Source organism: Seriola dumerili, unplaced genomic scaffold (genome assembly GCF_002260705.1).
Source record: "Seriola dumerili isolate Sdu_G_001 unplaced genomic scaffold, Sdu_1.0 BDQW01000088.1, whole genome shotgun sequence".
In the NCBI taxonomy this organism is placed as follows: Eukaryota; Metazoa; Chordata; class Actinopteri; order Carangiformes; family Carangidae; genus Seriola; species Seriola dumerili.
In genome coordinates, this window is record NW_019174343.1 from 7,810,174 (window position 1) to 7,954,352 (window position 144,179).

Consider the following 144,179-nt stretch of genomic DNA (forward strand, 5'->3'; position numbering starts at 1 on the left):
AGCAATAGTTGGTGGAATTGCTGCGCGTATCATATGTTTGATAAAAATCGACTAATATCAAGACTAATTAATGTTAATGCTTTTTTTTTTTTGGGGGGGGGCTTTTTATGCCTTTATTTGACAGGACAGTAGAGAGACAGGAAAGGGAGGCAGAGAGGGGAATGACATGCAGTAAAGCCGGTCCGATGTGGGACTCGACGCCGGGCCGACTGCAGCGAGGACTGTAGCCTCTACACATGGGGCGCCTGCTTAGACCACTACGCCACAGCGACACCCCAATGTTAATGCTTTCATAACACTAATGGTTCCATCAATGCCCTTAAACTTTCGGGTTGAAGGATTTTATTTTTTTTTGGCATGCAAGTACCAAGACTGCAGCATTGACTGAACACAACGCAATCTGCTCTCTGGTCCCATTCAAGTCAGCTAAGGGCAATTTCTTCAAAGCAATGGACATGAGAATCTCAGTAAATTAAGTTGCTGTTCCAGTAATTACCAAATTGTGGCCAGAGTGGCCAATGTTGAGCAAAGTTACATAGTCCCCTTTATACACCTGTTCAAGGCAGGAATGTTGCACTTTTATTGCACTTTGCCGCTCTGAATACAACGTATGAATGTGGAATGGGGGGGGGGTTGTTGTTCTGTTAAATAAACTGGCAGTGGACATAGTCACAGAGTCACATCAACGTGTAAAGGGGAGCTAGCATGGTGGACAGTCACTGGCGTTGTTTTACTAGCATAGACTGTATATAAAGATGGACATAGCCTCCTGACATTACTCACAGATTTCTGAAGACAGTAGTGAAGCTCAGACAGGGCTGCTCTGTTGTGCCATCTTGGCAGTGTGTGACTCCCCTTAACTCCCGGCTAATTCAAAAAAATGGGCAAAGAGGTGGGGCATGTGTGAAGCCGAGACTTTGGTGCATGCCGTTGAACAACTGTGGCAAGCATGCACTCCCATTAGCATTGTTAGCACAGATGGCATGTTGCTCGAAGGCTGACCCAAGGCTAATTCATTTGTTGACTAATTAGCTAGTTAGCGGGCTAAACTAACAAGCCAGGTATGGTGCTAACATATAAAAAAAAATAATTCTAGAATTTCACTCACTTCAAAATACAGGAGCACAAACTTCTTGTTCTGTTAGTCAACTAACTGCACAGCAAGCTATATTATTAGCCAGGCTGTAAACATGTTTATTTCTGCTGTTAAGTAGGGCATTATAACATGGGAGTCTATGGTGATTGACTCGCTTTTGGAGTCAGCCTCAATGGCATTCGCGAAACTGCTGTCTTTGGCACTTCTGTGTTTGCTTCATGTTTCTGCCCCAGAGGTTGCCGCATGGACGAGTCACGCCTCTGATTCCAAAACACCGACATGCCATCTAAAATCACACACTGGGACGGGATAATGCAGCTTGTTTGGTTCAGTGTAAACAAGCAATGATGGGCTCTTCTTAGAGCTATATAGTGGGATCTCTAAAACGGGGTGTAGAATCACTTATATAATAATGTTATATTTATTCATACCTTATTATCTTATCTTATTACTCTTATCGTATATTTTAACAGTACTTTACATGATTGCTGATTTGTATAAATTGATATTTCAAAAGATCAGTGTCTGTGGGGTTAAAAGGTTTCAAGTGATCAAGTGTGATCACGTTCTCCAGAATGCATTTGATACATTTGATCAAATGTTGTTTTGGGTTTGAATCTGGGAGTAAAATGAAAATGAAGGAGTGATATCAGTGGTCACGCCTTGTCAGGTAGAACCAGACAAGAACAGTCTTAGTGACAGGAGAGTTGTTTTTGTAGCACTGACTCAGCTGGGTCATATCAAATAAGATCATTGCTCCAAAATCTCTGTGAGAGTCTCAGCACTCTGTGAGCGTGCATGTGCATGTGAGGTAGCAATATGCCAAACCAGTCAGTCACAGCGACTGTGTTAAAGTGCTTTACTGTGCATCAGTTCCAGTTTGTAAAGTACTCCACTGTGTTAACCTGGTTGGTAACAAGCTGCCTTAAAAGTGTTTTTACGGCTGTGTTTATGACGTCCTGAATGCTCAGCTGTCCTGCAGGTGGCACTTAACCTTTCACTCAACTTCTCTAACTGTATCTCTCTCCTTCTTTCACTCGTGGTTGGACCCATCTTACTTTTGATTCACTCAGTTCAACATGTGAACTGAAACGATCCATCTCTGTATATATGTGTCTTCTATCATCCACTTATTGTTGCCATCTGATCTCACTTTAGCCCGTGACAGATAAGCAAACATTTGCCAGGGAGATACTGCCAAACTCACAGTAATGCCTGTAATAACAGCTCTATCACAACCAACAACAGACAAGAGACATATTTTAAAAAGATTATGGGATCCTCTCCTTGGTGTAGGCTGTTGTTTCATGTGCAAAAGACTCTACCGTCACCTCGAGAAAACGTGTAAGTTAAAGGGCAAAGCGTCATTCTGGTCTTCTGGATTACAGAGTTTTCAGGAACTAAAAATAGGGCAGTTAAAGGTAGGGAGTATTGTAGTGTGGATGAGACGAACGCTGCATGTGTGATTGAGGCCTCGTCTTTTCAGAGCTCAGAGCCTTTGGAAATAAGAAATAAACAAGAGCCTTTGATTGTTGACTCAAGAGATAAGGTGATCCACAGGTTATTACTGCACTCCTCTCACTCCTGCCTCATGGCTCTTGGATGAGTTTATGTAATTCTAAGCAGATAGATCCCCCCACCCCCCGTCTCCAGGGTTAAAGGAGCATGATTTGCTACTGTCATGTCTCCCAATTTAGTTTGCAGTTGTAATGGCTTGGTGGAGAGTGTTTATTTTTCATTATTTCCCAAAGCTCTGCAGCTCCTTGAAAGAGGGCCTCATACACATGAACAGCGTCTCATCCACACTACGATACTCTACCTTAACTGCCCTATTTTTAGTCCTGAAAACTACTGTAACCATTGAAAGGACCAAAATGACAGCTTTGCCCCTTTAAGCTTTACACGTTTTCTCGACGGTGACGGTAGATCTTTTGCACATGAACAACAGCCTACAACCCAGGAGAGGATCCCATTAATCTTTTTAAATATGTCTCTGCTCTGTTGTTGTTGTGATAGAGCTGTTATTACCAGGCATTACTGTGAGTTTTGGCAAGTATCTCCTGCAAATGTTTGCTTATCTGTTCACGGGCTAAGTGAAGATCACAGATGGCAACAATAAGTGGATGATAGAGAACACATATATACAGAGATGGATCGTTTAAGTTCACATGTTTTGAAACTGAGTGAATCAAAAGATAAGATGGGGTCCAACCACCCGAGTGGAAAAGAAGGAGAGAGATACAGGTAGAGAAGTTGAGTGAAAGGTTAAGTGGCCACCTGCAGACAGCTGAAGCCATTCAGAGACGTTCATTAACACAGCCGCTTAAAAACCACTTTTAAGCAGCTTGTTACAAAACCAGGTTAACACAGTGAGTACTTTACAACTGGAACTGATGCACAGTAAAGCACTTTACACAGTCGCTGTTGACTGGACTGGTTTGGCATATTGCTACTCACATGCACATCACGCTCACAGAATGCTGAGACCTCACAGAGGAATTTGGGAGCAATGATCTTTATTTTGATATGACCCAGCTGAGTCAGTGCTACAAAAACCAACTCTTTCCTGTCACTAAGACTGTTCTTGTTCTGGTTCTACCGACAAGCGTGACCACTGCATATCACTCCTCATTTTCATTTTACTCCCAGATTCAAACCCCAAAACAAAACATTTGATCAAATGTATCAAAATGCATTCTGGAGAACGTATTCACACTTGATCACTTGAAAACCTTTTAAACCCCACAGACCACGATCTTTTGAAATATCCAATTTATACAAAATCAGCCAATCATGTAAAGTACTGTTTAAAATATACGATAAGGAGTAATAAGATAAGATAATAAGAGTATGAATTAAAATATAACATTATTATATAAAGTTGCATTCTACCACCCCGTTTTAGAGATCCCACTATATAGCTGCTAAGGAAGAGCCCATCCATTGCTTGTTTACACTGAAACCAAACAAGCTGGGCATTATTCCCGTTCCAGTGTGTGATTTGTAATGCATGTCGCTGTTTTGGAATCAGAGGCGTGACTCTCATGCGGGGCAAACCTCGGCAGAAACATGAAGCAAAACAGAAGTGCAAAGACAGCAGTTCATGCGAAATTGGCCACTTGAGGCTGACTCGAAAAGCGAGTCAATCACCATAGACTCCCATGTTATAATGCCCTACTTAACAGCAGAAATAAAACATGTTTACAGCCTGGCTAATAATATAGCTTGCTGTGCAGTTTAGTGACTAACAGGAACAAAGAAGTTTTGGCTCCTGTATTTTGAAGTGAGGTGAAAATTCTAGAATTATTTTTATAGTTATATGTTTAGCACCATACCTGGCTTGGTAGTTTTAGCCCGCTAACTAGCTAATTAGTCAACAAATGAATTAGGCTTGCGGTCAGGCTCGAGCAACATGCCATCTGGCTAACAAATGCTAATGGGAGTGCATGCTGTGCCACAGTTGTTCAACCGGCATGCACCAAAGTCTCGGCTTCACACATGCCCCACCTTCATTTGGCCCAATTTTTTTGAATTACCGGGAGTTTAACCGGGAGTCACACATGCCAAGATGGCAACAACAGAGCAGCCCTGTCTGAGCTTTCACTAACTGCTCTTCAGAAATCTGTGAGTAATGTCAAGGAGGCTATGTCCATCTTTATATACAGTCTATGCTAGTAAACACAACGCAAACAAGGTGACTGTTCCCACCCATGCTAGCTCCCCCTTTTACACGTCTTATGATTGTGACTATGTGTCCACTGCCAGTTTATTAACAGAACAACAACCCCCCCCCCATTCACATCATACGTATGTATTCAGAGCGGCAAAGTGCAATAAAATGTGCAACATTCCTGCCTTAGCAAACAGCTGTTATAAAGGGGACTATGTAACCTTTGCCTCAACAATTGGCCACTCTGGCCACAATGTGTAATTACTGGAACAGCAACTTTAATTTACTGAGATTCTCATGTCCATTGCTTTGAAGAAATTGCCCTTAGCTGATTGAATGGGACCAGAGAGCAGATGCGTTTGCTGTTTCAGTTCAATGGCTGCCAGTCTGTTGGTACTGGCAATGCCAAAAAAAAAATAAAATTCCTTCAACCCGAAAGTTTAAGGGCATTGATGGAAACCATTAGTTTATGAAAAGCATTAACATTGGGTGTCGTTGTGGCTAGGTGGTTCTAAGCAGGCGGCCCCATGTGTAGAGGCTTACAGTCCTCGCTGCAGTCGGGCCCGCTCGAGTCCCACATCGGACGGCCTTTACTGCATGTCATCCCCCTCTCTGCCTCCCCAATTTCCTGTCTCCTACTGTCCTGTTCAAATAAAGGCATTTAAAAAGGCCCCCCCCCCCCAAAAAAAAAAAAGCCATTAACATTAATTAGTCTTTGATTATTAGTCTATTTTTATCAAACCAGTATGATACGCCGCAGCAATTCCAAACCAACTATTGCCCTTCTTCAACACCTCCATTTATTTATCCATTTATTATCACCACTTTTATCAGCAGTCAGATCATATACACGTCCACTTCTCACCTACTGCAGCAGCCTGGCCTCGCTATTCATTCATGCCTGAACTTTTATGACCAGGCAGAATGTATTTTAAGCTGCTGGATACATGTTGAGCCTGTGTTTGCTTACCTCTCTGAGTACAAACACAGCTAAATACCAGTCTGGCTCGCCGCAACACGCACCCTTCCTGAGCCTCTCCCAGTGTGGCGTTGACAGCCTAGATGTTGGACAGTGATGTTGCGCTCAGTAAGCCTGATGATTTCACACCACAATGATGGTGCCAATCTGCAGGTTCAACAGACACACCGATGGAGCACACGCCAGGTAAGCCAGCGGTGTCTTATTGCAACAACAGGTCACCCAAAAAACTTTCTTCTGCTGTTGAAAACTCATGAGTTAAAAAACACCCTCTATTCTTTAGACACACAGTTTATTGTTGCAATATATTTGGTCTTCACTAGGACAGTATGATTCAGCACTTAGTCTTGAAATTAAAAATCCCATTTCAGCTGCCTCTCATGTCTGCGGTTTACAGTAAATCACTTGGCATTAAGGCTCTTATTTGTGGCTGTCAATGGGGCAAAAATAAGTACGTCAACAGCAGTTTTGACCACTGCTGCATTGTTTGGAAGGTCAAAAAAACATTTCTAGTTCTCCTATGAATTAAAGTTTTGGTTTTAAGCTTAAGGTCAGGGACAAAGGGAGGGTATGTTTAGGCTGTCAATGAAAGAGCCTTACCTTTTGTTTCTCACATCAGGCGTGTCAATTGGCACTTTTGAGAATCAACTTTCAAAGCTGCGTGGCTTATTTGCAGAGCCAGCAAAAACCTGTCATTCTCTCGACCTTTTCAATTGTGATACTCAAGCTCCTCTATCTTGGCTTTGACGCAGGTTGAGAGCCATACCGCAGTTTGCACCCATGTAATCTGAAGATGTCTGAGGTCCACTCTAGCACTTTCGACTACTTATTCTCTCTTTTGTCTTTCGATGCCTGTTTGTATCTTATGTCTTTCTCCCGATTCTCACCATCCATATCTGTCCTGTGACAACCAAAAACTAGTGGGACCAGAGCCGACCACAGGGTGGTGAGAGGATGTGCCGAAAGGTTCAAACCAGAGTGGAAACGTTTGAGAGTGAGAGAAGACCGTTTAAAGTAGGAACACTGTTTGTTCTAATGGCTTTCCAGAGAAAGGCAAACACCAACCCCAGTGCTACCCAGATTGTTTTCTTTCTTTCTTTACTCTATCTAAAAATGAATATTACCCTGAGTTTTACTCAAGCGCTGGATAATATGTCTCCATTTGAGGGGAGGCGGAGACAGGCAGGCGACAGTCAGGCCGAGCAGGCCGCACAGTTCAGGCCTGTTGGAGAGTATCACGTAGCCGCTTTTACGACCTGTTAACACCAGAAAGCTGAACGCAGCCCATTTATCCCGCAGTTATGACACGGTGTGAATTTCGAATGGAGTGAACGCGGCAGTAAAAAAAAAGCTCATGTTCATTGCTGGAGAGGAAATCATGGCCAAATGGAAAGAAAGAGAGGTCGCTGTTGTGTCTGCAGTAAATCTAGACTGACGCCTGCCTCACTGGATCCACTGACAGAGGTTGTTTCTGCCTACAACTTTCCACTGCTTAAAAGGAAGACCACAATTGTGATTGTGCTCATGTGCCAAGGCGGAAAACCCTGATGATGAAGGCAATCATAACATTTACACAATCATCTAGGCACAATGGATAATTTGCATAACAATTCAGTGTCTCATCTACGAACAAGAAGATATACCTCATAACACTACTCCCAAGGGACCGTCCACACACCACACAACATTCATCTTATGAAGTTGAGTGCTTCATCCATCATGTTGCTATGTTCTCTCTTCACATTATGGCTCCCAGCAAAGCTAATGGAGTGCTCTCTTATGTGATGTTATATCCCGACAAAACTGAGAGAATTTACATCAACACAAGAAACTTATCGCTTCCTGTGAGGAACACAGCTGGCGAGAAAAATGTTCAAAAAAGCAACAATGGAAGAGAAGATGCTGTTATCGGCGTGTGCTTGTGTTGGACATTAAGACGGTAAGGAAGGAGGAGAAAGCACAGGAGTGTCACGTCGGACAGCTGTCTTCCATCTTTACAAGGTCTTCAGCCACAGCAACGAACATTTGTCCTGACCAGGAGCCAACAGGAGCCACCATTAAAACAAGATACCGAGTGCTCGGTGTGTGGTTGTGTGGGAGAGAGCGAGAGTGGATTACGCAAGGTATCATGTTTATCGCACTTGATGTTTATTACGTGTGATAACAGAGCCAACTATGTTTATTATGACCGCTCTTTGGCCAGGAGCCTGATCCTCCAATTCCTTGAAAATCACTGGAGGGTTCCCCCTGTGAACACTTAGGCCGGCTCTTCAGAGGGAGAGGAAGAAACCAATCCCCTCTATGACCTGTCTTCCACATCGCGTCCTCCGTGACTGTGCGTTCGCATTTTTTCTGACTATTTTGCCCTTCATCGATGTATGGCAGGCCTGGGTAAGAGAGAGAGAGAAGAGAGAGACAAGGTGAAGGAAAGTGAGTTGCGAGAGAGGAAAAAGTGAAGCAGCTGATCTTAAATTTCAACTGAGCCCCGTGGGCAGCTACACAAACAGTGTGGATTGAAGGCTGGGAGGGGACATAGCAGCTTGAGGCAGAGGGCATAGATGGATGGCATGTGGATGTGGAGAGGGAAGAAGGGAGGGAGTGAGGCGCCGGCCAGAGCCACTTCAGTCTAGACTCCAAGATGTGCAGCAGCAGCAGTTGTGGCTGTTTTGGCCCCCACCAGGCTGCTCTGCGGAGTATCCCAGCACATGTCCCCACGCCGCCTGTAAAATCAGCCCAGCCAGGCCTCAGGCTGCACCTCAGCCACCAAAACCCCTCCGGCCCGGACCCCCAAAAACGGGCTGGCCAGCGGACAGACGGGACGCCGATGAGCCCGCGTGTGCCGCGTTACGCCTGTAATAGCCTCCCTCACTGCCTATATGAGACAGAAAAGTCCAAGTTTTAAAAGTCACCACCCTTTTCCATGTATATCTTTTTTGCCTCTTGTTTTTTAATGTGTGTGTTTATGTGTGTAGTTTTCAAAATTACATTGCCATGCCCACCACTGTACAGCTGCCGTCTTAGATCAAGAGGAATGCAGCTTGGTGTCATAACGCTGCCTTCTCTCCTGTTTTTTGCTCCACCACAACTCGTCTGCCGCTCTGCTCCCTAGTCTCCACTGGCCACCAGGGCATTCCTTCAATAGCACACTGCTTCCATACTTGAACATCCACTCCAATATCCACAGAGTAACATTAACACAACACAATTACAGATTCTGCCTGGATGTGAGTGTGTGTGTGTAATCCTTTCCCATCACGCGCTCAACACATAATTAGAGTTGGACTGGGAGCACGGCCCATATATAGTAAGCAATTGCTGACCACAAACATGCACTAAAACCAGATTTCTTATGTTACATCCATCAAACCAGAGTGAGCTATTTTTAAAGGGGGGGGGGGGGGGGGGGTCTTTCAGTGGGTCACCGGGCAGCGTTTATCACATCCACGCAAGTCCACGCGAGCAGAGGGAGCACAGGAGGAGGAGGAGGAGGCCTGTGTGTGTTTCCAAACCAATCCCGTGCTATTGTGCAAAGTGCTAAAGTCAACGCTTCACTCAGCTGTTCAAACAGGTAGCGTGGAAACATTGGCGCTGTGTTTAAGTTGATCAGGCTGCAGACATCCTCTGAACAAACAGGTGAGTGCAGGGAAAAAAATGTGGAGGTCAGTGTATGTGTGTGTGTGTGTGTGTGTGTGTGTGTGTGTGTGTGTGTGTGTGTGAACAGGTGAGCCAGCCCCCATTTTTAGTCCAACGAGACACAAACACAGTAACTGAAACACACACACACATACACCTATTCACACACTCTTACACACACAAATCCCAGCTGATCCTCCTAAATATACCTATGCTTACTCATGGTGAGATTTCAGTGCCAGCAGCTCTCACACAGCCTCCTCCTCCATATGTGAGTGTGTGTGGGTGTGTGTGGGTGTGTGTGTGCGTGTGCGTGTGTGTGCTTGTGCTCGAGTGTGCACGTTGTGGTTGTTCAAACACCTTGATTGTTTTGTTCCTTGTCTTGGGGATACAAAGGGACGTTTCCCATCGTCAAGGCCCAGACCCTCAATGGGACGCTTCAGGGAAAAAACAGCTGACAGTCTGTGGAATGCTCCTGGACATATGAGGTTAACTGGACTTTAACCTCTGCACCGTGGGAGGGGAGCGCTGCTGAAACGCAGCACAGACCTCCGACTGGACTGTAATCAGAAGCTTACATTAGACAATGAAGTGCACAAGATTCAACAACATGACCATTGTGAGATTTGACGTCAACGGGCTCTAGTTAGAACCTACAATGTGCCTTCACATGAGGAAACAGACAAAAAGACCGGGATGTTTATGAGTCAGTAGGAATGCTGAAATGATGAGACGATAAATGGAGAGAAAATGAACCTATGTTAAGAAAAAATATCAAACATCCACTGATTGCAGCTTCTCTAATATGAGAGTTTCTGTTTTTGTAACTGTAAACGGCAGATATTTAGGTTTTGGCCTCAGTCAAGCAAAAGAAGCAGTTTGAAGATGTCACCTCAGGCTCTAGAAAATCAGTGGTGCCCTACCTCTCTTGTCTGATGTGTCCCTGTGGCCCTGTCAGAGTCAGTACTGCTTCACTGACATCACCCCTCATGTTCAAAATGGGTTCCTTTACATGGATTGTTAAGGTTGTTATTTAACACTATTGGTTATACACAAGTGGCACAGTTTTCAGTGGCTTTGTTTAAGTTTGCATTTGTATTGCTACCGCTCAGAGTGGCAGAAGCTGAACTCCAATCGCAACACAGTCAGTTGTGTTACACTGACTCAAGATGCAGATGTATATTTTCCACAATTTCTAATTTTTCAAATTAGTAAAACTGCTTGAGATTCTTTCCACAGACCCCCTGGAAACTGCTGAGGTCACCCCTGAGGTAGAAGCACCCCCGGCTGGGAGCGAATGATGAATTGCTTAATCCTAAAAATAAATGACAGATTAATCCAGATTGAAAGTAATTGTTAGTTTCAAGCCTAGGTAGCAGTTTCAGCATGAAACACCAGACATGTTTGTCCTTACATGTGGTCTTCTTTTCAGAGAGAGAGAGAGCAAGATTCAACAGCAAGGGGAGCACATCTTACTATACTCCACAGCCTCCACTCTGTACCACAAGAGGGCCACCTACACCATCCAAGATCCTCCTGGGGTCCACAACAGATAGGAATCAGTGTGTCTATGTGTGTATTTGCATGAGTGTCTGTTAGCATGCATGCATGAGCAATCCTGAGTGGGGGGGATTGCAAGAGACAAGGCAGTCAGTCAGAGGGCCCTGGGCTCTCCCAGTTAATTAGTAGCAGGGCCAGGCCACAAACAGGCCAGCAGCAGCCGCCTGGCCAGCAGTCATCATGTGAAACGGCTGGAGGGGAGAGCGTCTTCCTGACGCTGCAGATAGAACCGTTCAAAGAGCTTATCTGAGGCTGTCTGGCCTCGCCTTATCTGATCTGACCCCAGCTCATACGCCTCCTGTTACACTATGTTTCATCTGGTGCAGCGTGTGGAAGCTGTTCCTGTGTGTGAGTGCACGCATTTGAAGGCACATGTGTGTGTTGGAATCTGGTTATAATGTTAAATGCTTGGATTGGATCTCAACCAGGCCAGAGTGAGGTCACCATCAGTTGTAACACAGTAAAAAAAACAGGGGTAAGGGAGGGGGTTGCATATCAAATCAGCCGCAGGTAATGTCACTGTTACGAAGCAATCTGAAATCGTTTAAGTGTACATTTGTGCAGTGATTTATGAAGTGATTTATAGGAAAGTTACTCAGGCGAACGCTGTGGCCTGAGCTGGATACGTTCACAAGTGTGTTTTTGTTTAAGTGTGTTAAGACCAGAGCTCAAGGAGCGCAGCAGAAATCTAGAAATCTAGTCAGATATGGTTAAATGTGGAGGGTAATCAGTAATCTGCACAGAATTGCTTTCTTCAAACAGCCATCTGAGCTCTGCACGCGTGTGTACTCATCCTGCAGGTGATCATTTATTTTCTATTATATGCTAACAAGCAGTGTTGCATCTTTTAAATGTACCACTGCTCAGTAATTACGTACCCACTCTAAGCCTTTCTCTCCTGGCACAGACTGACTGTGGGCAGGGACGAACAATTCAGACACAATTTAGCTACAATGCTGCAGTAATTGTTGTTGCCCACTGTCTCCCCCAGGGGTGACCCCTCACTTCCCGAAACACAAACACATGCAGATACAGATACACATACTCACACACATTAACACACAGTGTTGACACAGCTTCAGCAGGGACACCCCCCCCCCCCCCCGATATCCACCCATCTTCACAGCCCCCTCTCCCCCTACTCCTCTTCCTCCCTTTTGCCTTCTTTGATCCCTCATCCCATAGTCCCTCCCTACACACACACACACACACACACACACACACACACACACACACACACACACACACACACACACACACACACACAGTGCTGTTTGGTGGAGATCAGAAGCCCAGCTCGGAGGCCCCACACCTGGGCATGTTTGCGGAGGAAGCGGGCCCTGGGCGGGCTGCGCTCCATGCGCCTGTCGACTGGCTCCACCAAGTCTGGCCAGCTGTGCTCCTGGCCTGGCCTCGCGCTGTGGGGGCTGTGCAGCTGGGAAAGGCATGTTTCCCAAAAGAGGAGAAAAAAAGACAGAGAGGGGAGGAGGGAGGGAGGACACAGAGAAGAGAAAAAGAGAGAAAAAAAAGGGCTTTAGGTTATTTCGAGCTCATTACACATTCATCCCTGAGCTCTCCTAAAGCATCTCCTTTTATATGAAAAAAACATTCTGGGCTAAGCTGATTAATACCTTGGAAGTATTTGAATTCATTATTAGATTTCTCATGGACTTATCAAGCACATTTGTATGATTTGAAGCTAAAAATAAAAGTTTTGCATGACAAATAATCACATTGTAGCTCTTTTGTTGTGATAACTGTATCAGCGTATAAGAGACACATTTGTTCTCCCAACTGAAAATGTTAGATGTATCAATGTAAATGTAGGATTCTTTGCTGAACTTCATTTTAGATAAATAGGCCAGCTGGTAATATTTTGTATTCTTTCAAAGGTTGCCATGTTTGTCACTGTCTTTCACGTAGTGTCAAAGAAATTATGGACGAACTGAAGTGTTTCACAGCAGTTTCAAATAAATAAAATGAAAGTATTCATGTTGAATTTGACTGCTGGACATTGCCATGTGCCTCAGTGTGAGGAGAGGGCCCTGGGATACAATGGACACACTCAAAACTTTCACCAGTTCGAAGAGATGACAAACAAACCATTGCAGCATTTGCTGTTTCAGATGTCACCTCTTCCTGTGTGTGTACTTAGCCTGCTGCCATGTGGAGCTCCCAAAGGCTGCCGAGCCCAGCAGTAGCTCAGGAAGTGGGGGACGTGTGGAGAGGCCGCCGTGTACTCCTGTCACTCAGCACTCCAGGGAACAGCCAGCCAGTCCGAGCCAGGCGGACCGGGGCCAGAGCACGGCAGTGATGGGGGATTCCGTCGGAACATGCCCAGAGCTCTGGCCTCGTCCTCCCTCCCTCCAAAAACCCCCATCCCAGAGAATGAGTCCCAAAAACTACATTGCTTTAATTATGATGGATTGTGAATGAGATTGTATCACTGCTGCTGTTATTTTGGTTGTGTAAGGAAAGTGAAACTGCCAGAGGTTGCTACAAGATACTGTTATCTCTCCAAGGTTCCTTCACTTGTATCACTTGTCTGTTTTTAGCTGTTTGCATAGTTCAGATTCTGGACACCTTGATACAATCTGTGTAGATGTTAACAGAGGTGATATAAACCTTAAGCACCCGTACACTTCAATAGGTATCCCTTGGGCTTGTCTGAATATAGACTAGAGTGGTAAGGTGAAACAACACTAGTTATCCAGTCCAACTATTTATTGCCCCCGCCAGGTCATTCCCCTCAGAGAACCTCAAACATATGAGAGCAGCCGTGCAAACAGAGGAGCAACACACTAAACCCATTTGTCCGTTGCACAAAGCACAGAGCCTCCTGACACACACCGTGTTCTGTCTGGAAGGAGCCCATGTGTGAGCCACATCCCTTCGGTTCAAAGGAGCCTCTCACAGTTTGGCCTCTGTGCGGGGGGACGTCGAGGTGGCATACTGGCTCCTTAGGCCATGTCACCTAGCACCCCAGGATCCTTTAGCTCCATCCCCAGGCTAGTCCTGCTCCCTGCTGCCCTCTCTCCTCTGGCCTGACCCTGGGCCTGCCACCAGCGGCCCAGGTGGCCAGATGGACATAAGGAGAGGAAGTGGTGGAAAGAGTAGTGGATGCTTTTGCCAGGAGTTTCATTTTTTTTTTTTTTTTTTTGTGACACATTTGTGAGATAAAAACTGTTACAGTATTGCACAGTGATAAAATAACATTCAGGGATGATGGGTGATGTGTTGCAGGATGTGATACACCAACAGATCAGACAGAGAGGCGTCTGAAATCAAACTATATTTTCTCCTACACCTCCTACACTCTCGCTCCTTATGCGCCTTTTCCCTCTATCGCTCTCTGTTTCTCTCTGTAGGCCTGTGTTTACTCACCCACTGAGGCCTCCCTCTTACAAGCTGTCTGTGCTCTGTCCTGCCTGCCCCATCACAGGAGCCTGCTCTTGGGCTTGGCGTACCGACTAGAGCCAGTCTCTGCTCGCTACCAGGGCCCACACACCCACACCCACTACATTCCTCCACTCACAGCCAGAGGGGAGGGCGAGGTGCTGGATGAGGTGAACATCAGTACTAATGGATGGGACAGCCTGGTGCGATATTGCGAGATATTCTCTCCAGATCAGCAGGTATGAACTGAGCTTTGTGCCTTGGTCTGATATCATTAGGATGTATGATATCTGTTAGGCTCATTTTCCTGTGTGTTTCATAGGTCTGCCCTCTCAGAAGATGATCTGTCTCTGGGGGATCAGATTCGCTTTGCATCGTATCAAAATAAACCTGCGGCTTAGCAGAGTAAATGGAAAAACAGTACAGGGGGAAAAGAAGACCTCTGGAGACACAGAAAGAGAGATAGAAAAAAAAAATCCTGACAAAGGCAGAAAGAGAGAATTATCTCCCCAGCTGTCTGTGCATCAGGAAGTCTCTCCCAGAGAGTCAGCTCTGACCGGTCTGATCACAGAGGCAGCACAGGAAGTCCCACAAAAAGAAAAGGAAGTGAACACCAGCTCCAGGAAGTGAGTTTTTGCAGCTTCGGCTCCACAAAGTCTGGATCCTGAAGGGAGGGAGGAGGGAGGAGGAAGGGAGGCAACTCCAGCTGAACACCAGAGTGTGAGAGAGGAGGAAAAGAGAGGGAAAGACACATAGAGAGAGGGAGAGACAGATTAGGGCGTAGTGACGGCAGTGACAGCTGTCTCCATGCCGCCAGCTGTGTGTCATTTAGTGAGTGCTTATAAAAATGAGCCTGGCACCAGTGAGTGATGATGCTGATGCTGTGGCGCCAGGCGCTCCGCTTCAAATGACATTGGGTGCCACCACTGACTTCCTCTCAACCTACACACACATACACACACAAATGAGAGAGCACAAAAAGCTCGATTCAGCACAAGTAAATGCAGGCTTGTGTTTGTGTGAGGCATATTTTCAGCTGCTCTTCTCCTTCTGCAGTCTCTTACAATAGAAATCTGAAATGTGTTTCCACAAAACATCTAATTACACAACACCGCGATTCAACAGTTTCTGAGCAAACACAGAGCACGTCAGGACAAACAGATTAGTGGCTCCCGTGACAACATCCCCACCACGTCCCACTCACACACACACCTGTGTTCACACATTCTCTGACTAAGCCCATCGTTTTGCATGTAAATAGAGTGAGTAGCTGTGGTGAGGAGGTGCTAACTTCCTCTGTGTTGCACCTGGGCCGACTGCTTATGTGCATAAAGGGGGGGGGGGGGGGGGGGGTGAGGGAGAGATACTGGCACAGAGAGAGAAGAGGGAGAACATCAGAGGTGTTAATGGGTTAAAACCTGGTAATTGGGGGGTACTTAGTCGTCTATTGTCATCGTGAGGTCTGAAGGACAACGGATGAAGCCTCATTTGGATTTCTTAGAGTTCACATGTCACTGACAGCAGTAGCACCTTTTTAACTCATATCACTTACTGTGCAACTGGACCTTAACTCTTCACCCTAACTTCTTCTAACACTATATACACGTATTATTTATGTATGGTATATGTAGTACCTTTGTTTTAAGTTCATTCCTCTTATCTACACCATGCATCTGCTTTTGAGCTATTTTTCTCATGTGACACTTTGATCTCCCTGCATCAGATCAATACTCTTATTTTTTTTATTTCTGTTATGGTATTAATAGTTAAAAGCTGCAGACTGCCTCTTTAAAATTGTAACATATATTTTCAGTGTACAATATTTTCATGTGCGTCTGTCATAAACATGCAGCTGCAAAATGCCAGCCAGCCGCGAAACCACGTCTCAAATGTGCCCTTTGAGAACGCTCCAAATTTGAAAGAACCACTTTAGCAGAAAGGCAGAAAATTAAATGACGTATAATAAGAAGGAACAGTTTGACTGAGCACAAACACAGATAAGTTGAAGTCATCGCGCCTCAGCTCAGCCGGTGTGAGTTGTACAGTATCTTCGTGTCCTCCTGCATGTCCTTTACCTCTGGTCCTGTTCATTCTTCCCTGATAAATGATAGAGCAGGAAACCATATGCTCTCAGTTTGCTATCAGCGGCTATCAGGGGCCTCACAACAGTATCTACTAAAGACTGGTCATGGTCAGACCGCAGTTCATCCAAAAACCCTTCAGGCTCACAACTGCTTCTCAGATGGGACTCTGGCATGTTGGAGTCAGCACAGGACACACAGTCATAACATTTGGGTTGGAGTTCTCCAAGCAGACATAATTCAGAACAGCTTTAAAAGCAAAAGCTGATAATATTCAAAATGACTGCTGTCATCATACTCAAGAGAGTGAGTACTCTGGCTCAGGGCCAGCCAACTCACTGCTCTATATTTGGTCATTTCTCCTGGCTTACAATGACTTCACCAATGCAATTTTAGCCCAGGCCCGTGTGTTGTTTCAGTCTCATTTTCAGTAAACTCTGTGATCACCTTGCCTTTGCGTTCCACAGGCCTTTCACTGGGAACACAAAGAGAGAGAGGGGCATTAGTGCACAAGAAAAGCCCAGCTTTGGCTTCTTAAAGAAAGCAGAGGTTTAGCTCTTTCACTTCCACTGCATTGTTATGCTAAGGCCCAGCTTGGGAATAAGAGTGAACCATTAGCATCTGAAGAAGAGCCAACATCTGAGGGAAACATGTCTTTAAGGCCCCAAAGAAAAGAATCCATGCTGTCTCTCCCTCTCATTTTCTCATTCTCCAACTCACTCACTTGTTCCTCAACTCAACTCTCATTCCTCGCCATTCGAAGGCCCATTCTCTTTTCTTTCAGTTTCGCCTGCTGGCTCTTTCGGCGCGAAGAGGGATAAGAGATGTGTGTGTGTGTGCGTGTGTGTGTGTGTGTGTGTGTGTGTGTGTGTGTGTGTGTGTAGGTGGAGAGGGGGGATTAGGAATTGAAATGCTTCATGAAACAATGACTATAGCTCTTAATTCTATATCTATATTAAACATGTTGTATTCATTAAAGGCTGGTATCCATTATTGAAGATACTTTCCACCTGATTGATGTAACCATGACAACGTGTGCTGACCTCCAGATGTGATTTGAACTTTACAGCAACAAATTATATTTTACCCAATTATGTTGCAGGTAATTTCATGACAATGACTGAGCAGCATGTGAACATTTTCATTGCGAGAACAGATATGACATTGTTATGAGATCTGACACCAAAGCAATACAGATATTGATGCATTTTTAAAAAAGAGGTCAAAGTTCAGAACTTTGTCTAAATAAAATTGTTATAATTATGATTGAAATCAATAAATACAGCACTTGTTATATTCCTTTTTCATTCTATAATTTCAGCTGCGACAACCTGTTTTTCCTGCAACATTGGTAGTGAACATTTTACTAATGTTCAAAGTGTTTAGTTATTTGTCTCTATGAAGGGTCTCTATAAGGATAATAAGGTAAGGGTAACAATCGTCAATATTATCAAGTTCCATGTAGTCAGTCACACTGGTCATCCACCACACCAATTTATCTTCTAGTTCTTTAGATGTTGTTTTTCTGAATATGGACAAATGCGGCTCTGTAACCCATTTGGACCCATTCAGCCTCTCTTGTGGCAGACATCAGTGTTTGTGTCAGGTGGGTTCATTCTGTTAAACATAAACAGACGCAGTGGCTGAAAACCTTCCCATGTTGTTGTTAAGTTGATGTTCAAGACTTGTGAGAAAGCTGAAGAACACATTGCCTTCTAGGGATGCACAGATCTGACTTTTTTATTTTCGGATACTGACTCTCATGCTTCAGTTCGGGGTATCTGCTCATACCGAGCACTGATCGATACCTTATGCTCTCTTTTTCTATGTAACACACTGGAATCATTTTCATGTAAGGTAACATGAGTCCAGGGAACTGACCCGTGGGCCAACTTTGACTAAATGGATGTAACTGATATCAGAAAATACAGAATTACATAATGACATTGACAAAGACACTGTATTTAATTTGGAAACGTCATGTCACGGTTGATACCAGATCAGCGTAATAAGGTCAGTGTCACTGCCGATACATCCCTATTGCATCCTGATCGCATTCAAAGTATTAAAGCATGTCATTGGCAAAATAAATTATGAGCCTCTTGAATTAAAATCCTATTCAACCTGAATTTAGCCGGTGTCTCAGCTGCAGAGTTGTTTATCCAATCTACTGTCTATGACACTTAGCTCCTGCACTGAAGTGTATTGTCAGGCAATGACAACAGAATCAAGCCTTGCAGATGCCATGTCTCACGTGAGCGCAGCCTAATCTATCCGGAACGATCATGTTCCGGGATAATTGAACATAATTGAACACAACATCATTGTGGCTTCGAAGTGACTTTAGTTCCCTCACTGTTATGAGCTCGGGTTTGTTTTAAACAGAGCAGTTTGAACGTTGGCTGCATTGCTCCTGCGGAGCTGGAGCCGGTAAGGGGGGCAGCTGCGGGATGATTCACGTCCCCAGCACACATACGTCATCCTGGGTGGAATCCCACAGACGCTCCCCTGGGTCACGACTGGACATGGAGCAGATCGAATCCTAGAAAGAGAGACGGTGATACTGTAAAGATAAACTAACACTCCAGGGCAAAGAACAACAACTGAGAACTAGAAATGCTGAGTCACTTGAGTTTCTGTGGCTGAGACATCACTGTCCTGCTCCCAGCTGGCTGTTGACACCTACGGGAGCAGTGGTGAGCTGAGTGATAACAACAACACCATCACTAGCAGCACTGTGAACCCTACTGTATGATAAACACATGACTGTGACGGGGCTTCTTGGTCAAGCCCTTCTAGCTGACTAAAGCTTCAGTGAAGCACGGAGCAATTTGGGGAAGAGAAGAATGACTAAGTCGTGCACCTGCCTCTCTGTCAGAATAACACCGCCAGCACATTGACAGGAGGGAAGGGGGTGAGAGGGCTGCATGAAAAAAAGGAATTTCCAAGGACAGGGAAGATGTTGTGAAATCATATTGCGCATGTGGCCCGCACAGCTGCACAGGGAGTGAATCGCTCCATGTGTAACAGAATGAATCACCAGTAGAGTTCCTCAGAAGTCAGATCACACTTTCGTCTCTCTCTCTCTCTCTCTCTCTCTCTAATTCTCTCTCTACCTCTCTCTCCCTCTCACTCACTCCTCCCTCCCTCCTTGTTTTGCTCTCTTCTGTTTTCCATACTGCGCCTTCCTTATCACAGGTGCAAGTGGTGAAGTAAGCTGACTAGATTATCCACATGTGCCATATAAGATCACTCCCCAGTCTCACACAGGTGCACTCACATATAGAGATACACACACACACACACATGAATACGCATACATCAGTAATCACAATGAACAATGCCGAAGCCATCCAAAGTCTCTTCATCAGCATGACATCATATGGCGCATATAACACACAGCGCTCACACACTTCCTCCTCCTTCTAACCCCCACTACATTATAACACAGGTGGCCAACTGCAGCAGCCGGAGCAGCATTCCTGCACTGCTGTTAAGTGACATCTCCTCTGCAGAAGTGTCCTCATCCTCATCCAGGAAAATCAGATGACTCACAAGGTTATTTACTTCAGATGGATTTCTTTGGGTTTTTTTCATGTCACTGCTAATGAAACTGGAATGCTTATGGGGGGCTGCTTGTACCAGTACGCCTACAACATATCACTGCAGATGGTATGAATTTTACTGTGATTATTTTTGTTGCTACGGCTCACTACAGGCCTGGTCACACTATGATTTAAATATCTCCCTCCAATTAACATTGAATAAAATTATGTGCAATACTGGGAACAAAATGCCAGGGGTGAGTAATCAAAAATGGAAAGAGAAACTGGAAGAGCTTTTGTGACTGACTTCTACAACCACACATTTCACTAAGATCAACAGATGAATTTTGCTGTGCTGTGTGCTAGGAATTTTTCCTGTGGTGATTGGGCCTCAATAGTGATCAATCAGAGGGAATTCAGCCTCTAAATTCCTCAGTGAATAGTGGGACGATGGGAGGAGGAGGAGGAGGGCAGCTGATGAGGAGCAACCCTCATGAAGTGGAGAGGCTGCTGACATCTTTATCTGTGATGCTAAATTGACAGCTTTAGAATGTGTCTTTAATGCTAATTCAATGGCTAAATCCACCCAGAGCCAGGCTAGCTGTAGTGCCCTACAGGGCAGCGGTGTTATCCAGGGTCCCTAAGGACTGTCCAGCGCTGCTCTGTGTGGTCCAGCCCCCCCAGGAGAGGGCTGGGGATGGGGGCTCTGGGCCTCTGCCTCCCTCTCCTCCTCCCTCTCCTCCTTGTCCTCCTTTGATATCAGGAGTGCTGGAATGGAGGAGAAGCACTGGAAGGGACGGGGGGGTGGTGGGGTTGCTGGGGGGTTGGTGTGGGGTTGCCGGGTCTCCCTAGTTGCCAAGCGAACGCCATATGGGCAGCTCACTGGTGTTACTGGGGGCCCGGGGCAGTTCCCAGAATTCACATGATAATGAAGCCCGGGGCCATTCAGAGTGCTGGCCTAAAGCTGGGCCTAAGAGCTTTTGATAGCCCCCAGCAGCCTGTAGGCCTGCCCACCCCGGGCCCAGCCAGCTTTCCTGCCAGGCCCAAACCACCTGTTTGATTTTCCCAGGGCCCTGCCACAGCAGAGGGAGAGGAGAGAAAGAGGGAGCCGGGAGGAGGAGGGGAGGGGCAGCAAAGGAATGTCTCCCTCTTATTTTGTCACTGAGTGTGTACTTCCCATTCACTTCCTCTTTATAATCCTCCAGCCCTCCCCTCACGTGCACACACACACATACACACTGTTGCATAAACACAGGCGTGCACGCGAACACATGCACCCGAGTATAACCTAGATGCACATACACACACACCCCTGCTGACCCGCACACAGTCTATTTCCCCTTTTGTTAAACCCCCTGAAACAATCCCAGGGAGAAGAATGAAGTTTAAAAGTAGGGCACCTTCTGCTGCATCGAAGTTTCACACAAGCGTATTCCTGGAATAGGGCCCTGGATGAAAAGCAGGGCGCTTGTCTTAGCTGTGTGTGTCTCAGTTCTATGTGGGAACCAGAGGAGGATCTTCAGCAGGCAGCCGAGGGGACTGAGACACTGGCAGTAGAAGGACTCGGGGGGGGGTGGATGAGACGGTGATGGAGACTGGGGTGGATGAAGGGACACCCAGGCGTGAGAGGAGGGATGGGAGGGAACAGGGAAAGGGAATGAAGCTTGTGGCACTTGCGGGGGGTCAATGTATGTTTACAAGAAGGGCACATTCCTTTATCGTGAGAATAGCTGGTCGATGCAAAGCAATAACACCGGGACAGACAGGGCAGATGGTCCCAGGCCTCCCTTACTGTAGCCACAGCACATGAAAACAAAGATTCAGTCCTCGCTTGTTGCGTTGTCAAACAGTGAAAGTGAATTTTAAGTCAGATTAATTCAGCTACAGGGCTTAAAATGACATTTGCACAAAAAAATGCTGACTGCATGTGTACTTTCTTCTCTGACGAGATTCTGTGGAAGAATGATTCCTGTTGTGAAATCATCTGATGTGATCACAGTAGCAAAACACTGACTGGAAGTGCAGGTGTGCAGGTGTGACGCTGTGTACTCTGTGGCCACTGCTAGTTCCCAGTGTGAAGGCGGGGCAGCGTTCCTACAGTTTAACCAGAAATGCTGCCTTGCTGGGGGCTAAACACCTGTGCTGCACTTACAGAGTGAAGGGTAGGGGTGGGGTGAGGTGTGTGTGTGTGTGTGTGTGTGGGGGGGGAGGGGGAGGGGTAACCCTAGCCTGCGTTTTGCCCCCACCCCACCCTTACCTAACAGGGTCTCTAGTTACTGTAGTCCCCTGGCTGAGCTGTTTCTTTTAACACGTTATTGAGGTCAGGTGTACGAGGGACATCTGCATAGAAAACATTACAATAACGCTGCACTGTAGCTCTATTGACTGTGACAAGAATATGCACACCTACACCTGTTGCACCTGCACTGCCTTCTGTAGACCACATGAATGGATAGCCAGATTCCCACACCCAAGTAAATTAACTTCCTCTTGCTGTTGCACCCTCTATACAGCTTTGATAAATAGAAACAACAAACAAGGAGGGAAACTTGAGCAGGCTCAGATCACAGCTGAGCCAGCATAGACTGTTAAGGTGGGACTTTAGTGTCAAGAGCATCAGGAGAGAGAAACAAAAACTCCCCAAGGCCCAAATAACTTGATTATACCCGCTCCACAATCAAAACAAAAGTGGCAGGCCCAATCTGTTCACTGTCAATGGCGGCTCTCATTTGTCAAGCCCATCCAAGAGGTTGGTTCTCAGGCGACTCGCACAATGCCCAGTGACAAACAGGAGGGCTCTCCTTTTAGCCCTGCCTGCCACTGGGAAGCCCATCTGAAGTATTAATCTTTGGGTGGAAGAGTGGAGGAGAGGGCTCAGCCTGGCCCAGCCATTGTCCCCAGGCCTGGGCCCTCTGAATGGGGCTTTGTCAGCTCCCCAGCTGCCACTGTCCATGCTCCATCTTTGGGCTTTGGCTCCCATGTCCCCTGGCCGTGCTGACTGGACGCCTCCGTGCAGCTGTGGGGATGTGCGGGGTTTGTGTGTGTATGTGTGTGTGTGTGGGACGGAGAGAGAGGTCAGGTGACAGACCATTCGTCTCTCACACACACACACACACACACACACACACACACACACACACACACAGAAACACACACAAATACGTGCCTTTACATAGGCTCTTACTTGTCATTTCAAAGTGGTGCATTCAGTTGCCATGGAATCTGAAAAACACCAGAATGAGATTAGTTCAGTTTCCTGTTAGAACTTCATCATATGTTCTTGTATAGTATGTGTAAAATATGTAGTTAGAAATACGCAATATGTGTCTGCTCTTATACAACTCTAATTTTTATTGCTCTTCTATCTTATTTGACAAATTCACAGAAATACTCTGATAGATTTGTAGCTTTTTCCTTTTTTCTGTCAGGTGTTGATGATGACTAAGGATTTAATGTCCCTTTCTAAGTCAGCTAAATGCCTTAATTAAAACATGTATACAGTATATATATATATATATATATATTTATCTAAATTTGCAATCTGTGGAAATAGAACAAGGATATTACTGGAGCTGATCTGATGGTTTCCCAGAAGCATTTGCTTGTTCTCCATCTCCCTCCTACAGCAGGGGGCAGCTGGCCAGCAGCAATCAGGCCTGTCCCCCATAGGCATCTCCTGGCTACCAGCTGGGAACAGCTGGTCTCCCCTTCTGCTACTGGTGGACCTGGGCCCTGCTGGAAGTCCTGGAAAGGAGAAGGCCTTATAGGATCTGACAAACAGGCAGCATTCACACATAGACAGGTTCTGCTAATGAAGAGGCCTCATTAGGCAACATTTACAGTTTCTATAGAGGTGCAGCTATTGTTCAAGAGGGGAGCTATAGCCATGGGGCTCCTCAGGACAATGGAGCACCTCATCAGGTTGTGTTGCCGGTTTCACCGTAGCCTCTGCGCAAAGTCGGTGTAAGCTCACTCGAGCGTCTGCTGTGTGGTGTCAGCGGCAAACTGTTGCTGAAGTGAAAGAAGTAGAAGGAGGGGTGAAATAGTTGCTGGTGGTGCTGGGGGGTGATGAGCGGACGGAAAAGGGACTCGGGCGTTATTAGATTTGCAACAAGCCGTAACACTGTCTCCCATTGTGTATCCCTCCACCCCTGCCCTCCCCCAAGCCCCTGACCGTAGAGAACTCTACCCAGCATCCCCTCCTCCCCCTCCTCCTTCTCACCCAGCCCCACCCCAGCACCCCCCACACCCCCAACTAAAGCTCTCTCACCAGGCAATTGCCACTGGAGTGGAAAGTATTCCAGAGCACAATGCCTATGCTCTCAATGGGTGCTTTAGCATGCCACCAGTGCGCTGTCACCAGCAGATGGGGAGCTAATTAGAAGCCATTAAAGGGCTTTGATAGTGTGTGTGGGAACCAGGCGGAGGGAGATGGCCACAGGGGTGTAAAGGAGGGGTGAGCTTTGGGTCCGGTGAATGCACACACACATACACATGTACACAAGTGAGAGAAAAAAATAGAGACCAAGCTGTCCCTGTGAGTCCTCCAGGGGCCAAGGACACAGAGCAGAGGACACCTGTGTGGCTTCAAGGACCTCTGTGAGGCTTCGCCGCACACCAACTATCAGATGGAGATAGTGTTCCTATAACATGCTCCTGGCTCTCAGGGGGAGGCATCCGTCCACCCACCCAGTCTGCTGCCTGCACACAGGAAAAACACCCAACAGGCGGCGAGGCTCCAGTCGGTCTGCACTGCTGATGACACATCTCTGAACCAGGACTCCCACAGGAAGTGACTCCCAACCACGGGTCCTCAGTCATTACAGAGGCTGGGCTGCCCAGGGAGGTGCCAGGCCACGCCGAGGCACACCAGGAATCCAGGCGGAAACATACATAACACACCCCCACTGAAACAGTGACACACTGTGTTACAAACTCTCACATTCTTCACAAACTTCCTCCACTTGTACCTGTGACTGATGAGTCTTGAGTGTCACAAATCAATCATCACTCAGCCGAGGATAGATGTGACATTGTGGTGTGGAAGTTTTTTGTATTTGACACCACACACACCCCTCCCAGTCTCATATGAGCCTCTCCACACACCTGCACACAGGTGTGATCATTATCAAGCAAACAGGAAGAGCCTGACTGGGAACTGGAAACTAATCCCACAGCTGCGAGGAGATGGTGTGTGTGTGTGTGTGTGTGTGTGTGTGTGTGTGTGTGTGTGTGTGTGTGTGTGTGTGTGTGTGTGCGTGCGTGCGTGCATGTGTGTGTGTGTCTGTGTGTGTGTGTGAGTAAAAATTGTTGAAAACTTGCATGTGGTGCTCTCCTCTCATTATCAAATTCCTCCCCGTTTCTTTTCAACAGTGTATCTCAATAATCATACTGAAGTAAAATCCTCTGTCTAAGAAACCATTTATTCTCCTCTACCATCATTGTTGCTTGGTCACTTTCATGTTTCAGGAAGTAGTATGAGCATTACTTATTGTCCCCACAGCAATAATAACAGCAGCAAAAGTGTGAAAGCATTGCTGGAATGTCCCATTTCCTCTGAATGAATTCCTGCACCAACTTTTCCCCTTGCGGCTTCCTGTAGTGTGCTTTTGTAGATCTATTTGCTGAAGCGATAAAGAGGGCGTATTAGCTAATATGTTTCCCCTCCACCAAATGGAAAAGTTTATCCTGAAAAAACGCTACTGGGAAATGGTTTGTGTGCTGGCACAAATATAGCCAAGATACACAATGTCCTAAAAAAAAATAAAAAAAAGACAAGTGTTGCCTCTCTGCTGTTTGATGGGTGCAGGATGTTGCAACAGCACTGACAGAAACAGTAGCCTGTCGCAGAAATAAAATACTGAGTGATAATCGGCTCACATATAACGAGTCCACTGGGAAATTAATTGTGTGTCAGCGATGAAGGAGGGAAGGGGAGCTGGGAGAGGGCACTGCCATTCTGTCAGTTAAAATCAGGAGCTAATATGTTTCACTTTTCTTTCCCCTCCTCTGCCTCATCCCTCTGTCTTCTCTCTCCCCTCGCCTTGATGTGCTGTAAACAGGCTAAAAAGGGCCCAGCTGTGTGGAGTTATTGTTGGTGTCAGTAGGAAGTGCTGATAGCTTTTGCAGCTGAACAAAAGCTGGATGAGGGGAGTGGAGGGGCGCTCCAGACACTGTGGCTCCAGCCTAGATTCTCTCCCACAATCCCTGCACCGCACTCCCATTGTTCTACCCACCCGGCCCTCCCTCCGCCCTGTCAGCTGCGACCTAGGACAGAGGGCAAAAAAAGAAAAGGGAAAAAAAGAAAGTTTTTTAAAAAGTTTTTACAGGCTACTGCAAGAGCTAGAAGAAACAGTGCCGGTGGTAGTTAACTTTGTTACAAGAAAGCAACGCTGACGTTATCTGTGGGCTGGTATAACATCTGTGCAGATATTAGCAGTGGTTCTTTAAATAGCATTTATATTCAAATCTGAAGAGAAAAAGCTGTTTTTATTCCCTCAAGACAATGTGAAAAACTGTGTACTGTGTTAGTCTGTATAAATGCCAGCATATTCATGTTCCAAAAAACTTCTTTTTATATTTCCCAAAAAATTGAAAAAAACAAACAAAAAAAAAACATCTACAAGCAGTGACCAGATCCTGGTCAGTAAAACCAATTATAACCATAACATAACATGTGATGTTATACAGTGGTGAAATGTTACTAAGTACCTTTAGTTAAGTACTGTGCTTAAGAACAATTTCAGCTGCTCATACTTTACTTTATTATTTCTATGTTATGCTGCTTTATAACTTTATTTCATTGTATTTCAAAGGGGTAATGATGCACTTGTTGCTCCACTACATTTATGTCACAGCTGAAATACTTAGTACTTTTACTTCAATAGATTTTTGAATTCAGGAGTTCTAAGGTTATTGTAATGGAGTATATCAGTGTTGTTACTTTTATAGGCTACTTACTTCTTCCACTATTATGATAGTTGATATCATATTATAATAAGAAACTTATTATTGTTGTTGCAATATTGTGGAAAAATACTTTTTCAGTCTTTTGGAAACGTATTTACTCCTTATTAGATTATTTATTTATTTATTTATATTATTACTTCGAAATGTATCTGTAGGCTACAAGTTAAATTTATTATTAATAAATATTATTATTACTATTTGACATAAACTGTCATACAGCAAAAATAAAATGCATGAAACAGAATTTATTTATTTTTTTTTATAGTAGGCTAACCACAGGGGTATACAGTAGTGAAAGCAGGCTGTGTGTGGGAATGCAGCAGTTATTATTTAGTGTTAAAACGCGGTAACAGCACAATGCTGACCCTTCCTCCTCCCCCGCCTCAGCGCTGTTAACCGGCTGACAGCGTCTGCTCTGCAGGTGCGCGGGGCGGTAATCCCATCCCGCTGCTTTAAGGTGATAAATGAACGACAAAGCTCCGGAGCCGGTTTGTTCTCAGGGCTCCGCGCGCCACGCAGGTGAGCGGAGGAGCTCAGAGTGCGAGCTCTCTTGTTTGACGTCTCCATGGAGACCGCCCGAGCGGCGCCAGGCTGACAGGCGTCAAGGCTCGGATGAATGGGTGACGTCACCGCGCTGGCGCCTGCCAGTCTGCTCGGGCTTGTTTGGACAATCTGGGGGGAAGATTCAGAACAGGGCGATGTGATCTGAGTGTGCACACAAGGCTGAGCACACACTGCAGAAACATGTGAAGGAATCCGTGAAGCTGCTGCTCACACTGGGCTTCCTTCAGCACACAGATGCAGGAAAAAGAGTCTGTGCTCCGAGAAAAATGCAGTTTGAGAACATAAAGAAAGCTCTGAGCTCGAAGGCAGAGATTTTGTCCAGGGAGCAGTGGTGTGGGAATGACTGCGCAGCATGTTTTCCAAAACGATCAACAGTCTGCCCTCAGATGGTAATGTTATTAGACTAATGGTCTGATAAATTGAATAAGCTGCTAATCTCTTTTGTAACTGAATTCCACGCAGTTCACAAAAAGGGTCTATAACAAACCTCGTCATCTTGAACTAATTTAAGTTAATAAAAAGTGAATCTTTTCCCAGAATTGTTTGGCCTCTCTATGTGATCAGTTGTCTAACTTTACTGTACTATTGTCGCCAACATCTGCAGCGCCATCAACAATTGTGAGAGGCAAATCTGGGGCACTGTGGTAGCCTAATTATCATTAGCCATTCATCCTATTCATCCTGTCCCATCCCACACACATTCTCACAGTACATACCCAGGCATTCACCACCCCTTGACTGTCCCCAGGCAATCTACACCTGCAGAGTCCCCAAGCCATGGACAGCTGGATTCCCACATATTACCAATAAAAGACACACATTTGTTTCCATTTGTAACGCCATCCCTCAAACAGATTGTAAATCCCGATAACCAGGCGAGCGCAATCATTGGCTGAGAGTGAGGTTGTGGACCGACCCATCAATACAAACGTAGCAATGTGATTGGCTCACCGCCTTCAAACAGGAGCTTTCGGACACGCCCCCTGCTCCTGCACTGCTATAAACCGGAGGAGGTTTGCCCATGTGGATGTTGCAAACTGTCAACATTCCCTTGCTCACATCTCCAAGAGGAGTAGAAACGCCGTTGCTCAACTATTTCTGAACAATTCTTTTTCCTCGTCATCCTTGGAAACTACACCTTATACACTAATCAAGATGAAGGTTGTCGGATCTACCTGCGCCCTGAAGAGCAAAGTCGGCGGAGAGGACGTGGTGCGCTGCCTGTCCGATCAGAGTCTGACCATCTCCAAGTGCAAGATCCCGCTTCTGGACGAGCAGATGACCGTCTTCCTGCAGGACATGAACAGCTGCTACAGCAAGCTGAAGGAGCTCGTGCCCACCCTGCCCACTAACAAGAAGGCCAGCAAAGTGGAGATCCTGCAGCACGTAATCGATTACATCTGGGACCTGCAGGTCGAGCTGGACGAGCCGGAGAAGAGCCGCCAGCACTCCGCCGGCAACGTCCCCCGCACACCGCTGACCACCCTGAACGCAGAGATCGCCAGCATCTCAGTGGAGGTAAATATCTCTTCATATTCACTGCTATATTCTCAAAGTGCAGTTCACTGTGCCACTGAGTTGCGTGCACCCCTGTAACGTGTATTTGATATTTCATTATGCGTGCGTAAAAGTTCCTTTGGCGTACCAGATTGCTTTGTGACTGCTTTGCATCCTCCCGGAGCAAATGAACTAATCGCCCTTCTCTTCTCTTTTCCCGCAGAATGGATGCTCAGATGACAGGATTATGTGCCGTTAAGAGCTCGTGGAGCATCGCACCATGACCCCACAGGGAGCACCGCCAAGAACGAACAAGGCTACCTGATGTGACTTCTCGACCACATCAATAAAAAACCTTGAACTGTGTAGGGACGTTTCAAACTCCCAATGCTAGAAAAATAACGTTGTGTGGACATCCTCCGGCGGCGAGGATCTCTGCCGCTCACGACTCTCGATTCATCAGAGGGTCCTGAGAGAAGAAGACCGGTAGTGTCCAGATAGAGACTGGGTTAGCCGGAGGACCAAGACAAGTTCAGTGCAGCCAGCAGCCGCTTGTTGCTTGTAGAGTTTCTAAAGAAAGCTAATGTTTCTGTCACGCTCTTTGTATCTTGTGTAAACCATGTAGAGAATTCAACGTTTTGTAAAAGAAAAAAAGTAAATTTCTCAGATTCCTGAGCGACAAACTGTATTGTATATTACAATGCCTCATTATGTGAAGATATTGTTTTCTTACAATGTACCTTATTGGTGTTTTTATTAAAACAAGACAATTATTTTTGAACAAGAATTCCACTGTGTCACTGTGTTTGTGTGTGTAAGAGAGAGGGGAGGGAGAGGGAGAAAAGGAGTCTGAGTTAAAGTGTAGTATCACATCATATAGCTGGGAGGTTTCACTGCTGATTACTTAACATATACCACAGCTGGGATATAGTCTTGTAAGACAACACTTGGGTGGTTATTATGGGCTGTTATGGCCTTATTACCATTGTGATTAATCGCAGGCCTTCCTATACATCTGAATAGCTTATCTTGTAGCTGAGTACTAGGAGAGTGTAAAGTGGTCGTCACTAAAAAAAAAGTGCTACACCAAGAAAGGGCTGTTAAGTCATTCAGGTAACATAAAACCAAAGCTGGTGGTCAACATAATGGCTCACAGCCAGTTAAATTGGTAATTTGCCTCTCTATGGGTCATTAACGTATCACATTACAAGAGGAAGTCTCCCTTTAAATCGTCAGGTCGACAGATCTTGGCAAATAAACACAGAGTTTGAATTAAAGTTTAAGAGAAAATCGTCGTCATTACTTTTTTTTTCCCAAGAGGATTTAAGATTCTTCGTGTATTCAACACATTTATTCAGATAGATAAAATGATGTAAGATGGTTTACTAGGAATGAAAAATATGAAACAAATAAGATAAAAGTTTGTTTCACTTCATAAAACATCCATTTAAATGTGGTGTTTCAATATGTAACGGTGTAAATCAACAGTTTTCTAGTTTCGCCGGCACTGCAGGGGTTAAAATTGCTTTGGCGAGGCGACTCGTTATAAGATTTATTCTGTCTCCCTGGTGCAATGTTTTTCCCATTTCCCTGCGGTGCGATGCGCACAGCTGCAGCCCCGGCGTGGCCAGTGTGTGATTGTGTTTGTGTGATAGCTTTGTGCCAAGGGCAGGGGAGGGCGGCGGGGCCCAGACTGAGCGGCGCCTCGGCACACCTGGGGAAGTTCAGGTTAAATAGCTCCACATTCCTCAACACACAGCTGATTGAAACATTAACAAACAGTAATCCACGGGCCAGGCCGCAGATGGGCCGGGAACCACGCCAACACTCCGAGAGGGAGAGAGAGAGAGAGTTGCTCTCGGGTAGAGATTCCCACAGTACAGTCGTATGTTATAAGTTTGCTATTAATATATACACTTGACTTTTTTTTTTAGAAACCTACTCTGCTTGAGCCGTTAGGGAAGTGTCAATAAGTGTTTAAACAGAACTGTCTAACATATAAAAACTCCTCACTGTTTTCTTTCATACTGCTAAATCATAATAGTCTTTCTTCTTTGAACTCTTAATCACTTGTAATTATCTATAAGGCAGATACAAATCTCTTACGTAATCTGGTTGAGCTGTGGAGAAAATGAAGACCAGGCTATGCTGGTCTTCACAATAAAGCTGTTCTCGACTAAAAAATGTATTTATAACCATTATTTTATCACTCTATAACCATTTAATCCAATTTATATTTGTTTCATTCCAAATGATTGTTATTATTGTAATCCCTGTCCATAAACATGAGTCAAACCTCCAGTCCGTCAGGCATGAAGTTAGCGCCCTCTGGTGACCATAGAATGAACTGCAGTCTCTCGCAGAGTAAAAAGCTTGTGTATCAGCTGCTGTGTGAGGCGATGGAGGTGCTGGAGACATTAGTAGACAACAGCGCCGCCCTCTGGTAAAGTTTATACTGTTTGGTGTTTGGTACTGTACTACATTACTGCAATAACATTTGTTATTAAATGAACAGTCATCATTCAAACACTTTTACTTAAGCTTTACTTTAGCTTCATACTTATACTCAGAGAAAATATTACACTTTCTAGTCCATCATGTTTTCGTGACAACTGAATTACTTTACATACAAAACATGACCATCTAAAGAATATGATAGACTGTTACATATACAGCATTAAAATTCAGTAATAATAATCTAATCATACAGAATGTGACCACACTACCACATTTTTTTCTAAACATTTCCCACTAAAGCTCCAGTATGGTATTTATACTGTATTCAGTGGTGTGCAGTGACTTTTACATACACACTAGCTGCACTACACCAATGCCATACATATGGACCAGTCTAAAACATACCTTTTGATGACAGTAGCAGCAGCAAATCTCTCTTAAATTCAGGGGCTGTTCTGTCTCATGATTTTGTGCCGCCTGTTTTTCCTGTGCTGAAATCTCTCTCCTGCATCTTGCTGCTCTCTGTCTGGACATCTTAACCTTGTCCTTCCTGGCTGAAGAAGTTTTAGGATTATTTTCTGAACTGTCAGTTAACACATCAAATTTACAGTATCAAGGAAAAATATCACTTATATGGTAATCTTCAACATATTCACCATTAACTGACAATGACTCACTCCAGTCACATTGCAGAATCTTGTATTTTCCAGTCTCAGTATTGTTAACGTTTCTTGGCTCGTAGTTGAAGTACAGCTGAGACGTGGGAACTTGGGTCTTGAGGAGTCGTAGCATTTACTTTCTTACATACTGGAGTACATGGCACTGTACGTTCACGGCTATACTGCTAACTGCTAACTAACTAGCCCTCTGCTCTAGTCGCCAGTATCACCGCTCTCTCTCTCTCTCTCTCTCTCTAGCCCTTTACACACACTGAACACGTACTGATCTATTCCTGAAAGGAGCCGCGCTCTTTCTGTGACAATATTCTGTCTCAAATTTACTGCAGATCTTGCACAGATATGATAAATCAGTCATTTGATCGTTTACTTGCTGCTACTTCTTCTTGAGGCTTAATGCGGAAGTTTTGTTTCCAGACCCTTGCGCATGTGTATTAGGCCTGCAATATCATAACTGATCTCAGAACGGTACAAGTCATTACCAACTCTAATGGTCTTTAATGGCTGGAACATAAACTGTATATAAAAGGGCTGCAAGTCAAGCTAGCTTTCAGGGTCAATACCCTGCTGCCACCACAAGTGGGCAGTAAATTGCATAATGAATGCAGGCAGGCATCAGGTTCTTTATGGCAGTGGGTCTCAAAGTGGGGTACAGGGATCCTCAGGATCCTATTTTGTGACCCTTCAGATGGGCTCAACCTTTGGGAAACTATAGATTAAACAACCAAACTGTATATAAAGTAGTTAAAACTAGCTCCACTTCAAAAAGCTACAACATGATAATCAGCATCTAATGATATATATGATGATGCATGAGTCACAAGGAAGAATGAGTAGTTTTTCTTCTGATCATTTAAGTAAATTCTGCTAATTACACATCTGTACTTCTACTAGCACAGATTTTAGAAGACAGGACAATTGTAATTTTACAGTGTGCTAACTAAAATACCTCAGAATACTGTATCACAACTCTTCACAAGTAGTTATATACAGTTGGATCAATACTTTAATCTATTTTTACTGAAGTAAAGGATCTGAATTGTTCTTCCATCACTGTCTGTGCGTGCACTTGTTTAGATGTTAGCGCCTCATACTGTGTGGGTCTTACAATAACCTGAAAGAAGCTATTGTATCTAAGCCTTTCTCCAATACTAAGCAAGGAGTAATATTGAAAGATTTTCTTCTGACAGAAGAATATTAGATCTAAAAATGGAAGTGGATTATTCCTTCATAACCTGACAAGCTGCAGCAGTGCTCATCTGTTTTGTTTGATCAGGAATGATTATTACGTCTATATATACTGGCTGATATTAACTGTTACCAGACTGAGAACTGAGTAAATTACATGCATGCATCACTGCTCATAATCAGTCAGTATATAATTAGAGAATCACAGTCAAGAGTGTTTAAATAGAAATTTGTATTTACATCAATATCAACATCAAAAGAAAAAAATCTGTAATATACATCCTGTAAAATGACAGCTTATCTTACCTCCACGCAAAGAAAAACAAAAACAAACCAAATGATCTCTTGCCTCTTTTTGCACTTCATTCAAACTCTACAAAGTTCCATTTTCCTGAAGTAACAAAATCTGGACATAAAATGAAGTTGTTTCCTGAAAAATAGAAGAGAAATTGATATGTCTTCAAGTGGATTTCATTCCATTGGTATTTCTCTTTCACAGCAAAACATGCTTTGTTTTTTTCTGGATGTAAAAACTTTCTGCTGTGGGACTGAGACCTTCCAGTCCTCTTTGCCCTGCACTGATAGCTGATACACTTACAGTACATAACCATCATATGCTATTACAGATCAATGATATGTACCCATTTACCATCAGAATAATATAACACATATCATAAAAAATGTACACCAGAAACCTCAGAAACTATACAGAGATGTGGAAAAATATCTTTGGATCGCGCATGTTGAAAAGGTAGATTCAGCGGGTTGAGAATAACAGTCAAAAGAAGATGCTGTGAATAAAATACACTCGACAGACAAAGCTGGTGGTAGGGAGAGAGCTCTGCTAGGACCAGGCCTGTTGGTGAACTGAAGGGTGTTTTCCCGTCTTCACTGTACTGCGCGCGCACGCACGCACGCGCACACACACACACACACACACACGCGCGCAGACGCACACACACACACATGCGCAGACGCGCGCGCGCACACACACACACACACACACACACACCCACACACACACACGTACACACACACACAGACGCGCACACACAGACGCGCACACACACACACACACAGCAACAAAACAACAAGTTTACGTAATCGACTGTCCTGACAGAATTCGCCGTCACCATCCTCTAATGAAACCTCTGACGGTGTGAAAGCTCAAACCTTCAACTCATCAGATCCTCGTCACAAGTAAAAAGTGCCTCTCTAAAACATGAAATACACGACTTCTGGGAAAATTTAAAAATACAGCATTAAGAAAATGACAAAACAGAGGAAGGAAAACCCAAAACACACCTGCAATATTTGCAACAGCAAAAAAAAAAAAAAAAAAAGAAAAAAAGAAGCAAAACAACCAAATCAGTATTGACCTATGGGACACAAAAATACAACCAGGTCTCATACTTTGTGCAATAATGGGCCTTTAAAAAGCATGTCTGATATATTTTGTAGGATATTTACAATTCATATTCACAGAGGACATTTGAGACATCTAATACTGCAGTACCATTTGTTTGCTTAGAACAGGGTAATGATGCTCAGTTACAGTCTAAAGCATAGAGGCAAGAGTTATTGCTCCAATCTGCATAACATAGTAAACTGTGCTTATAGCTTCCAATGACTTTAAGAATGAGGCGCATCCAAAGGATAAGAAAGAAAAAAAAGAAAGAAACCCATTGTTGTGAAGGCATTGAATCTCTAATAAGGCTGTAATGATGAAGAAATATTGCATCAATCTTTATTCCACACAGAAGCCTCCAGGTAAAGTGCAGCCACAGCCAGTTGTACCGTAGTCCCGTTCTGCAGCCTTACTGTGACGCTGAATACTGCCCGACAGCTCCGGGTCATTCATGTGAACACACACAAACATGCGCGCACACACACGCGCACACACATACACATACACACACACACACAGGTATTTTGTGTTTGTGCATAACCTAAATAGAGTTCGGCTACAGCATGTGAGGCTTCAGTTGGTGATGAAACCTGATGCATGCTCGTCCTTGTAGCCAACTTCCTCCACAATGAGCAGTGCGATGCGTCGAGTCTCCTGTGTCACATTTTACGCTGGAGAATTACTGTGTGTGTGTTTGTGTAAGTCCAGCTCTTCTCCTGGCCCAGGCTGCTCTGCCACAGATGAAAGGCTCCAGATTCTGCTGTCAGCCACAGGTCGTCAACAGTACTTCTGCAGAGACAGGAAAAAAAGGTTGGACGTGTTAACCTTTCTACCGGTTATAATGGAATGTCTATATCTCTCTACAGAGTTTTAAAACCTCAGCCGAGTCTCTTGTAAGGCCACTAAACTCCCATGTGTCAAACAATTAACTACCTGATCAGGTCCCATTGGCATTCTACCCATTCCCATGGGGTTCATGCCCATTTGGCCTTGCATCTGTCCTTGCATCTGTCCTGGCATTTGGCTCATCTGTCCTGCACCGGCCCCGCTGACTGGCCCAGGTCCACCCATGGAGTTGTTCATCATCATGGGCCCAAACTGGCCCTGGTTGCCCTGCTGGGGGAACTGTTGCTGGGGGTATGAGCTGGAAGACCAGAAAAATAAGTTTTGACATCAGCCATTTACCACTTTAACCTAAAGAAATATTACACATGGACAAGACTCTTATGGGTATCTTGCTAAATTCGTGATAAGTTACTGCTCAAAGAAGCCTGCTGTTGCATACTTGTTGCGTGGCATGCCGCCCTGTGGCCAGCCCTTCATGTCTCCAGACGGGTACATGGGCCCTCCCTGTGGGTTTCCCTGCATCCCTGGCATCATTGCGGTCTGAGGGGGGCCACCCATTCGTCCTTGCATCATGTTTCCTGGTGGGCTGCTGCCTGGAGCCATGAATGATGGGTCCCCCTGCTGGTTCATCCCTGCAAGTTCAACGACAATAACAACAAAAGAACAGTCATGAGCGTGAAACTTGACCATCCAGGAGGAAACGATACAGTCAGCCAACTCTGTTTCAGTCAACTCACCATAGTTACCTCCATAGTTGAAGCCCTGCTGTCCAGGTTGGTTCAAGGGGGGGCCTCCCATGGGGCTGTCCATGCCTGCTGGTGCAGTGACATTTGGAGGAGGACTGAAGCCTCCAGCTGCCCCCTGCCCCTGCTGCTGTTGCTGTTGCATCAGCATCATCATCCGCTGCCTCCTCATCTGCATGGTCATCATCTCCCTGCTGCGCTGAGCCATCATCTGTGCGTTTATGAAACCAGGCTGCGGAGAAACATTAATAATTTCACCGTAATTCGTCAAATGGTGACATGACTCGCTTTATTAAAAATGGCAAGTGAATGCACATTATATAAGACGTGAGGAAGTGCTGACTACATACCTGACCACCCATGGCTGCAGGCTGCATGCCCGGCTGCATGCCAGGTTGCATGCCTGGACGCATGGCAGGGTTTCCTCCGGGGGCATTTTCCATCTTCATGCCTTGTCGGGTCTGGTTCATAAACTGTCGGATGATACAAGATAAAGTTCATTATGACAGTTTGTTTATTTTGATGTTCATTATCAACATAAGTCAAAAAGCTACCCACTCCCCCAAACAAACAAGGTGACCTGCTCTGTTTTCTATATAACGATATTAAGGTCACCTTTAGGTTAAACATGATCTGAATTTGTCACTGTGCTCACCTGCTGCCCTTGCAGTCTCTGCTGTAGCTGCAGTCGGAGAGGCTTGGTGGCCAACATGCGAGGTCTCATCATGTTTGCGCGGGGGTTGCCCATGCCCCCCATACCCACCATGCCAGGGAAGCCTCCTGTTTGGCCCATTTGATTCATCATGGGGTTGAAGCCTCCCGGAGACTGACCTTGCATCGTGTTGCCGCCATAACCGGCCTGCATGCCCATGGAGGGGGGCCCTGGGGGCCCAGGGTAGCCCTGGCCATACATGGGTTTTTGGTCCATGCCTATGGAGGAGTCTGGCCCTGGGAAAGGCTCTGATGGTGGGCACTGACCCTGACCTTGATCCTGGCCCTGCTGGTGACCTTCAGGTCCCTGGGTCTAGGGTACAGAGAAGCTGCATGTAATGCTAGTTTGGACTGCATCAACCGTAATGCAATATCAACACATGGTTGGCTAAGGGTAACTGATTTAGCTGCTGCCAGAGAACATACATAAAACACACATATACATTAAACAGCTGCATCAGAATCACATGTACTACATCAGGCTTACAGATTAGGCAACAAGAAACTGAAAATCTGGAAGCTGAATAGCATTAGCGCAAGCTAACATTCAAGTTGAGGACTTTCAATGAGCCCAAATTCACATCACATCTAATTAGAGGAACTAAAATAAATGTATGCTGTGATGTAAGACCACTCTCTCAGCTTCTGAACTTTTTTTTTTTTCACCGACTTTGTATTTACTTAAATAGATAAAGCAACAAGCACTTTATGTCATAATATTGTTTTATACCTCTCACTTTGTTCAATAATCACTGTGTAATTTAGAATTAGTGAAGTTACTGAACCACTGACATTCATTTGTGGCTCTAGTGCCAACACTGGTGATGTGTAATCATCTCCTGTTAACAAAATGAGTGCGATACATAATTTATACTGTAGTGTGTCCTGTACCTGGCCCACTATTTCAGGGATGCCTAGGGCTCGATCTATTTCCTGTAGAGCAATGACATCTGCAGTGTTGAGCAGAGAGTCCAGCTGGTCCAGAAGTGCTCGTTCATCACTCGGGCCGTCGCTGTTGGCCAGGGGTCCCAGCAGCTCATCCAGGGGGTGTGCAAACTGTTCCCTAAACCAACAAATGACCCAGATGTTTAGTCGCTTCAAAGAAAGGAGACTGTGATTAATGTCAACTTCTGAATTCAGCTTGAGGTATAGAAAGTTGGAAAAATGAAGCGGGATAGGGTTGTGTACCTGTTTGTGTTACTCTGTGGTCTGTCCATTCCTATGGCAGAGTCTGGCCAGGAGGGCGACTGAGGTGGTGGTCCATGTCCACCAAACGGGCTCATACTCATATTGGCTTCATTGGTACCTGCAGATGCATTCAGAGAGGAGTCTAATTCACATATCTACGTTGCTTCATCATATTTGGCACCAAGTAGGTAAAAGCAGAGGCAAGTGACATACCCATCTCCATGAGTTGCTGCTGCAGCATTGACCTGGTGTTTGCAGGTACACTATTGGAGCGGTTGATCATGGGTCCTCCCATTGGGCCAGAGCGACCCATGCCTGGGTGACCTGGTCCGGCCGCAGGGCTGCCACTGGGCCTCGTCATCCCCCACTCCCCTGGTCCTGCCATGGGAGGGCGCTGGGGCATTCCCATACCTCTGCCCATACCTCCTGAAAAACACAAACACCATTTACATTGAGCATTTCATCAGTACACTTAGCCACACAGTGAAAACTGGACTCTAAGCTTCTGGAGTTCAATTAAAAAATTTAAAGTAAGTAGTACTGAGAAAACAAATATCCCTATGCTGTCTATTCTGTGGGACCCAGGTCTACAGTATATAGAAAGCCAGGCTGTCTTGGGCATGCGAAGAAATAAGTGTTTAAATTACTTGTTGGATTGCCTCTTGGTGGACAGAGACCCATGCCTCCAGGAAAGCCATTGGGTACGACCCCAGGGCGGATCGGAGCATCCATGTTCTCCTGTTTGACCAATGTGGGACAGGGGACATTCCTTCTCATGGCCAGCCCACCTCCTACTGCTCCTTCTACACCCATGGGCTTGGCGTCCATGGACAAGGCTCTTTGATAGACACCACGCTGAGCTGGAGGCATGGGGCCTTTCTCCCCATCTGAAACACACACAGTACCAAGGAGAGCGTAAATACCTTCACACATTTAGGTTCTCAGATTCGAAACAACGGGTGCTACATGAACGTCCATGGTGTGATACCTAATGCAATACTTAACAACGCATAAACATTTTTGCAGTCCAGTGTTTCATTTGATGATAGTTTAGATTTTAATCACTGACTTACCATGTAAATTGTCAGGCATGTTTCCTTGTTTGTTTGCAACTTCCTTCCCTGCTCTGGAGTCTGGTTCAGGGTAGAACCCAGAGTTGTTCCTTGGGACACCGAGAATGGTCTCCAGGGTCTCCGTCTGAACCACAGAGACACAAGAAAGATTAGAATACCATGTTCTAGTGGGTATTATTAACTACATATAACAATTTGTTTTTCCTTGTTGGAGAAAAAAAAACAAAAAAAACTTGCCTCATCAGATGGCTCCAACTTGACCTTTCCATCCATACAGTGGGTGTCAGAGCTGGTGACCCCTGCCCCCTGAGCTCCTCTCCCCTCCAGCTCCTCCAGCTTTGGCTTGATATCACCACCTTCTTTAGAGTCGTCCTTATTGAGGAGGTAGTGAAGGAGGGCGTGAGGCTTCTCCTTCTTGGGGCTGTGCTGCTCCTGTTTTGATTCGGATCCCCTAACTCCTCCAGGGGCTGCAGGTCCAGGATCTGAATCCAAGCTGCTCTTTCCAGTGGCCTCAGCTGTGATGCGCGCCACCTCATCGGGAGTGTTCCCGTTCTGGAGGAGCTTGTGGAGGATCCTGTGCTTCTCCTGCAGAGACTGACTTGTTAAGTGTCCTGTGCCAGCAGAGGAGGATACAGCACCGTGACTCCCGCCCGTAGAGGAGGATACTCCTGTTGAGGAGGAGGGGCTGGTGACACCCACTGTTCCATCTTTTGCCTCAGATGTGGAGCTGGGTCCAGAGTTTGATGCGTGATTAGGTGGCACCAGCTCATCTGTAGGGGAGGTGAGGAGCTGCAGAAGCTTCTTGTGGCATTTGGTGTCAGGGACCCGTCGATTAGATTCTCCTCCGGTCGGACCCGTCTCTCTGCTGGCCTGGCTGTCTGGCTTGTCAGGAGGGCCCTCACTGGTGGGGGTGTGAGGGTGTGGCTGCGACTGCTGCTCTCCTCCAGCCCCTAGTGAGCTGCCTGGGCTCTTGGTGTCAGAGTAGGCTGGGAGGCCTGGTTTACATGGTCCCCCTGCTGACTGATTGGTGGAGTTGATACTCGGGGAGCTGTCAGGTTTGTGAGGGGGAGGAGAGGTGAGTGGGGAAGGCATCGGATTGCCTACTCCCTCACTAATGGCTTGGAGGGCATTCAAGGAGCTGCTGGAGAAGGTGGTACCTCCTCCTCCACCTCCCGAGTTACCAGGGTGACTGGAGCTCATGGGAGAGTTCATACCTGCAAAAGGACAAACAAGAGACATGGGAACAATTCATGAATGAAACAAATCAGCTGAATTTTGGTCTAAGGAGTTTTTTTTCTACATCTAAATAACCTGCAAAGTTTTTAAAAAAAAAAAAGTTCGGTTAGTACCTCCAGGAGAGAAGGGGCTGGCACCCATCTTGGGGCTTCCTCTGACTCTGGGTGAACCCATGACATTGTGTGGGGGGCCGTTAATTCCTGGACTGGCCTGAGGGGGACTGGTCATTCCCATCCCGTACCCTCCACCTCCAGGTCCACCTCCTCCTCCATGGAACTGACCCATCTGCTGATGCTGGTGCTGCTGCTGATGCATGCCATGGTGGCCCATCTGATTCATCTGATTCATCTGGTTCATGGGCCCCAACTGGTTCATTGAGTTCATGGGGGAGTTCATTGGATGCATGGAATTCATTTGATTCATCTGATTCATGTGACCCATGTTGTTCATCTGATGCATAGGATTCATCTGATTCATGGGATTCATTTGATTCATCTGGTTCATGGGATTCATGCGGTTACCCCCAGCATATGGAGGCATTCCTCTTTGTGGCATGTTGCCTTGTTCAGCCATGCCGTAGCCCCTGTTCATGCCCATGCCCCCTCCTGGGCCCATGTTCATCTGTTGGTTGGGGTTGTTCACACCCATGTTTTGAGGCCTCATGCCTCCTCCCTGGTTTCCACGATATCCATTCTGCTCCCTACAGGAGAGTATGAAAAATAACAATAATTAAAAACAAAACAAAGTTTAGGCTCTACAATGCAGACAGACATTCATCTATGTTTGGTGAATTCACCCTCTAGCTAGATTTACTTTTTAGAGTATTTGCACCTTTGTAGCAAGTGTGTGGACAAGAAAGAGTGTGGTTCATTGGTGTTGGGATTCCTGCAGAGATCGCTCCTGGTCTGGGCTGTGACTGGGGTGCCGTCAGAGAGCGAGAAGCGGTACAGTGGGGTCTCCGCATGGCCATTATGGAAAGCTGGAGCGGAAAAAAAAGGATAATTCAATCATCCAATAAATAGATGATAATGAGACAGAGCATGCACACTAACAACATTAAAAGAATGAGGAGCTGCCACAGCTTGCAGCAGGACTTAAGCTGAATTTCCATATAGTTGATTTACACATGCTGCGATGCTGTCACAATACAGAGGATTGTTATTTTCATGCAACGCAAGCGCACAGAAAAAGCCGTTGCTCAGCCTGTTGATATGTTTGAAGTCATAACTGCAACAAGCTTGTGTCACGTCTTTTCATTCCAGCTGCTTCTTATATAATTCCCCCTTTTAAAAATGGATCCACTGACAAAGTGTTAATTTTTAATTAAACATGTAGTTCACTCCGAAGAAGTCAATTCTTGAACACCATAAAGTCAAGTGTTCTTTCTGTCTGGTAATGTCTCCTGATGTAATGAAGATTATTTATTAATGTCTTGAGGCTCTTGCTCACATCTAAAGGGCCATATCCCACATACCAAATGTTTTCATGAGGTGGTTGGTGTCCTGGTACATTCCCTGTGTACTCTGGTGATTGCTGCCTTCTAAACAAAGCTCAAAGCTGCCCTCCTGGTGCCCATAATAATGGATCATGACCATGTCGATGTCTGTGACTATGCTCTAATTCTAGGTAGTCCATTCACATGTAAAACAAGTCTGGAAATTTAAGTTGCTATTGCATGCACCTGCTAATGTAGCACCAGATGCTTTAAGGGTTTTTGTTTGTAATGATTTAAATGATGGTGACAGAGAAGGTTAGATGGTAGGAAGGTACATCATTTACATACCATCTTGATAGTGACGTTTGTAGGACCAGGGTTGTCCCTCGCTGCGATGGAGGAACATCTGCATGCAGCGCCTCACCAGGTCCTCCCAGCCTGGACGCATAGTGGTGTGAAGAGAGGCGTGCTGTTCAATTTCAATCAGTTTACCTGGAACAGAAGATGCACAGCCCGGGTTAGCCGAAGGATAATGGCTAGTGTTGACAGCGGAAAAAGGCGACAACTTTAGATGCAGTGTATAGTCCAAAGTCAGTGTACTAGGAATCTATGGCGTACATCTCTAAATATCTAGAATAACACGGAGAACTTGGAGATCGTATTATCATGTCAGGACAAGTAAAGATGATAACAGTGGGGAAATTTTAATTCTAATGTTTGTTTTTTAAAGGGGTGAAGCTAGTTGGACTTAAAGCCTTTGTAAGGTGGTATGCCTAACAAAAACATTTCCAACAGTCATGTCACGTGTAAATAAAATGAATACACTTGGGGAAAGTACATGGATCTATTACACGTAACACAATGGTAGCTCACCAGACAGTTCATGGCGTGTGCTAAACCTCTCTGTTCTCTCTACTGCGGTGATGCGTCGTGCCACACAGATCATACACGACTGCAAATCTGAGGAAAGAGACAACACAATGTTAAGTAAGTATATGTCCACTGCTGTCACATATTTAATTGTTATATTCTCTTTTATTTTCTATTTTTTGTGCTAGAAAAAAACAACAACAACAAAAAAAAAAAAAAAACATTCAAAGCTGTTAATTATGACTTTCACCTTCTCCCTCCTCCATCATAGCCCGGGGCTGAGTGAGGGCAAAACACTGCATGGTCTCATAGCGTTGGCCTCCAGGCCTCTCTTCTGACAACCCATGACTCTGACCATGACCAAAGTTCACCAGCATACGACAGTTGAAGGTGTGACTCTTCTGCCGGGGCGCATCTCCACCCCATGATGCCCCATTTGGTGCTAGCAAGAAAAAACAAACAAAACAGATACTGCTTAACAGATGGGCATGACTGTGTGTGTGTGTGTGTGTGTGTGTGAGTGTGAGCACATGTGCACAAGAGCATTCAGATGAGTTCAATCATCTCAGGTGTGTATGATCTTGAATGCGTTTGTGCAAACACATGTATAAACTCGTGTCTCACCATTGGATTTGGGTAGATTCTTGTGAAACTCCTCTCTGTCCTCATCGTGAATGATGTTGTAGACACTGGTGTTGATCAGCTCCTCCTGCTTGTACTGCAGGTACTGGGTCACATTGTCTGACACAAATACTATGCTGCCCTCTCGGTTCACCACAAACAGGAAACCATCCAGGGCCTAAAAACAGCAGGGCAACAAAAAGGAGAGTTGAATTGAGGAAGACTTGTTACATTTCATATAAACCAGTTGAGACATTTCTTCCAACTTCAAGTGAGCAATAACAGCAAACCACTGGTCCAGCATATGGAAGGGCAACTAATTGGTGTTGGTCTTTTGCCCCACAGGGCTTGTCCCCAAGCTGACCTGTAGGAGCAGCGGTCCCAGATGGTCCTTGTCAATGACCCCTTGACCAGTGGAGGACACATCCGCCTTCTGGACATCATCATCACTGCAAGAGCTTTTTCCTAAGGACAGATAAAGCATGACTACTGATGAAGAGAATTATCATTTTACAGTAATGATCCATGCATCTGGATTTTTACAAGGTACTTTGCATATTTCCATTGTGTGGCTCAACACAAAAAGCTATTATTTTGAGATTTGAGTGCACATGACCTGTATGTTTTCTGCAACAGCAGAATAGATGTTATTTTTTTGTATTTTTCATCATGTTCGTGATATTTTCAAGGCAACAATTCTACAATTCACAGCTGGCAGCTTCATTTATACAATGTATTGAAACACTTCTTCTGGCCACCAGGTGGCAGCACAAGTCATGGATGCATGGTTAGCATGCCTTTCTATATTTAAAAACAGCATGTGTCTGAGGCTTTGTTAGATACCACTCACTCTATGTAGCAGGGTTATCTGCGGTGCGAGACACTAAGCAAAACGACAAATAAGACGTCACAGGATTCACGTCACTCCATTTCAAACTGAACTGCCTTCATGGGCAAACAGAACAGAGAAAGAAGTGAATGAAAAAAAATGATGGACACCTGAGAAACTGATGCAAAAAGCAAAGATGTGCAAACAGGGAAAGGTGTGTGAAATGGACAACAGAGAGAAAGAAGAAAAAAAAAGGAGAGGCCCTCCATGATTCCCATCCTGTAACTATGGCAACCTGGCTGCACAACGCCGGGGCCAGCAGTAGCCAGCTGTGACCCTCTGGGTCTCTCTCTCTCTTAACCTCAGAGATCTAATCTCAACCAAGCTGGAAGAAAATATCTACCTTTGCATATCTAATCATGTCAAATCTGCAAAAAATGATTGGAAAATGGCCTAGGGATAGGAGCGACACTGAGGTCTGATTTCTGAGTCACCAGTGTCGTTAGTCTCCCAGAGAGAAGCTTGGTTTGGCACTAACTGATACACGCAGTCACTGACAGCCTTGAGCCATGACCAACAAGGACTGGTCTCAATTACTGGTGTTCATTTACCCCCAGTGATACAAACAGCCAAACTGGCTGTCAGTCTGAAGCAGCCTGGCCACGAACCAAACACACCACTTCATCACTGGCATCATCTGTCCTGCAGCGGGGTACTGGACATGATTCAACTTAAATTCACTGTTTAGTCCAGACGAAAAAAAATAAATGTTTGTGTTTGTGATCACACAATAATCAAGTTATGGTCAAATTCTATGTTTTCATATACTGCTTTGCTCATGACCGGGGGTGTGTGGTTGAAGTTTGTACAGTGGTGGTACCTTGCTCTTTGATTTGTCTGATCTGCCTCACGGTCTCCTTGAGGATGGCACATTTGTCAGGCTTGACGTTGAAGCTGTCGATGTTGGAGAGATTGGCAGAGATGAGCTCAGCCAGCTCCTCGATGTACTTGCTCTCCTGTTCCCTCCGACGCTTGTCACACCTGCCGGGGCGCCAAGGGGATTAGACATGTTGCCATGGCAACCTCACCTCCCTATGCCCCGTTCGTATGCAGGCCATACGGCCGCGGCTCTGATGCTTCAATTACTTCGCTCACAGCACACACGCGCACACACACACGCAAACACACACGCAAACACACACAAACACACAAACACACAAACACACACAAACACACACAAACACACACAAACACACACACACGCTTGCACCAGGGAGGTAGGGATGTTTACGTGAGGCTGGGAGGAAGGAAGTGACCTGATGCACTTGCTGACATTCACACCGACAACAGCAGCAGCCAAAGTGAACTGATATATGAACGGCGCTTAACAGAATTTACAGCACTCACCCTAAGCCTGGTGTGTCACAGGTGGATAGTTTACGCTTGCGGTCGGAGCACAGCGGCTCCAACGAGTTGTCTCCTACGCCACTCATCTTCAGCACACATCAGCACCTGAAAGTACACAGCCGCACGTCATATGTACATACACACACACACAGGCAGTGGAACATGATCAGAGGGAATGGACTGAGTGTGGTTTTATATGCTCACATGTGTGTGGTAAAATCTCATGAAAAGATAAGCGCAAATTGGTTCATGCCCTCATCTGACAGTTTTTGAAGTCCACTCTGAAATTACTCTAAATTCAGGCAAACCTTGAAAGCTTAGTGTCAAGTTAAGGGGGGGAAAAAATCAAACAAACTCCCCAAGCTATTGAGGTTATAAATGAAGTGACTTCCAGGGGAAGAGTAGAGTGTAGATTCCTACAGATTTATGAGTGTAGACTATCCAGTTAGTAAAGCAGCCTTGGTTCCTTCTTAGTGCTCGATGGGAGTGAAATCTCATCTGTTCCACTGCGAGGAGCGACTGATGATGATGTAGTGATTTGGAGCCTCAGGGGAGATGGGTCATCCTGCGTTCAGCCAGCCTGCCCACTAGAATGATACCACTCTGCTAGCAGCGGCAACACAAGTACACACTGCATATACAAACTGTTTTCAGTACACTTACATGCTCAGGCATGTCAAGGCACAGTCTGTGAGAGAGATGGGTGTTAGTAGGTACTGTCCCAAGAAGGCACATATTCACCAGACTGCCTCTTTGTTGAACTACCTGGGACTGCATGAGCAGAAAATACACACTGGTCAGGCTTGTGTAGCCTAAAACAGTCCAGCCGAGGCTCCACTGTGTATTCCAGGGAATAGTAAGAATGATCCCTCTTCCGCATTCTCCATACTCGCCTACATCCGCTCTTTCTTCCAATAGGTTTTAACTGTTATTCCCCCCCCCCATACCATCCTCAGACTACCCCTCCCTTCTCTCCCTCCCACCCTGGGTGTAGTAGTACTGGGCTGGGGACCCTGCCCTTATTTCCTTGCTCTGGCATTGCCCTGTGTCTGACCCCATCAGAGTTCATGTTAGAGGAAACCTCTGCAGCCAGCCTCTAAGGTCACAGCTCTTTCCTATTCCCACCCAGAAACAAACACAAAGCTGTAGCGTTTTCCACCAGATTGTTCTACTACAAGTCTATCCTGGACTTTGTGTCTGCATGTGTGTATGTGCACACGCGAGCACTCTTAAACACAGAGTGAGCTCATTCCAGAGTGGAAAACTGTAGAACGGATGAGACCCATTATGCAACTCCTGCTCCACAACAGCAGGCTAGGACATGCAGTCCAGTCACCCACCACCGCCACTATTACTAGAAGAGCACCAAGTCTCAGACACACACTCTGCGCCATAAATCTGAACCGCATGCTTCTTGTCTGTCTACTTTTCAGCACCCCTTTCAAAATCTGCCTGTCCTGCTCTGGCTGTGACCCCCCCCCCGTTTCTTCTCTCTTTCTTGCTTCCTTCCTTCCTGCTTTCTGTCCTAAGGCTCACCTCTGCAGCAGTGTAGAAAGATGACATCAGCCCTCAGTCAGCCTCACATCCTGAAACGGACAAACAGCAGAGCTGGGGGCTGCTGGGAGTCTTTCTGAACACAGGGAATGCACAGCAGAGTAGTACGATTTCTACTCCAGCAACGGGGAGGCAATGCTGAAAACCAGAGTAAATGTAAAAGGGTTTCATCACTGAAATACGATTTTCTTAATAAAAAGCCTCCTTGTTACAAACGCTGTAGCAAAACAACTATGTTCTCCTGGAATTCAGACAACACCATTTGCTGTTCACTCATTTTAACACTTTGCTCTATAGGTGTTGTCTACTTGTGTCGGCAGTTTTCAAACCTTTAGTGCAGAGTGAGATTGTGAGCAGCAGCCCACCAAAACCACAGATGAGTCTAAACAGGCCTGGCAGCATGCCACTAACCTGAATCAGACTCATTTGATGATGTGAAACTTGCTCAGGGACAAGATGAAATGTTGCACAAACCATCAGGTTTGCAAACAGCAGCCACCAATGTGCGAAATATAACATCTCATGGTCAAAAATAAAATGATCTGAACCTTTGGCCGGTATGGATCGACCACCTGGAGAGTGTGTGTATTTAAGTGTGCGTTTTTGTACATATACCACATGCTCACCTTGGCCAGTACAATCCCCAGTCAAGCTCCATTCAGGGTACAGTGTCACGTCAATGTCTTAACATCTCCTGAAAACAGAAAGAGAAAATACAAAGTTCAGGAACTGCTGTACTCTCTGAATGTCTGGATGAAAAAAGCACGAGCTCTTTTAGGTTTTTTTTTTGCTTTCACAGAAATTCATGGGAAAAAACTGATTTCTAAAATTGCACAGGAAGCCACAGCAGAACACATCCTGTTTGTGTCCTCCCCTCAGCCCGTTCCACTGCGTCATCACTTCCCTTTCCTGGAAATGTGGCCACTCATCCTCCTTATTTACATATTCTGTTTATCAGGTCTCTTTTTCCCTGTCGTCCTGGTTCCTACTCACACCATGTATGTTTGCCGCTGGCTACCAGAAGCTTTCCATAGCTTAGCTGAGAAAAGAAGACCGTGTGCACATGACACCACTCTCACAGAGGTCAGAACATTCCTGAAAAAATGTTATCAAATGACTGCTAACAATAAATGTAAACTGTGACTGGTCAAAGACCTCTCTTCACTGTGCACATAACTAATCAGTCCTCTCTTTGTTGCTCTGTCACTATTTATAGAAACCATGAAGCAACTGAGCATGTCACCTTTCATTGCTACCATTTCTTTTCTTGCTTTCTTTGACAGTGCTAAAACTACTTTGAGAGACATTCGTCAGACACTACACATGTGCCTTCATAAGCGTCAGTACTTTACCATCGTATTCATAATCACAGTAAAGAAGGCCCTCTGGTGTTTTGTGTTTTCTCATCATAGCAATTGGATAAGCTTTCATCATGGCAACAGAAATGAATCCTTCTTGAGTTTGTCATCGACATCTGTTAGTTTTTTCCATTTCAAAACAGCAGTTACAATATTACACTCCAATATATAATAACTTTTGTGTACTTAGGATTTTTCTAGCCACATTTTAATATCAAGGGACCTGTCATATGGCCCTGGCCCACACACTGGAAGAGTCCTCAGTGTTTTGGTACAAGCTGCTCCAAAACCACTGACCTTTAGCACCATCATCCCACTGCCACAGATAAGCCTGTCAAGCCCTTCATGAAATCCAATAATCACAAAGCTCTAAACACAAATTCTTCATAACACAATCATGTGTGACTTAAAGATTTATTTTTCAAATACTGCTGTTCTCCAAGGGCAGGCTAAAGAGAAACGACAGATTTCACTGAAAAACAAACAAACTTGGATTTGAAAAATGTTTCAGCTCCTTAAGAGAGAAAAAAATCATGATGCCTCCATTCAGGTTTAGTTTTATTATTCCTAAGTTTAGCTCACAATAATCACAGCCACAAACAGGCAGCAGTTAGAGGCCTGCTACCTGCTCTGTCCACAGCTGGTGTGTGTGTGTGTGTGTGTGTGTGTGTGTGTGTGTGTGTGATCCCCCACCACAGACCACTGATCACATTAGTCCTAAACGCAGTCCTGCTACTGAGCTAATACTGCAGCTGAATAATTTAACACAGCGAAAGAGAGAAAAGCGTTCTCTTTCTGTCAGCTGTCCAAACAGTTTAATAATAAAATCGGCTTTTTTCTAACACCAATACAACAAATCAAGAGTTCACAGAAACCGTGGTGAAAAGGCAACATGTGAATGTTATTAAGCATATTTTTCTAATGTTTAAGTTATTTTTAAACCCTTCACTTTCATTTATCTTAAACTTAGTTCATTCCTGCAGACTCTGTCCTTGTTTACTGACACACAGCTACAAACACACTGCACATTTAACTCCTAGAACTTAAATGTAATTCAGACCCAAGAGATGTGAGCTTGATTCAAATGAATATGGACCGCAGGAGGTGGAGGAGGAGTCAAGGCAGATTGAGTAGAATAAAGAGGGGGAGGAGGAAGGGGAACAGGGAGGGGGAGGGGAGGAGAGCAGAGCAGAGACACAGTTCACAGAGCTGCTGGATATCATTCAGAAAAAATCTGATATTGGTAGCAATTCTAGTTCTTTGCCTTTGATATAGTTTATTAGCTTAACTTGTTTGATGCCTTTTTATTTTAATACAGAAAGTCTCAGTGAGTCTAAGCTTTCAGTGCAGTGCCGATAACAAAACACTGGGATTGCAAACAAAATAAAATATTAATGCTAATAAGCAACATGTGTCTAATGCTGAGTTGTGTGAAATCATCACTGAAGCAGCAGGGAGTGAAGCTGTAGGTTGCTGCTGCTAGTCAGGTCTGATTTGGAGGAGCACCCAGAGGCCCCGCTCAGACCTGGCATTAACATGTGTCACATGTGATCCGATCACAAGTAGACTGCTCTAAGTTCAGGTGTGAACGCACCCAAAACGCATTGAGGACGCATTTAAGAACTGAGATCCAATCGCTCAGACAACATTCAGAGTTGGTCTAGGCCAAATGTAGCCTGATTCTTTTAGCATGTGATTTCAGATGTGTCCTGGGCCACATTGAAGGATGTCTGAAGTCCTCTGCCACAGTCTAATTGGTCTTTTTTTATTGGCGGCCTGCCACAATATCACAATGCCACATATTGTTTTTCTATGTTTTTATTTTTTAACTATTTCAAATGGCTAAAGCCTTATTTCATTGTAGAGCTGTGACTGGATCGTACAACGCTCATTTTAAACAACATGAACATTTTAATCTTTTCTGTTTTTAACAATCAGCCACATTGTTGATTTGGAAAAAAAACAAAAAAAAAAAAATTTTGTTGTGACATTGAAATACTGGCTCTGATTTGCAGCTGCAGTCAGTGGCTCTGTGGGAAAGTGGTTAACACTGTCACACAGCTCACCGAAAGTTTTGAGATTGGTAATGCTCATTCGACTGTAAACCCGACTGTTGAGAGGCTCATGAGATACTCAAATCAACATCTGATGTAGCTCGGGGCACTTGTACACTTCATGTGTAATTACATGTGGCTATACTTTTTTATGGACAATATTTCAGTGTTTCGTGTTGACTGTGCTTCCTTTAACTTGTCAGTAAACAAACTTTCAAAATGAATTCACTTGTTCAGCTGGTCAAAACTAAGGGGGGGCAGGGAAGAGACACAATCTCTTGTATAACTAAACCCTTTGACTGTGAGGGGCTTTACATCCTCATACCTTTGAAACTACCTGCAAACATTGCAGCCACTCCCATACCAACCATGTGTTACAAAACAAGTAGTTAAACGGCATGATTATCTATCGCATGCCTGGAAACTCTCCAATCAAGCATGACCTCACTCATATGAGGAAATAAAGGGAGCACAGTGAGAAACTCCAGGGACATAAGAGTATCTGTCTCCTGATTTTCATTTTCTCTCAGAGAGTGATTCTGCACACAGCTCGTCTGTGTGTGTGTATGAGTGTGTGAGAGAGAGAGAGAGAGAGAGAGAGAGAGAGAGAGAGAGAGAGAGAGAGAGAGAGAGAGAGAGAAACAACTCTCCTCTTAAAATGCCAACATTCCTCATTGGCTAAAATATGTTTGAATGGAAGACATTACAGAATACAGATATGTGTTGTTTTTCCTATATGCCTAGCAGGTATAAGCTCGAGAGCCAATCACCCCTGTGGATCTTAAAACAAATGTGCCTATCCTCTCTCAGATGTGAGGCTGATGAGATGAGGTAAACTTTCTTGTACTCAATGACATTTCATTTTTCTGCACTCTGCGCAATCAGATATTTCAGTTAGTGTTATAAGAATACATGATTTTGATAAAAAAGGCGTTTGGCAAAAGGCCAGAACAGCAGCAGTGTCAGTCCGTCAGTCAGGACCAGAATAGTGAGGAGGACATTCCTGCTCAGCCTGAAATGAAGCCTGCAATCTGAGCCCCCTGTGACAAAGAGCGGCAGGCCCAACAATAAACACTGACCCACCCAAAACAAAGAACAAACTGGGCCCACATACACACAGTTATAGACCCCCAAAACACACCCAAAACTCATGTACCCAAACTGTCCTTATTATATCTGTCATAACTGTGTATGTGTGTGTATGAGAGCGAGAGAGAGCGAGAGCGAGAGAGAGAGAGAGAGAGAGAGAGAGAGCGAGAGAGAGAGCGAGAGAAAGAGAAGTTTGAGGGTTTCGAAAAAAACCCAGTAAAATACTGAAAAACTACAACAATGAAGCTAAAGGACGTGAGCTGAGCTACTAGAAGCATTTTGCATCATTACTTCAATGCGCGCACACACAGGCACACACACACACAGCTAGGTAATAAAGTAACAAAAGGTGTCCACTAGAGTTTGGGACATCAAGTGCAAAAAGGAAACAAAAGGACAGAATGACTTCCTGTTTTTCCTTCAAAGAAGCTCTCCACCTCCTGCTGAGCATACAACCAGCTATACACTGGGTGCAATTGGAGCTCACGCCAAGCCCAGCCTCAATGTCTTTATCTAACAACAAATCCTGGGTAATTTTGAAGCCATGTTTCGCCTAATCCACATATTGCCGACGTGCAAACTGGGCCCTCATGGACTTCAGTCATGCAGAAAACTGAATATTTACTTAAAAAATTATTAAAAATAATGCAAATTAAAAAGTATACTGTATATTTGGATCACATGTGTAATTTTATCTCTTTGCCAAAGATACACCTTGAGTGATAGATAGATAGATAGATAGATAGATAGATAGATAGATAGATAGATAGATAGATAGATAGATAGATAGATAGATAGATAGATAGATAGATAGATAGAGGAAATCCATGTGTTTTAAGGTAGACCTCTGAATATTTACAGATTTCTGTTCTTAACTTATTGAGTGTGATCACAAAACTAACAAGTTTATGGCAAACTTAAATGACAGGAACCCATTCACACCAACACAAAGTCTTAACTGGAAGCCTACATGTACAAAGCAAAAAAAAAAGCCATTAGGAGATGTAGACCGTGTGAGCTAAACGGACTGTTTTAATGTGAGCTACAGCAAAGTAGCAGTAGTAAATTTAGAATGGGCTGCCTTTATAACTGGTTTGATGTATCACAGGCATGTGTTGTTTAATAATGTTACACTAAATAAAATACTGTCCAACAACAATGAGCAGTTGACGAGGAGCATCCTGTGAAGCTTGTTAACGACACTCAACTGAATTAATCTTGTGCAACTAACTGAGCAACCAAATGAATCTAAATAAAGCACAACCTTTCCACAGTGTATTTGAGTCTGTCAGTGGCATGCAGCATAATGTGTGAGTGAATCATTGTAATGTTTGGCGCTAGAAGTAGCTTTGTACTGTAGGTAGGATGCTGTCACAACCTACCTCTGGGGCTGTGACAAAGAAAAGGAAATGCGTATGGTTCTATTGAGAAATAAAATATCCACAAGCTAGAGAGCTAAGCATGCTAATGTTAGTAGCTTAACTAAGAGTGGGCATACACACAGTTAAATCCATTCTATGCACTTTTGCTCTTGTGCTTTCATAGGGGAAAAACACTATGATTGGACAGGGGAAGGGTTTAGCAAAGGGTAATTGCAAATTATCCTTCTTGATGTTTTCACTTCAGTGAGTGAGACCCCTAATGGTGAGATATGTGACAGATGGATATGCACATCCATACCCAAAAGCCCTGTGTCCTTATGGCCCGCAGCAAGGAAGAAAGGACAAGGAATCAACTTAAGCGGAATTAAAACGAGGTGTTCCCTTGAGAAACTTACATCAGTTTGAGTGAATGAAAGTGAACATAAATCAAATACTTTGACTGCTGATAGTCATGTCAGTAAAATTAGAAAATACAAAAAAGAAATTGGACCTCTAAAGTTTTTTGAGATGGTTAATTAGTTCTGCATTGTAGATGAACAGATGATGCTAGAACCAATCATTTCTTAGCATTGCTAGATGGCAGGAAAAACAAGGGAGCCATGGATGACGTTGCTGCTCTTGCTTCATATAATTTAGAACCAAATTTCACTTTGTTTTGCAGCCATCTATCATCTTTACATTTTGGGGATTCCCTCTTAATTCAGAGGGAAGATAACTTCCAGAAGCAAACATTTCTCATAGAGTCAAATGCACCGCAGTTGTTGTTGGTGAAAACAGCTTATTGCTCTTTTCTTGCCCGCTTTACACATGATTTTAATGAAATATGGGCAAATGGGACTAAATTGGAGCCAGAGGGGGGTTTTGATGGCAAGATGGAGAGTGCCGCCACACAATGACACTCGAGGATGGGGATGAGGAGGACATATGTCAAGCATGTGTGTACAAGTGTGGATTTTAAAAAAGCCAAGCTGTAAATTGTTCAGAGAAAGCCTCCATTTAGATGCCGAGGCAGCTGTGAAATTCCAGCAAAGCTTAAAAACAGGACTGAAAACAAACGTAAGGGACGTTTGTCTGTAGTGAGTCTGGTGGAAAGCAAGATGTTTTTGTCACTTTGTTCCTTGGCATATTTTTAATGTGAAGGTTCATTGAAACCATGTCTGAGTTGTGAAACTATACTGACAAAAGTAAAAAAACAAAAAACACAACGCCTAATTTGTTTCATGTCTGCTTTACCAACTTCACTCACTTCAGCTGTTTTCCCGAATGCACTGCAAACCTGAACTTCTCTAGACATTACCCAGAGGAGCTGTATGTGTGAACACAAATATCCAAATCAGTTGAACAGGACATTAAACAGACTTTACCCTACCAGAACCCAAGTACAAAGTCAATGTAAAGTCCAGTTGAGCCCATATGTGACTAGAGCAGGTCATTGTCTAAAGAATTTGCAATGAGCGAGTGGGCGTGATGGTGACGTTTCTATCCTCGTCCCACACACTCTACCCAGACGCCACCCCTCACCTCAACCAAACGGAGTATTTCCAGTAGGTGAGAACGTGTCTCACACGGACAACCTCCAGTTGTGTGCTACGTGTGTGAAAGAGCAGCTCCGGACAGCGTCTGGAGTTCATATGTGAAAACGACTTTAGATAAGTCTTTCAAATGAAAAGCCTCAACAAGCGTAACGGATTTAGAGTTGATATTAAAGTCACACAAGGAGCAGTTCACAGTGGCATAAAGCACACCTTTCAAAGCCACGGTGGTGACGCAAATGTAAGAGCAGACAGAGACACACCCTCACAGAAGCTTATTGAAGTTTGTGAAGCATTTCAGAAAAGCATCAATGAGAACATGAAATCCAACCTGAGGGTTCAATTTAATTGACCAATCAAAGCCTAAAATACGGGGGGGAAAAGCAAATGTGTAAAAGGTCAGCTTTGTTCTGTACATGTGAGCAATTTCTAAATCTAATAATCTAAGTCAGACATGAACTTTGAGGATGAAAAATGAATGTGGGGAGAATTATCAATAAATGAAAACACTGCTCAACCCATGTGCAAAATACTGTGACATCAATTATATAAGAATATATTAGATTAATTTCCTCATATATGAAATTCACAATACACATAAAAACAAAAAAAAAAACAAAAACAAACACAGAACAGCTATTTGTTCTAGTAGCTTTTTCCTCAAACTTGAAGTGTACAAAATGTCCATAGATGAATGTGGTGAGGGAGAGAAGGTAGTTCAAAGCAGAGGGAAAACTGCCTTCATAGGGTTGCTTCTCCCCCTAGAAAAAACATCCCCCACCCTCGCCTAACGCACACAACACACACAGAGCTCAGACAGGCTGTGTGTGCATCTCCCCATTTTTCTCACACAAACTGCAACGTGTAGAAAAACCAGGGAAAATAAATGAAGGTGGAAACAAAGAGGTGGCAGATTCCACTGTGTGTGTGTGTGTGTGTGTGTGTGTGTGTGTGTGTGTGTGTGTGTGTGTGTGTGTGTGTGTCACACATGCATCTCCTACAACTATCCATCATTAATACGGACAAAGAACAGAAAGGAACAGGAAAGGATCCACGCGGGCACAGATTAAACCAGCTAACTCACTGCACAGCACCACTTTACTGCTGCATCTCTAACAATCCCTTCATATTTTCCATAAGCTTGACATGTTGGTGTGTACAGGGAGGTGATAAGAGGGAGGACACAGCATCGTCCAAAGGAGACCACAGTGACCAAACAAAATGCAGGCGGCTGTGATCACACAGGGCTAATATTATGGAAATTAGCTCATTAATCAATGGCTAAACAGTCTTTTATCTGGGGAGCCAGAGCTCCGGGGCCTGATCAGCTTCCATGCTGCCCAGTCTGATAACGCACACATCTTCACTAGCAACTGATACAGATGCAGCGGGAAGACAGATCTCACAAAGCCACAGATAATTCAGTGTGAAGATATGTCAACCATTGTAATTACTTTTGCCCATATTTTTAAATGGCTTCATGTTGATACAAATACGGTGCTGGGATTTAACTTTGCTTTTCAGAAGCAGTTTGTGTGCTTGTGTACACGTTTCAACTGAGCCTTTATGTAAAACGGCATATATTCATTTTCAGACCGCAGCGCAGCTCTGACGATTTTCTCTCTCTTCCCTTCCTCCCTCCCTCCCTCCCTCCCTCTTGGTCTTGTGTCTTTCTCTCCTCCCTCATTCCCCCCCTCCTCCTCCTTTCCCCACCGTCCCTGTTGGATTGGTGGAGTAAACACAGGAAGAGAGCGGGCTCTGTTCCACCACACCAGAGCTGGAGCTGGGCGTTCCTGCAGAGCTCCTGAGCCGGGGTCAAAAGTTTACTGTGGTTTTCATTTCACCTTTCCTCAGCCAATCACAGCGCCACACTGCAGTGGCTGAACTCTGACCCCCGCAAAGAATTCCACTCAAAAGATGGTCTGACGCCAGTTTCTGAACTACAACCCCCCCATCTCTCATTTTTCCCCTTACTACTCCTTTTCCTTTCTTTCAACTGGCCAGTTTCATGTGTTGATAGAGCCTAGGTAAAAAAAAAGATGAAAAAAGAAATGAGGTACGAGGGGTAACGGAGAGCAGGAGCAGAACTGGGTTTTTTTTAATTCTCACTGCAATGCATTTTTAGAAAACTATCAATACCTGCTGTCCTTTATCTCTCAGTGTGATGAGCTGTTAACCATAGCAGATTAACAAATAAATAAAAATAAATAACAACTGAGAATCACATGAAGATCATTTCACAGTCTGACAAATAGAGAGTATTTGAGTTTGCTTTGTTTCAATCCCATAGAAAAACCCCCCACAGAATTTTATGGATTATAAAAAGACAAAACATAAACCTCATCTTTGGGTACTGGTACGCTTTGGTTTTCCTTATTGACAATGCTTTACAGAGCTGGCCACACATTCTGCCACCACCACCACATGCTGCTCAGTTCTAGGTTAACACTATTAAAAGTGTGTTTAAATGACTTATGAGGACAGGCTGGATACAGGGGTCACAAGGACCAAGTGTTGAAAGACACACAGAGAAAGCAAATGGGGCAAAAAGAAACGAGGAACTCTGCTCACAACACTCGAGAATCTGTTTATGAGTCAAATCAGAGCTGCTCAGTCTGACACACACACACACACACACACACACACACACACACACACACACACACACACACACACACACACAACCATAATCCAACTGTGCGTTTGTTTTTGTCTTGGTGACACTGCACTCTGTTCCCATCTGCTGAGTGATTAAGCCTGCACTGCTAATCAAGGCCCTCACACTGTAAGGGAGTGGGGAAAGGCTGACACACGCTGATCGAGCAGACACACGCCAGTCCTTGCTTCGTAGTTTTGACCGAACAAAAACACATTCAGGGTGATTGTTCCTGTAGACCCGCATACTGTTTCGAATGAAATCCAATTTGCTGGGTTCAGAGACGCTTTCAAGCCATCAAACTGAAAGTATGAACAAAAGAAAATATACTGCAGTCAGTCATCACTTTTTGTGATGCTTCCATGTGAGACTCTGTAAGGTACTTGGAGTGGACTCAACTCTTGTCAACTCAAAAATTCTCCTGTAGTAGTCCACATGTCAACAAACTGAGTTAGGGGAGAGTTTTGTCAAACTGGTGTTGGGACCCCACATAGTTACAAAATGCATCTAACTGGCTCCAGCCTCCAGCTGTTTAAATGTTTTGTATTTACTGCTGTTGGAATTCCTTGTCACTATACTGACTGCAGCTCTTCTAAAGTCTTATTTAAGTTTAGTTTATTTGCAGTCAAGTAGCAAGAAAACTTGCACACATGTATTTACTGTGTTGGAAAATTTCTTTCCATCTTTTTTCACTAATAATGACACAGATTTCTAACCAGAAACTGAATGACGAACTCCTGCCTCACTGCTCTTGGGCTTCAAATGACATCAGTTTGTATTGTTTTCTTCTTAAAGCCTCACGTATCTTTGATAATTCTGTGCAGCAAGAAATTGGACCATTGTTCCTCAAATTTGGAGTAAAAATGTGTTTAATTGCACCTGAACGTGGACTTAACACACTGCATCAATACAACACCTGGTCAAATTTAACTGTGGAGACCATAATCTTGATCACGACGGTAACACCTATATGCAAGTAAAATAATTGTGCAGCATTCATAAATGTCTTTCTTTGTCTCTCAGTTAGAAGAACTCACAGCAGGTCCCTGTCAGACACATCCACTGCCATGTATAAAAGCTCAACTATAACATGTTAGCACATGTTGTTTGTAGAACTGCTGGGCTGCAATGAACATATTTTTCCTACAGTAGTAAAATTACACCACATAATTTCATAGAACTCAAAATGTTTACACAATCATATCTGTAGGACAAGGAACATGCAGCATCTTCTACCTTACAGGCCAGGATGTCTTCAGACTTCACAACTCAAACATTTAAAATGTCTGCTTTGAGTGTACTGTAGATAATCATGTCTTTAAGCAATTAAACAAAATCCATTAGTGCAATTCACCATAATGACGGACTTGTTGCTTTAATAGAAATTTTGCATGTTGCATCCTGCTTACATGGAAAGCAAATAATAAATTATGTAAGCTGGACTGCTCAACTACTAAGAACTAGTCATCCAAATGTAACACTATAAAAACCACTACAACCATTTACTCCCTTGAATTCAGTTTTATGTAGAAGGATCTGATTGCAAAAAAAAGACATTCAATTATTAGATTTTAGATTTATAAAAAAACAAAACAAAAAAACAAACAAAGAAAAGGCTAAACTGACAGACAACGTACATACTATGCCTAAGGAAGAAAATAATCCATCTTCTAATGAGCTTGTTTTTCTTCAAGCGCAGCTGAAAATAGTGAGTATCTGTGAGAAACTGTGAACCTTGTATCCTTGTTACACTACCTGTGATTACCATCTTTGTCCGTCTGATCAAGGAAATTTACTGCAGCTTACAAAACTATGCCGGTTGACTTGATCCACACACTTGTTCTGGTCCGCCACAGTGAGTGTGTTTTTGGCCCCGACATCTGTCAAAACTCTACCATCTCCAAACTCATAAATTGCTTTAAATAATGTTTCATTCGATTTCAAAGGTGACCATGTGGAACAAGTTAGTTACTGTGGTGCTAATTGAACAGGGACCCTTACTTCTCCTACTTTAGTCATACTGCAGTCATATAGAATCACTTGTTCCAGTATGGCAATAGCAATCAGATGAGCATATATGAGCGCAACTCGGAGCCTGCCGAATGGAAACATGGTGATCACTTGCCAAAAGTAGAGCCGCCACCATACGAAACACTGCACTAATGTCCAGCTTTTTGTGAGTGTTGTTTGGTATATGAACTCTGCCACTGGTGCAAAGCTTGATGTGATGTGGCAATGTCAGGAGGCAAGTGTTAGCTCGGCTATTCTGGGGACAACGGTAAGCTCCAGAGCAGCAACCTTTTGATTGGAGTGTTGCCTTAACGACAAGCCACATAAACAGGGGATACGTCACCAGGCACAGTGAAGAGCAGTAATGTTGAAAGGAACATTTTCCACTTTATTCAGAAAGCAGGGGGAAAAAAATTCAGCCCAATTAAGAATAAGTGTTGTAGAAAAAAGGAATACTAATAAATTATCTGACACATGCCTTGCCAGTGTTGACATGCTGTAGTATGTCTGGGGCTTTAATGATGGCGTGGAAGGTTGTCATTCACGACTTGACTTTTCTTTGAACTCAAGGCTGCAATAAAGCACTTGTGGAAAATTCAAAATTCTTTCTAGCACAGTGCTGTGAGCAAATGTCTGCATACTCACTGCAGTATGTGCTAATTTCTTTAAATGAAAGAAACTTTCAAGTTGCAGGTGAAATGTAAGCTAGGAGACACTCAGTCCCCCTACGGTCCCTGCTCGCGTGGTCTCATATCCTCTTACAACTTGCTGCAGCACCATGCCAGCCACAGCTGCCTCTCAATCCAGACAGACCCAGAAACCACACCCTACTGCCACATAAGTCCAACATCAAACAGTTTCATTTTAGAGATGTACAGACAGAAAGAGGAAAACAATGTAAATATGGGAAACAAAGGCAACCATCCAATTACACTGTTTTGTTTTGGGGCAGTGAAGGTAAGCTTTGTGAAAATTTGGAACCATTGTACCCTGCAGCGGTTGAAGTTAAAGTCTGTTGTTATTTTGGTTGCAAACTTACTATTTTGCCAGGCCAAACACACCTTTTTCAATTCTTATGTACTCGACAGAGGGAGAGTATACTGTAGATGGGACAAGAAAACTTAAGGCAGGCAGAGGGTGGAGATGGTCCATGTAGCAGATGAGAAGTTCACCCAGAAATGACAATGTCACTTCTCTCTTCCCGTCTTCACTGGCCTCTCTTTCTCCTTCTCTTTATGCTGAATAACAGACAGAGAGAGCATCTGGTTGCAGTTATCTCACAAACCAAACTTTTTTTCACCCTTGCTGTCTCTCCTCCAAAGCACTTTTTTTTTTTTTTTTTTTATAAAAGGGGGCCCTAAACAAAACACAAACAAGGTCTTGCTAACATTTTACAATGGTAACAAAACTAGGCCAGGGAGCTACCCTCCCACTGGCTTGTTCAGGTGAACCCGTTTTACGAGCATTCTTCAGCTGGGGGAGCGAAAGTTAAAGGGGGAGTGCAAGTTAAAGAGGAAGGGCAAAGAGGGGAGGGGGGACAAAGCTCTTGGCACCCCCTTCCCTAATAAACCCTTGCCTTCGTCCAATCAACGAGGACTACAGAGAGTGAACTGTTCCAAATCCTTGCTGGTTATAAACTGGAATTGGGTGCAATGATTGCTTCAGGCTGCCCGTTTGGCTTTTAGAAGTGTGCATGGCTCACATATGGCTCAGCTAGCCTAACACTTGGGTATTACCTCAGAGTTGAAGAAGAGGGGACCGAAGGATGAATGAGATGTGACTTCAAATACAGTCAGAGTGCAAACTGCACCGCTTGACTTGGGACCCAGCAGACTGGCTGCAGCTTCCTCTGAATAGCGAATAACAATCTGGTTTCAGCAGCTCTCATCTCATACTCTCACTCTTACTTGTTTGGGCGAAGTAGCTGTAAATATTTTAGCATTGGAAACACGACTATCTTGTTGAGCACAGTTTTCTATATTTAGCTCTAGAGAGTTACGCAGAAAAAAAAGCAAACCTACCTGTTGAGTATTACCACACCAACACAACAGCGGGAGGTATAAACACTTTAACAAGCACAAATACAGAAGGTCCCCGTCACTCTATGAGTGACCTTGAGATGTGAGGACTAAACAGGATGTTTTACACAGCTTGAGCTGACCACAGGAAACTTTTGTATTCTTAAACCTGGTTGTAAAACAGCCTCCAATGCCGAGTCAGAATCAAGTCTAACTGGCACAGAGCAAAGTTTCACAGAGTCCTGCAAAACTGATGAATACTATAACCTGACTTGGAAACCAGCCAAGGTAAATACCATAAACACTGATGAAAAAATGATTACTGAAAGTGTAAAGAAATGTGATTTCCCTGAATGATAAGCCCTCGTTCTGAGGTATCAGTCAGATTCAACAACTCTGGTGTTTTCCCTTGACTAAAGCTGTTTTCTCATATTCAGTCTCAGGTCCGGTCATTGTCCAGAGTCGCCTGGGAGATTGTCTGTTAGGGCAGGGTATCACCACTGATTTCCCAAATCAACTTAACTCACAAGGTCAATGTGATTCGAAATTTGATTTGATTCACCTCAATATCGATTCAGTTACAGATATTTCAGTTACAATACTAATTTTGCTTGGATGTGAATGAGTTTCTCAGAGAACTAATGCTGTAAACTCTACCCCTGTACCTTGTGCATTATTAAAAATATTTACATTAAGAATGGACCCCAAAGAAGTTACATTAATGCACTTTTTATTTCACCTGACCAACAGTTTAGACACACATTTCAAGAAATAATGGGTAGGTAAGTAAGATGTGTTGCCACCCAGGTGGTGCCTGGGTAGAGAGTGCGGAGGAAGCAGGACGTCCTGTAAGAAATATGCTGCTGAAATCTTAGTGTTTTGTTTACAGCACATGTATGATAGAGATGTCATCAACATGCCCCCTCACCCGCTGTGAATTCTCCAGACAATGACCTACTCTATTAACACATGGGCTTAATCGGACGTTTCATGGACTTTATTCTCGGGGGTTGCTAGTGTAGAGCCTGTTTCATGTCCGACCCAACTGGTTCGGACATTTGTGCTGTCACATACATGTCCTCTGGGTAACGCTGAGCTACATTGCATGTGTGAAAGCAGCTTAAGCCTGCACTCCCTGTACTACTACCTAACAAAAAGGTACTAAGACCAAGGGGTCATATTTCAATTAGGTGAAACAATCAGGCTGTCCTTTTAGCTCTACGTGTCATCAAGGGTCCTCTCAGAGCAACTGCTCTTCCACACAGCTATTAATCTTAAATTGAATACATACCATATGACCGATTGGCAGTTCTTTGAAACGAAACTTGTTATCTCTGTCTCTCGGTCTCACTTAAGGCACACAGACTGACGAAACACTAAAGGAATGCCATCTATTCAGACATCAGCAACGCAAAAATGCAGCTTGACAGAGACAGACTAGAGACAGTTATCAAAAGTGGCCCTGCCACACAAAAGAGGCAGGCTCTCTATTTATTCTTCTCCTCTCTGTCTGATACCAGTCAGTATTAAGAAGTCATTTCTGAAAACAGAATCTCATTTAGAAACAAGCTGTTTTTAATTCAGCTGCTGAAAGTGCAGTTTGGACCTACTGTGTTTCCATACACATCTATAATAAAACATATGTGTAGTGTTTATAACATAGTGGGACGAGATAAAGCTCAAAAGTGTGCCCAACTTTATCAAGGATCTACTATCACTGAATAAATTTAATCAGCCTGATTATCTGCCATTTAAGCTCCTTAGACTTATTAGTTTATTAGTCTGTTTGATAACAATCTCACAAAAATATATCCTGCATTTTAATTGTATTGTTGACATGTTCAACAGCCTAACGAGTATAAGCTAAATGTCAGTAATGTCACTAAATTTATGCTCATTTGATTATCAATCAGGCGATCTAACCACAGAGAGACTTCTCCCAGTCCCATGAGAAAAAGTGATAAATTAATGAATTATTGAGAGCACAGAGGCCGGCAGACAAAGAACGAAAGCCATGCATCCCAGTCACTTCTTCACCCCATCTGCAGTCAAAGAATCCCCCCAAAGATTGATTCATTGTTAACATCGCCTGACACCCTGTGTGAGGGAGAAAGAAAGTGGTAGATAAAGGGACAGAGAATGGGGGACAGGGGGCTCCATTTGCCAAGAATATGAGCAGAGGCAGTTCATTGGACAGGTTCCCACAGTGGTCATTCTGCCACTTACAAAAATACCACATACGTGGGCTTGAGTAATGGCATTCCATCAGACTCAAAATAAAGACAAGTTAGCTCATCTGACGGCTGAAAGCTGCCAGCAGCACCATTCTCACTTGTTCATTCCCAGCTACACACCAATTACAATATACCGGTCAAAAGTTTTATAACACTTCAACTTTTCCAGCTGTTATTTAAATTTAAATAATTCAGTGTCTCAGTGTTTCTGAAGTTAAACCGTGGAACAAATAAACAATCAGGGATTTTAAAAACAAGGAATCTACTTATTGAACTGAATTTAATCTAAAATTTTGACTCATCCAGCAGCTGAACACACTCTGGGCTTCGTTCTACAATGGAAATCAAATATTGTTCAGAAAGTTTGTCCCAACACTGTTGCAGAAGTTCCCACGAATGTTTCACCTTCTGTCTAGTTCATCCCAAACCAGATCCATGTGGCTTAAGTCTGGAGACTGTGCTGCTCTTCCATCATGTCTCGTTCTTTTCCTCTACTGCTTTGGCTCATTATCTTGTTGTAGGATGAACCCCTGACCAACCACTGTTTTTTTTTTTTTGTTTTTTGTTTCTTGTATTTTTCCTGGCCATTCTGGTAGCAATATACAGCATGGTGCTGCAGCACATTATTGTCCTAATAATGCATTTGAGGGTGTAGAAACACAGTTTGTTTCATCACTGCCTTTGCACAGGCAGAGGGTTTGTAAGTCATCAACTAAAGTTGGGACACCTGTAGGAATTGTTTGCATGAACTTTCAAGGCTTCATTTATTTCCATTGCTGCAGGAAAGTTGTGAGTTAACCAATTTCTTAATCTCTGAATAAGGCCCGTTTTCTATGATATGCACATGATTGTTCAGTTTTTGGTGACCTAAACTGTTTTAACAGCAGTTTAGTGATTACCTTTGCACCATTTGGACTTGAGCTACTTTCATTTCAATAAAAAACGAAAAAATGGGGGTGTACTGAAACTTTGGGCTGGCGGTGTAAACACCCACATTACTGAGATACCACAGTCCATTTAATGAGTGCCCTGCATGAAATTGTGTAAACAAGAATATTTGTCAATAAGGGACAACTTATTATCTAGACCATGTACCATAAGACAAAATACCTACATGATTTCAGAGACTCTCACGTGGAAATAAGCACTGAGCTGTAAATGCCTGCAAGTATTGGCAGGGATGGCCCCTGGCGAAGAGAGTGACAGCACACCTTGACCTCAACCGTTTCAGTGGAATGACTAACCTACCTCCTCATTGTCTGCCTACACATGACCATGCGCTCAAAGAATGTCCTTTTACCACCTCAAAATCTGAGTGCTCAGCATGCACCTTGTGCAGGGAGAAAGCAAACCTGGACTCTACCTGAACCCAGCCAGTGTTAAAACTCTGCTGCACTGAAACATATTCATCTCCTGCCACCAGTCTGCCTGTCTCTCTCTCTCTCTCTCACACCTAAATATGATTTATCAGCAGTGAAAACCAACATTCATCACCGTGTGATGGGCCATTTTACCAACGATTACAATCATGGATACATAATCTCACTACAGCTATGCAAATAAATAACAGATGCTGTGGATTTTCCAGAGCAGCCACGTTGAGCTTCAAGTTTGATTGTCAGCGGTGAGTGAGAGTGATGTACTGGTAAATACACGGTAGTTTATCATGAGCTGCAACTCATTATAAATGTAATAAAGAAGTCTTTCCTGAGAAGCAGCTATTTCTAATCCATATCGTCAGCTAAATCAGTTTGTTGCTATTTGTTACATGCTGGTACATTTTGTGTTAAATTAAGGTAAGAAAACAGAAATGTAGGTACAGTACATTGTGTTAAAATGTGTTTAACTTCCTCTACATTCATAGAGGAAGCTGGACAACCTTAACTTTAAGAGCAATACACTATTTTATCTTTATTTTTGCTACACGAGACAACTACTGTGGTGTAACTAACGTGAGCAGCGAACGTCTCTTGTACCGAAACTGTGAGGCAAGTCAGACCGTCTGGTTTAAAAAAAAAAAAAAATGTAGTAACGTGGTGTCCAGAGCTGTTCAGCTGTGTTGTGGACAGTGAACACAACCTAGTGGCGCTGAAATGTTAACATTAACGTTTTGAAACTCAAACGAGTTCACTCATAAGCAGTGTTGAGAATTAACAACTAGACTATTGCACCTCAGCGAATCAGAGAGCCTGTGCCTCGTAAACTTTGTAGCTAGCGGATAATGGAGACACCAACAAACACCGTAACCGATAAGAATGGCCCCTTATTAAGCCAGGCTTAACAGAGATTGTTATCATGTCTACAGTTTAGGAGCCAAAAATATCATGAGAAACATTTCATAACAAATCGACTGTAGTAAGGTGGTTCGTTGTATCACGGTAGCTTAAAAACCACAGCCTGCTCGGAAGCGGAGCAACACTTACTGCCCCTGAGACGATTTAACGCGTTCAAACACACAATAGCATCCGTGTTCAAAACTTGGTTATAACCGAATCATAAACCGTTTGCAGAAAACTCACCGGCTTCGACGCTTTCATTGAGTGGAGCAGTTTCTTTTACGCCTCTACAAACTCTCCGCCATCTTCGGCAGGACGGTGTTTGTTTAAATGGGAAACACTCCCAGAGCGGAGGGAGCCAGCTTGTAGCGGAGCGATGGGACTTCTGGGTAATGTAGTTGCTTTCCTTGGCAATCCACATCAAACTGTTTGACACGTTCTGTAAATGAACTACACGTACACCAATACCCATAGGTGATATGAGCAGCAGTCACTGATATTATTAGAGGAGAGATTTATAAATGTATTTATAGGCTGGCAGAAAAGCAGCTTTATTCAAATGACTTATCATAACCATAATGAATCACTTTATTATGTTCTTCAGTATTTTTCACCAAAACTAAAGAATTGAAGATTGTTAAATATTCAACAGAACACAACTTCTGTTGAATAGCATTTGGAAATTATTTAAGGGCAGCGTGGACAGATAGTATGAGGCTTGACAGTTTTTTGTTTGTTTGTTTGTTTGTTTGTTTGTTTTTGTTTTTCCTGCAACTTTTATGGCAGTACAATGTAAAAAGCTGGACATTTTCCAGTATTGTTTCTCTGGGACATTATAAATGTCCTGGGAATTTGATGGGATCAAGAATGATGTAGGCCTATGATGTGGCCTGAACTAAGCAGGAATAAATGTAACTGTCAAATATTTATTTGCAATCATGATTTATAGGCTACTCCATATTGTTAAACAGAACACCCCACTCACTGCATCACATTTGACCTTTTAGTACCTTGCTATTATGCCAATTATAAAGTGCACTCACATACATGCCAACATGTGCAGAGTGGAGTGTGGAGTGACTGTGGAGCCACAGAGGATGGAAGGAACTGTCTCCATGGTGATCTCCCAGGCACACTAATGTTGAACTTTTTCTACTGTGGAGGGAGTTAGGTCCAAAGATGAAGGGAGAGCAGCAGGATACAAGTGAGGGGAGTGAAAAAGATGCAGTGTTATATACCGGGTAAATATTCTTTCCTGTCAGAATGTAATTCCCTGTACAATCAGCATATAAAACTTTGATGCGTAAAAAAATGAAAGGGTGTTTATGCAGAACTGAAATATCCTTACAGTTTATTTAGTTAATGCATAGCTGCTGATAAGGCAGTGAGGTTCATTAACCCTGTTGCAGCATTTTATCTTACCAATGACCAATTCAAGAAATTTACTCTGACTAAGCCAGTGTTGGCAAGACATAGTGTAGTCCCTGAAGTATTACACAGTTAGTAAATATGGAAAATAAGGAATGCATGCGTTTATTGAAATAATGAAAAAATATTGATGCAAACCTTGCTTGCATACAGATTAATCCAGATTTAGGTAGAATTCTTTCTAATGTTAGAGGATTCTTGATAATTCATTGCATGATGAAATTATCAAATTATAAAAGGCAGTGCGTATATTTGTTGTGTGTTTTCTGTTTGTGTGTGGCTGCATGAGAGAGCCTCAATTCCATTCCATGAAGATCCAAAGAGGGGCCCCGTGGCCCTCTGTTTGTACCCCCTCCCCCACAAAACATGGCAAACTGACCTCCCCCCTCAGTAAGTGTGAGACACTTTATCCCATCCCCACTTGCCCTCTCTACTCTGAAAGGACAGGAGATAACAGTTTGAAAGGACAGGAGATAGCCCCATAATCATTGATGTATTCAGATGGGTTTACCTGCAAACAGCTAACAGCATGCCTTTCTTTGTTCCAAACACATTCCCATCCCCCAACTTCTCAACACTATGCAAAAGAAATTAAGCAAAAACAAAACAAAACAAAAAAACAAACAAACAAGAAAACAAGATCTTGTTTTGTCATTATCAGTTATAACACAAGTTATAACCAAACAAAGAGACAGGGAGGAACATTTTTGAGATATCCTTTTCAAACAGCTTATACAATTACATGGGTACTTTTATTGGCAGATTAAAGAAAAGGTGCGGCCTACAGTCCCTTATATTGTTCGTCTAAATATCTCAAAGTTTACAGTTAAATTAAAACACACTGATTGTCTTATCAGTAGCTAGTGTTTATTTATTTTTCAAAAAGTACAGGAAAGCAGTATAAAAACATGAACATTTCTGATGTAATTTTTTCCGACTGGTGTATTCTACTCAACTGGACCAATCACTAAAGCACAATGAAAATAAATCATGTTAGACCTATAGGAGTAACTACATTTCTTACATGTTTTTTTTTCTTTCCAGAAGACAATGTAACTCTGATCCACAGCATATAATCTTTATAATCTATGGTTTGACTGTGTAAAATTGGAAACCCTTGACATTTCCCTTTTAAAATACCCAGAATGGCAACATTAACATTAGTCTGAAATTGTTTTTAATTCTTCAAGATTAGACAGTAAAGCATAAGATCATGTCACACGAAGCCTCTGGTAGATCAAAAACAGTATAAGTCTCGAGGAGTGGGTACAGAGACATCTTACTACATAACTTTCTGCAGGTTTAAGATTTTTACCCCTCTTAAATGGAAAAAAAACAAACAAAAACAGTGAAACAGCACTAGGAAGATTTACTTTACCTCTAGAATATACTGAGAAACAACAAACAAACAAAAAGCTAATGAAAACAAAACAAAAACACATTTACGTATATGATTGGTCTACTCAAGGCTTTGAAGCCAATGACTAGAAGGATTTTCAAGCAGCTGGTTTGAGCAGTGAAAGTCTGATTAGGGCGCCATCTTGGGGACGTCAGGGTTTGTTACCAGTCGGCGGCCACTTGAAAGGGTCACCGTCGCTGTCTGGACACCAAACGGTACAGTGGAGATTGACAAATGTGACACGATATAATTTGTATATAGCTAATATGTTATATGCGGTGTCAACAGAGTAATAATGTTATATCGGTAATGCAAGTCGGAAATGAACCATGTATTTTCACGACATCGTTATCTTAGTTATCCCTGTTTAGTCTTGGACATCTCAGGGCTAGCTCTTAATTAACATTAACTTTACTTATTAGCTGTTAACGTTAACAATAAGATAATTATGCAAATGTCAACTGGCGAGAGATGTGACAATGGATTTGCGTTGGAAACCCTCCCAGTTCCATAAGATAAATATAGTTGAAATTAGGAAGCGCAACGTTATTCCCAGTTAATTTAGTGTCAGTAATTTGACTACACACATTTAAGAATTGTGCATGTCTTTGAATCTTAGGTCACGCTAGCAATGGAGTTACACTAGCTAAACCCAAATAAGGCTAGCTAGCTTTATTATCTGCTAACATTAAGACGTTATGTCGTTATTAACCCATACAACCCACAGTCCACCGACTCTTTCCAAGGTCATTTCTCACATATTCAAAATTTAGAGCTGCTACTACAAATTTCAGAGACTTAACATCCCTTAACGTCATTTCACCATCTGTATTGTGCTGTCATGTGTCAGTGTGGCATTTACTCAGGGATTTACAATGTCTAAACCCAAGCAGTGATGCCCAAAAGCAACGTTGTATAACCATAACAGGTTCACATTATTTCAGATGGTTTGTGTCACAAGGCCTTGTTACAATAGGTATTACATGTTGATATTGTGTTCACACTTGGTACACTACTACTTACATGTGGTATTCTAGCATAGGGTTACTGATTTGACAAAATATCATTAAGATGCACTTTATCTCCTGCTGTGGACACTGTGCATGATTTGCATTTGAAGATGTGAACTGCCAATTAAAATAAACAATGAATTCTGGCGTATAATAATTTACCAACAGAGAAGCAATATGTTTCCCCCCTAAAACATTCCAACCCAATATATCTTGGATCAGCTTAAAGCAGTGATGCATGCCATGAATTTACAACAGAGGAATTTATATGTCTAAAGTAGTGAGTAACCTGTTCTGCAGCTGAATGTTCGGTAGATGGCTCTACTGTCCACTAAGTCACCAGTTCCATTTTTGTGTTGACAGTGAAAACTGAGCCTATGAGCTCATAAACCTTTACTATACAGGCTGGGGGACAATAGATACCACTAAATAACAATAGCAATAATATAACAAATCGGTGACCAATTTGTTTACAGGTAGTGTCAACCAAATGTCTTTGTTAACCGCTTTGTTTAAAAATACTTTTATTTTATTTAATATTTATACAACGTTTTATGTTCAGCCAGTTATTAACATTTGCATTCAATATTGCACAAATTAGAAAATTATGAAGTTTTAATAACACTTTTGGCACTGGTTTTCTCCCTCAGCCATTCAGAATACAGTTCTGTATTTTTAGCAAGACACTAATCCCTTCCTGCTGCAAGCTGTCTCTGTGCTAATCGCTCTGTAGTTCATGCAGTATGTGTATAGGAACTGCACATTACATTCACATCAAACGTCACAATGGGGAAAAACATGTGATCTCAGTGTCTTTGACTGTGGCATGATTGTTGCTGCTGGATGGACTGGTTACTGAAACTGATGATATCCTGGAATTTTCAAACACAGCAGTCTGTAGAGTTTTTACTCAAATGGTGCAAAAAAAAACATCAAGTGAGCAGCAGGTCACATGCAGAAACTTGTTGCTTGTTGATGAGAGAAGTCAGAGGAGAACGGACAGGCTGGTTGGATCTGACAGAAAGGCTTCAGTAAGTCAGATATTTACTCTTTACAAGTGTGGTGATCAGAAATTAATCTCAGAATTAACATATTTGTTTATTGGGCTACAACAGCAGAAGACCACTCCTGTCAGCCAACAACAGAGATCTGAGGCTGCAGTGCGCATAGAATCACCAAAACTGGACAGTTGAAGACTGGAAGAATGTAGCGTGGTCTGATTAATCTGATTTTTGCTGAGTCACGCAGATTGTAGGGTCAGAGTTTGGGGTCAACAGCATGAATCTATTGACCCAACCTGCCTTGTGCCAACAGTTCAGGCTGCTGGTGTTGGTGTAATGGTGTGGGGAATGTTTTCTCGGCACACTTTGGATCCCGTAATACCAGTCAATAATTATTTAAATGCCACAAACTATCTGAGTATTGTCTAATGAGTATTTCCAGCATAACAATGCACCATGTCACAAAGCAACAGCCGTCTCAAACTGACTTCATGAACATGACAATGAGTTCAGTGAACTTCAGTGGTCTGCCCAATCACCAGATCTGAATCCAGTGCAACACCTTTAGGATTGTGGCAGAACAGGAGATTGGCAGCATTAATGGGCAGCTGACAAATATGCAGAAATTGCGTGATACAGTCATGTAAACATGGAGCAGAGTTTCAAAGGAAAGTTTTCCAACATGTTGTGGAATCCAAGCCACCAGGAACTGAGGCTGTTTTGAGAACCATGGGAGGCCCTACCCAGAATTAGTATGGTGTTCCTAATAAAGTGCTCTGTGTGTGTATGGGCATATTTGAAGTGTGTAACTAAAGCCAAAGATTATTTATGAAACTTTATGAGAAACAATAGCTTCTGTGTGTCAAAATGAAACTCATATAGGAGATTTCTAACAAATTGCTGCAAGTGAAAATAAAGGGGATTATATTAAAAAAAAGCTGTGCTGACATTTGCCTACATGGCGCTTCTTCTAGCATGGTAAAAAATGCATTTTCAAAAACACAGTCCTAAGTTATCTCAACATGTTTTAATGACGTTAAGATAAGCTCTTATGTCTCAAGATGTTCATTAGGGAATAAAGAAAACTCATTTCCAAAATAGGGCAAAGTTACAATAAATGCAGGAGAACTGTACTAACAAAATAATGTGAGGTATAACACATTTTCATGTAAATCATTAAATCTTGTGAAAATATTTTTGAATCTTGCCCCATGGTGGAATGATACAACAGAAAAGGAGAGTCATTGTTTCTTTAACAGTATATTCTTGGCCTGGAAACACATTGTTATCATGTGATCACACCAGTTCAAAGGCCAGAGTCAGGCAAAAAAACACGACTGTAATTTAGTCTGCTTTTTTAACATTGTCATCAAACCTTTAGAGAACAAAGAAACAGTGCATTTCATTTAGTAACTGTTTACTCAGTCTGACTATTCCTTTTATTTGTATAGCAGTTTTTTAATCTTTCCCACGATGTTTAGTTTAACTTGAGGGTGGGAACTACAGAGACAAATTCCTCCATAAGCATACTGCCTCAGGTCGGTTCTCTATGTACACATCTGCTGACTACCCTTCACAGTTACACCACAGGCCGGCTCTATAGCATGTTTATGAAACAAAAAGCTGTATGCAGTCTTCTTGGCAGCTGATCGGTGTACAGTGGTAGATTATTTTGATCTGGGCCTAGCTCCTCTTGTTCTGAGTACTGCGTTTCAGCTTGCCTGTGCTGAACAAAAGACAAGAAGCCAGGAAATGCACTAGCCAATCAGCAGCAGCCTTACATTTTGTCAGCACGCGTGGCCACTCTCAGTGTGCCTTATATCAGAGCAGTGAGTTGGACAGCTTGGAGAGCCGTGGCTATGCTCTGAGCAGGGTGAGGGCTGACAGGGCTGTCCTCCATGTTTTAATAAGCATTGACATATCACACAGAGTTTTTAGCCATGCATCCACAGAGGTAAGCCTTATTTTGATTCTTTCACATATTCTGCTCTGTTGATAAGGCACCAGCCACTGTGTGTGATCCGTGCCTGAGTACTAATACATGTTTGTCTGACAGACTGGGGGAGGGGGAAGAGTATTTGTCACCCCACAGCATAGAAGTGGAGCTTGGAAAGAGAGCATAGCATGGTACAGTACAACAGACTGCCTCTGCTAAGTGGGTGGCTGTCTGAACACGTACAGTAGAAGGCCACAGGTCAAGTGTAAGGTCACTGTATATTCACAGAATACTGACTGAGAGAACATGCTTTGTTTTGTCAAGATTAAAAGAGGACTGAGTTTTTGGTGCTTCCCCTGGCCTGTGCTGTCAAGATGGCAGGCCTGGTGAGGGATCTAGGCGGGATGGGAGAGACAGGGAGCAGTGCAGAGGGGAGTCCCCAGAGGAATTAACAGATGGTAAACTGACAGCACAGCAAGTTTAATTTAGGCCTCAAACTGGCATGAGAGAGCAAGGCAGCAGGGCACTGATGTTAATTGTTTGCCAGACGAATGAAGAACAGACTGTAAAACTGTCTAGTTGCCTAATTTTGCTACACCTCACCCAAAATCTAGTTCCCCTCACCAAAATGCCCATATTACTTGGTGAAAAAAAAACATGCTTTTTACATCCCTAATCCTGTAAGCTGCTCACCAGTTTTCTAAAATACCAATTATCTACAGACTAAATATGCCATAGCAGCTTATTTATCACAGGGTTGGAGGAACTGCCTGAGCCTAATGGTGTGCACTGCCTCCCAGTGTTGTTCTCTGCTGCCGAGTGTCAGCCATTTTAGAGAGCTTCCCCTTTCTGTCCCTCTGCTCCAAGCACACTGGGTATTTGTATGTAAGAGAGAAGGAAAGAAGAAGGGAAGGACTTCCTCTGAAAAGGCTCTGCATAGAAACCTCATCTCATCAGAGAGGCTTGAAAACCTGTTTGAAGTCGACAAGGTTTGATTGAATTCTGTTTATATGTAATGATGGTGTTGGTTTTCTGTGTGCATGAATCAGTTAAACATCATTCAGTTTAGTTCATGATTGTATCTATTTCAGACAGTTTCTCAATATTGTTGTTCTTGAACATTTGATATATTTCAGGTGGAATATGTGATATGTGTTTTGTCAATATAAGTGGATGAGGTCTGACAAAGGTTTTGTTTTAAATATATCCAGGGGAACTATGGCCTGGATATAATGGTGCACATAATGTTGCTTGACCAGGGTTCAGGAGCTGCCTGCAGTCACTGAGACAGCAAATCCCCCTCAGTGTTTTCTGAATGGTGCTTGGTAATGCGTTTAATCCCCTCATTCCACTATGGTGTGAGGAATGGTGTAGGCACACTTAAATCTGCATTACACTGACACAAACAGTCTGTTTAGTTTGGTGTCTCAGAAATACCCACCAGCTGACCTTGGACTTGCCCAGATTATCTAGTCGGCCTTGACGTTTTGACCAAGATTTGCTTCTGTTTTGAGGGATGAGTTGTACTGAGTTGTACTTTTTTTTCACCAATGTGTTTGAATTGTGGTGCATTGTTTGTATTCGTGCTTCAAGGTTCTATATTGATTAAATAAAATGGCTATAGTCGGTCAAACTGAAAGACGGAAAAAGGTATAGCTTTGCTCTCCGTTATATATTATTTTTCAGCTTACTGTTGCTCACATTCAAATCTCCAGGCAGATATTGATTATGAGGCAGTACATGCTGAAGAAGAAGTGGATCGAGAGGGAGAGATTTACGCCTTCCACACTATCTGGGAGGCCTGTGACATTTTCAGTCCTGTCTTTGTGTCCACTATTAGGGCCCATGCTGCATATCAACATGCTGGGGTACATAATAAGCTGCATGTGGTCCTTTATAGCAGATTTGACTGATGCTCTGTGTATGTGTTGTGTGTGTGGTGCACACAGTGGTCAGGGAGAGAGAGAGTCTTCAAAATGGACGCCATACACATACACTGGCTGAGAGCACAGCGAGGGAGGGAATCTGATCCTCTCCCTGTCTAGCCCGTAGAGCTACATATTACATGTCTGATAAAAGGCACATGGCTGGTATATTTCTGTATGGGGTTTTAAGGGAGTGAGAGACTTGGTTTTCAGTAGGTTTTAGCAACAGCGAGGAGCAGTCCTCTCTGCATTGCAGCACTGTGGCTGAGGAGAGCGGGGAGAAGAGAGCCTGTGTGGCACACTGAGGCTGAGCACCCAATCAGGCATCTCCGTGTGGTGCTCGAGCCAATCGGCGGTCTGCAGCCGAGGTTAAAGATTGACAATTGCAGGAGAGAGCAGCAGGGAGAGAAGGCCTTCTGGGAAACCTGGACCCATCTTTTCCCTCATCCCCCAACGCCCTCAATAATTGAAAAAGATTAAAGAATAGGCTGAAGAGTCTGTATGTGAGTAAGGAAAAAGGTATGCTGTTGATTTCCTACATTGAAGCATGAATGTAATGGAAATGGTGGGTGTGGGAAGGGATGTTTTAGCAGGTTACAATAGGCTGTATTGTGTGCTCTGTGCTCTTTGATTTGAAAATGTTTGTGTCAGGATGGGCAGCATTGATTTTCCTCCTCGTCCCTGTCCATGTCTTTCTCTTTGCCTCTTGTTGCTGTATTTCCTGGCAAGGACAGGACAGGATGTTGCTGGGGTAGATTGTCTGAGGCTGTCCAGACAGCTTAGATGAGGAGGCCAGTAAAGCCATTTCACTGCACTCCTGCCTATGTCTGCAGACTGGCTGTGTTTCTGTCTGTCATTTCATCCTTATTTAGTGATGGAGGAGGAGGGGTGCGGGGGTTGATGAACAAAATAATTGAAATGGAAGCAGTATTTTTGTTTTCAGTGAATTACTTTTTTTAATCACACAATACTTTAAAATGATGCTTTGCTCAGGAGTAAGTGAAATGAAAATTGGCAAAATTGAAGCCATCTGAACAGTGAGGCCGGTGCATCTGCTGTGGCGTCAGAGAAAATGGCAACAATAATAGGATCGACAACAGGGCGCCTGCAAACCAAGGTGAATCATGTTGAAGTGATACTGAGAATAACCTGTTGGGCAGATTTTCAATAAAAGGTGATTCACAGCACGTTGTCATTGATGTCAGAAGGTTCAGACACTGTAGATTGTGCTGTTCTGTGTTCTCATGTTTACTATTTATAGACCTGTGGCCGGTGGAGAAAGGAGCCTGCTGTTTATAATCTGAGAATGGCTACGCATTGAGCTGCCATTGCTCTAGTATTGGTTAACTTTTGCTTTAATTGTGGATGAGATATTTTTTTATCATTCGGGAGATGTGCATGTGTTGCCTTCAAGCTGTTGATGTGGTTTGTGTGATGTAATTGTTGTATTATCAGTATTTTCAGCCATGATGGTTTTCATACAGTGTAATCTTACACTTACTTATTTTGTGATAATTTTTGATGTGAATTTCAGCAAAAACAGATGTTTTTGTCAACTGCACACAGTGCTGGTGGGATCAGAATTTACAAGTCATTTTTCAGTATTTCACCATCCCGCATTAGAAATAGTGATTTGAAGATGTGTTTTAATATACATTTTTACAGAAGAGTTATGATGCTTCTGTTCCAAGCTGGGCGCCGCATATCTAACCAGAATTATATTAGTGTCAAGAGAGAGCCTGTTGGCAAAACTGACCTTTCTTGTCTAGAGCAACTGTAAGGTAGTAGGATGAGGGGAACGTATTAACAGTTAAAGACTGTTTAATATCAGACCTCTGCAGGAATGTATTACAGTCTTAACACTGAAAACTTTTCGAGGGTGCTTATTTTCTGCCTTTATCTGACAGAGTACCATAGAAAGCTGACAGGAAATGAGGGGCTGACATTTTAAACCCCTTGGTCATCAGGATACCCCCATTATAGCATAATTGTAAAGAACATGTTGTTCTAAGGAACAATTTCAAATAACTTTTTTTTTAACTTAATGATATAGCATCAATAATAGATATGAGACATCTTCAGCTATAGGTTATATTTGACTGTCAAACCTTTGACGATAATCTTTTCTGCATCAGTGTGGCAGAGGAAGAGGGAAAAGAGACAACAGAAGGAATGGAGATCTCAACACGATCCAAAGGTAACATACCATACAAGTTTGTTTTCAAATAGGTTGGCAAAGCTTTATTTCTATTCTTATGAAATGCTGTGATTTGTAAAGTGGTTTTGTTTTGGTTATTTTGGTTTTACATTATACAGTATGCCACCATGTTTACTCATGTACTCAGCCAACTGTGTGAGTACAGGAAACCTCTGGTGTGCCATTTCTGGTATTTGTTTCTGCTTTGAAGAGGCCATGAGTGTGCTCTCCGTGGTCTGTGTAATCTCTGAGTTTTGTCCGCAGTTTCAGACACAGCGTCAACAGAGCGGATGGCCCAAAAACGAAAGATGCCGAGTCCCTCTCACTCATCGAACGGTCACTCCTCTGCTGAAACATCCCCATGCCCAATGAAAAAGAAGAAGAAACCTGGTGCTGTTAGCAGCAGCAAAGACCAGGTAACAATCAAAGCAAAACCACAATCCAGATGTAAACAAAAGGGTCGCACCAGCCCCACTCCCAAAGAACAGGATTATACCTGCTATCACACACAAACTGATTGATATTCAGACTTACACCACACAAAAACTTAATAATTCACAAAAGTTAATATTATTTTTTTCGATGATAAACTTATGAGATTCTTTTTCATCATCAAGCAGTTGAGCTCTTTAATGAAAGGTGTACGGTTACAGAAAATACACATTAGACCTTTAATCTATCCTAATTAAAGGGTCAGTTCAGTCAACTCCCTAAGAACGTACTTTGCCTCTTGCCCTCAGTAGCACTAGCAAGCTAGATGTTTTTGGTTTGTCAAAAAACCTGTCAAAAAAACTACTTAGATATTTATACTATCATTATATATTAATACTAATTATTAGCTTAGCTTGGCATTAAGCTGATTATGGTACATCCAGACCTTCAGGAAATTATAATTGTAAGTGTACTGATATGATCTATAGCTTGGGTGTAGGTGTCGACAGAGCTCATTTACAGCATTTGCAAAAGTATTTATTTGTTCAGATACCACAACTAATACTTTAAAAGACACAATCATAATAAACATCATTTTGCTGTGGTGAAAAAATGGTTGGTTGTGATCAGTAATTCATATTCTGTCAATATTTTAAGGCCTGTATTAATTCAGGGTAGGTTCACTGAGCATGAATGCTATTTTGCAGGAATGCCTTGCCACATCAGCACTCATTTCACATAGTTACATGCATCCAAACCTGGAAGATGCCCAGTACAAACAACTATTAGTCACTGAGCAGCTCCACTGGAGCATAAGCTCTTTAACTTGAATTCATTACATTTATTGTAAAAAGTGCTATGTTTTGTCTGTAGACTTTTTAATCCTTCTTAAATTACCCCCTCTGCCCTTGACTTTCACCAGTGGTCTAGAGTTTGCTCCTAGGATGGGACAAAGTGATTATATGACATTATTTCTATATCAGTAGCACCTTATGTTCTATTGTGATACTGAAGCAGAGGTATTTCTTTCATTTATCCAGACAATTTAGCTCTGAACTTTTCTATTTTGGTAGTTCAGACCTGAAAGAGTCATACTGCTTATTTCCAACTCTGTTATAAATTTGATTCCTCCCTCTATCAGGGGCTAAATATGTTGGTGGAATTACAATAAACCATAAGTTACCTTGTGATTTCAACCTCTAGTCTACTCCATTTAGCTTTAATTCTTGAGGTTTTTGATGCACAGTATATTGTGAATTGTAAAATGGTAATTAGCTGTATCCAAAGCGCTTTACAATTACTTCTTACTTAACATTGTGCAGTATAGCCTATTAATGTGTTATGTTCTGTACTATTATACAGTGTTATGTTTAGGATTGACATATGAATAAACATTGTTGATGTATATACTTTAGGTAATTGTTCAATCTTATTGACCACTAATGATAACATAAATTCAGTGTTCAGATTATCACTCAGCATTGACATTTCCAGAGCTTTATACTCTGTTTGAGGACTTAGTACTGAGTTCTGAGGAAATGCTATCTCTGCATCACTAATTAAAAAAACTGCTTTTTTAAAGCAATCTGAGAAAATCACATGATTACTTATGTCATATCTTTCAGCTTGTGTTTTTTAGGTGCATGCTTTGTTGCCTTTGTGCTTAAAGCAGTTCACAAATGCACAATAGGTAAATTATTTCTAGTATCATACACTTGGCACATTAGGTTGTCCTTTGTAAATGATTAGTTGCCACTGTACCTATCTGAGCTTTTGTCAGTTTAATCAAGGCTGTCCACACTGTTTACCCTCCTGCACATTGGTGATGGTTGTGTCCTAAACACAGACTGAAATCACAGGACTGAGCAAGTCATATGACTTAGAATAAATATATAGACCTTTTGTCTGTTGATGTCATTTCTATCACAAGTTTGAAAACAATGCGATGTTGACTATTAAATCTCCACTGTTACAGCATACTCATGTACCAGCAGTGAGAGTGTAACAATTGTACTTTATCAGGGCTCACAGCAGTCTGTGTTGTGGACTTCCTGACTTTAATGTACCTTTTGTTGATTTTGTGCATGTCTGCTTGGCTTTTCTAATCTCTGGCCTGATTTTGACCTTCCCCAACTTTGTGTTTCTTTTGCCTGCATTCCAGTCAGAACTAAGACATGGTCCCTTTTACTATGTGAAGCAGCCAGCACTCACCACAGACCCTGTTGATGTTGTACCGCAGGACGGCAGGAATGACTTCTACTGCTGGCTGTGCCACCGCGAGGGCCAGGTGCTCTGCTGTGAGCTCTGCCCCAGGGTGTACCATGCCAAGTGCCTCAAACTACCAGCCGAGCCCGAGGGCGACTGGTTCTGTCCGGAGTGTGAGGTATTCACCCAGGACTGTGCATAGTGTGTGGGTGTTGGGAACATATTTCGAAGCCTGTGGTCAATACCTATTGTAATATTTGTTTAATTATGCAATATAATGGGATATAAACAAAGTGTTCAACTCGTTTCCTCTTGATGTCTTTTAGAAAATAACAGTTGCAGAGTGCATAGAGACTCAGAGCAAAGCCATGATGATGCTAACTATAGACCAGCTGTCTTACCTACTAAAGTTTGCCCTTCAGAAGATGAAACAACCAGGTGTAAGTATTCTGGGCCCTCTGTTTTTATAGGAAATTCATGCTACCAAACTAATTATACAGTATTAGGGCACGTAGCTTTGTCACAGATGGGTTACTCTGCTTATTCTCATTTAAATTTCTGCCTTTTCTAACTTCGTACTTCAGATTTATCACTTGGATATTGGCATGTGATCTTTTCTGGCAGTCTTGATTTTGAGATTGCTTTTGCAACCAAAAGACACTCCTTTTTTCTGATCATCGTATTCCCATCAGTTGTGCTAGATAATATCTGCACCCTGATGTATAACCTGTCCACATACAGTATCTGTCCAGCATGATATATTATCGATTCGCATGTGCTAATGATGTCTAATAACAGAACTAACAATCACAGTCATTGTGCTATAATGGGCCTGTCATGGCTGGAAACCATGAAGGTAAACATGCTAGCTGGTGGTGAGGATACAGCTGCCCCTCTCACTCTCTTTCAGGATCATCCCCGCTTGTCATCTCGCTCCCCCCATGCAGCTTCCACGCAGAGAAAGACTTTTAATTGGGTAATCAATTACACCACTAACAAGACCCCGTCATGATTTTCTCCTCCACTGGTTTTCCTCCTTTTGTTTGAAGCGGCTTTTAGAGTTTTAAGTAGTAGCATAGTGGTAGCATGTTGATGTGCGGTAGAGGGGAAGGTTGTGTAGTTAGTTTGGCCTGAGATTTTGTTTACGTTCACACTTTTTTTCTTTCTACTCAATTTTATAGACTGAACCCTTCCAGAAACCTGTCTCTCTTGAACAGCATCCAGATTATGCAGAGTACATTTTTCATCCTATGGATCTTTGCACACTTGAGAAGGTACAACAAAAGCTGTCACACATTTATTTATTTGAAACGATAAATATAGAGAAGTTGAACAATATGGGAAATGAGCATCTTTTCATTTTGCACTGCAGAATATCAAAAAGAAAATGTATGGCTGCACAGAGGCCTTCTTGGCAGATGCGAAATGGATTTTGCATAACTGTATTATATACAATGGAGGTATGTTGCATATTCTTGGCACCATATGAAAATGATCTTGTAAGGCTGGGTGATATGAATGAATATTGTACTATTAATAAGAGTATTTTTTCCCAATATTGGTATATATCAAATATGGTGTATTCAAAATCATATAAGATGGTTAAGATTAATGTTCAATTAAATTTACTACTATACTTCAATGTCAAGAACTTATTTTGTCAGGTTTTAATTATTTTCTCAAAATCACTAATATGGATAACATGATATGATCATAACAATACAATTCCACTGACAATTGGCAATAATGTTGAATTACCACTTTGTCTAGTCTGTATATGAAGAGTTTAACTCAAATGTATATCCTTGTTTCAGGCAATCACAAACTGACAGCTACAGCTAAAGTAATAGTAAAAATCTGTGAACATGAGGTGAGTCTGTGTCAGAAAAGAGTTTATATTTAAGCCAAATTTGTATTTGTTAATTAATTTAAGACAGTAGAAATGACAGCTGAAACTCATTTTTCACTTTTTGTTTTTTTGCAGATGAATGAGATTGAAGTTTGTCCTGAGTGTTATCTGTCTGCTTGCCAAAAGAGAGACAACTGGTTTTGTGAGCCTTGTGTAAGCTAGTACAGTAACTTGAAGTTTCTGTTGATGATTCCACCAGATTGTTTACCCATTCAAACATAAATCACTGGAATACATCCACTTAGTTCCAGTGTTTTACTGTATGTCTGCAGAGTAACCCACACCCTCTAGTGTGGGCCAAACTGAAAGGATTTCCATTCTGGCCTGCTAAAGCTCTGCGGGACAAAGATGGACAAGTGGATGCTCGTTTCTTTGGTCAACATGACAGGTATCAGCCCTTTGTGCTTCAGTTACTCTGGCTCAGAGGCACTTTTTTAGGTTTTTCTAACAATTATGATGTGATTTTTTTGTCCTTCAGGGCATGGGTTCCTTTAAACAACTGCTACCTCATGTCCAAAGAGATTCCATTCTCTGTGAAGAAGACCAAAAGCATCTTCAACAGTGCCATGCAAGAGATGGAAGTCTATGTGGAGAACATGAGGAAGAAGTTTGGAGTGTTTAACTATGCCCCCTTTAGGACACCCTACACTCCTGACAACAACTTCCAGATGCTGCTAGATCCCTCCAACCCCTCGTCCACCCCAGTCAAATCTGAGAAACAGGAGAAGATCAAGCTGAGCTTTGATATGACAGCATCACCTAAGATCCCTTTGGCCAGGACCATGTTGTCTGGGGCTGGGGTGGGAGCTGGCACCGTTGGGCGACGGTTCCCTCTCAGTGACATGCCTCGCTCCCCCATGAGCACCAACTCCTCTGCTCACACCGGGTCAGATGGCGAACAGGAGACAGCAGACAAGTCGCAGGCCAAAGGCCCAAACAGCCAGTACAGTGCAGGAGAAGAGTCCATGGACTGTACAGGTATTCCACCAGACACATTTTAGTATAGCAACAAGTATGTTGTGTCTAATGGGAGAAGGCTTGATTTAAAAGTAAATATTTTTGAACAGCATCACCTGCCCATCCACGACCTGGTCCTGCAGGCAGTTCATTGGACAGCCCTAAACCATTCCACTCTCAAGCTCCTGGCCTCGCCAAGCAGGAGAAGACACCACAGACAGGAAGCATTCTGAACCTCAATTTAGGTGAGACTTTAATTCCAAGTGTGTAATATGCATTCAAGTGTTTAATAATGTCCATTCTCTATGAGTGAATACAGGTCACTATGGGACATGATTCTCCTAGAAATTATGAATTGTAATGAACAAAGAAAAAAGATCTTTCTCTTGTGCACATATTGCTGTTTGAAATTATTGTACATTGTATTCTTCCAGATCGGAGCAAAGCAGAAATGGACCTAAAAGAGCTCAGTGAAACAGTTCAGCAGAAGCAAGGAGCCACACCAGTCCTTACTTCTCCAAAAAGACAGATTAAGAGCCGTTTCCAGCTGAACCTGGACAAAACCATTGAAAGTTGCAAGGCACAGCTGGGTCAGTACCGAAGAAATTGAAAGAATGTACAGAAAACAGACATTGCTGATTTATTTATTTGCTAAGGAAACACATTTTGGATAGAATGTGTCTGTTAATATGATGTCATCATATGATTATATCATTTTGTCCAGTTCTAAAACATGTTGACTAGCCATGTAGTATCCTCCCTTCTCCTCTGCTCTGCAGGTATCGATGAGATCTCTGTGGATGTGTATAAAGGTGTTGAACACAGTGACTCAGAAGACTCTGATAAATCTGACTCGAGTGACAGTGAGTATGCCAGTGATGATGAGCAAAAGACCAAGGATGGCCAGGACGCAGCACCAAATGATGAAGCCCAGAAGGACCCTACCAAAACTAAAGTCAAAGACCAGGCTTCCCCAAGCCAAGATAAGGAAGGTAAAGCTGATACACCTGTGGCATCTGAGTCGGCAGCAGCTGATGCCACTGCAACAGTATCAGATGCTCCAACTAAGGAGAAAACAAGCTCTGATTCAGAGAAAGAGAGCCCAGAGAAGACCAAAGCACCTCCAGCATCACCTGCTCCCAGAGAGAAGTCTCAGGTGAAAGAAGAAGCAAAGCAGCCAATGCCAGTGGAGGACTCTGACTCTGAGAGGGAGCTGGTCATCGACCTTGGAGAGGAACAGGGAGGCAAAGACCGGAAGAGGAGCAAGAAAGAAACAACCCTTGCTAAAGAATCACCTGCTGGTAAAACTGAAGGTGAGAATTGTAATTTTCTCACCTCATCCCATGAGAAATAAACACTGAATGTTATGTCACATAGAAACATCAGCAACTATGAATAATGTGGGTACTTTTTTCCTTAGGCAAAGCCCTGACCCCATCCACTGTCCCGTCTCAAAGCAGTGCAGCTCTTTCCACACCCTCCAGTGTTTCCACACAGTCCTCAATGGCCATTCCCGTCACCATGGTCTCCTTCACTACTCCCTCTCCCGCAACCATAAGTCTTGCAACTGTGTCCAGTGCCACAGCAACACCCCCCTCCTTCCTCATCCTCCTTCCCTCCGCCTGCCTACCTCCTCCTCCTCCTCTTTGACCTCCACAACTCCAGCTTTGAAGAAACAGCGCCCTCTGCTGCCCAGAGAGACAGTGCCAGTGGTGCAGAGAGCTGTGGTGTGGAATCCCACTGCCAAGTTTCAGACTTCCTCACAGAAGTGGCACATGCAGAAGGTGCAGCGTCAGCAACAGAACCAGCAACCTGTGGCAACCACCCAAACTCAGGCGTCGTCACCCAGGCAAGGCCAGACCCAAGCGGTGACCCAGACACAGGCGGGGAACGTCTCGACAGCGGTATCCTCATCTTCAGCACAGCAGTCTTCACAAAGCACACGCTATCAGACCAGACAGGCTGTCAAAGGTAGATAACATGGTTTTAGCCACAAGTACGAATTGACTTAGAGTGTGGGCCAAATGTTGTGTACAAATGTTTGAGACCCATGGTGTGTACAGTATATATGTGAAATAAATCATCAGTTGGAATATTACCAGTTTTAACTCCACAGCAACCTTTGTACATGTGAAATATTTCATCAGTTTGTCCATAATGATGTTGTTGATTAATAGCTTTTTTTTTTTTATTCTAGCTGTTCAACAGAAAGACACTCCACTTAGCACGTCCACATCCGCTGTCACCCTGGTATCCAGTAGTCCAGCTTCTGCTGCCATGATGGCAACGTCAAGTCTAGGCACAGCTGCTTCATCTTCACCAGTGGCAACAGACCAGTATATCCCCACGGCGTCAGCGGATGTGGCTGCAGACATCGCCAAGTACACAAATAAAGTTAGTATAAGTTTTTATGTAGCTTTTAAGCTACACATTTTTGACTGCCACACTGAATGAATTTAAGGAATACAAGGTGAAAAACTGCCGGTTCATATATTAATCTTGTCCATTCATATATTATTGTGGTCTCTTTTTCAGATAATGGATGCAATCAAAGGTACAATGACAGAAATCTACAATGACCTTTCCAAGAGTACTTCAGGGAATACAATAGCAGAGGTAGGAACTTACTCTCAGCCTTTCAGACACCAGCCCCTTTTACACAGCCTGTTCAAGGCGGGAATGTTGCGCCTTTATTTCACCTCGCTGTTCTGGATAAAAGGTATGAACACAAAATGAGTGCCTTTATGCTGGCAGTGCAGGTAGTCACAGAGCTGGATTGACATCTCTGTAAAAGGGAGAGTTAGCATGTTGGAACAGACGCTGACCTTTTGTGTTACACATCACCCCTCTGATTCCAGAATGATGGCACGCTATCTAAAATCACACTCTGATGCAACATTATGCAGGCTTTGGTTGGTTCAGTAAAACAAGCAAAGGTGGCATGATGAGGGGCTACTAAGTATGACTGAGATCATAACGGTGGCTTTGCATATGCCCCTTTACTTACCCCGGCATGCCCATGTGTTTTTCCTACAGATAAGACGACTGAGAATCGAAATAGAAAAATTACAGTGGTTGCATCAACAAGAGTTGTCAGAAATGAAGCACAATCTTGGTGAGACTTGGGGAATGTGTAAAAAATATGCATATGCAATTTGCATCTACATGTCTTTTCCCAAAACAGTGTAATTAGTTCTACTTGGGCTCAATCATGTTTGTGTATTTCAATTTAGAGCTGACGATGGCAGAGATGAGACAAAGTCTGGAGCAGGAGAGAGAGAGGTTGGTGACAGAGGTGAAGAAACAGATGGAGCTGGAGAAGCAACAGGCAGTGGATGAGACAAAGAAGAAGCAGTGGTGTGCTAACTGCAGGAAAGAGGCCATCTTCTACTGTTGCTGGAACACCAGCTACTGCGATTACCCCTGTCAGCAAGCCCACTGGCCAGAACACATGAAATCCTGCACTCAGTCAGGTAACAGCACGTGCCAGCATCAACATGCTGTTGATGACATTCACACAAACAAGGACTATTCTGTCTGAATGTCTCCTTTCCTTTGCTTGCCTGTATAATCGCCAGCCACATTACTACTAACATTTTCATAGATGTAATGCATCTTTTTCACTTTTGCTCTATTTGTAGCCACAGCCCCACAGCAAGAACCTGAGGCTGAGTCCACAGCAGACCTCCCAAACAAAGGGTTAGGGCAGACTAGCAGTGGCCCAAACCCTCTCAGAGACACGCCAGTCTCTGCACCACCAGACAAAGACTGTGACGTGGAGAAGAGTACTGACAGTGTTGCTGTCACTTTGTCATAACGCAACTTACCATACTTGAAAATGTAAATGTATATATTGTTTTTTCACTACAAGGATATGTGCATGTAAATTGTTCTGTTCAAGCGGTTATTAAGGGAGCAATCCAAATTATTTTTATTTTTATATTTTTGTTTGCCTTTCTGGGCTCACATACTGCCCCCAGTTCACATGGTCTTTGAAGCATTTTAAATGTAGAAACAAGACTGGCAGCAGATAGTTAGTAACCACTAGAGGGGGTAGTTTAAAAAATGTATACTGCATATTCATGCACTTTGTTGCAGTCTATAGAGAGTTGTCGGTATAAAGATCTTAAGAGCATGCTTGAGTGTCACAAAACATACACATAGTGTAAAGGACAACAGTTTAACAGTTTCAAATTGCAAAAATGTAAACCATGTTAATGGACCACCTCAGTTTTAGATTAGAGGACTGTTGACAGGAATGTCTGTAAATGACTTATTTTGTATTCTATGTTAATTTATTTGTTATTCTAATGTTGCCTGCTGTATACTGCAAAGAAAATAACAAATACAAACATTTTAAATGAGCTGTTTCTATGGATATACTGTGGTCTAATTAGTTATGAAGCAGTCTGCAATCAAATAGCATAGGTTCAATTTCATTTGTAGGTTGAGTAGGTAAGCAGTGTTTAATCAGACAACTTAATTTCTGAAACTCAATTTCAGATAATACAGTCTTGAAAATGTGTTGCTCTCAGACAGCAACTGTAACAGCGGTAGCACGTTAATATTTGTGAACTCTGTATATCGGAAGTCCTGAAGAAGAGGTTTATTAGGGCAATAGACTAAATACAGGTTTAAGAAGTGTGTGTGTGTGTGTGTGTGTGTGTGTGTGTGTGTGTGTGTGTGTGTGTGTGTGTGTGTGTGTGTATGTGTATGTGTGGGTGTGTACGCCTGAGCCAACAAACCCATCATTGTTGCCTGTGCTCGCTCAGTATTCCTCCTATCCAGTGGGGGCGCTGTACAAGCGCTGAGTGTATTCTGTAAACCGTCAGCCATCTGCCGCAGTCAGTTAGCTCCAGCGGGAATGGAAAATGGAGGATTGACCGAAGAAAGAGCGAGGGCATATCATCGGTATTTCTAGCGCGTAGGTGGGTAGAATGCAACAATTTAATGTTTAAGTTGTGTCGCGTGGAATTTTTGTGGGATTCGTTCGTGTCTCAGTTTTTGTCATACTGCTAGGTTTGTCCTACTCCAGGTATCCGAGGCGAGGTTGATCATGATGTGCCTGACGTTAGCTTAAACGTTAACGTGTTTACAGTAAAACTGCGCTGATCCATTAGACTCTGTTCAGTCAAATGGGTTAGTTAAACATGCTTCTTGCAATAGGTCTCTTTTAGATCCATTTTAAGTTATTGCATCTTCATCGTTTTTGAGTCATCTGAACAGCTAATTGCTACAGGTATATCCTGCCGCTAACACATCCATGCTCGTGGTGGCTAATAGCGTGAGCCAGGCGGCTAGCTACAAGTGCACGTTTTGCAACGGTTGGTCCCTTGGTTTGAAAGGAAACGGTAAACTACGATAACACATAACTGAAACACGCAAATGTGTGCTTATTGTTATACGCAGGGTTTTCAAATGTACCCAGTCAAATAATTCTGCACATTTTGTGCGTATTGATCACGTTAGCTAACGGTAAATAAGCTAGCTGTTCTTGAGTGGTTAGGTTGGCTTTGCGGCCATCATCAGCAGTGGTGGATGTGAAGTATTTTTAATATGTCGTAGTTTGTTGTGTGATCTCTTTGGTGCTGTTTGGCTTTTTCGTGCATACATAGGGGATTTGATGATGATACGAGTGATATCGACGCGTGGTTGTGATATGGAATTAAGAGTTATATCATGCGCATTACGGCCGTGTGTAGCTTCCCTCTTTCCGTGTCGAGCAGCAACCGTTATACCTCAATACGTCTGTGAGAAACAGCATCAGTGTGAGCATGACATACTGTGATCAGCACATATCAGAAACGATTTTACATCATCTCGTCTGAATGTGTAAATGTTAGTTAGTTTGTCATTTGATTTTCGCCCCGGGCCCCTCCCACCTTTCTTGGCAACAGTTTTCCTCCCGATTCACGTGGCACGGTGTCGTGACCGCTGGCATACTATTGGAGCAATCCGCTTTAATCACCTCCAGTCTTTGGTTGGATTCTTTCCCTGGGGTCACGGTGCAGTGTGCTAGGCTTATCAATGCATCAGTTTAAAAGAGTAGAAAAACAGATGTAATTGTAATGTTGGTAACTGAATACACATGCATACAAGTATTGAGGTTTCTTACTTGCACTGAATTGTGAACAAATTCAAACAGTTCCATCATGTGTTTTGCACAGTAAGCAGTTGTCCTGCTCATATTAGGTTCTTTTATCACCAGAAAGTCATCATTGCAGCACATTGCTTGGTGTATTTTTGTTGATTCTATAAAGTTCACATTTTAATTGAGCACTGGGAATTGGTAAATATGCTAGTAAACACCTTTAATTTTCAGAAAACAAACCTGATTTTTTCACTTTCATTACCTTAACTGATCCATACTGCTGTTGCGTCTTAGCCTTTCTGTAAAATGCGGTGTACTTTGATCCTAACTTGTGTTTTCCTCCCTTTCTGGCACTGGCAGATCCTTAAACCTTAACCAAGACTGATGATTACTGCTGCAAAGACTTTGCTTAGTTTGAAGAAGCTCTCTGCCACCCATCTCTGCTGAACTGCAGGTACAGACTATTTCATAAATTTTCAAAATGTGCTTTTAGGTTAAAGAATAGCAAGTTTGGCTTTGGAGAATCTTAAGTGAAGTACATTTTCCTTAATTCTTATTTGCAGTAAGACTTTCCAGAAAGCTTCACCAATCAACTGAACATGAACAATTTCTGAATTGTGTTGCGCCACAATAGTTTTTTGAATTTAGTTTTGTGAATGCCTGACATTGCCTGACTATTAGCCATGACAAACATAAAATGTGTATTTTTCAAGTTAAAAATTCTGTTTATTTTAATGTTCTGCCACCTGTTTTTTTCACTATACAACTCTAAATTGTGGCATTAGACTCCACAGGGAGTGTATATGATGTGGCTATACACAGAAGTTGCTACGGTTACTCCCTCTCAGTGAGAAACATGCCACAGTCAGCATCAGGCTTTCACATGGAAAATACTGCTATAATTGCAATGTGCTGTTCAATGCAATCTTCTACACTAATTCAGTCAAAACAGAAATCCAGTTCCAAGTTTTTACAGACTGCAGAACGGTAAACGGAAGACATGCAATACGATGTTACACTTTCTAAGAGGCTGTGTCATGTTTAAAGACCAAGTACACAGCTTTATTATATTTTCATTCAGAGACGTAAACATTTCTAAATACTTTTTCTAACCTGTTCTTAGACAACAAGAATTTCATGATTTTGATTAAGCTGACAAATATGAAATAGGCTATAGCAATACCAGACATCATGCCTTCAGATGCATTGTACTCTTGTTTTTGAGACACATGTATGTATAGTATTTGTGTGAGGAAACACAATTTCTGGCGACATTTCAATACCCACACAGCACTGATTCTATGGGCAGTGTATGGTGCAAATGCACTTTTAGTGTTATATTTGTAACACTACGTTGGAATGAGAATGTAAAAGGAACTAGTATATCTACATTTTGTAACACATAGAGCAATCCCAGCACTGGCTACTGAATAAAAGGCCCTCAGTATTTTTCACATTATGAAGTGAAAAGAGTGATTCATAGCTGGTCTCTTGTGCTCTTCTCTTAACTGTAGACATTCAGTTTGAAAGTAGCGATTGACTCCATCATCTATGGAGGAGAATGTGAGCCCTGAGCTCTCTCTAGCCTCTGAGCCAGAGAAGAGCCAGGACCGTATGGATAGCTGCTCTCAAGGTACCTTGGATGAGCTTCTTTTCCTTCACGAGTAATGGGTGGGAATGTTGTACTAATACTGGGCACAATTGTGGTGTCAGTTCAATGATATTTGGGTGATTTAAAATTTTGGTGAAAGTCTAGGGTAAGTAGGGGTCAAATCCAATGCAGTCAATCATTTTCATATTCATTTTCATTTATATGTTTGCTAGACAAAACAATCAGTAGTTTCTTGGCAGTGTTGTTGTGTTGCACTCTGGTGATTGCATACTATGATTGTTTGCTTACAGGGTTCTTTGATTGTCTGTCCGCAGGTGTTGGAGCAGGGAATAGCGAGCAGCACGAATCGTTTCAAACTGAAAGCGAGAATGTGGCCACAAAGACTCTAGAGGAGCCAGATAAATCTTCCAAGGGCAACAGTGAGGTAAAGAAGACTTGGGGTTTCCGTCGGTCCACCGTTGCAAAGAGAGAAATGCCAGTCGAGGCAGCAACCAACAGCTCTGAAAACCGCTGTCCTGTACGCCGTAGTGGCAGGCAGTCTAAGCGTACAGACAAACTAGAGGAATTCCTCTTGACTGCCAAAAGAGGGTCAAGAAAGAGTGCCCCTCCCAGCCTGGAGAGTGGAGATCCTCCTTCCCAAACCCCAACTGATGCAGAGACCGCCTCAGAGGCCAGCTTTGATGGTAATGCTGACACCAAGGCTGTGGAAGACAAGGTGGATTCCCCAGAGAGGAGGACAAGAAGTGGTGCAAGGAAGCAGACTCAAAGGAAAACTCGAGGTGGCAGACAGACGAGAGGAGGCGGCGGAGTGACAGTCAATGATGAGGGCAGCTCTGAGAATGAGGAGGACAGCAGAGATGCTACCAAGATAGACCAGTTACAGGATAACAACGGGGAGAATAAAGATGAAAAGAGTGATTTGAGTCCTGAAGATGTAGGGATTACCAACACAGCACAGTCTCAGCCAGAGCAGGACTCTGAGAAGCAAGAGGTTGGTGAGGAGAAAGACGAACACGGAAATAAAAATGACAAAGCGGAAACGGAGAAAGAGAGTGACGAGGACAGTTCAGACAAGCCACCTGGAGCACTGGTGGTAAAACGTGGACCAATAAGAACATATGTCAATAAAAAGAAGGCAGCCAATAAGAACACTACCCCTGTTAAAGCTCCTGCCCCTGCCAACAAGAGCACCATTCCTGTCAAGAGGGAAACTAAGCCTAAATCCACCCAAGCTGCTGGAAAGACTCGCAAGCCCCAGATGCAAGAGGACCACCACCACCATGACGACGATGATGATGATGATGATGATGACGACGACGATGATGATGATGATGATGACGACGACGACGAGAATGACTCTTCAACCTCTTCGTCATCCATTGAGTCAGATGAAGGAGGGTATGACCCCAATGCACTTTACTGCATCTGTCGCCAAAAACACAACAAAAGGTATTTTATCATCTGTAGTTGCTTTATTAATTGCATATTATTTATTATGATTGCTTCAAAGATGTAGATGATGATGTAGAAGAGTAAAATAATCTCAATTAATTATAATTTCTCCTTTATGTCATCTAGTAGCTACAACCACTGTTTTGCTAAAGTTGTTTTTGTCATTTTCATCAAGTCTGAAATTATGAGAGAAGCTAGTGGCTAGAAGCTAGTAAGTTTGTGTTGAGCGTCATGCTTTGGAAAAGTGGCAGCACAAATGTCTTGTGCACACTAGGTTCATGATCTGCTGTGACCGTTGTGAGGAGTGGTTCCATGGAGACTGTGTGGGCATCACAGAGGCCCGCGGCCGACTGATGGAGAGAAATGGGGAGGACTACATCTGCCCCAACTGCACCGCTAAGAAAAACCAGGTGGTCAGGCCCGCCACATCTATCCTCTCTACAAGTACAGAGGTCGGGAGGTTGAAAGCTGATGCTACTCTTCAGACTTCTTCTTCCGCCTCTGCTGTGACCTCTTCTGCAGCTGCCGAGAAAGCTAACCCAAGTGGAGCAGCTGCTCAGGCTGTGGGAGCACCTCTGTCCTTCACAGGTCTTGGACCTGAAGAGAAGGGAGCAGAGGATCTGGGCATCAAAGGCAGGATAGAGAAAGCCACTAATCCAACTGGGAAAAAGAAGATAAAGATCTTTCAGCCGGTAGGTCCCTGCAACTGATCTCAACTTAAGCTTTTTAAATAATGTTGTCTTTATGAGTCGAGCCATTAATCATTGTCTGAATTGGTGCAGATAGTTCTGTCGTACAGCACTTCATTCTGCATGTCAGGTGTTGGTCCTAATGATCCAAATTTTAAAAATGACTATGAAGCGATGCTGAATGATTTAATTTCATGGTATAAACAGTTCATACTTGAACCAAATCAAAATCCATTTCACCACAGTCACTGTAAAAGGGCTTCAATGTGTGTGAAATGTGATTTGTATTTATTTATCCCCCAGTCTGTGATTAGAGAACATTGCCTCATTACTCGAACTGTTATTGTGTTTTGACTCTGCATGGGTGGTGTTCTTATTTTCTGAAAATGTAAATGAGGACCCAAACAAACACAGGCCTGCTCTGTTGTAGACAGTATCACAGAAACAAATGGTTGAAGACATGATGTTAGCATAAAGCAGCCCACTGAGAACATCTCTTAAAAAAAAAAAAATGGTGTGCACATTTTCACAAATCAGTGTTGCTATCAATAAAATGAATATGAAATTCTGGTATTGTGACAGCATGATACAAAATGACATTTCTCGTCATTAGCTGTTTATTTTATTGTGTACTGAACTGGAGCAGGCAATACAGCAGACAGCCGTACCAAAAGCACAGCAGAAGGCGACATCAGTGGTGGAGAAGAGGGCAACACCCACAGCAGAGCAGAAAGCCCTACCAGACACAGAGCAGAAGGTGGCATCAAATGTGGAGGTGAAAACGACGCCAGCAGCGGGGGTGCCAGAGGAGAAGAGTGGGCAGAAGGCTGAGGAGGAGTCTTCTCTTCCCAAATGTATCGGGCCTGGCTGTGAGAATAACGCCCAGCCAGACTCTGTGTACTGTGGAAACGACTGTATCCTGAGACACGCTGCTGCAGCCATGAAGTCCATCACTGATGTCAAAGAGCCTAAGCAGAAGGACAAGGCCAAGACTCAGAAAACCAAGTCTACACCAAAGGTAACTTGGACCACCTGAAATAGTGGCCTTTGTCTGAATGTTCATAACTTTGGTATAATGAGGAAAAGTTGTGCGGAGTAGCCATTGTAGCATCCTTTTAAATTACATCAGTAATGGCAGTTGAGAGTGCATTCTTAGGCGTATCATGTAACTGCCAAGCAATCTGTGTCAACGTAAAACATAATTGATTTTTTAGATTCTTATGTCTTGACAACATTAGAGTAATAATTTCCTTAAGTGCATTTTATTGTTTGTTGAATGTTGGTCTATTATTAGCATGGCTTAGCAGTGTCAAGTATCCAGTCACATTGAATACTTGAGTGTTGTGTGACCTTTGAAGACAGGTAATTTACTCTTCTGTTTCAGAATGACTTGAAACATGATAATTTACAATTTTACACATATATGCAGAAATAGCTGAATCTGTGTGACTTTTTGTTTCACTGTTGATTAGCATTAGAGAAAACACATTCGTGTGTGCACAGCAATTATTACATTTTAGGTCATGATTGTTACCTACACATGATCTTATTAAAGTCAGATATGGGATTTGAAAAAATTATAAAAAAAAAAAACATTTTAAAATTGGTTTTAGTTGTGTCAAATTTCCTTGCTATGGCTGCACCCTTTGCATTTTAACAATGTTACAAGAAGTCCAATTTTGACTGGAATAAACTGGTTCAGAGTTGAGTAAAATGCTGTTACTCTAAAAAAGAAAAAACGACAACTTTGAAACAGAATGATAACTTGCAGGTGCTGCTTTCTGGTATTAAATATTTTGATGTTGAAGTGCCTATCTGCAGAAGCAAATATAGTAGGTGAGCAACCTAAATTGGATTGTTTTGATAATTCCAGACTAGCTAACATTCAATCCATGTAACCCAACTAACTCATGCTCCTTTGTTAACCAGTGTGGGAGGCCATTGATTTCAGATTTCAGGGGTTTTAGTCAAAATGAGTGAATGGCTCAACTGTTGACCAGTCAACTCACTGGAACAATAGAGCCATCGTTCCCACCGGATCATGATGTGGACAAACACAAACTGTCAGTCAGTAAACTGACAAGTGTTAAAAGTCTAGAGATTGTCTGGAAATGGGGTTGTGTAAGTGAATCATTTTCTGCGCACCATAACGATTGTGATAAGATTTTTTTTTTTTTTTTATTTAACAACAAATATATCTAAATGAATGTGGCTTTTGATGCTCCAACTACTCATTATGTATTTTAAATTTTTTTGTTTATGCAGTCACACTATCTGCATTTCTAATGTCCTGTATGATTCATGTTTATACATACTAAACAATGCTCTAAGATATAAAGTAATCTCTAAGAATATCAACAGTATACAGCAGCCTTTATGATGACTGCACAGTGTTCTAGCTTTTATGGTTTTTACTATTTTATTTACTTTGTGCTCACATTGTGTATCTCTGCCTTGCCAGTATTAACATTATTTTGCCTCTAAAACAAAAACATTCCCCACAAGACTCACTAGTTCTAATATTGTGTTCTTCATGGTATGCTTTCGAAGTTATTGGCTATTTGTTGTTGAACTTTCAAGGCACAGGGGAGTGAGAAAACAATAATGTACACTGAGAGAATAAGAGATATTTTATTCTAAAGGAATTGATATCTTTCATCATTTCAAGTGATATGAATGTTCATGGAATCAATCCTCATAGGGTTTAAACTGGAACTACTGCTAAAAACGCCTGACAGTGTTGAACTTGCTTTATAATACATAGTCCTGAAGGCAGTGTCTAAAATTAAAATTTTGGCTCACTAGCTCAGATTAGTAAAATGTACCTGCCAAGAATAATTTAGTAAGCAGTACATTTTTCATAGAAATATGTCCAGGTTTGCAGAAATGTAGCTGCTACATGTAAAGCAATGTAAGTGCAGAAATGCCATCAATGACCTTGCCATTAGTTGTACTCTGCACACTGTGTTCAGTGGTTACAAATGACGACAGGGAGAGCAGGAAGACCAAAGACTGTAAGAGTTAAGTTTGTTTGCCAACAGTAGATGGGTGTCTTGGCATTTGACACTTTATAGAGGGAGTCTACTCTGAAGAGCCAACAGAGCTCAAGTCAAACATTTCTTTATTTTAATGTTATTCAAACCACACTCATTAAGTGTTGTTACTAAAAGACCTGAATGTGTGTTTTTCTTTTTTCCGTCCACCCAGAGGAGTGCTGCTGGTGGGAAGAAGACACAGAAGAAGACCCGAGAGGAATCTGACAGCGAGGAGGACCACAGTCCTGATCCAGACGAGGATGACGAAGACGAGCATGCTGAGGAACACCCGCCCCCGCCGGCCACTGCATCCTGGTCCAGCGACCATAATTACATTGCAGTAACACCAGAAAAGACTACACCCATATCACCAACAGTGTTAAACAAAAAGTGTATGTATCTCTTTGAAGGTCTTGGGCTGTTGTTGAAACCACATTGTTGTTTTTCCATTATAAATGTGGTTCCTGTCATGCTAACATACCTTAGAGATGATCCGTACATTTGGGGAAGAACATGAACTCATCTGTACACTAGACTTTTGACTGCCTTGCAAAGTGTTGTGAGTTTAATGTAAAAGTTTTGTTAGTCACTGAAATGTTGGCAGCTGTGGAAAGGTAAGTGTCATCTGTGGCTTTGGGTAAGTATTCAATAATCCAAAACATTTATTTTAAGTGGCACTCTGTAAATTGCACACATCAAAATCATTTTATTAGTCAAGGAGGGTTACTTGGGAAAGTCTGAAAAACTAACCCTGATGATGGCATCAGGGTTATCCCAGTTTTGAATTCTTAACAGAAAGCCTGCAGTGCAAACTGGAGGCAGTAGTTTGAAAGATGTGGGCACTTAAAGGAACAGAGGGTCTAACAAATAGTGCTTATGCATTATGGGATTTGGAGGATCCAGCATTTTTGGATCTTGACTGATAGTGTTGACTAAAAGTATCTCGGCCTTTACTGCATTGATTTGACTTTTCCTTTCTTAATATGTCTTGTGACTAAACTTTTTGAAGTGCAATACTAAATTGCTGGAGTCCCACTTTTGAATACCTCATACTTAAAATGCAGGGCTGCAGATGAAAACCTATAAAGGAACAAGTGGTAGAGATAACAGGAGGGAAATAATCTCAAAACGCAGATCTCTCAGCAGACTGTATGAGGAGGTTTACTGTGTGGCTGTGATGAATGGGATGGTGCTTGTAGGTGTGTTTGGAGCGTGAATTCAAATGACCTGTTTTCTGTACAAGTCTCCACTTCCTGGGTTCATCACCTCAGCTGTTGGTCCCACAAAAAGGTCCCTCCCTCTCTTTCTCTGGCAGGTAGGTGTTTCAGAATTCCCCCGTGTTAATGTGGACCAATGAAGCTAACATAGCTCATATTGAGCTGATATCACCTGTTAAGCTCAATTTTGTGGTTTTTTTTCCCTACCCTTAATTTTGTGGGTAACAAACTTGACTTTTTTCAAAGTTTTTGATTCATATTGAATATGATGCATCCCTTCTCGTGGGAAACTGGCTTTAAAATAAAAGGTGATATAACAGTTTTTTGGATGCCTCCATTGATTATGTGAGCAGTGTTGGCTTGCTGTAGGATATCCTGACCAGTTCAGCTCAAACAGCATATACAACTGATTAATCTACACATGCAACGGAGATGTGACCCTCAAGAGCCCCAAGATGGTGACATCTGAAAAAGAAAACCTCTGGCAGACCTCAGTGCAGGGAGAGACCAGACCACCTGGAGATAATGCAGTGGAATTGAAGGCCACAGCAGAAGTTGGAAGCTGAAGACCAGGGCAGAGCACACAGATTCAGAAGAGGGACAACCACCAAGTTTTTCACACACATTTTGCACCTGATGAGATTTGATTATATATTGATGGGAACGTTTATTGCAATGAAATGTGGACATTTTCATTTTTCTTTCACCTATTTATAAGGGGCATCAGGATATTGATTGATAGGATAATGCATGCTAATGTAATGTGAATGCATCCTGTCAGGTCAGGAGATCAGTCTGACCACTGATTGTTGTTGAGGAAACCATAGCCCAACGATTTGCTCATTCATAGCCAATATTTTGCTGAGTGATATTTTGATTGGTGTGACAACCTATCATCCTGAGAAAATGGTTGACTTTGGTTGTATTGGGTGTCAGTACTGTTGCTCTGAACAAAAATATCTGGGTTTATACCATTTAGTGTGTGTGTGTAGTTTTGTGTGTTCAAGTGGAGTTACACTCAAACTATTGCAGCTTCAACATGCAACTTGGACAGATAAAGCACCAGCATGTGCAGGTGACAGTTTGAAGAGAGGTTAGACAAGTAGGAAGTGTATTGCCATTTTAGTCTTGGTGCAATTGGTTGACATAATACCTATACATTTAATGCAGATGTTGATGGTTAAATGTTTTATGTGTACTTATAATTTATTCAAATGACAGAATCATTAACAAGACTTGGGTCTAGTTGCTTTTGAGGTCAGAGTTCATCCCTTTATCAGCTGGTGATAGTGTTTGTAGCTGAGCTTGTGATATGAATACATTTTAGAGGTAAAATTTTAGGGTGAGTAGTTAATCATCAACTTAATTATTACTAAAATGCATTTTGATTTATTTTTTTTTTTGACTCATTCTGTGAGGCAGTGTTATAGACTGTTTCTGCTTAAGTAGCCAGTGACACAGGAGAGGTAAACTAGATTTTAGCAAACTGGTCAATGGTGTTTATCTCTCATATTCAAGTGATAGAACCTTGTAGTCATTTCCATAACTTCTGATGCCAAGGTCACATTAGGAGTTTGCACAAGACTCCAGTGCAGTGGTTTCCTCTCTCTTCTGGATCCATGGGTCCTGAGAATCACGCTCGCTGATGATGATGATGATGATGAGGCACTCGTATGCTTCCTGAAGTTCATGCCATCAAGTGATTTTTGGGAAGAAAATACTTTTTTTCTCAGATGGACCTGCACAACCAGCACAGTGTATCTGCTGTCACTGCTTCAAATAAAGAGGGACCATTTATCTGCCCAGTTGTCAACTTTGTGTTTATTTCAGAATGTCGGTTGCAGTGTGTTCAATGTCTGCACAAGTAACTGAATGTCAACTATTTTTGGATCTATTGAAGGAGGGTTTCATTAGAGATTTTACTGTTTCACTTAAACTTTTGTGATTTGAGTTGTTTTATCAGCTGTGGAATTGAGTCACTTCAAAATGATCCATTTTAGTCATAGTATTGTCGTCTCTGAATTATACATGCAAAGTGAAAAAATGTAGTGATGATCTGTCACATCTGCTGATATTGTAAATGATTGCATATTTTAAACTGTCGGATCTTGTTTTTGATTTTCAGCTCCTCCCAAAGAAGAGAAGCTGAGTGAGAAGGAGCAGAAAGAGAAGGAACCAGCCCCGGCTTCTGAGAAACCCTCCCCGGCATCAGTGACACCAGTCAAAGGAAACAAGAAATCACCGACCACTAAAGCAGCCAAGGTGTCCCCCAAGGGCAAGAAGCCTTCCCTTCATTCTTCCAGCTCAAAGGCATCCAAGAAACCTGCGACACCTCCGAGTAAAACTGCAGCAAAGTCCAAGAAACCAGGCCCACCACCCGCCTCATCTCCCTTCCCTCCAGGTCCGATCCACGTCACGGGAGCACTGCGAGTCACCAAGTCTAACTTCACCATTCCTAAGAAGCAGCCACAACAAAAAGACACTCCATCCCACAGTCACTCCTCTTCATCCTCAAGAGTCCCATCATCTCCATCAGCTCCCTCCAACCACTCATCGTCCTCCAGATCGTCACATCCAGCCGCTTCAGCGCCTCCTGTGTCCCCCATGCCACCTCCACCCAACAACCAGATGAGACAGAACATCCGCCGCTCGCTCACAGACATCCTTTACAAGAGGTGAGTGTCTCACCACGGTTCAGGAAACCTTTGCTTCTAGAATCCAGTAAATTCTTGGCTGAACACTCATTTTTGTTGTATTCCTTACCACCAGGGTGAGCGACAGTGACGATCTGAAAATGACTGAGAGTGAGGTGGGAAGGCTGGCAGTTGCCATTGAGAAGGAAATGTTTAACCTCTGCCTTAGCACTGACAGCAAGTACAAGAACAAATACAGGTCCCTCATGTTCAACCTGAAGGATCCAAAAAACAAAGTGAGTCAACACAGACATGCATGCAGTCAAGTACAAATCTAGATTTGTGTTTATTAGAGTTTTGTGTATGCGGCGGTGACGCCTGCAGCTCTAATGATTTTACCTGATTTCCCTCATGTGGAGATGTTAAATAACCGTGTGGTATGTTTGTCTCAGGGCCTGTTCTACAGGGTGGTGGGGGGAGAGGTTAGTCCCTTCAGGTTGGTGAGACTAAGTGCTGAAGAATTGCTTTCCAAAGAAATATCTGAGTGGAGGAAGCCTGACGCTCCTGAGGTAAATGTTACTGCCTTTAATTACATACCAAGCACAAGTCAACATCATGAGGTTATGAGCTTCAAAGAGCTCCATGTTGGGGACTAAAAAAATTAGTTTGTTTTATTTAAATACTGTTGAATACAATGCTCAAAATTGCTAAATATTGTATGGTTGTCTCCTGTAGGCTCAGTCTCCCAATACAAGAGCCCATTCAGGGCAGTCTAGACTGGGCAACAGACATGACTCTAGCTCTCATAGTGTGGATATGGAGGACGCTCCACCAACATCTGATGCAGATGTATGTATTTCTGCCACCACTTCTTCTCGCATGGCCTCTGCTGCAGTAAGTGGTGGCACGCTGTTCTTCTCTTGCTTTAACACTTCTTTTCACCTTTGCATGTGGGTCTTGGTGCACAAACTGTGAAATCTGGCTAAGTAAAGACAGTAGCCAAGATATCAGTGGTTGGTTATCTTGCCGACTGTCCTGTTCCTCAATGCAATTTCTTTCTCTCTGAGGCTTTTTCTATCTTAATCAGTGGTTGGTAGTAAACCAACCTGCAACTACCTCACACAAAATACAGTGGTGCACATCATAGGAATCAAAAATAATGAATGTAAATTGATTATCATCTGCTGTAGTTAATCTCATATTTGACAGAGATCCTCTCTCCTGTGTCATCAGGACCAAGACGAGTCTGGCTCCACTCCGTCAGCTTCGGCTCAGTCCTCTGCTGTTGAAGGGAGCGGTGGCAGCAGCATGCCAGACATTTTCAGTAGCATGCTCAAAGACACCACATCAGAACACAGGACTCATCTATTTGACCTCAACTGTAAAATATGCACGGGTAAATAAGAGGCTAACATATGATGTGAGAGCATTCTCCACTAAATGATATTACATTTGTTATAAAACAGATAACTTTTTAAGTGTTTTTTTTATTTTATTTTGCCCTTTAGGCCAGAAGACAGAAGATGAGCCAGCAGCTAAAAAAGCCAAACTGACCAAGAAGCCTGAAACTAAACCACTCAGACAGGAGCTGCATTCGTCCAGGTCAGGGGATGTCTCTCCTGTGGTCCAACCACAGGTCCCCGCAGCCTATCCGCACCAAGACTCTGTAGCCTACCAACACCCAGTCCCTCCATCGTACCAGTCCAACACAGATGTCCCCGAATCGCAGCAGCTTTACCAGGAGGACCTCAGCATGCTGGTACCTCCTGCCCAAGCCCCTGCACCTGTTGCCGCGACTGTTTCCTCTGTCACCATCACCCGTAGAGACCCACGCATGGCCAGGCACAGCTCCGGCGTAACTGTCACCTACACTGCTCCAGAGAAGCCCAGCAATAACACAGCCGAACCACTCCCTGCTCCTGTTACTGCTCCAGTGGAGGTTGGACCCAAGGTACCACTGCCAATGCCCCCAGCTTCGCCATCTTCAGTTGCCGTCTCCAAATCAACTAAAACGAGGTGCTTAATATTTGTGTATGGCAATATATTTTGTATACTGTCATAAAATTGAGAATACATGTAAAATTCTCTTTTTTAACACGATTAATTGTGAGTATGATGAGGCAGGGTCATTGTTTTCTGTTTTAAGAAAATCCCTGTATATAACTGTGTGCAGGCTTGAGATTTGGCCTTTGACTTTTCTCTAAAAGGAACATGATTTTGGTTTTACAGCACATCTGAGCCTCCCCCTGAGGGCGAGACTGCAATCTTCCTCCATGGTCAAGAGAAGATTTGGAAAGGATTTATCAACATGCAGTCGGTGGCCAAGTTTGTGACCAAGGCTTACCTGGTCTCGGGATCCTTCGAACACCTGAAGGAGGTTAGTTGTTTTTGCTAATTATAGGAGGAAAAGTTCAAATGTAAATCATCATATCAAACGTCATTCATTAATGAATGAAAAACTCTTGTGTCAATGTGTATATGTAAAAGCATCATTCATAGTTTTGTCAACGTTATTCAGGATTTGCCAGACACCATTCACATTGGAGGACGGATATCTCCAAACACAGTGTGGGACTATGTTGGGAAGCTGAAAACTTCGCTCTCCAAGGTTTGTTTGTGCTAAGATTAGCTTGTAGAAAAGTGCTGAACATTTAAATTTTTAAAGGCCTTACATTCCTTACATACTGTTTTTTGCTGTCTCTTTTAAACCTGCGCTCACAGGAGCTGTGTCTGATCCGTTTCCACCCAGCCACAGAGGAAGAGGAGGTGGCATATGTCTCTCTCTTCTCTTACTTTAGCAGCAGGAAACGATTTGGTGTGGTGGCTAACAACAACCGCCGCATCAAAGACCTCTATCTCATCCCACTGGGCTCAAAGGACCCGTTACCCTCCAAACTATTACCGTTTGATGGGCCAGGTAAGCAGTTACAGGGATACACAAATATACCTCTGTATGTAATTGTATTTGTTTTAATGGATTCCTGTTCATTTGTGTTGTTGCTGTGTCTTTGTACATGTGGTGAGTATATTTAGTGTCATGTTTTTTTTGACTCCAGTTGAAATGAGAGCTTGGTTGATTCATGGGTTTGTGCTGTAGGGGGCACTCACACTCCTTGTTGAATCTCCCCTGGAAAACACCTCTGTGCATGTTACAGCTGCTGTGCTCTCTGCTGTATATCTGACTTTGTATCACACATTTCTAATAAAGGAAGTTTGCATCGCAGGTTGGTGCCATTTGAGTCCAGTTTCAGCCTGTTGTTTCTTAAGTCTTGGCTCCATATAAACAAAATTGAATACATGTGTAATCAATAAATTGCTATGAGCTGACTTGTCAGTCACTTTATATCATGATGCTGTTCATATGGTAACATGCTGCATTGCTGGAATAAACCAGTGGTTTTAAACTCATCCTCCTAAATGAAGAATCAGCACTTGATGTGAACTTTGCAGCCAGATAGTACAACACATTCAACAGTACCACATGGCAATTGCAGCTGTGGTAAGTAAAGGATTGTCCATCTCAGAGGGACTCAAACATCAGTACATCTACTGCATAGTGTGCCTCAGAAAAGAGTATTAGATGGTGAGATGGCTTTTTCTTTATTGACTGAGTCACTGTAGAAAAATGGAATTACACATCTTTTGACTTGCCATTTGTTCCTGTGAACAGACTGGTAATGAGCCCAAATCAAATATCAATAGGAATTCATTTATCCACCTGACTCTGGATCAACCAGAACAATATTATAGTTTACCATCTGTTCCAATCTTTATTGCAGTTTTATTGTGCCAAATTAAGGGTGCAGGAAGTGAAAAATTATTTAGTGATTTTATTCCATCATATCTGGCTGAATATCTACAAATCACTTCAATAACCAACACAGTTCTGCTGTTGACAATTGTTCATTTACTAATGTCATTATGTTTTTTTTCTTCTATAATTTAATGAAAATTAATTCAATTCACAAACAAGCTAACAACTACTGACTAACTACCGCTATCCTTTGTCATATAAAAGTATAGTTTTTGGAGTTGAAAGAACTTTGGTTTAATTGAATAAAAACGTGTGTGCTATGTGTTCTATATGTAATGTGGAGAATTTTCAGAAGCTCTCATTTCACCTGGTTTCTTTGTCTTTTGTGCGTTTTTGTTAACTTGTATCTGCTGACAGTTGATAGATTGTTGTTTTGTCCATCTTGCAGGGCTTGAACCAGCTCGTCCCAACCTCCTCTTGGGGTTGTTGATCTGCCAGAAGGACAGAAAGCGTGCTGGTGGTCCACTGGAAACCGAGGAGAAACGGTCCAAGACTCAGACCAAAGATGCTGATGACACTGGCCTTCCAAAGCCATCCTCCACAGTCAAAGCGGAAAGAAGCGCACGGCACAGTCTAGAAATCCCCTTCAGCACAACTCCTCCAGGATCACCTCCATCTAGCTCCTCTGAAACTTCAAGCAGCACTGTGACAGCCTCCTCAGTCCGTTCCATCTTGTCCTCTGTCAAAGCTCCAACCACATCCACTACCACAGGCAAGGACTCACCCTCCTCATCCAGTTCTGTTGCTTCCTCTGCAGCAACTGCCACTCCTCTTCAGACCATCCTCGACACTCTTTTTGGGAAGAAAAAGCATGACTCCGAAGTTAACTCTCCATCTGATCAGGGTGGGGAACTCTCCGTCCCACCACCTACAATGCTAGACCCCATTGTGCAGCAGTTTGCACAGATTTCTAAAGAGAAAACGGTGGAGGAAGATGAAGATGACCGACCATATGACCCAGAAGAAGAGTATGACCCCGGTAGGGGCTACAATCTGCCCAAGAAGCCTGTTGAGATAGTAAGCAAACCTGGAGTCCCCAAGCAGCCTGAGGTGGTTGCAAGTGAAGCTGATGATGTGGCATATGACCCTGAGGATGACTCCATTTTTGAAGAGGTCAAAACTTTAGTCCCAGGTCAAGCTAAGGCTGCAGCTGAATGTATAACTGATCCACAAAAGATCCTAGAGAGCCTGAAACAGATCGGAGATCAGACATTCCAGAAACAGGGAGATCAGCCACTGTCATCCACCGGGACACCTGGTGCCTCACTGGCACTGCCAGACACACTCTTAACTCAGCCTAATAAATCCCTTTTGGCCAGTAGTCAACTACTGCAGCTTGGCAAAAAAGTTGAGGAACTGGTAAAGTCTTCATCGGTTTCCCCCTTAATCAACCAGAGGAGAGATCCTCGCCAGAGCAGGGATCCTCGTCAGGCTTCGGCTGGCAGGAAACCGACTGATGAACCGGAGGAGAAAGAGGAGACATCTACTGTGTTGACAGATGCAACTCCTCCTTCAGAGCTACAGCTGCCTGATGTTCCTGAACTCCCAGACTCCTCACAAGATGCAGAGACATCACTGCCTCAAGAAGAAGTGAAAGGTGAGACCCTACCCTTCATGGAGTCAGACAAGTCAGAGGTGTCAATTCCTTTATTAGGAGAGGAGGTGGAACCTGATATGGAGGTCAACTACATGGATGAGAAAGAAGTGAAAACTGAGGAAGCTGAGCCAGTCAAGGCAGAAACAGAGATGGACAAGTACAGTATTTGGCCAAATGCTGCCAGTATTTTAAAGGTTGGTGAAGACTCAGAATATGAGGAGAATAGCCAAGATACACCAACTACAGGCTATTATAAAGAGCCTGAAAAAACCTCCACAGTAACTTCAACAATCCCAGTACTCACTCAGAGCACAATGGTCGAGACTCAGTCCCATCACGTGTCGCATCACCTGTCGGCGCCAGGCTTCGACAGTGAGTACAGACCTCCGGCTGACATTCCCCCTCCATCTAACTTCCCTCCACCCCATCCAATGCAGGGACAAAACCTGATAATGAGGCCTCCACCAATGTCTGTGCCTCCACCCATGCAAGGTCTTCCTCCATTGTCAGGGCCCCCTCCTATGCAGGGACCCCCTCCGCCCATCCATGTTCCTCCCCTTGTACGTGCTCCTCCCATGCAGGCTGACAGCAGTCAGCAATATGGCCCTCCTCCAGCTGGATACCCTCCCTATCAGAACCAGTGGCCAGGCACCCAGCCACCACCACAGCAGCAGCCTCTTCCTGGACCACCTCCCCAGAATATCATGCCTCCCAGAGGACCACCGCCACCATTCCCTCCAATGGCCCAGAGAGGCCCTCCTCCTCAAATGTTTGATCCCTCCATTCCCCCTCAACACATTGGACAGCAAGGCCCCCCTCCAGCCCTCCCCCTACCTCCTACTTTTGAAGGGCAGAACACCTTACCTCCACCAAGATTCACGGGTCCACCACCACCACCCTTTAATTTCCCTGCAAACAGAGGTCCCCCTCCACCTTTCGCGGCCCCACCTCCTGGTCACTTTGATAACAGGCTTCCTCCTCCGTCCCACTTCCCAGGGCCTAGGGGCCCCCCTCCATCTCAGTATGGTGACCTTGGTGCCCAACCCCCAATGGTAGACCAACCTCGAGGCCCTGCAGAACACTATAACAAAGACACTGCTAACTCTTTCAAGCTAAATGTGGATCAGAATCCAAACTCGCTCCATATTTTTAAAGACAATCAGGGTCCCCTGCCTGGTTCATCATACCGGGGACCTCCACCCAACCAGTATGAGGATAGAAGAGGCCCACCTGTCAGTGGGGAAATGAGTGGACAACACTTCAATCAGCATAACCAGTACGGGAGCTCCAGACCTCACTCCTCACCACCACACCGAGGATCTTTTGACGAGCTCAGAGGGCCTCCGCCTCAGGAGAATAGACCTCATCCTTCTCAGCCTTTTGGAGGATCAGAGCGCTACCGCTTCGATAGGCACTCAGATGAAGCTAGACCTATTCGTCACAGTGGGCCGCTACTGCCAACTCCTCAAGAGGCTCCCATAGGGCCTCCAAGTCGCATAGGAGCCCACAGTCCAGACCTGCACAGGGATGACCACTGGCGCCGCCACTCTCCTGAACTGAGGCGGCGGAGCAGCAGCACCCAAGAGGACTCAGAACCTCGCAGTGGAGATCGCTTCAGTCGCTTCGAAGGAGGGCACAGGGAACCTCCTGGTCCCTCGCAACCCTCTGAAGAGAGACAGAGAGAGCTGTCTGAGGATCGAAGGAGGGAAAGAGAGCGGGAAATCCCCCACGCTGGCAGGACATTATGGGACAGGGGACAGGGAAAGCGGTGGAGCCGAGAGCGAGAGTGGGACAGAAGCAGAGAAAGGGACCGGGATCGAGACCGTAGCCGGGAAAGAGAACGCAGCAGAGGGAGGGAGGGTGAGAGGCACAGGGAGACGGAGGGGGAGCGACACAGGGATCAAGAGCCAGACAAAAGGAGAGACCGGGAGAGAGACAGAGAGAGAGAACGGGACAGGCCCAGGGAAAGAGACTCTGACAGGAGGGACTACGACCGCGACAGAGTGAGAACCCGTGACCGAGAACGTGAACGAGATCGAGAGCGTGACAGAAGACGGGACAGATCCAGAAGCAGAGAGCGAGACCGTGATCGAGACCGTGGGAAAGACCGGGGCAGGGACAGGGACAGGGACAGGGACAGAGAAAGAGACAGGGACAGGGACAGGGAGCGAGAGAGGGACAGGGACAGAGACCGGGACAAGGACAGAGATCGTCGGGACAGGAGCAGAAGCCGAGAAAAGAGAGAGGAGAGAAAGGACAGTAAACACGATACACCCAAGGAGAGTGATAAAACTGCAGAAAATGACAAAAACATGTCCTAGTCTCTGTTCATCGACACTACATTACAGTTAAGAGACTCTTACATCTTTCACCAGTTGAACTCATCACTGTAAATGCAGTATTTCGTTAAATTTCCACATTTGTGTTCCTACTATGAAAAAAGGTTTGACAGTGTTTGTATTCTTTGTCACATAAAGGTTTCTAAGTTTGTTTAATCACATTTGAAAAACAGAAAACTGAAGGCCATCTGAGTTGCTTGTTACCAGATGTATTAAGTAGGTCACTTAGTCCTATTACATGTACGTTCCTCCATTCAAAGCTTTTTTTAAAGAAAAGAATAATGCAACTGATTAACACACCATTTGCAATATGTAAATATGAATATATTTGTGTATATACTGATGTTTTTAATCATACTTTTCTAAGTAGAGAAAATAAAAGCCATATATCTGAAATGGATAATGTGAAAGTAAAGGCAACACTGTTTATACACAAATGTGTGTTTATATGTCGAGCAGCTTTGACCTAAAAGGCTTCAACTATCTACAGTATCCACCCCATCAATGGTCGTTAATGAAATGTCCTGAGTTTGTTTCAGATCAACCAATTAAACCAGTTTGACAACATATATCTTGTGGTAATACATGTTTTTGCTTAAATCTTCCATAGATCTTCCATTAAATCCATAGTAATGTGCTTTCACACTGGGGTCAGTTATACAAGAGTAACTGCAACTGATTAGGAATTACATGAGAGACAGATAGGTCAATACCAATGCAAATCTGTGTCTTAAGCTGTTGCGGTCTCCAAAATATCAAACTGCTTTTTGGCATAATAGATCATATTTAAATTGGATTCTGTACCCACATTTATCAAAGTGACATGCAGCAAAGGGCCCAGGCTGGGCTCGACCCCAGGCTGCTGCACTTAGGATTCAGCCTTAGCGCATGGTACGCGCTCTAGCAAGTGAGCCACTGGGCCGCCCCTAATCCTTCACTTTTAATTTCTACGATGATAAAAGAGAAAGACATCAAAACCTTTTATAATGCATGATCAACAGGACAGATACATGATTTACAACTTTGAAAAATACAGTACATTCCTACTCTTTAACCACTGGATCACTTTACTACAGTTAGACAGCACCGCAACTAGGAATAAATGCAAGAAAGAAATCAGTGATCATATAAGGCAGTTAGGTATAAGACAAAAGGCTGAAAACACTGAGTACAAAAAACAGAATTCAGACAAATAGAATTGGGAACAATTGTTTCAGCTTTATTAATCACAGTGAAGGTAACAAGTGACTCTTAATTCTTCATGTGTCCCACCTACCCACACGATAACATATTACAGTGGCACTTTTAGACTAAAACATATCAATCCTTTAAAGAATTCTGCACATTTTTGTTTGTGAAAGAGTAAGAATAAAACAAGAAAAAAAATTCCAGAAATCACAAACATTAGTAAACAAACACATTTGCATATATAACTGCAATATATTTGATTCAGTCTGTAAAGACTAATAAACCACTGTATGAACTAGTAATAAAAGTTAAATGATGTCAAGTTGGTGTGCATGTGCACCACTGGATGATGTACCATAACTGACCGTGTCTTTTCCTGCTATGACCCTGAGGCTGGATATTTTACCCTCATTAATTTGGCAGACTTGCACAAGTTCTTTATGCTTTGTGGCCCCCTCCACCAGCTGCTGTGAGGGCAAATCTATTTTAACTGTTGCTCTACAGACGCAGTCTTTACTCATCAGGTTTTCAGTGTCTAGTGACAGGTTGTCATCACCATCATCAGATATAAGGCACATGCTTTGACAGTTTAATTTTCTTCATCGTCACTGTACAGTGACGATGAAACAGTCTGATGCTGCTCCTGACCTGGGTAATGCTCAAAACCATCTTTTCTACCATGCACTCCTCTGTGTGGCTCTGACCACAGGATCTGGATTTTCCTTGGGCACCACACAAACTCATCTTTAGCGTCATAATTCAAGTAGGCAAACTTGATGAGTTTCCTGCGTTGCTTCTTATCAAGGACAGCAAACACGAAGAAGTTGAGGACACTCTCTTTGACATTTGGAAGCTCTCCATGGACCAGAGTCTCCTCCAGGAAGAAGTGGACCAGCGGGGCTTGGTAGTGGGGGTACCCCAGGGTTCCCAGGCACTTCAGGATGCGGGTGATGCGTAGGTTGTTATGAGTGTGGCTGTCAATGGCAGGAAAAAGGCAAATGAAGGGTTACTTAGAGAGTTTTGTTACAATTCAGAGGACCATGTGTTTAATTAAAAGTCAGAGATAGTTTACTTGTTCAGGTTGGAGAATCTCTGTCTCCAGTTTGACGCCCTCTTGACTTCTCCTGTTTCCTTATCACACAACTCGATACCATAGAAGTCCAACATCAGCTCGTATGACTTCAGCAGATTTTCCTTTGCAGTGCTGCTTTTGAGAAACTCCTGCAGGAAATGTAGAACTTGTCAGGATATGTGAAGCACTTTCTTTACAAATTTGAACTTGGTAGCTTTTAGTAGTTTACCTTAATTTCTTCTTTTGTTAGTGTGCTGGCCTCATAGTTCATCCCTGGTTCTTGCAGCGGGAACAACCTTTGAGATAAATAGATAAATTTCATAAACAGGAACTGAACATGTTATATCACACCTGTGGCTACACATTAACTTACCACTGAATAAAAGTGTGTACACACTCCAGTGTGTTATACTCTCCTTTCCAGTCATTGTGGAAATTGTGTATGTAGAGACCTGATGAATAGAAATGTAGAAATGAAAAGTTCATTAATTTGAATCTGAATATGCTGTATGTCAAGCTATTTACGCAGATAAAAATCACAATGTATAATGTACAACCACCAGCAGTTGCAGGCCTACCGTCAGGTACAGAGGGCTTATTTCCGAGGTAGAATCCCAGATTAGGCTTGTCATCCTACTCAACAAAAAAGAAGGGACATTTTAATTTCATTTTAAGATAAGTAATAACTGAATGTTAGAAAAGCAGAACCCATGCAAACAGTCAAGGTGTGACTTACAGAGGACATGTTCTGGTTCCAGGGCCGCTGCCTGATCTGGGACTGTGGGGAAATGTAAAAGAAAAATTTGGGCATGATCTATGTTTAAATATGGGGTGTGTGTGTGTGTGTGTGTGTGTGTGTGTGTGCGTGCGTGCGTGCGTGCGTGCGTGCGTGTGTGTGTGTGTGTAACTTACAGGGTAGTCATGTCTGTAGTTCTGCATGTCTCTTGAGGCATTTTCAAATCTGCTAAACTTGTACTGCTACAAAGACAACTGAGAGTCAGTTTATATCCCAGACATGTAGAGATTACAGATTACAGGGTTAGGGTTATATATCAAATCAATGCAACAGCTATCTTAAGTGAATTCCCACTCTTCCTCACATGACATTAAGCAGAATATAATCTAGTAATGGTGACACTGACAACAGGAAATGATTGTAGTGCAGGCCTCCATGAAGCCATCCCTCACAGTGCTGTACAGTAGGCCCATAGTTAACGCCTTTGGTGTACTCACGTGTCTGGAGGCTCCTGGCCGCCTGCCCCTCCAGTGTATGCTGCTCTGATGCTCCCCAGTCTCCCAGGTTGAATCGTAGCCACAGTACAACTCATCTGAAGGGTCAACCCGGTACTCCTCTTGGTCAAACTCGTCCTCCTCTTCCTCCTCTTCCTCCTCGTCCTCCTCCCTTTCTTCAGCCTTTCGGTCGAAGCCCGCGGTCAGCCTCCCTGCCTCACACTGACCCAGGGGTTCCTTGACCCAGTCTTGTGAACCGGTTGTTTGAGGTTTGTTTTCGTCGTTTACTTCAGGTTCATTTCGGCTTCCGTGCTCCTCCCGCCAGCCTATCGCTGACAGCACGTATCTGGCTATTGGAGTGAAGACTCTTGTAAAACAGCACAAGAAGAAACCCCGGGTGATGCGCCACAACCACTCAACAAGACGACGAGCTCGGTTATAGGCATACCAAATCATCTTCAGCACTATCTGTCCACTGAGGCCCCGCAGCAAAGGATTCATGCGAGGAAACTCACTGTCTGTGAAGTTTCAGTCTGTTTCACTTTCACTTTCCTGTGTGGCTAAAGAGAAATGAAACTTTGTGGACAGCTATAACGCCCATAAACAAAGCAGCAGTGATTCATGTCAATGGTGATGTGATGAGTACTTACTGTGGCTCTGTGTTTGTAGGGTCCACATTATTATCGATGCATAGATATATTTTATTATGGTGTCTACGTGGTAATAATTTTTAGACGTTATAGACGTATTCCTTTATTTATGTTAATGACTGTGTATATTCAACCTGACACTGATTATAACATAGTCATTTAACAGCTGGTAAAACAACCTATATGTAACCGCGACGTCAAAATACTTGAACTTTGACCTGTGGTCACTGTGCTGATGGAGACAGCCAGAGACTGAGGGCAGTTGAGACATTATCCTCCTGCCCATATAAACTTACCTTAAAACTCCATTAATTTACACATTAATAATTGTGTAATTTTGATGCAGTTAGGCCATTTTGAGGAGACTGACTTGGATGATTAATGTTTTTTTATATATTAAGGTATTTTAATCAGTTATCTGCACGATTTATGGCTTTGACCAACAGCCTTTCCTTCATGGAAATTTACAGAGGAATTATTTTCTAATTAAGGCTCGGGATGGGGTATTAACCCATTAAAATGTGTAGATAATTCACTGAAAATACCTTCATATATTACAATGCATTTATTACCCTAATTAACCCCAAATGTAGGGTGAAGTCTTGAATGTACAGTACATTTAAATACAGTCGATTGTTCTCAAGTATAGATTTATTTATTATCCTTACACAAGACAGCTGTGTGGCTTTATTACCTGTTGTGTCAAATGATGACATCAGCATTATACAATGCATACACCTCTACAGCTGTATGCATTGTCTCGGTGCTTTGTTGCAGCCGCTATTGTTTTTGTGTAATTTGATTCAGCCTTTTCTTTCACCATATCTAGATTATTATCTGGATCTGCCTCAACTTGTACAAACTCACAGATTTCAACACTATATAATGTCTGATTTTGTACATCAAGATACATATCGTACAATATTACCTGAGAAATTGATGAAATTGTCCTTCTCAGAAAAGTGTGACTTCCTGGACCAGGCCCTTTAACCTGATCTGCCCCAAAAGTGAAAACATAACCTCCTTGTCCAATGTAATTAAGGGATCTATGGCAACCGTGATTTATATAAAGGTGTTGAGTGTGTTTTCAGGGATAAATTAAGGATTAATAAAGAGTGTTGTTGTGTCAGTTTCAAGTCCATGAGTCCATGTGATTCTCTATCAGGGAAATCACGACTGAGCTTCTCAAATGTTATTCAAATACAGACTTTTTATTATTCACACTGCATGCAATCACCCTCCTCTGGTGATACTGTATAAAGCTTGAAGGAATCTAAGTGTATTTGAGTGCCATCAAAGTCTGAACGCTTTTTCTAATTCTCTAGTTCTCCTTCACTTTTGCAACAGTTATGTGACTTTTCTAACCTTTTGTCAGTGCATCTCATTTGTTTAAACATGACCAGAAACTACAGGGAGTCTGTAGAACGTGACCTCTTCTCCATTTGGGCTGTTCCATTAGGGCTAATATGTCATTGTGAAACTGTCCTCGTCCATCCATCCATCCATCCATGCATGTACTTATTATTATTATAAAAAAAATCATTATTTTTAAATCAAAGTATTCAGCACTATGAAATGTGATCAGTACAGATGATGTAGTCACCAGTCACCAGGACAATGACAGGACAAAATGTGTGATCTTGCACAGAAATTGAAACAATGACTATAATTTCATTTCTAAAGACAGTCAGCGACACTGTACACTGTCATTTACGATCCATATGATAAAAAAAAACAAACTACTTTCTCCGTCACCACAGTCATCCTCACATCAGAAGCTCTTCATGACGGTGACGTAGAGGAATTTAAGACCACGTCGCTGCCCTTTTGGCTAATAAGGCTCAAACGGCTGTTCACATCAGCTGCAAAGTTCAAGCCTGTTTCCCCCCCGTGACACCAAAAAGACGTTTGCCTGTAAGTAAAGTTTGTATTTATTTATTAAACATGCATTTTTTATTTTTATGACTAAAAAACATTGTGTCTCTCTACTACATGATCATCATAACAACTTATCTCCATTGCAGTCACCTGCTGTTATCAGTGTAAAGATAGCATCATCTTTGCAGTATATTCCCCGGCCTCATTTCCTGTGGGGATAGCACTTGGACAGATGAGTCTCAACTGCAGTCAGTGGACATCCTGCTCTTAATGTCTTTCTTGTGGAAGATAAAGGGAAAATATGAACCAGCCTGTAGAACAAGGAGAAATGAGATGAGTACACCAGATAATACTTCATGGATAGAAAGCTGTTGTTAAACCACAGGGCCTTTATTAAAATAAGTCATTTGCCCTTCGCAGTGATTACACAGTATACTGATGAAGTGATGTTTCTGTGTGTGGCTATAACATTATTTTGTGTATCATTTGTTTCCTACACACAATGTGAAATTTGCATATGGAACTGATCTTGAATAATACCAATGTAAGCACTGTGTGCTCTTATTGAGTGGACTCTGGCGGGGCTATTATCTCTCATGGACTAGATAATTGCTCTTACTGCCAGTAGAGAAAATCAAGACTTGTCTGCATGCTACGCTGTTAACATCTGCTCGGCAATAGATTCATTTCTGCTTACTAAAGCGGGATAAGGTCTTGTACTGTCTCTGGAAGATAAAAAACACAGCGTAGAGATAGCCATATGTTCTGTAGGGAGTAGAGGCAATAAATGTGGATTTTAATGACAGATCTCAGGCTCTTTATGGCCTCGTTTAGTGCATGAATAGGCCCCACAAATTGGAAGTAGATGGGAACTTCATGCAGGATATGAAACTGAAATAACTTGCAGCATGGAGCTACAGCAGTCAGCCTATTTTCTGGTTGCTCTGCTGTGAACCCAATTAGCATGACAGTGAACAAAAACCCAGCAGATGTCCCTGAAAACCTCAGAGAAGCTCCACAAACCAGGATCCTGTCACACTGATACAAATCATCTCTGCCGTCTCTCTCAGCCAGTCCCTGTTGGACTTAGTTAATGACGATGGCTGGGCGGATCACTCAGCGACTAAGTGTGCTTGATAAAGGTCAGTGCTGCCACCAGCTAATGCTTCATCGCTCAGAGCAATACTTTAGCCGAGTGTATTGTGAATACTCCACACATGAACGCTTCACAGGGCAAAATAATCAGGAGAGTAGAGTCTGGAAAGGCCAGCTGTTTCTGCTGTGCTTCTCTGTGGCAGCCACAGACACAACACACACAAACACTCTCACACTTGTGTATCCCAAAACCTTCCAAACACAGGATCAGTGATGAACATCTTGGAGAAAGTTTGCAGCATAAATACTTCAGAAAAAATGGGATAACGTTTAGAAGAGACAAGCTGAACTTTTCCTGCATCACTTGTTTTTGTAAAGATAAACTTGCCATACATTCAGGGAAATCAATAGTCTTAATATCAAGAACATAAAGATCTTCAATTATATGTACAAATGAGTGACAAGTTAAAGGAAAAGTTTGAATAAATGAGTGGAGAGACATAAGGATTCACTGCATGGTACAATTAAGCAATTAAAATCCAGGCAGGTATAAAAATGCTGAGCAGGCCCAGCTGATCTGATTTTGTGTCAAGATGACAAGAGGAGAAGATCTAAGTGACTTTGAAAGAGGGTTCATTGGTGGGGCACAGATGGCAGCAGCTTCAGTCACAAAGATGCTCAGCTGTTTCAATAGGAACAGTGAATAAAGTGACATCTGCATTTGAAATTGTGGTCGACAGCCCATTTGATGAGCATGACGTTTGTGCATTAGTTTGATATGTGAGGAAAAAGAGAGGAGCAGCTCTTCCTCAGGAGACTGAGAACGTCAAGACGTGATCAGACTGTGTCAGCAAGAACAGTCATAGAGAGGGATATTATAGTGTTTCAGTGCATAAACCCCTCATCACAGAGATGAAGGCACATTTGAGAGTTCAGTGGTGTAAAAACCAGAGACAATGGTCTACAGAGATGTGGGGAAAAAGTGATATGGTCAGATGAGTCATCCTTCATCATATTCTTCAAAAGTGGGCAAGGGCACCGTACACCAGGAGAACGGGCCTGAATGCTTGACCCATATGGTGAATGGATCTGGTCTCTGTTATGCTGTTGGGGACATTTTGCTGGGATGGTTTGGGTCCACTTGTCCCCTTAGAGAGGAAGGTCTATAGGGAAGGGTCTATGTATATGTATCATATCCCTTATTCAGCATTTATGGTAATATGGTAAAGTTTAGAAATCCTTTTGCTTTGAATAATAATGTTTTTTACAGTAAGTTTTTTCACCAAAACTTGAGATTACACCTACTCCTTCTCCCTCTCTGAATCTGTGAATATAAATAGTTTTCATTTCAAAAGTTTAACTGTCGGACACAAGATGTCTCCCATATTGAATAGCTAGATGATTTTCAGTGAAGCCTTCATGCATTGAAGATCTTCACATGAAACATTTTTTTCACTAGCATATTGGACCATGATTGACCTCCGTAAAAGTCAGAAAATCAGATTAAAGGTGAGCACAGAGACTGAATGTGAAAACAACCTAAAACATCATTCTGCACAGTGAAGGTCAAACATCCAGGTAACTTGAGAAAGCACATTATGAGTGGAGGGTCTTCTAAAAACCCTTACAGATACTGTTAAGGTACAGCGCAGTGTTTCAGATGTCTCTGGCCCATATCTAAGCATCTTTAAGTAGGCTACACTAACATCCTGTGGACAGTCGTGGTGCTGCCAGCTGTTGAGCTCAGGTAACTTGTGGAGACATGTGGAGTTTGGAGCAATTTTACCTGATCAACAGCTGAAACCAACCCTACGCTATCAGAACAGGCTAAAGTTTCCACACGCAACCTATATACTGCGGTAATCCTAGCAGGCCAGAGGGGCCTCAGCACATCAGCTCTCTGAGGATGGATGGAGTCCTCTGTGCGTCTGTGCCTCTGAGCAGCAGCACCCTCCCTCCCTGCCTCTGCTCCGCGCGCACTCCGGAGTTGAGGATGAAGACGCAGAACATCAGGACCCTCTCCCTCATCCTCTCTATTATTCTCTACTTGCTCATAGGAGCCGCCGTCTTCGACGCGCTAGAGTCGGGAAGTGAGAGTTCAAAGAGAAGGGCGCTGGAGCAGAAGCTGAACGAGCTGAAGAAGAAGTACGGCTTCACCGAGGATGGCTACAGGGAGGTGGAGAGAGTGGTCCTGCTGTCGGAGCCGCACCGAGCCGGGAGGCAGTGGAAGTTCGCCGGCTCTTTTTACTTTGCCATCACTGTTATCACCACGATTGGCAAGTAGCCTACAGCATTGCAGTGCTCGTTCATGCGTGGTTGTGTTGTCAAAACAGGACAAGCAACATTTCTGAGTTTCTGCTTGTGGTGGAGCTCCCGGCTGTGTGTGTGTGTGTGTGTGCTTCATAGTTTAAAGGCGAGCCCTTTCATAGGGCCCCAATTTTAAGGGGCCACATTGAACAGGTGAAACTGTGCAGCACAGGGTGTTGGGAGTAAACAACATTTTGTGTGTGTTTGCATGATGGCGACTTAAGTTTGTGACTATGATGATTTGCCACTGAATAGCAACGTGTGGACAGTAAAGAACTAATTAACAACCTGCATTACTGCACAGAAAATTATTTAAAGGGCTATTCCACCAAAAATCCTTAGTTTTTAATTGAAATATTAAGCCCTGCTGGACTGGCTGTAAAAAGTTTATAATTGTCTGTGGTCTGCATGGATCCACAGAGTTGTCATGGATTCCAACAGTGACATTTTTATATAGTCAAAAGAGAAAAAAGAAACTTCTTACTTCCTGAAACTTCTCATCGAGTGTCATTGGCTCTACATTCATACCTATATGATTATCATGTTTATTCCAACAGTAATATTCTGCTAAAATATGGCAAAATACACTCCTGTGATGCACAACCTGGTCAAACATGTGAGCCGACACATGTCACATTATTGCTATAACTTTCTAGGTGCTTGACAGAATCATGGGAGATTTAAGATGGAAGCAGTCATTTAGGTAATATTCTGCTAAGATTTGATTGCAACATATTGAGCAGACAAGTGTGTCACACTGCAGGGCTGCAGGAGGACTTGAACCTTTCTGTGACCTTTTAGATACTTTTTCCACTTTGAAAACTGGTAACTGATACTCAAACAAGTGGAGTATCACTTTAAATGTTCATATTTAGGTTTTGCAAACCTTTTAAACATCTCAATTACCCAAATACATATGCAGTAATATTTTTCAAGATAGGTCACGTACTGATGACAATATTTAGATGGGTATTTACTGAGAGCCTGGGGAGCTCTTAACCAGTGAACCAGAGCAAATCAAAACTGGAAGCTTAAAAAGGAAATGTTTATATTTCTCATTTTTTCCTCTTCAGAATTTCCAGTTATTTAACACTCCATGGTCCACTCACTGTTGGTGGAGGACTGTGTGAGTGTGTACACATGGTGGATGAAGCAACAACAAACAAATAGTAGGATGGAAGTGTAACGTCACCCCACGTTACTGTAGGAGACGTTACAACTTTCATTCATTCTCACTGGTCCTTACAAGCATTCCTGCCTCGCCTAAACCTGAGCAGAGGTCTCTGTGAAAGCACCTGTGTGGGTGTGCAGAGCCTGTAACATCAAGAGGCTGAACTGTCATTATGTTGTCTTACAACTGAGTCATGTAATGTACATGATGATGTAGATACCTGTGTCAGTGTGCAGGGTAGCTGTCTGCCCACCTTATAATTTTCTTGCTGTATTAATGATTTTTTTGAACAGAAGGAGGCAGAGAAATAATAAAACAAGCGGACAGATGTTTGGTTTTCTTCACCCGCTTTCACCAGCTGGCTGCTATCTTGGTTCCTGGTTGCTAACAGTACCCTAACTGTGGTTTTATTGGAGCCCTTTCTGAATATATTGGCCTTCTGCGTTAATGAGAACAACTCAAACACCGAGCTAAAAAGCTGTCCACAGCTGCAGAGTTTGGGGATAATGCTCCATGATTTTGTCACACTGGGTTTCACATTAAACCTGCATGAATCACAATATTGATTCATCCACGTTTAACCATATAGACAGCTATATTACCCACCATAAAATGAGTTGGCTGTAAGTGTTTGAGCCCTAATATAAAGGAGCTGTTTGTAAGTTTTGCTATTGCTACTTAGCCACCGTTAGCATTGACAGCCGTTTACTTACCAGTAGAAGTAACGTTGCGAGTTCAGCATCAAATTTCATCCTGTTACTCGCCAAGAGCTGTCTCCAGGACAATGTTAACTTTTGTTTCTATCACATGTTTTCTTTTACTGAAGTTAGCATGCCATCCAGCTAGCCCGGCCCGTCTCATCACTTTCTAATAGTGACTCGCTGTAGCACTGCTCAGATGTTGTATTATAACCTCTTCTATTATAAAGACAATGATGGTTCGCTCTTGTCAAGCGTCAATCACCACCACCTACTCCCTGCAAGAAACCTGGTTTGGCAGCAGGGAAAACTTACAAATAGCCACTTTAAAAACTTGAGATTTGCCTTTGACCTGCACTGGTTGTCAAGTGAGCTGCTGAAAGCAGTAGTAGCCTACAGTATACCTTGATGCCTCAGAATGTTCATAGACAGTAAACAGTACTATTTGACATTATTTGACCTGCAATATACTGTGACTTTGTAGGTTATGGCCACATTACTCCTCGAACTGATGCTGGCAAGGCCTTCTGTATGTTTTACGCACTCCTGGGCATTCCTCTGACACTGGTCATGTTCCAGAGCGTGGGTGAGAGGATCAATACTTTCGTCCGCTACCTCCTGCGAAGAGCCAAGCAGGGCCTGGGCTTACGGAAGACGGAGGTATCCATGGGGAACATGGTTCTGGTGGGTCTGCTGTCTTGCGTGAGCACTCTGTGTATTGGAGCTGCGGCCTTCTCTCATTTTGAGGACTGGACCTTCTTCAACGCCTATTACTACTGCTTCATCACGCTCACCACCATTGGCTTTGGGGATTTTGTAGCCCTGCAGAAGAAAGATACTCTCCAGAAGCGACCCCCCTATGTGGCCTTCAGCTTTATGTACATTTTGGTTGGGCTGACAGTGATTGGAGCTTTTCTTAACCTGGTGGTCCTGAGGTTCCTCACTGTGAGCTCAGATGAGCCTGAGGTGAGACTTGAGGCAGGGGGAGAGGAGCAGAGACCACAACCTAAAGACTCACAAGAGGACAGGGAGGTATCGGATGCTGAGGCAGAAACTGCTGAGGTGGCATATAAAGACAGAGAAGACGGACACAGCAGCCGCTGCAACCTGAGCCTGCCCATGGAGGGGGGCACCAGCTGTACTAACCTCCTCCCCTCTCCTGCAGAGGATCGCAGACTCATTATATCTGAACACAGAGAGCACTCAAAGATCCCTGAACCCTGCAGACTCAGAGCCTTGTTCTCCTGTATTTGCTGTGGCCTGGATATCTACAACAGCCCCCCTCCATCTCACAGTGATCAGGACCGTGGCCACAGCAATCCCGTCTTCTACAACTCCATCTCCTACAGGGTGGACCAGGCCTCGTGCAGCTCCTGCACCGCGTCGTCACAGGCCTCCCCCAGCAGCGTCACACTCTGCCTGGGCAAGAACAATCCTCACACCAGGAGAAAGTCATGCTAGCACTGTGAACTTTGAGTCATAGTCTCACCACAGAGCCCTCTGTTTTCTGCTTGGTGGAACAAATTGCTCTTTAACACTCATGAATGTAGCACTATTTGTTATCAGATAAAATGTAGCATATCATAAAAATCATACAGTTTATAATGTATTTTTCTACATCAATGATAACTGCTAATCTAACTGCTAATCTAAAAAAATTTAAGTATGTGAGATGTATATCTCACATACTTTAATTATTTTATGCATATATATAAACCCATGTTTTTCATCAATACTGTCCCAGTGTATGTTATATTTAAGTTATCTATAGGAAGTGTGTGATCAGCTACCATAAAATATTTGAATATTTTAAGTGTCAGACTTTCTGAAGTGTTGTCACCTGTGACCTTCAGTTATTTCCAGTCAGTAATCATAGCTGTCTTCTAATAGGAACGTACACTCTGTCGCTCTGGCTGGTTCCCTTGGTAACCTTTCCCTCCCCATTGCTTAGTGCAGCGGAAAAGTGGAGACAGACACGTACAGTACATTCAAGGCAGCATCCAGTTAAAACTGCGATTTCTAGACTGCGTCCTCGGTGATGAATGAGTGTGTCAGCAAAGAACGGATTATGAGTTGTTGCACTAAAATGGTGGCAAATTAGAAAATGTCTCCAAATGAGTGTTTAATTGCTTTGTTAGATGTGTGGTTGAGTCACACATTTCTATTATTCAAATTAGATTTTCAATATAAACCACTGAGACAAGGCACAAATTAATCTTTAATCCCACTTTTAAGTATTTTAAATAAAAAAGCTTGTTTAATATAGAAAATATGCCATTTATTCATTAAAATAACTTAAAGTGGTAGTCCACCAAATATTTACATAAAGGTCAGTTTACAAAGATACCTACTGAGCCTGTGAAAGCAGTTCAAGTATCACCTGTGACACTGGAGCAGCTTTCTAAAGTCTGAAAAAATAACCCTGATGATGTCATCATCAGGTGATGATGTCATCAGGGTCATAACAGCTTGGGCTTGAGACTAAAATATTTATTACAAACAACCTGCATTACAAACAGGGGGTGTGGAGGTTGAAAAGGGTGAGCATTCATCAGGCAGCATGGGTCAAACAAAGTTATGATTTTATGCGCATTATGTGACGTGTAGGATCCAGTCATTTTGGAGCTTCGTCTGCACTAGGGGCTAAAGGTGAGGAAATCTGTTGCTTTAATTTTGACCATTCCTATTTTAATATGTTTCTAGTGAGTACCCCAACTTTATAGAAATGCAATACTAAATCATTGGAGGGTAATCACACTCTACTTTTGTTTAATACTGCCACAAGTTATGTAAAAAAGACATGTTTTCACAGGTTGCCCAGTCATCTTCATGCGGTCTCACGTTTATCTTTTCCTCTTCTGTTTCTGCTTTTACTCTGCAGGGTGACATAATGTTGAGAGTTTTCAGATTCTTGACCTCAATTAAAAGAACCCAGCTGACCTTTATTCTCGTCCTCAATCAGGGACAATTTTTTACCTCTCATTTGATGATGTACTTGAAAACCTGGAGGAAGACCAGGAGTTTAAAACCACTGCCTGCCCTGCTGAACACCACTGAGAGAGGACACTGAAGCTCCAGGAGTGCTGCTCTGTAGCTGATTCTTCAATCAGCATAAAGTTCACCACTGGCAGCTTCCCATGATGACTTCATTTGAAATTACAATTTTTATCTCCTCCTGTTAATATTTCAATAATCTGTAGTTGACCTGTACTCTGACCTCCCTGTGGAGGGTCAACACGAGGATCACTCAAGTTTTGCATTACATTATATTACTAAGAGAAGCCTCTTGTGTTAACTAGCAGTGACTTGCATTTCATTTCTCCTTGTTCCCATTTCTCACACTAGGGAGCAGCATTGGTCTACGTAAAACACAGGCTGATTTCTACAAGGTCTGCAACACAGACAGTTATATTTGCTAAAATGTTTGCATGGTAAAGTTTTGTCTTTTTTAATGAAAAGATGGCTCATCTTCTCTGTGTGTGTTTGTGTGTGTTAAACCATTTGCAGCTCAGGAAATATCACTTTGTCCTCAGAGAGATTTACTCCTGCGTGCCATCAGTGTTGTATGTGGAATTAAAGTATGACAGCAGGAATTAGTTTTCCTCTGACAGCATGAACCATGACACAGATTACCTCTGTGGGAATAGATGTTCGGGGACTTGATAAGTGAGCACAAGCTTTTCAGCCAAGCGTACAGACATGTATCAGCCTCCAGCATTATCAGCTCTGATTTAGAAAGATATTTGTGAACCAGCAGAAAGGAGACATCTTAACAATGAGCATCATGTCTGCGTGGCATAAAAATCACTGTTTTGTGAGTGATGAAAGCTGGTGTCTCATTTGCATAATTACCCCATTAATATTGCTGATGGCGCTTCACTTTATTCTGTTATGATGCCTCAGATGCCTCCTCATATCTGTGACTGTCACTGCTCCAACACTCTGAGCCTAAAACTATCTGCACAGACCACCGGTCAAATACCACAACACAGAAAATGCAATTGATGGCATGACATGAATTAGACATGCAGAATGAGTAGCTTTACTCCTTCACAGGGACCTTTGTGTGATGATTTTCTGTTATGTTACCTCATGCGTGACTGTGGCAAAGCGCAGCACACACATTTCGTGTATTTTTGTTGTTGTGGCTCAGTGAGTGGCAATCCACTGAGCTGTTTTCAATGAAGATGCTCAGAAAGGTGATGTGGTATTTATGTGCATATAATGTCTGTTATTACAGGTGGTGAGCTGCAGGGGGTGGTAGTGATCTTTTTAAAACATGCGTTTTTCTGAATGCAGAATACCTCAGGTGAGTCCAGTTTCCATGCACAAACTGAAGCATGCTCACTCATATTCACATCTCCACCAAGGTTCCTCAATAACCTCATATTATGCCCAGCTCTGATTTTATAATTCACAATGTTAATATCCACACAAAAATGCTTTAGTTCATTAAAAAACAACAGTAACATTCAATTTACCTCACTGTTCATTGATTACAGTGTTGAATTTCATTATCAAAGCAACACACACATGCTTATCCTCTGTTGCACTGTAGTTGTTCAGGGCTGAGAGAGTGGGTGAATAATTGATTATATTGCTGGATATTTCTCTTTGTGAACACACCCTGTTAAGTCATTACTGTGCCGTGTTGAGGGGTCTTTCATATGCTGTCGCGTGGTAGGGGATACAAGATTAAATTGGAAACAAGCCGCCGGTTCAAGCAGAGTGCAATTCAACTTTTTCTAAAGGGTAAATAGCTTTAATATGGTGGAAATATGGGCGGGAGGTTCATAATAGGAGCCGCATGCAAATGAAGTATTTATGAATACACAAATAAACTGAACCAATAGTGGTTGCCATGTTTTGATTAAGGAGTAATATGTTTGTCTGTGTGCACTGTATTTACAGTCTTTCAGGAGGAGCTGGGAGATTATTTCGATATTCTTGGATGCGCATCAGAATGCAAAAGCCCATCCTCTGTGGCTCCCAATGAACACAATGAAGGATTAAGGAACTAAAAACAAGTGTCATATTTATTCAGATTGATTAAATAAGTAGAAATTATGATTCAGTTGGAGAGCAGTGAGAAAACAGGCATTAATAGAAGTTCATTGGTGGGGTAATTGCTGATTAGTTTTAATTTCCAGCCAATTTGAGGCTTGTGTCGAGCAGTGTGAAAACAGTGCTTTTTAGTCGGTGGTTGTCTTCTCCAATCAGACACTGTGTTTGACAAACTGTGTCTCTTTGACACCTAGTGTCAAAGAGATCACCCTGATTGATTAAATTAAGTCTTAAAGGAGAATTTGAATCAACCTATAATCAGCAGGCCAACAGGACTGCGATAACGACCCAAATGTGATGAGAGAAATCACAACCTGTTTGCCAGTGTCCCTTCAGAGATGGTTCACCTCAGCCTTCAAGTGTCCACATTAGTGTGCTGTGTGCGTTTGAATTTTATTGGTCAAACAGGACAGTTTGAACGTCCCCTCTTCTTCACTTTTTGAAATGAAAATTGTCCCAGTAAATTTAGGTCCTGCTGCAACAGAAGCTAAGGAGTTTTCACAAGTATGTTTGCCAAACTATTATGAGTTAAATGCATGTTTAATTTTTAGGCACACTAGCTGCTGGGCTCAAGGGATGGTGGGTCCACCGTTTTGTTTCAGAGTGAAACACTATCTTTACAACTATAGGACGGATTGCTGTGAACTTTGCTACAGATATTCAAGGTTACTAAAGGATAAATTCTAATTTTACTGAGCCCTCAACTTTTCATGCAGCGCTATCATCAATTTAATTTCTTTATGAACAAACTACCTGCAGAACTGATGACATTTCCATCAGCCTCAACAAAACTACTTTGTGTTTAGTGCTAATTATCAAATGTTACATGCTATCAGGCTAAGCTAACTTGATGAACATGGCTAATTCATACCTACTAAACATCAGCATGTTAGCGTTGTCGCTTTAAGCAGGCTAGCATGCTGATGTTTGCTCTTTGAAATTACAACCTTACAATGATATTAGCATGGCTGAAAGCTTTCGGTCATGTTTCTCACATAATGATGCATTTGAGGTCAGTGGTAAAGCTGTAAAAATAAGACATGGCAGCACAAATTAATGAAGCAGGATAAAAGCAGAGCAGCCTCTGACGCAAATCATTCCCAGTGATTTAGTCTGTTGTCTGAGGCAGAGGATGTAAAGTTATCAAGGTTGTTGTCCATTTCCTCCTCAGTTGCACCATTTAACAAGACAACGGCTTCTGTGAGCACACAGCTTCCTGCCTAAACAGTGGCTCGCAGATGGAGGAGATAGGAGAGAGAGAGAGAGAGACAGAGAGAGAGAGAGAGAGAGAGAGAGAGAGAGAGAGGATCAGTGGTGGAGTGAAGTTCTTATTCTCCATGGACAATATATCCTAAGCAAGGCTGTGACCAGTGGCAGATTAATGTCTGTGTGAAAGTGTCTTCATTGGGTCTGAGTGCTCCTCTGTTGGAGGACAGGTTGTGAAATTAATGGCACACAAAAGTCTCCGCAATGAAGAACAAAACAGAAGCTGAATTTTAAAAGATACATCACTGTGAGATGAGGATATTTGTCTATTCTACAGAATCTATGGCTGCTAGCCTCTCAGTGTCGCACAAGTCACACTTATCTCCTGTCCAGCAGCGCCGTGTTTTTCTCATTATGTGCAGCTCTACATAGAACTTGCACAAATGTGTTTCCTCCTGTAAGTAAGACCAATTCAGAAGTTGCTGTCGAGGCAGAATTTGAATGAGTGAGATAAGGCCACAGAGGAAAACGCAACACAATGGCCACTGGATAACAAATGCATCCTTTTTTATTTTTAGATGTACTGTGCAGGCAGTGGAAAGAAAAGAGGACCCTCATAAAGGATAGTTCCCATTGGAGATATGAAACCCGATTTATTCATAGTTCTTCAGCTCAGAACTGTAAAAGATTGACAGTGGAGTGATTTGCCACATCTGTTAATCTTCCTAAATGAGCAAGTCGTCAGATCTTTGCTACAGCCCCTGCACTAAATAATTCAGTACACTGCACTTCAGTTTTATTCCATTTTTATCTTTTTTTCTCCTTGTCAGCTCTCAGGAGCACAAATCATTGCTACTGTATCAACAGGCACTGCTGTATTTTTTCATATAGAACCATGCTCATTAGGAAATACCTTTTGGGAATATGTTATAACAACAAAGAGAAGCAACAAAAAAAGGGAACCTTCATTTAGCCATTAAGCCATCATCCACATGGTGACATAAAAGTGATGCTTTTTGCTGTGATAGCTCCTCCAGTATGTGCATGTCTTCCTCTTTAATGACCTTATTGACTCTCACAGCCAATTAAAGTAATCATCTTTTTTTTTCCTGTGGAACATTTCGTTGTCCACCATAAACAGAGAAATGTTATCTGCACTGGGAATATCAGTGATGACCGCAGCTGCATCTGAGAATTTCCAGCCTGGTGAAATGGTTTCTTTTGAACAATCATGGCTGTTTATCGCAGCACCATTTCCCGCCTCCAGTGCTCTCCCTTTTTTCATTCTCAGATATAATGATTTTAATATTCCATTGACTGTGTCTTTGCTGGTCTGCTGAGCAGGAAGCAGACGTTTCCATCAGCAGAGCTGCGCCTGGCATTCATCATCAAAGGTCTGCCCAGGAAACAGACAGCTTTACACTCATCTGCATCTGCTTGGTATGCCAACTGGGTGAACATCCCCATCATTCTACCCACACTGTTATTTCTGATTAGCATATAATGCATCAATTACTTCACTTTCACTAAACAGAAAAGCTACCACAAGTTTTGTTTCCAAGGCAACTATGAAGAGTGCTGGCGGCAGGAGTAAATTAGTTTGGCAGTGGAAGTTGGATTGCTATGGCAAGAGCCAGAGAAGGGGCAACAATTGTTGTCCGTCACAGCCGATCCAAACATATGGAATGAGATAAGGGAGTGTACTGAGGACTTAGAGTTTAACTAAACAAAATAGGTGGATACACACACACACATACACTCACAAACACAGTGGTAACACAGATGCTTCACTGAATATGGTAATTCCCTACATCCTATATACCTCTGCTCATCAGGTATAGAAAATGTCCTCACTAAAAGTCTACAACTTAAAAAGACACACAAGAACACATCTTAGGTACCATCTTGACATTTCCACAATTAAAAACGTCATTTACTGCATATAATGCCATACAACACATTTTTAATAACAGATGAGACTTCCAGGTTATTCTCAGTCCTTATCCCCTGCAGCTGTCTTCACATATGAGTGAGCTGTATATAAATACTCTTTATCATTACGTTCTGTTTGTTTGTTTGTTATTGTATCACTTATACATTCCACAGAGTCACTGTGTAGTCATGGTTAGCTGCAGCACAATGTATACCACAAGTTATGTTTACAATTATTATTTATATTTCATTTTAATCTCATACATACAGTTGGGTCCAAATATATTTGTTAACTATGTTTCATATAAATTAATATTCCATGAAAATATCATAGCCTGATATTGAACCTATCTCCAGTTTATGAATGGCCTTTGACTTAACAACACAATGTAGAGCGGTTTACTTCAAACAAAAGAGCAGGACTGGGTGGTTAGCATAAGCACAGTCATGCAACAAAGAATCTTAAACTTTATCCAAATGAAGGCAACAAGAATTACCTGGTGCTGTGATTAACCAGTAATCTCTAGAAAAACAGATAAGTACAAAAACACCACTTCATGGTGTCTTTCAGGATTAAAATATGTAGACTATTCTTTTTGGTATTGCTTCAATCCATTTTAACAATGTTTTTGAAAGTGCACTTGGAAAAACTAGAATTTAAATAGTATGTGTCAGAGAAATGTGAAAATATGTGATTTCCGGATCTGACACCGGCAGAAATCAGTTTAGGCAAATGATAAGACATATCCTTTTGTTCTGATATGTGTTTCTTATGTGCTGCCGTCGCCTTTGATTCTTTGAGGTTTGCTGTCTCTGGAGGAACATGGGGAACTGCTGTGCGCACAATTAATTCAAGCACCTGAAGTCTCACTCCATTTATACTACTTCTTACAATTCCCTCTATTCTCTGAGGCGGGGGGGTGGGGGTGGGGGGGGGTCATGATGACCACCCATACAAGACATCATGACACCTTGTTGGTAGTGTCCACAGTCTGTCCATGAGCGAGACTCTGAATTTCTATAAGCATTAGTAGTGCCGCTTTTGGCATCAAAATGCAGTTCAAAGTCTCCAAAGGTTGACTCTTGGTTGGTTTTGGTGACCCCCTGATTTCCTCTATCACCACCACATGGTCAAAATGTCAGCTTGCAATGCATTGTAAATCATCTCACAGTCAAATGAACAGATTACCATTAGATTTACTGAGCACATCTCTGCTTCCAAGGGATGAAAACTCTTTTGAGTTAAGTGACTTATTGACCTTTCTTCCAGTACCACCCTCAGGATAAATTTTAGCTTTATGACCTTGCCACTGGCAATCATACTGAATCGGTATCAGGAGGCATCAGGAGCAGTTTCTTTGTATACTGGAATTAGACCTGTGGTTTTAAATTACTGTCAAATTACTGTAAAAGCAGGAACTGTTGTTACAGGTTGTTATGGCTGCTTTGAGCTATTATTGGAGCAATTAGGTTGTTAATGGCAGACTAACATCTGCGCTTTGGTATTGGGGAGCATACAAATATTGAATGAATCTCTTAATATTAATGTTCTTAGGTTATAACACTCACTTACATTTCTCTTTGCCCCCTTGAACTCTCTTTTTAATACAATGCTTATCCCTCAGTGGGAGTCGTTTAGCTGCTATCAGTTAGGTGCACATAACATACAGGAATACATACATGAAAGTTGTCAGTTTATAAATCTACAAATCAGATATAAATGAGCTGCTTGGATTTAACACAGTTTCATTTTGGACAGAGAAAAATTAAATATGAATGAGCTGCTGATATACTTTGAACTTGAACGTGTCATCTTTGACTTCCCTTAAACATATGTTAAATATCAAAAATATTTTTCAGTTAATTCTTGTGCAAGAATTATTAATTAAAAAGCATGACTTTAGTAATTCAAGAGCAGAGGTTACTAATTTATGAGTTCAAGAGATCATTCATTATTAGTTTTTTTCTTCCCATGACACTAGCCAGGCTTTGTGTAACTGTCAGTTTATTGTTCATTTAGTCCAACACTTTCATATTTTGCTGTGTGATCAAGTTTGAGGCCTGTGGTGGGTGATGGTGGAGCTTTAGATCTTTAGTCTTGTCTAATTATATTTGAATGTGCACCACTAAGTGCGAGATGGATCTAATAAACTTAGGTATGACATCAAGTTTGATGGAAAGAAGTTACATTGATGATATTGTTAAATACAAGTTCAATATGTTTGTTCTTCATGATGACTCCTAACTGAATGGATTTGAGCTCAGCCAGTCATGCAGGGATTTCCATAAGTTTTAGATCATGTCAAAAACATAAAATAGGTGCTCTGTTGTTTGTACATTCATGTGGTGCATTGGTTTAAATGTCCCTGCTACAAGAAATTGTAGGACGGCATTTAGAGAACTCGTCCTGCTCTTATCATAGCTGCTACTTTGATACTTCTTTGTCATTTCACACAGTTAGGAACCTTCCTGAGCAAAAAAGATTATTTTACTGCAGCTCTACTGAATCATTTGCTGTGTCTCAAATCAGATACTTAGTCAGTACACTGACATGTAGTACACTGCACACAGTATCCTCACTGGCCTGGTGCACGAAGTCCAACAGGGTAGTGTTGTCCCAAATCGTACACTACCATTGTGCACTCACTGGAAATGACGATCACAACATGTGACATTTTACTTTCCTGTGTGCGCCCCCTCTGTCATGCGACATGGACATTACGCTGCCATGGCTCTGACGACTCGCCCTCCTTCCTCGGTCACCATTTTTTACAAGTTTGAAAATACGTTGACGGTCCCTCCCCTTTCATCAAGAGTGCATCATCCAGGTACTTGCAGTGCGCTGCATATTGAACGCACTTATGCACTCAAAATAACAAGTGCGAGTATGGCGGTACACAAATTGAGACACAGCAGTAGGCTAGAATAAACCGTCATAAGCGTGCGTCATCCATCTGCGCTGCTATAGCGGTAAAAACAATGACTATGGGATATTATCATCACAACTGTGGAAACACCTTAAGGAATTATATTTCTTGTTTCTCTGCGGTCCAGATGGCTGTTGTAGTCACCTGTTACCGTTTTCTGTCTGCTTATGTTGGTAGCCGGGGCAGGGTGTCTGATGGAGGTGTTTACACCCAGGCTGGTCTGCAATAGACAGAAACCTCTTAAATGTACCGCCAGGCCAAAGTTTACCAGGCACAGATGTAGTCATGCCCTTCAGGTGCAGATGAGGCTTTTCCACTCCACACACACTTAATGAAGCCATATCCCTGCAGACATCTCGACCATGAGCAGCAATTACAGACTCTCAAGAGCGAGTCTTCCTTACCACGATTCCCCTGGACCCAGAGGCTGTGTCCTGAATAACCCTGGCTGCTTTGTCCCTGCACATCTACCCGTGAGTACAAGCCACAGACACCTACACCCCCCCTGCTCTGGTAGACATAGATAATGAAGACCACCACATCGTCCCTGGAAGCTGTCGCTGTGATACCACCCTTCAGTCAGTGTTTGCTGGCAGAGATTGAAATGCCACCAGAACTGGAAAGGAGCAGCGCTACAAACTCAGAGACTTTCTCTCACCGGCAGGGTCTGTGTCTCGGCAGGAATACATTCTGTAATGTACCAGGAAATATGAAAACCCTGCTTCATTTTGAAAAGTTGTGGCCGCGTATAGACAAATAATTTCTAGCAAATAGAAGTAAATGAAACTGTGGAATGTCCAGACAAGGTAATCTTTATTTAGACAAATGAAATGAAATGAACATTGAATTGTGCAAACAATGGTAGCAACAACCCTGAAATCTCTGCAGCTTTATATCAAAACAGAAACTGTTTATTGTTCTTTATGAAAGTTTAAGAAAATTCAAATAAAGAGCTAAAAAATGAAAATATTTGGCTTGCCAACAACGTGGTTTGAAGAATGGTGTGGTGTAAGCAAGTTCGATCGGGAGAAACCTGATTCTGAGTGAACAAATACACTTTTATTGCCATGTGCAAAAACAAGAGAAGAAGAGTGAAGAGATGTGAGTCTTTGATGATTAGACCCCATTGTGATGACATCATATTTGAAAGGGCGTGAGTTAGTGCGAAGTATGGGAGACCCCCCGGGGTCTAGACACTGGTGGTGGTGATGGGAAGAAGAGTATGCTGAAGGTCTGGTTTTGATGTGGAGTGGAAAGCGAGTTTGACAGTTACAGCGTGATTGGCTGATTGAGATAGTGGCAAGATCGGTCTGGTTACCAAAAACCCCATAGTCAGCTGATTACACGAAGCAGGGTGAGAGAGCAAGAGAGAATTGTGAATGAATGAGGCATAAAGATTGACTTCCTGATTGAACTTACGCTGAGCTTCATCTGTGAGAAGGCGTGATACGCCGGCTGTGATGGACCTTGTGATGGACCGCCTCGCTTACATCTTCTCAGCAGGATCTCATGAGAAGCATCTCATTATGAGCTGCCACTTCCTTGAAGATCTCAGTTTTCTCTCTCTCAAGGCTTCGGCCATTCTCCCTTCTCTTGCCCCATTACGCACTTCACTGGCTTTTTTTTGGACGAGACGCTGGGTTTGGTGGATCCTGTGCTGAGGATGTTGATGAAGAAAGATTCTTCTCAAGTTCATCATCCTTGAGGTCTTTCTCGGCATTGCTGTAATTTCAGGCAGTGAAACTTGAACTAGCTGGATGAGGGATAAAATATAGACATATGAACTCTTATATTAAATGTTATTATAATACATGTATGACACCTGGTTATACCCATGTTAAACCTGTTTTGCACTCCCTAAAAACTAAAAACATTGAGCTACTTGGTCTACTTCGTTGTACTTACATGCTTTAGTGATTTAACCAGGCTTTTTAATTTAAAAAAACAAACTAAAAACACTGTTCTCTCATGAACTAATAAGATATTAATGGCCAATGTTAACTGAATTTAAATCACGTCCAGTAATTGCAATTTAATACAATGGAATCCATAGTGGAAATGAGGAAGAATCAGCATTATTTCATCATCAATGTTTACTGATACACACATACCTCCAGAGTGCTGAAGGCTTGATGAGGCAATACATGAGGCTGTAGAAACTGCGTGCTTTAATGTCCATTTCTGTAGCGGGTTAAGTTCTTTTGACCCACCTCCACTTGGTTTTGGATGCAATAGCCTCCTGTTCTTAGTAGTGCACCAGGACGCACGGATTATTACCCCTCCATCTGTGAAGTGCAACATAGAGTGTCACATTATTAAATAATGTAAATTCCGTTTTGTGAGGTGACAGACTAAAAAAATGACTGCAGCATATATTGCAGTGTGTGTGTGTGTGTGTGTGTGTGTGTGTGTGTGTGTGTGTATGTGTTTGCTGGGTTGCTACTCACGCAGGAGATGAAATTCCTCTGCTGCATGGTATGTCATGTCATACAAACAAGGCCTCTGCTGCCACAACTCAACAAGACTTTCTTCTCTGTTGGAATCTCAGATGTTTCAATTCATGCTGCACTCGTATTGGTTTGTTAGTAGACAAATGTCATAGCAACAATCACATTGTGAGATAGTCATCCTCAATTTCTTACACTGTCAGAATTTTGTCCAAGGCTATCTTTGATCACAAGACTGTGACAGCGGCCATCTTTGACCCTCTCTCACAGTGTGACTTAGCACCTTGGTAATCTTATGTCTGGGGCAGTGTATACCTGCCATTGTACATTATACATGAAATGATAAAGGCCTTAAGGTAGATACTGTATTATTACCTCATCTGGAGGCCCTGATTTTGAACAGGCCATTTAAAATTTAATTTGAACACATTTGTTATTTTGCTTTTGATTGTTGTTATTTTGCTTTTGATTATACGACTCATATTAAATGAATCAATTTCTCTTCTATCAAATTGCCAAGACACAACAAACGCATAATATTGCAGCATAGGAGCACTTGCTAGTTCCTGGGGCTTCAAATTGAGCTGCCATATGTTTGAGTGTGGTTTACTTGACAGGTCCTTGAAGGTGACACAATGTATAGAGAGTGTGAGGGTGGGCCAACCGGGGTCCACAGCTCATTTTTGCCACCAAGGTCCTTCAGTGGGTTTATCCGGCTGTGTTTTCCTCCATATTGAAAACATCCTTCACAAAAATCCTCAAATATTCATCGCAGCTGCACTTTCTGTTAATATTTCAGCAATAATTCAGTACAACAAAACACATGAAAAAACAAGATCTGATCTGAGTTATGAATAAACCAACAAAACCAGACAGCCCAGTTGATAGATATAGCCTGACATATGAACTGCAAATCTACCGCTTGTTTTGTTGCATGATGCCCCAGCTGTGTGACTCACACAGGCTGTGCACGCCTCCCATTTGAGCATCAATCTTGTATCTTAAGTCTCTTGTTTTCTCGGCACCACAGAAGCATGAGACATTGAATTAAAGATGGGCTTAAGACACACCATCGCTCATCGTCCCCAAACAGCTTCGCCACCTGCAGAGATTCTCTAACTCGCTCTCTCTTTCTGTAACAAGAACGTTGATGAACACAGAAGAAACACAAGGGAGCTGAGTTCTAGCAGTTTAGGCTGAGGATGCTGACTTTGTGCTTTTAAATGTGTGGGAAAGTGATAGAATTCTGTTTTTGCTTAATAGGACTTGAATTTAACACCGACACTAAGGTCATTGCCTAGCCATTATATATATAAATGTGTGAATGAATGTGTGAACGTGTCAGGAGAAAACAATAATGAGGCCTTGATTATAACCGGAAGAGCCCAATTATATAATAGTTCCTTTGACACTCTTAATAATTGCCATTCAAAACGCATAGTTATCTGGCAGGTGCAAGTTAAAGAACATTTCACACTAATGAAATTCAAGCAGACCTTGGTTTTGGTTTTGTCTCTTTGTTTGGAAGCTCTCCTTTCAGCTGCGCTGAGAAAGAGCAATTTACATCTAAATCTAAATCTAAATCTAAATCTAAATCTAAATCTAAATCAAGGCTGCTGATGATTTATTTCATAGTGTCATGATTGGGGGTATGGCTGGACCCAAATGCAACCAACACAAGGGAGTAAATGCAAAATGTTTTAAGAACAAAAGAACTAATAAAAATCTAGTGAACCAACTGAACAGGAAACGAAGCACGAGGGTACACAAGGAACTACAACATGTGACACGGGACAATAACAGCAGGTAACACTGAGGACAATTACAGAAAGCCAAAGCATGAGGAACCACAGGGGATAACAACAGATAACACCGAGGACAATTACAGACGAACCGACACAGACAAAGGGGAGCACAGAGACTAAATAGACACAAGGGAGGCAAAGGTTATTGAGCACAGGTGAAACACATTAGGGCGGGGCAGACAATGAACAAACAGGGAAAAAGGACAAAGACAGGAAGTAAAAACATCAAGACACACAAGGAAACTAACTACAAAATAAAACAGGAAGGGACAAAAATCCAGACATAATCTGAAACATAAAATGTCTGCCATGGCAAACCATGACAGTACCCCCCCTTAAGGGTCGGATTCCAGGGAATGGTCACGAGGAGCAGGAGTCAGCTGGTCCACTGACTGGGAACACGAATCAGTAGTCAGCTCTTGGGGCACCTCGGTGGCTCACTTGGTACAGCGCGTACCACATGGGCTTGTTACTAACCGCAGCGGCCATGGGTTTGAATCCGACTGAGGCCCTTTGCTGCATGTCATCCCTGACTCCCCTGTCTCTCTCTCTCTCACCTCAATATCTGAATACAGGCAAAAATGGCCAAAAAAATAACTTAAGAAAAAAAAAAAATCTCAGCTCTTTAAAAATGTGTAGTGTAAAGATCACAGGATGGCACACAGGTGTTGGATGCATATGGATTTTACACAGTTAGATGTATAAATAACAGGATATACACATTCAATCCCTCGTTAATCTGTTACGATTTCGCACAGATGATCAGATTAAATTGAACATTTTCACCTATGAGTGGATGCAAGAGCTGAGCTGCTTGTAGTTGTTACATGTTTGTTTCTCCAGTTCAGTTACAGACAGTCATAAGGCAGCTGAGAGAACGAGTGCGTGTTTAAAGCACAAACAAAAACCAAATCTGACAGAGAAAAGTTGCCAAAAGTCGCCTCATTTAATACAACTGCAGTCAGCACGCTAACATGGAAGGTGTTACCATGTGAACGTAGAACCCAGTATTGTTGTGTGGCATCTGATGAACTGGATCATGATGCAAAATATTCACAGTGAAATGTAAAAGCTACACATTTGCTATTACCTAAAAGAGTTTGCCTGAAGTTGCGGTGTGTGTGTTTGTGGGTGTGTGGGTGTGTGTGTGTGTGTGTGTGTGTGTGTGTGTGTGTGTGTGTCTGTGAATGTGCCTGCAGCTAACCTGGCTCAGTGAAGCTGTGTATCCCTTGGAGAGGTGATTAAACAAAGAGTTGAGGGCCACGGGTCTCTCTCTGTTGGAGTCCACAAGAATACGTATGTCACTGCTCTGCTTAATATCAGCCACACGTCCTACATACTGGCTGCCGGTCCACACTTGTTTAAACATCATGTTTATTATCAGCAGAGCAGAAAAAACTAACGGACATTTGCTTCTGTTTTGACCACTTGAGATTTATCACTGAGCTCATTATTCCTCCGGTGGAGAAGAAGACGATCACTCATGCTTATATCCTGCTTAGGTTGTTGTTGCTGCTCTATTTACTTGACTCAGCAGGTCATCTCTTTTTCAGTTGTGGTGAGGCTGCTAGAAGGCTCTGTACTGACACCACTTTCATGCAGATCAGAAGTGGCAGCCACGTCATGTTTCACATCATGTTGCAGATTTAAATTAACCACCCCACATGTCGATGTTCTTATTCTTGTTGATTTTCGCCCCATTAAATTCAGAAATCAATGCAGGATCTTGTCATCTGACAATCACTCCATTGAAGTTGTAACTCCCAGACTTTGGAACACATTTTTACTGGCTTGTGAACAACTCACAACCTTCCTGTTTATACTAGTTTGTGGTTGTTTCAAAAAGGCTATTTGTACGTTAGACGTTATAAAGACAAGAGTTAACAATGGTGTTACTTTCCACACTTTGCAGATGGTTTTTGCCGAGTAAAGGAATGAAGTTTGATGCTGAACTGACAACATTTCTTCTAGGCTGGTAAGTAAAAAGCTGTTAATGCTAACGCTGGATATGTAGCGATAGCAAAATTCACAGATAGCTCCTTTAAATTTCATTGCTATTCTCTACAACTATATAATGCACTTCATATCACTTTGTGACATCCACCCTTTAATCTAACTAATCTTTGCTCACTTACATTGGTCTGATGTTGCAAAGGGGTGTTGACAGTGATTAAAGTGATGGGGTTTTGGTCACCAGTATGTTATTCCTATAATCACACCACCAGTTCCTCTTCCATTTGTGCTGTGAGAGGCACAGTCAGATCAGACAGCTGACAGATGGTGGTGCTTATAAGTAATTGAACTTTAGACTTGATGTAATCAAAATCAGAGCTGCAGTAAAGTGAAATGCAATATGCAGTAAAACTATATTAAATATGTTATAAAAGTTTTATCTGCAGCCCTATAGTTTGTCAATCACACACAATGTTAAAACATATACCCCCTGATTACTTGTGTTTGTGTGCGCATTTTTAAGGGACGTTTTTCCCAGTGTAAAGGAGGAAAGAACATTAATTTCAATTTTCATTCATACCGAACAGCTGTAAATGACCTTTGAGGACTGGAGCTATATAACGGTGTCTCTGCCCAAAGAAATCACGGCCCAGCAACACTTGTTTTGTGGCGTCTTGGTCAGAGTTCACACTACATCTACAGCACGTAAAAATGCAGAGCACATTCATTTGGGATGTGATAAAAGAATCACAGCATTGTATATTCTCACTGAAATTAATCACATTCTGAAAATTAGACAGGCCTCATAAATTTAGGCTAAGCTGTAAACCCGTTTTTACAGGCACGTTCTGATGGCATTGCTCCATTTTGGCTGGTTTTTCATCAGACACATAGTTTTTACTGCACATCTGATAAAAGGAGACAAATTTCCTTATAGAGTTTTTATCTATTTATCCACTGTATATGTGTGTGTGCAAGGGAAAAAAATGAGACAAGATGGTCTTACAAGCCAGGAACTAAAAGGACACAGGTATGAGTCAGAAATGAATTACAATCCGACCTTAAATCATCGTGGTTAACTGTGTCTAATGACTCAAGACACTGGAGGCACCAAAATCAAAAATTGTGCCAACAACTTGTCTCTTTCTTGTAACAAACAAATCAGTCACAATCATAAATTAATGAACAGTTATTTTAAATGGGAAATTACATCTGGGTTGTTTCTCACCCTTGGGAATAACAGAACCTTATTATTGTTGGCAAAGGACAATTTAAAGTTCAAATGTATGTGTGTGTACAGGGCTAAGCCGAATTATTTTTATGTAGTGTTTCTACTGGTTTTAATCCAATGGTCCATTAGTTATGGAGAGAACACCCCTGTGAATAATTCAGCTGCCGATAAAAACCTCCTGAACATCTGGATCATAAGTTAAGTCAGAGCAACAATAGAAACAAAGGTTAGCAGTTTCAACTCCGAGCCCTTCCCCGGCGTCTCGTGTCTGCCATACATTGTGGGCGAAACCTTGACTTTTAACGTGAAACAGCTTTATTAAGTGTTTTTACCTGTTATAATCACCTGGTCTCTTTGTTTTGGATAGGAGGAGACCTCTGTGGATAATTCTGCTCCCAGTAAAAACCTCCTGAACCACCGACCCTGAAGGAATCCAAACCGGGAGAAGCTGGCGGTAATAGTGGTAAAGACGCCAACTCCCACGATCCCACGTTATTTCACGACATCACCAAACACCGCCTTTTGTTATTGTTTTGATTGAGAGGCCCCTGGTGGCAGAAGTTACATACCGTTTGTTTATTTCAGGAGCAGACTCCTGTCTCGTCACGGTCTGTAAACCATTTCTCTTTTGTGGAGCTACTAAGCAACAATATCTTGTCCTGTCCTGGACTCTCAGGCTGTTCCCACAAAGGTCAGCGCTGTGATGACAGTTCCCTGGTCAAGGCAGTTCCACGAAATGAAATTTTATTGCTGGTATGGCCAGGCTTCAACTCTTTTGTGCTATTACAAAAGAGTGGTGAATGTTCCTTCTCACCATTTGAAAGTGCAGTACATTCAAAGGACAGCACAGTTTTATGTAGCTGTTTGCCGGTCTCTCGTGACCAACAACAGCTCTCTATCCACCAACAAAGCTGCAGCTCCCTGTGTACAGCAGGTAGAGACTGGGGAATGCTGCAGCCGCACTTTGGAAGCACTTCAAGTTGAGTCCATTAAATTCAGAGACAATAATGTTGTGGAGAAAAGTCACCTGAAAATCTTTCTGTAAATCAGAATTCAGATGTGCCTGAGAAATGCTGAGGTCAGCTTTGCCCTTTTACTCTGCTGCTAATGCATTCCAATAGCAGCTGATCCAAAGTCAGACTTAAATTAACTGCTAACGATATGTTTGCCCCCTATGCAAACAATTTCCCACACACACAAACACAGACTGAAGAATCGACAGGTGTGGATTTTAGATGGATTTTTAGCTGCAAAGTAAGCACAGCCTGAAACTGGAGCACTAACAAACTGACTGAAACAGTAAACAGCAGGTTTTAATGAGGAAAAACTTTATCATGCCGGTTTGCTGAGCTAAAATCTCACTGTATAGACTTGGACATCCTTCAATATGCACTCAGAATCAAGGTTATAGTGTTGAGTTTCTTTGTCAAAACTGTGTTGAAGAGGTGTTGACTCAAATGTTCGATCATTTTCAAGGCTGCAATTTGTGATGCTGTTGAATTGTACTGCGTTATGTTGACAGGTGTTTGTATTTTTTGTCCAACCCCGTTCAAATCAACGAGGACAGGCTGAATAACAGAAACACCTCTCTGTATAATGCAGTACTGTTCAACAGCACCACACACTACATCCTCCAAAATGCAACACATAGTTGAATAAACCCCTATTTAACAGTTAACAGTGAACAGTCTCATTATAACCTTCATTAAGGGAGGACTTACTGCTGGACTGATGTGTTAGACTGCACTAGTTTTAGGTGTACCTAATAAACTGACAGCTGAGTGTAAATTCATGTAGCTGTGAAATAACATTAGGTATATTTACCAACAGGAAGATGTTGTTAAAAATGTTCTAGTCCCAGTTTTTGTGTGGATGATACATTGCTGCTACACCGCTCTCCGCCCTCAGGAGAAATTTCTATGGCAAGGCTTTTAGTGTTAATACAGGATAGATGCAGGGTGGCATTACTTTTAAAATAGTTTCCAAAATAACTACCACTGTGGTTCAGTTGTTTAAGACCTATGTGAAATGTGAAGGTAGTGCTATCTCAGCGGCCCAGTGCAGAGCGCAGCATTGTGAGGTTGCAGACAGCGATTCTCCCTGTAACCCCGTTGTGACTGGCAGACACGGGGACGCCGCTGCTCCCTGCTGGCAGTGCCGCCGATGATGAATGATGCCATGCTGAACTAGTTTAAGAGGAGCATCACACAATCGCTCATTTCAAAAGGCGCTGCTTCACACAACAGCCTGGGGAACGGCATGGAAAGTAATATCCATCAACAGCCAGCCAAGCAGTAGTGCTATCAGCAAACACAATTTAGAGCTCAGGAACATTATTGTTTTTCTCCCCCTCCTCTGTTCATCTCACTACAACGATGAACTGACTGAGTGACGCTCATTTGATGAATACGATACTGCTGTCATGATAATATGAACTTGGTCATTATTGGGAGGAATTGAGTCTGGATGAAATAATGTTTTGTAGAAACACAAAACAAGAAATGTTTTTTTTTTTTCATCTACTTCATATTGGTGTAAGTCATGTGAAGAGCATTTCCTCTGTCTCAAATTTTGGATGAAAGTTGTTGACACAATATTACAGGCTGAATGGAAGTGCCTTGCAGTTCATGAAACGAATTACAAAATATAAGTAAATCAAATCTAATCACCAAATCATAAAATAAATCAACCTTTTAGACAAATTACATGGTAAACTACAAAACAAACAACCCAGGCCTGGATTAAGAATGCAGAGGCCCCTGGGCACAAAATCTTGGAGGCCCCCCCCCCCTCGTCCCCAATCCACTCTCCTCACACTCGCAATCCAGGTTTTGAATTACAGGTTCTCAGCAGAGGCTACTGTCTGTTGGAAACACCTGTAGTCTGTGCAGGATTTACACTGACAGGCTACAGCCTCTGATCACAACCTGAAGGACAATATCAACACCTGTAGATATATTCAATCATACAGGCTTTATAGCACACGCAATACTTTGCTGGGTTAGCAGCGACAATATCAAGGATTTTCTAAAACCAGCCAATGTCTACTACATGAAAACACATCTTGGAGACGAGAATATAAACCTCAAATCAAGATAGTCAATAATATGTGAATAATAAAATTATGAGAGAAAGCCTGCCTCATGTGGCCTTTGTCCTTGAAAATTCCTCCACTACATCATTAAAGTCCAAAGGAGTCGACTCTGCTGTTAGTACTGATACAGAGTTCAAGCATTGTTGTTTCATCCTTGTTCTTAGTTCATTTTTAATTCTCTCAGTGTGGGAAACAGGCAGAAAGTAATAAATTGTGGAGCTGCCAAACTGGTAATCTACTCAGCCACTCTCTAAAATCTTTAAAAAACTCGAAAAAAAAAAAGTTTTTCCAAATTTCAGTTTCTCTGATATCCTTTTCTTTTTTCTTCTTTCACTTTGCTTTTCCACCGCTCCCACATTTGTTTTCCATGATGTTTTTCAAAAGTGTCCTTAGCAAGCAGCCTAAATTCCCATGGTCACCATCTGACCTCTGACCTCACTTGTCATCATCTTGATACAGACACAGCCAACTGATCTGAACTGAAAAAGCCAGGACAAGGCAACAGTGGGTGAGGGTTTGGGTTAGAGGCCCCTAGAGGTCCGAGGCCATGGATAATCTGTACTTGATGTACTTGAAAGCAGCCTATCACAAAACAAATGACCGACAATAATAAACACAATTCATTTTCTATAAACTTATCATAAGATTTAAAGAATAGGTCGTTTTAAAATTTTAATGTTGTTTACTGAGGAGGATCTGTAGTAGGAGTCACTAATTACTCTTTAGTATTGGTTGTTTCCACCCTTTGAGTGATTTGTGATTCTACAATGAATCAGATAAGTTTTTCTTTTTCAAGTCTGTTACAGAAGAATAGTTTTAAAGCCTTTGATGTGTTTGAATCGACCAAGCTGAAAAGTTTATCCAGTACCTGCATGCTGACTTGTTGTATGGTGGCTGTGGCCTGTAAAACCACAAAAACATGTTGTTTTTACTCTTCAGTTTTAGTATGGATTAAACAAACTGTTAATTCGTGAGCTTTATTTCCATTAATGTTTAAATATTCCTTCAACATCAAGGCAAAACTCCACCATGCAGATGATGTAACGCTATTTTTGTTCCCACAAAGATTTCATTTCTAGATTTCCGTCATGAGTCTGGTGATCATTGCTGATAGCTTTCATGACTGCCATAATGTAACTCACAGCCACAGTGTGGCAGAGGGGAATTAGCTTGGAATTATGTGTAAATGATAAAGATGTTCAATATTTCATATGTATTGGGATAATATGACACTTCACTGTTCTATTTCACACTGAGCTTCCCCTGTAATGGGGCTCTTTAGACTTCACTTATCACATCTTCTCTGTAATTTGCATCTATATGCTCAGTTTAATCAGCTTGAGCCCATTTTGCTCTATATCAGGGCTAAGTTCTCTATTTCTCATGCACTTTTCTTCAGTAATCACGGTGTGATGGACATCCAGAGGATATCTGCTGCTCTGATGATTAAAAAAAGAAGAAATGGGGGTGTCGAGGGGCACAGTGGTTTCAGCAGGCGCCCCATATGTAGAGGCTACAGTCCTCGCTGCAGTCGGCCCCGGTTCGAATCCCGCATCGGACGGCCCTTTACTGCATGTCACTCCCCCTCTCTCTACCTCCCCATTTCCTGTCTCTCTCCACTGTGTTATCATAAAAGCCCAAAAAAATATACTTTAAAAAGAAAAAATGTGGGAGGAAAGTCCCCTCAGTCCTCCAGGCAGGATAATAGTTGTCAGCTTCTCATTCAAGAGCATTTGTCCTGTGTAGAATAAAAAAAGAGCTGACCATCAACTCTTTGATTGTGTCTAATGGGGCCAGGAGGAACAGTTTTCCTCCAAAGAACAATAGGAGCAGTAACCTTGACCCTCTCAGGAAGTAAGTGTGGATACTTTCACCACTAACACTGAGGAAGGTTTCAAACATGTGACACCGACTTGGTATGGTCACAGTTGTTAAGTTGGAATTGTTATGTATTTTTCTGTAAAAAAAAAAGAAAAAAAAAGAAGAGATTTGAATGTATTTTTCAGTGGGTTAATCTTGATTTCTTCAAGTGTAGCTCCTCAGTTCCAGTACCAAAGTGAGCGGTGGAAGTGAAGCAGCGCTTCTGTGCTATACGAGCTCAACTACTCTCTGTCTCTGTGTGTTCTTCATAAAACAGGTTAGCAGTGTGTGTTAGCGCATCACACGTTATTTCTAGGGACCTTTAAATCCTTTCTGATGTTGTTTTGATGAGGTTTGATGTAGGAAACTGCATGTTTGATCAGACTAGAAACTTGAAGCCTTGCTAGGTCCCATCTGTAAACAATGAGACCAAATGGTGGCCTTGAGTGAGTGAGTAAGTTTCAGGATTAATGCTGTAGAATTGGTTGTGGTGACATTTTTGTAAGGTCCAATGGTCAAATGTGCTTATATGATGTATGTAATGTTGTTAATGTTTTGTAAATGTGTGTCTGTGTGCAGTAATAGAAAGATAGGTGAACAGGCTGTCTTAACAACAGTATTAAAGCTGTTAACTGCATGTGAGTTGTAGTAAACATAAAGCCTTACAGCAATGTTTGCTAAGTTAGCTAATACAGTTAAACTGAACAGCAGATTTGTATTTGTCCAGAAGCTGTGTGTTATTAGATATTTATTTGGTTTAATATGTGAATTTGTTACAAGACAGATTATTGTGGACGTAGAGGAGGGAGGTTCAAATGAAAGACAAGATGAGATGAATACTGTTTAATGAAAACAAGGAACAACTAACATCTCACATCTGCTTTTTCTGTATAAAAGAGGACCCATCTGGACCCATTATAGCAACTGGTGTCCACTCATTTCCACTTAAACAGCTCACTCTCCCCAGCACTGCCCTCACTGCTCAGATTTGTCAGAGACAGCTACAGCACCACTCGCACCTGAGCAAAATTTGCTTGGTGCAGCTTAACACTGGCCCTTTTTGAAGGGAAGGAGGTCTGACTCCTGCTATTTCTTCTATTTCACACAGTTAGATTTCACACAGGTTTCACCCTCTAATGGTGCATTCAAGGTGAAACCAAATGACTCCATCTCCTGCTATGACAAGACCATGTCAACAGGTTGCCACACAGAGATCTGGGCCTCATTTCCTGATAACAGGCGCTCTGAGAGGCAAAGTGCTTTTAGGGGTTTATTCATTACCTGTCTGCTTTTCTCATAGCAACAGTTAAAGCGCCGATATGGCCGACATAATTAAGTGTATCTTAATTAATGCTCCTTTCTCTCCCTCTGAAAGGTGCTAAAATGTTGTTCACTTGCTTTCATAATGGCTGACTAATCTGATTGTATGTAAATTTTGAGATTATGTAAATACATGGCACTGTAAAGAATGAAATAAACAACTAGATGTGCTTAGACACATAAGCTATATGGGCGATGGATTCTGCATTAATAACATACTGGCCCTCAAGCAAAAATATGATAACTCCACATGAAGGTGTGTTGATTTATGTTATTAGCCGTGTGACTAAGAGAGCTTTTTGTTGTTTTTGTTAATGGTTCATTTGCATATATTTTCAAGTTGTTCATGAATGTGAGTAGTTTAAATGTAGCAGTATGTTTTCCTACCTGGGTTTCTAATTAAATTGCATTTTTAAATCCTTCCAGGAATTTAATCCTGGCAGAGCAAAATTAACCTGCTTAAGTTTTGGCCTAAAATATGATAAAACCAACAGATAATGACTCTAAAATCCCATTAGTCATTATCAGAAAATGCCATAAAATGTCAGATCTGAGTGCAGTGACTTCATTTGGGTTGATGCTACATTACACTTTATTCGTATTTTCACCTCCTCTCTGAGCTTGTTTGTGTGAGAAAAGGAGCAGATATTACAAGCTGCAACATGCCTGCAAATATTCATAAGAAAGGGTTTGTTTATACGATCTTTATACATGGTTTCACAAGTATGAATTTGAAGTTTCATCTCTAGATCTCATTGTACACATCTCAAACCATCTGTGAATCTTCATATTCATGCTGAACATACCATTAGTTCAACACACATTCACGGGCTCGCAGGAGTTTTTACATCAAGTGTGGGAACTTATTCATAAACTGTTTTCTCTATCTGTCTCATTTAGATGGAGCAGATGTCTGAAAACATAATTTCACAGCTCATGGGGTTTTATTTGAGTGCTGCTCTTGTGTTACCTCGTTTGTCATGGTTCTCACTGATTTCATTTTTCAAAATGACATCAAAACAGCGTTTTGTGCTCCGTACTAATAATCAGATCTACAGTTGTTTGTATTGTGTTTTTTTTCAGCCAGGGAAATGTGCAAATCATGATTGTTTGTGATGAGTTTTTTTGTGTGTGTGCGCAGCGTATTGTTCATCATCGGATCAGGAAAGAGACCCTTCAGTGTGAAAATTTGTAATATTATTGGTCTTTGTGTCTGAGTGAGACATTCACATAAAATTTCATGCTTTTGCTTGTGTTTTAAAAAATGTAGTGATATGAAAGAGGTAGAGAGAGAGAGAGAGAGAGAGAGAGAGAGAGAGAGCAAGAGCATG

The 144,179-nt window shown here is 42.6% G+C and overlaps 6 protein-coding genes and 1 long non-coding RNA gene across 7 annotated transcripts; 4 read left to right on the top strand and 3 right to left on the bottom strand.

The window, feature by feature from the left end:
* Nucleotides 1–17,922: 17,922 nt before the first annotated feature.
* LOC111221970 lies at nucleotides 17,923–28,329 on the bottom strand. Its single transcript, XR_002665107.1, has 4 exons — nucleotides 28,210–28,329; nucleotides 23,528–23,704; nucleotides 23,145–23,182; nucleotides 17,923–18,957 (listed from the first exon to the last, which is right to left on the bottom strand). It is a non-coding gene; the product is annotated as an uncharacterized LOC111221970 (long non-coding RNA).
* Nucleotides 28,330–28,511: 182 nt separating this feature from the next.
* Nucleotides 28,512–29,789, top strand: id1 (inhibitor of DNA binding 1, HLH protein). Its single transcript, XM_022745584.1, has 2 exons — nucleotides 28,512–29,011; nucleotides 29,214–29,789. Exons 1-2 carry the CDS (start codon nucleotides 28,649–28,651, stop codon nucleotides 29,247–29,249), a joined length of 399 nt encoding a protein of 132 aa, XP_022601305.1. The 5' UTR covers nucleotides 28,512–28,648; the 3' UTR covers nucleotides 29,250–29,789.
* Nucleotides 29,790–34,346: 4,557 nt separating this feature from the next.
* LOC111221932 (nuclear receptor coactivator 3-like) lies at nucleotides 34,347–66,159 on the bottom strand. The gene is made up of 23 exons (XM_022745526.1): nucleotides 66,086–66,159; nucleotides 47,860–47,927; nucleotides 45,680–45,784; nucleotides 45,153–45,313; nucleotides 43,808–43,908; nucleotides 43,447–43,621; nucleotides 43,073–43,264; nucleotides 42,826–42,912; nucleotides 42,301–42,444; nucleotides 41,349–41,496; nucleotides 40,631–41,217; nucleotides 39,519–40,495; nucleotides 39,282–39,405; nucleotides 38,856–39,095; nucleotides 38,422–38,634; nucleotides 38,209–38,326; nucleotides 37,912–38,083; nucleotides 36,965–37,333; nucleotides 36,660–36,782; nucleotides 36,304–36,541; nucleotides 36,006–36,198; nucleotides 35,654–35,864; nucleotides 34,347–35,509 (listed from the first exon to the last, which is right to left on the bottom strand). The coding sequence occupies exons 3-23, from the start codon at nucleotides 45,763–45,765 to the stop codon at nucleotides 35,498–35,500; spliced, it is 4,671 nt and encodes a 1,556-aa protein (XP_022601247.1). The 5' UTR covers nucleotides 45,766–45,784; nucleotides 47,860–47,927; nucleotides 66,086–66,159; the 3' UTR covers nucleotides 34,347–35,497.
* A 6,410-nt stretch (nucleotides 66,160–72,569) lies between these two features.
* Nucleotides 72,570–86,605, top strand: LOC111221563 (protein kinase C-binding protein 1-like). Its single transcript, XM_022745011.1, has 21 exons — nucleotides 72,570–72,634; nucleotides 76,677–76,738; nucleotides 77,003–77,154; nucleotides 79,332–79,553; nucleotides 79,702–79,815; nucleotides 80,557–80,649; nucleotides 80,748–80,835; nucleotides 81,190–81,245; nucleotides 81,360–81,437; nucleotides 81,557–81,672; nucleotides 81,763–82,262; nucleotides 82,352–82,486; nucleotides 82,676–82,831; nucleotides 83,021–83,554; nucleotides 83,662–83,835; nucleotides 83,877–84,212; nucleotides 84,439–84,635; nucleotides 84,777–84,857; nucleotides 85,278–85,356; nucleotides 85,475–85,714; nucleotides 85,883–86,605. Exons 1-21 carry the CDS (start codon nucleotides 72,621–72,623, stop codon nucleotides 86,056–86,058), a joined length of 3,603 nt encoding a protein of 1,200 aa, XP_022600732.1. The 5' UTR covers nucleotides 72,570–72,620; the 3' UTR covers nucleotides 86,059–86,605.
* Nucleotides 86,606–87,100: 495 nt separating this feature from the next.
* On the top strand, nucleotides 87,101–107,277 carry dido1 (death inducer-obliterator 1). Its single transcript, XM_022745118.1, has 17 exons — nucleotides 87,101–87,169; nucleotides 88,693–88,786; nucleotides 89,847–89,965; nucleotides 90,259–91,393; nucleotides 91,671–92,088; nucleotides 92,732–93,103; nucleotides 95,293–95,512; nucleotides 98,463–99,012; nucleotides 99,107–99,266; nucleotides 99,423–99,539; nucleotides 99,706–99,819; nucleotides 100,204–100,366; nucleotides 100,479–100,986; nucleotides 101,200–101,347; nucleotides 101,489–101,578; nucleotides 101,692–101,887; nucleotides 103,173–107,277. The coding sequence occupies exons 3-17, from the start codon at nucleotides 89,884–89,886 to the stop codon at nucleotides 106,700–106,702; spliced, it is 7,803 nt and encodes a 2,600-aa protein (XP_022600839.1). The 5' UTR covers nucleotides 87,101–87,169; nucleotides 88,693–88,786; nucleotides 89,847–89,883; the 3' UTR covers nucleotides 106,703–107,277.
* Nucleotides 107,278–107,913: 636 nt separating this feature from the next.
* Nucleotides 107,914–110,759, bottom strand: LOC111221733 (opioid growth factor receptor-like). The gene is made up of 8 exons (XM_022745262.1): nucleotides 110,214–110,759; nucleotides 109,893–109,958; nucleotides 109,717–109,758; nucleotides 109,559–109,613; nucleotides 109,354–109,432; nucleotides 109,210–109,276; nucleotides 108,981–109,129; nucleotides 107,914–108,882 (listed from the first exon to the last, which is right to left on the bottom strand). Exons 1-8 carry the CDS (start codon nucleotides 110,709–110,711, stop codon nucleotides 108,498–108,500), a joined length of 1,341 nt encoding a protein of 446 aa, XP_022600983.1. The 5' UTR covers nucleotides 110,712–110,759; the 3' UTR covers nucleotides 107,914–108,497.
* Nucleotides 110,760–115,826: 5,067 nt separating this feature from the next.
* On the top strand, nucleotides 115,827–119,470 carry LOC111221591 (potassium channel subfamily K member 3-like). The gene is made up of 3 exons (XM_022745044.1): nucleotides 115,827–116,109; nucleotides 118,494–118,775; nucleotides 119,127–119,470. The coding sequence occupies exons 1-3, from the start codon at nucleotides 115,827–115,829 to the stop codon at nucleotides 119,468–119,470; spliced, it is 909 nt and encodes a 302-aa protein (XP_022600765.1).
* The last annotated feature ends 24,709 nt before the right edge of the window (nucleotides 119,471–144,179 follow it).

Bases quoted from the DNA above. Each gene is read 5' to 3' on its own strand.
- id1 (XM_022745584.1), top strand. From the start codon at position 28,649: ATGAAGGTTGTCGGATCTACCTGCGCCCTGAAGAGCAAAGTCGGCGGA. The intron at 29,012-29,213 runs GTAAATATCTCT...CTTTTCCCGCAG, and splicing joins TCGCCAGCATCTCAGTGGAG to AATGGATGCTCAGATGACAG.
- LOC111221932 (XM_022745526.1), bottom strand. From the start codon at position 45,765: ATGAGTGGCGTAGGAGACAACTCGTTGGAGCCGCTGTGCTCCGACCGC. The intron at 43,265-43,446 runs GTGAGACACGAG...TTTTCTTGCTAG, and splicing joins GAATCTACCCAAATCCAATG to CACCAAATGGGGCATCATGG. The intron at 36,783-36,964 runs GTGAGCACAGTG...ATCATCCGACAG, and splicing joins AGAGACTGCAAGGGCAGCAG to TTTATGAACCAGACCCGACA.
- LOC111221563 (XM_022745011.1), top strand. The intron at 76,739-77,002 runs GTAACATACCAT...TTTTGTCCGCAG, and splicing joins GATCTCAACACGATCCAAAG to TTTCAGACACAGCGTCAACA. The intron at 84,213-84,438 runs GTAGATAACATG...TTTTTATTCTAG, and splicing joins GACCAGACAGGCTGTCAAAG to CTGTTCAACAGAAAGACACT.
- dido1 (XM_022745118.1), top strand. From the start codon at position 89,884: ATGGAGGAGAATGTGAGCCCTGAGCTCTCTCTAGCCTCTGAGCCAGAG. The intron at 95,513-98,462 runs GTATGTATCTCT...TTTGATTTTCAG, and splicing joins AACAGTGTTAAACAAAAAGT to CTCCTCCCAAAGAAGAGAAG. The intron at 99,540-99,705 runs GTAAATGTTACT...TGTCTCCTGTAG, and splicing joins GGAAGCCTGACGCTCCTGAG to GCTCAGTCTCCCAATACAAG.
- LOC111221733 (XM_022745262.1), bottom strand. From the start codon at position 110,711: ATGAATCCTTTGCTGCGGGGCCTCAGTGGACAGATAGTGCTGAAGATG. The intron at 109,433-109,558 runs GTAGGCCTGCAA...TCTATTCATCAG, and splicing joins TAAGCCCTCTGTACCTGACG to GTCTCTACATACACAATTTC. The intron at 108,883-108,980 runs GTAAACTATCTC...TGCCATTGACAG, and splicing joins AGATTCTCCAACCTGAACAA to CCACACTCATAACAACCTAC.
- LOC111221591 (XM_022745044.1), top strand. From the start codon at position 115,827: ATGAAGACGCAGAACATCAGGACCCTCTCCCTCATCCTCTCTATTATT. The intron at 116,110-118,493 runs GCAAGTAGCCTA...GTGACTTTGTAG, and splicing joins CACTGTTATCACCACGATTG to GTTATGGCCACATTACTCCT. The intron at 118,776-119,126 runs CCTATTACTACT...ACCTGAGCCTGC, and splicing joins GGACTGGACCTTCTTCAACG to CCATGGAGGGGGGCACCAGC.